Below are 144,179 nucleotides of genomic sequence, written 5' to 3'. Positions count from 1 at the left end.
GCAATGTTGAACCTGGAACAACATTTATTATGATGATGTGGGAACAACACCAACACGACGATATCAAGATTGTGCGGTGTACAGGGTCATGGGCCGCCAAGACTCACTGATGAGCGAAAGCCGGCCCATATGGTCCAATCCAACAGACGAGATGCTGTAGCTTAAATTGCTGAAAAAGTTCATGCTGGTCCTGGTAGAAAGGTCTCAGAATACACAGAGGATCACAGTCTGTTGTGTTTCGGCACCAACTATAGACACGTGAGCATCAGAACTGGACCACAGAAGAAGTCTGAAGAAGTCTTAGTCTGATGAATCCCGCTTCCTTTTACATCATGTGGATGGCTGGGTTCGGGTGGGTGGGTGCGTTGCTTACCTGGGGGAACACCTGATACCAGGATGCACCATGTAAAGAAGGCGAGCTGGTAAAGGAAGTGTGATGCTTTGGGTGATGTTCTGCTGGGAAACCTGGTGCTGCATCCACGTGGGGATGTTACTTTGACACATACCATCTACTTAAGCATTGTTGCAGACCGGGTATATCCTTTCATGGAAACAGAACTCCCTGATGGCTGTGGCCTCTTTCAGCAGGATAATGCAGCCTGCAACAAATCAGAAATGGTTCAGGAATGATTTGAGAAGTTGACTTGGCCTCCAAATTCTCCAGATCTCAATCCAATCAGGCATCTGTGGGTCTGATCCATGGAGGCCTCACCTCCGTGGACTGTTGTTAACATCTTGGTGCAGATACAGCACAGCTTCACGGGTCTAGTGGAGTCCATGCCTCAATGGGTCAGGGCTGTTTTGGCAGCAAAAGTGGGACCAACACAGTTTTAGGCAGGTGATCATAAAGTATATGTTCACTGAGAAAGCACAGTGTATTCAGGGTCCTGCAGCTCTGTGAAACACTGACCTTGAGAGAAAGAGAGGAACACAAAGTTGAGGCAGGAAATGGAAGATCGTTCAGAAAAGCAAAGAACCAATCATCCGTACTGTGCAGACATGCACGCTGGCAACATATTTGCAAAACATTTCTGTTATTTGAAAAAGCTCAGAGGCTTTCATAGAACAGCAGAGAGTAGAGCAGAGGCTATTACTCATTAGATCGCTGGAGAGAGCTACAGACAGATGTGGGATGATTCAGTCTGAACTTTGGTTTATTGCCATTTCGCTCTGTCTCTACTCACGAAATAGAAGCGCTGCGCTTTGATGGTTCAGCACAGAACAGGAAGTTGAAATGTGGAGTTTGCTTGTTTTTTGAACACGGTGTTGTTGTCCTTGTCATGCGTTTGTCTTTGTGTTCAGGTGCCCCAGTTAAAACTCAGCGCTTTGTTCCTCAAACTAGTGTGAGCCTTCAAGTCTCATAACAACGCCTGCACACACACAAATTTGACAAATGCAAATATGCATGCACAGCACTAGTCAGGGATTTCAGGGTTACTTGATTCACCAAAGGCAATAGGCATGGTGAAGAAATGCACTCCCTTGAATAAGATTTCAAACTGAGCTGATGTTGGGAGTCTGTGCATTTTAAATAATTATTCTGTTTTCTAAAGAACGGGCAACCTTGTCTTAACATGAGAGCGATGGATTGTTTTGCATTAATTAAAATACCGATGCTCTGATTGACAGTAGAGAACATCATGCACAGTAAAGTACAAGATAACGTGTTGCAGGGCAACCACAGCCCTCTGACCCCATGATAATCGGGATAAAGTGCAGTTTAAATGTCCGCACTGTGCTGCGTCACTCTTTCCGTCTCCCATGTCACGATGCTTCTTTCATCAGTCGCCTGCGCTGGCTGTCAATTGCAGCACAATAAAGAAAAATAAAACAAAAACACAAAGATAAACAAGGTTTCTGTTGGATGCAGACATTTTCATTTACATGAACTGTGACTGTGATGGGCCAGCCGTAAAACAGGAACACTGAAATTGTCAAAAGTGAGTAATCTTTTTAATTTAGTCAGTGTGTGTGTAATGGCGAGGAACACACTGAATAGGGCAGAATCAGTGGAATGAATAAAAATGATTATCTTATTAGAGAAAAAAGGCAATGTAAGGGAAATCACTACGTTTCCAGTACTCCGACATAATGATGTATATTTTCAGTGACATTCAAAGCTGTTACGATTGCATATACGTACATGTATACATGCATAATAGAGCATCATTTGTTGCTGTGGAAATAAGTAACGGCGCCGGCTGTGTTTGAAAAATCTGCATCGCACACATTGCATCAAAGAAAAATATTACAATGAGACGGCAGCGCAGCATCTATGTCAATAAAATGAATCTAGCCTCGCTCACGTTTGTTTCATCTTTCCACAAAATCGAATCATAAATAGTTAAGACAGATGTTCACTGAAGTTCGGAGTAAAACAGACAATAGGCAAGTTTTCTCTTTTACCTTATTATTATGAAATAGATGTCAACTGCGCAGTGCAGAGGCGGTGGAATAATGATGTTATCAGTGTTTAAGTCGGTTTGCCTTCACTAATAATAACACTTTTTTGTTTTTCCCGGGAGCTGAAGTTGTGGGAAGTGAAACAGCTGGAAATGCTGTGGAAACTCTAAGAATGTGGGTCCCACTGTTAGACAAGCAAAGGTGACAGAGACCAGCAGCAAAACCTAAAAGTAAAGCTTGAGTATGGGAGGCTGTGTAGGAGGACCGAGTGGACATCTTAGTCAGGTTTTGCTATAAACTCAGCTAGTCAGTTAGCTTCAGATATAGATTAAAAACTCTGATTCTTACATCTGCCCGAAATACAATCAGGATCTAAGTATAAGACCAGTGGCTTTATTGTTAGAAGCACCTGTCCATTAGTCCAAATACTATTTTCTAACCAAATACCTGCAAATATAATGGCTCCTAAGTTTTAGCTGTTTTCGTTATAGCTAATATGCTAATATGCTAATATGCTAAACCAAGAAGTTGTACGGTCTTAAACTTTTTACCCAGTTTTTGTTTGCATTACCCTGTAATGTCTGTTAAAAACCAAATACCTTTGTACTGTGTTTACAATAATATTGATTATATATTCCCTGAAAAACCAAAACAGTGTTAGCTTGTTAGCATTTTTATAATGAAACTTCATCCATCTAGCTAAAGCACCATGTAATGTCTAATACATGAAAATTCTCCTGAAAATCTTTGGACAAAAATTTTAGCACACAGTTTACCAAGCTGTCGAGGTCATGCGAGAAGAAAAGTGGCAGAAAATATTAAATTTTTAGCTCACATTTATTTTATTTTATTTTTTTTTCAGTACAAATAGACATGACAAACTTTTTTGTTAACAGGTGAAGCATAGCATCAGGTTGTACAATCGTGAAAAATCTTTGCAGTCCTGTGGAAAAAGTGCACCCCGTGATTTAGCAGCAGAATCCTGAAGGAATTATTTTCTGTAGGACTACATCAGTCTCTCACATTTGCCATTTGCTCCAGACTAGCAAACCGCCAGGACTTCTGCTTTCATAGACGTGGTCACACTTGCTGATAATCAGCTAATCAAGTGATTAGCAATACCTGGCTGACACTTTTATTCCTATGGAAGCAGTAAGGGAGCACATAGTTTTTCACATGACTGTGAAGTTATGCAGAAAAGCTTTTATTAGCAGTAACATTTATCAGAGAGATGTTTATGCTTTGTGTTGTTTCCACAGTTTGACTTTACAGCACACAAACAAATCAAAGTCTGAAAAGCTGTTACCCAACTCAGGAAACGGGACCATCTGAGGACCACGTGAAAGCCAAGTGAGCCTCACAAAGCAGCTAGCATCACTGTTTTGCTTTCTTGTCTCTTTTTGTGTTTCACAACTGCACCGTTACACAAATCTCTTACCTCATGTACTTTATTCTTTATTCATGGCAGTAAAATTGAATTTAAGGGTCCATTTTAGTTGTTTTTGTGATGCACAAGTCTGTACAATTGTGCCTTTATGAGACTGACATCAGATTTGCAAGTGCTTCACCAAAACCTCCTCTTACCTCTCTGCCCAAACACATGTCATTCACATATTCATGAGGTCAGGGCTGTGCTCTGTGGCAAACCGAGCAGATTTGAGAATAATATCAATTCTCCATGGGAAACTAATGAGTGGTGGACATGCCCACTGGTCACAGGGAGACACAATCCATTCCTTCACACTGTGGGCGCCTGTTGGAGTCTGTGTTGTCTCTCTCTGTCTTTGGAGCTTTTAGCTCCATGCTCTGCCATATGGCCACTCTGTCAGACCACTCCAGGAATATTTAGGAGAGCCCCGACTCTCTGTGCCCAGACGTGGCCCACTCATGCTAGGCCAAGACAGAGTGACAGCGAGCCCCCTGGATGGGAGGAAAGGGGGGAGGGTGGAAACAGAAAAACTGCTGTATAAAGGAAAGGAAGAAATAGTACTTGGAGGGATGAGAAATGGATATTATAGACTGAACAAAACAGATCCCTGCATTATCTTTGAAGCCATTAAAAGAAAAATCAAACGGAAGGAGAGGGAGGAAACGGAGATGTAAAAGGCTCCAATAGCAGAGACGCAAACGCTGTCGGGAGAAGAGACAGATTGAGGAAGACGCACAAAAGAAAAAGAACTATTCATCTGCAAAAAAGGAGAGAGAGGAAGAGGACGAGGGTGAGATCTGGCAAAGTGAGAAGAAAGAGAAATGATGAGAGAGGAGAGAGAAAAGGAGTAAAAGGGAGGAAATGGAGTGAGAGAAAGTGAAGAGGCCAGGTGCAGCGTCAGAGCAGATGGAGAGAAGGAGGAGAGGGAGGGAGAGAAAGAGTGATGGCAGAGAGGGAAACACAGAGCGGAGAAGTTAATGCCTCGACCGTTGTGTGATGGGGCGTGTCTGTTCCAATGCCAGGACGCTTTTCTATAAACTCATTTAAAGACCCTGTTTTGGGTTTTTCCTGCCTCCCCCCCGCCTCCCCCCGCCCAGTCTTCCCTCTCTGTTTCTTCCCCTCCTGCTCAGCCTCCCTTTCTTCGGTCGGTCACAAAAGCACTCTGAACCATTTACCACAATTCAACTTTAAATTTTAACTTGATTTAAAAACAAGCTACTGAAAAGGAAAATATTTGACGGATTTTCAAGTTTAATGTTTTGGCTAATGTGTGTTTCTATTTTGATTGGAAAACTGATAACTGATCCTATCAGTGTGGTGAACGTGAGGTTAGAGGCGAAACCTGCCTACCAGCACGCCTCAGGCTCTCTGATTATCATGATGTATATGTACTTTATTACTTGGTGTAGGCAATAACTGCCTAACTTCCTGACTCCTCTCCCTGTTTGTTATATGTGTAAGCTGTTATTATGTCTTATAGTCAACATGTTAATGTGGAAACTTCACATGCACAACCACACCACCTGCCTCCTAATGCAGGTTCATTTTTAGCTCTTTTAGTTCAGTGACAGTCTGGTGTCCTCTCAGGATATTTCACAGAACATACGATTGTTTAGTTGGAAGACTCGTGAGTTTATCCGTCTGCTCGTAAAACCGCAGCGAATCTGTTTTTTTTTCAACGTGTGAAGAGTTAAGCTAGCTTTCGCTCATCACATATTTACTTTATATTCAGAGGATGCTACGTTCAGTGACACATGGGTACATAAGGTTTTTGAATGACCCATTTTCAGGATCTCAAAAGTAATTGGACAAACAAATGTAATTTTAAATATAAGGATTGTTTTTAGTACTTGGATGAAGATCCTTTGTGGTGAATGGGCTGTGTTTCTGCCCTTGAGATGATCTCTGGGCTTTTATTGCAGCCACCTTCTCGCTCCTTTTGCCAGCAGTCACATCAGTAAACACCTGCAGCCTGGTTCAAACACTCCACCATGTGATGGTTAAATGTTTTGAAAGTTTTAATCAAAGAAAGAATTCTGCGATCATCTGCTTCAGTTGTCTTCTTTGGTCTACTTTTGTAAAACCCCTTGAATGAAACCTGGAAGTGTGCACTTCAGCCACATGTTGTTCGTCTCATTTAAAATCCACTGTGGTGCTTTACAGAGGTCAAATTAAAAAAACCTCAAGTCTTAAAACAGGTCCAAAGATTTAAATTAAATCTATGAGTTGTTTTTGTAAAGTTCACATATTATGGATATGTTAACAGTTTTGGGTCCACATTGTGTGAGTAATAATGGATAAATATATAATAAGTCCCATGGCTTTTTTGACCTGCATGCAAGTGAGCCTTTTCATTGGTTAAATCCCACAGTCCTTCTTTCCTCTCAGCCAAAGAGCCACACAAACGAGCAGCTTAATCTTAACACTAATCCTAACCTAAACCTGATTCTAACACTAAAACCAAATGTTAAATCCTGAAAAAGCAGTCTAACTGTGAGCACCTCCATCTTTGGCTTCACAGTAAAAGTCCCCATGGATACAAGTGCATTCAATCCCCACTGTGACATAATAATAGGAACACACACACATCTGTCCGACGTCCTGGAGACGCTTTGCCAGCGCAGAAAGCATTGTGAAAATAGCATGAACAATCTCTCTTCTTTTCTGTCACAGGGTCACTGGAGCAGTGCAGACATAAACATAATAATCCCTTTGAGCGCCATGGGGGGACGAGATGCCCATATTGGGAAGCGAGGAGAAAGGGAGGCGTGGCGAGCCCTACAGGGCCACGATGGGGAACTTGACATGGCGGAACGGGTGAATTATATTGGAAACCCTGAGAACAGTTCAGCATCCAGACTGCTGGAGTGGGATGACTGTCTGTCTGAGACTGGCATACTCCCACACACACACACACACACACACACACACACACACACACACACACACACACACACACACAATATGCTTGTCTGTCCTCTTTCCGTTTCCCCGTCTTCATGCCTCTGTCCTTCATGGCTGTTCTTTTTAAAACACTGATTTTTTTAATCCCATCTGTCATCCACGCCAACTTTAGCTTCCTTTATTCTTTTATTTGTGACTTCTCTTCCTCCTGTCCTCCCACTGCTTAAACCTTGGTGTTTCACACCTGTTAGTTTTCTTCACCAACGTCGGCTAAAAACACCCCCTGATCCTGCAGCACACACTTGGCTTTCCACGTGTTGCGTGAAATCACCTAGTGCTGGCTAACATCAGCTAAGAAATCCAAAAATCCTCCTTTAAAAGAAAACAAAACAAATCAGTTTGCCGAAGAGCATTTTACCCACACCATATTCTTTTTCTTACTTCCTACCACCAGCTGGCCCCAGTGAAAATGCCGGGGATTTTGTGAAATGCCAGCATGTACCTATTCCTGTTTTCTGTGCCATGAAAGTTTAAGGAATTGGTTTCAATCGTCTCTTGTTCTTTTTACCTTTGCAGCTGTAACACATGTGGTCTCCTGTGTTTGCAGTCCTGTGTCCAAGTCCCCATGAAAGAGCATGTTTTAGTGACACTTGGGCATTGCTCAGTGTCCTTGCAGACTGATAGAAACATGTGAAATTCTTCTTCTTGTTATTTTAGTCCACACATGACACACGACTATCAGTCTCAGAAAAGATCCCTCCTTCTTTTCGCTCTTCATCAGGTTCTGAAACTGAAGTTTGATGGTTTACAGATTGTGACAGCATCCATATTTTGGTATATTCATACTTTTAAAAAACACACATTTGTTTATTGGTTTTAGCAAGTTTTACATAAAACACAGTGAACATAAGATAAAATAAAGACAAAAGACATAATAATAGAAACAAAAATAGTGCAAACCATAACAGAAGGGGAGGGGAGGGCAAACAGACATCAAATTAGCACTTCAAGCCGTCAAGTCTCCAAAAAGTTGTAGAATTTTGACCATATGGCCCAAAACTTGTCCAGTTGGTTTCTTAATACATAAGTTACTTTCTCCAGAGTTAGTATAGACGTCAGTCCATTAAGCCACTGAGATAGTCCACATATTTTTTTGATCTTTCCAACACTTAGCAATACATCGCTTGGCTTCCAAAAGTCCGATCGTTAACAGAGCTCTGATGTTTGCAGCAGGTCAAAATTGTTCGGATATATATTTAAAATACATATTTTGGGATCAAGTGGAATCACATCAGCAATGATTTGGCTTAACAGATTTATTACCTTTTCCCAAAAGACTTTCACATGTGGGCACTCCCATATGCAGTGAAACAAAGAGCCCCTATCTATTCATACTTTTTAGTCAAATAAATGCCAAAGAAACGCGATCAACACACCATCCCAACATGCTGGCCAATGGTGATTTCATCTATTAGATGACTGGAAAAACCCTCAAAGGAAAAAAGAAATATCTGAATAAATATGAGGCTTCAGCACTAGCAAAGCAGTTACAGACAGTTATATGTGATTTGGATCTGGATAGGTAAATAATGCAGAACGAGAAATTCTTCAGTGTAAGAAAAGCTGAATGCTAATTCAAATGTAAATGTGATCTAATTGTATTCCCAGTATCAGTGTGTGAATCTGCAACAAGAAGGGATTGGAGCGATTTTTCTCTGCGCTTGTCTGAAATGTTTTGCACTTTACTAATACTTTACCTGCAGAGGTATACAAGCAACTGTGAACAAACCGAGTGCAGCACAGCGAGCAACTATCCGACAGTTTGTCTACACAAAGCCAGTTTCAGGAACTGAAGAAAGACTCGGTTTGTGTGTTCGTCTCACGTAAACGCTCTTTAAGTTCCTGAAAACTGATTTTCAGAAGCTCCACTTTTGTGTTTAAGAAAGGAAGATGAAATTCTGGCTTGCAGCAAAAACTTTTGTGCCTTTATCTCTTTTTGATGAAGGTGTTATTATATCGCCACCAGCGATGGTGATTGATAAGAAAAAAGAAACCTAAACCTAAAAAGACCAAACTCACTTTGAGGGTGGGCTTCATACGACATATATATTAGTTACACACAGAGAAGTTTACACATCGAGCAAATACATCTTAATCAAAGATGCAGCGTCAGGGTAATTCAGGACAGCAGTCATTCTGTACATGCTTAATGTTTGTAACCTCTGAGCTGTCGTAGGAGGGTTAGGCCTCATTTCAGTTCATTCTGATTATTTTTCTTGTGCTCGTCAACAAAGTATGTAAAACATGTAAAATATAATATAAATAATTGTTCTGTTTGTTCCAGAAGGAACAACATTTTCACTTTATTCAGTAACTGGAGAGATTTCCTACCAAGTGTTCTTTAATGTGAAGAACTAGAAATGTGTGAACTGCTGAAGACTTTATCTGCTGCTCCTCCACTTTTCTCTGTACTCTGAGTTAATGCAAGCTGTATTGGCCTCTGCTCTGCGCCTCAGTGGTGTATCTTCAGTCTGTGACAGGCCTGATTGAATCACTGCAGGGTTTTTTTAGCTGTAAAAACTGAGGATTGCATCTACGAGTGACATTTGTTCATTTGGATGAGCCAAAAACTGTTTAACCATCTGGCAGCAACCAAATACAGGATGTTGTGGATGCAAAAAAAGAACTTTATTACTAACAACATGTAAACAGAAAGCACTGCACAAGAGAATTGGGTAATCCAACACAAAGAGCTAAACGAAAATGAGGTGTAAGGAAACAAACGAGCAGGGAATGAAACGAAGACCTAGACAAGCTGCGGTAAACAAGCAGATAATCTGACAAATGGGAAGAGCAGATTTTATTTTTTTAATCTCCCTTTTACCTGCTAACGCGTGGTGTCTGCGCTGGCTCATCAATAGAGGGCGCTGCCCCAGTGAAAACACTGCGAGGAAAAAAATCCTTAAATTACGAATGATATCATTATGTGTCCTTGTGTGGACGCCGGCCAACTTAGGTCTGTGGACAGACCGAAGGTTTTTCAGTCACGAGGGTCTGACGCCGAGTTTCAACTGGAGCTCAGAATTCAGCCCTCGGGATGCAATTTTGTGCGTCCCTGACCAATCTGCTTAGATTACCTGCCTCATTTAGGATTTTGATCGGACAGTTTGACACCATTCACCCGTCGTCCCGGCACTCACTCGTTAGCTCACTCGTGACTGAGGCTGCTGACTTCGAGTGCTGCTGAAACAGTAAAGTTAAACTCAGTGGCTTATTTACAACAAGGTAATCGGTTGAAGAAAAAAGAATTACAGAGCTTGGATCCAACAGTCCACGGATCGTGGGACAGCATATGCACGGACCTTCTCTAGCATGATATACGACAAGCAGAGATGGCTAACTGGATGTGGGGTGAGCAATGCCTTTGTCTGCTGTTACCCCCACCCCCAGATTTTTACCACCAGCCGTCATTGTTTAATATGTGTGCGATGTTCAAGCTTGGGTTCTCTGACAGAGGGGGTGTCCAAATTCATGGGATGCATCCTCCTGCAGCCGCATTTGTCGGCTGCATTCGGAGGAGTCTACGAATTTGGACAGCCTACAAATGCGTCCTCCTTTTCCCCGAATTTGAAGGATGGGTCGGGCAATGTTCCCTCTAATTTTTCATGTGTCTGAGCCAACACACAAACTCCCTGAGCGGTCCCTTGGACCACTGTGAGCAACAGCAGACGTGTGCAATGTGGTCACGGCAGCATCGAATCCATCCAAGTTACATGGTTTATTAACCCTTTAAAACCGGTCGGAGCGGGCACGCTCCGTTTTGCGTAACTATTTTTAAATCCCTGTAGAACTGCAACCACGTAAGCTAGCGCAATAATTTTTTTTGCATATGAAACCGGAGGAGTTGTACTTACATCTTATGCCATCAGCTTGTCCTCGGTCACGGTTTCCTTCCACATATAGTTTTGCAAAAACTGCATAAAAACCACTTGCAGCAACAAAAACATAATATTCCAGAAACACGCTTTGCCGATCCGATCAGCTGTTCATACCACTTCCTACGTTAGAATAGACGTCAGCGTGAACTATCGCATGTCCGCCATTACCTGCCTGAAACCGGAAGTGACGTCATTTTCGTGGAAATGTAGTTTTTTTACCATCAGGGCCTCATGAGCCTATACTGGTGTTTTTAAAAGTTATGTTTGACTTTATGACTTTCTGTGTCGTTTCTGGGATGCTTAGAACTAAAACTGCACTGCTGGAAATAGTTTATTTTGATGCATATGCTGCTTTTTTGCAAATTTGCACTATAATATTTATTTTCGTTTTTCCTGCAGTATATAAAAATTGGTGTATTTCAAAAATAAAACTATGAAGACACTCAAAATAAATTTCCTGTGGTGGGAAACTATTTTGTGCAACTTTTTTGTATTTACAGTTTTGAGGGATAAGCCTCTTAAATTTCTCTAACTAGAAATATATGTTAAAAAAACAAAAACGATTTTCAATTTTTTTGTAGTTTATGTAATGACTATGCACTTAATGCATACATATTATTAAAATTTGGGCTATAATGGTTATATTGATGTATATCAACTTGAAATGCTCCCAAAAATGGCACTACAGCATTTGAAAAAATATAAGCTCTGGCGGACTTGGTTCTATGGTAGGTCTTAAAGGGTTAAAATAATCAAATTACAACATTTACATTTATGTTAGACTACTTTTAATTAACTGCTTTAGCCCACTTACAATGAAAATTAAAAAAATCTTGTTCATGACCTGTGTAGCATGTTAACACTATTGGAAGTTAAAATAACTTGAACTCCAATTTTGAAAACACAATTTTTCTTTTTATAAAGCTCTGACTTGTATTATGAGTCTGTGGTCTGGGAGAGAGTCTGTAACTCTGTCTGCAAAATACAGCAAATAATGACCAATGCTGGGCAATTAATTATATAGTTACTTCTTCAAAAAAGTAACTGAGTTGTGCAAACAACAAAGTATTTTGCAGCTGTTTACCTAAAAATGCAGCCAAGACGTTTTTTTAAATAAACATTTCAAACTATTTACAGAACAATCAGCTGTTCTGCATCAAATCTGATGCCACACAAATTATTTGTGCCACTCCAAAAAATAATTTCTGTCCACTATGAGATGAAGGAGAACAACAGCCTGATACCTGCAGGCCTGACAACAGCAGATGTATCACTGCTGTAACACCTGTAACACTCAGCAGTCGCCTCATTGTTCTGACACACACAACAAAACTATTGACTACACTACACACTAACTACACACTAACTACACAAGATTTCTGCTAAACATCGCAAATCTGTCACATCTCAAAACACCGCCGTCACTCCTAAAACTTCCCCCTTCCTAAACAACTAAAGGCCATGTTGCCATATCATTTTTTGATTGGTCGACATGGTACATTTTTCGACCAATAGGAAAGGCTGGGTTTTTTTGGTGTTGTTTTTGCTCACAGGCTTTAGAGCGTTTTCCTTATAAAACGCCGTTTTCACCGTTTCTTCCTGCAGTAAATATAAACAACGAGAGTATTCAGGAAGAAAACCAAACATTGCAGATATTTTTATCATAACTCTGGTTTTACGTGGCCGATCAACACAATTTAAAAACTGGTATAAAGTCCACACTTTTCCCGTCAATTGTTCCGTCTGTCCTGCTCACATCTCCAATGGTTGTACACGTTGTCATTAACGTGGCTTCACTCCACATCAGCCGCTTTACTTGCTAAAACATCGGTGTCGGCACATAAGGACGCTGTCATAGCCTGTCAACAACGTTGATTAGCTGCGTATATACGAATGTGAATCGCATTATTGGCTGGACTATGGGATAAGGTGGCATCGTTCTAATCCCATACTGGAGCAGCCAGTCACTCACTGACTAACACTGCAAAACAGCTTTGTTAAAGTATTCATTTTAATTTCAATTCAGGCTAGGAGCTCTGCAAAGAGGGTGTACAACGCGAAAATGGACAGAGGAAAACACAGAGATTAAATACACACAGGAGTAACGAGGGAATGGGAAACAGGAGGGAAACAGCTGGGACTAATCTGACATAACAAGGCAGGGAGGACGCAAAACTGAAAACACTGAACACAGGATACCATCAAGACCGTCAAAGTAAAACAGGAAATATAAGACAGACACGGAGATGCAGACTTAAGAAGACATGCCTATCAGGGAAGACAGATGATTAAACATGGAGACAGAACTAAACCTACACTAGAGACGTGACACACTAAGTGTGGGAGGCACAGGAACAAAATTTAAGAACTACAAATCGCAAAACACTGAGGAACTTAGAAAGCTAGAAAATACAAAAGACTAAACCATGAGAAAACCACCAACTCACAGAATATAATCAAAAACATAAACACTGAGTCACCAAACCCAGGACCTCGACTCGGGGCATCCAGTAAGCGTTCCCAGCCCTTCATGCTATCCAAGCCTACCTGAGCATGAGATATAACTGTACGAGTTATATATCGAACTTGGACGTCGTCTAGATTCAATATGCCAGCCGACCCATGTCTGTATACATGTGCGTATACATACAGAGGTTTGATTGAAGGACACGGGAGGAGCCAAAGTCCAGGTGAAAGCAATCAATGACAGGTTAGGGCGGAGCAAGATGATCACAAAGGAGGGAAAAGAACAGAAAGCAATCGTGGAAGGAGACACGAAGAGAAAGCTACCCTTCAACATGACAACGCTGTGAGCACCATGTGTCCGGTTTCATGAACTGAAGTTTCACGCTGTAAAAACTGTTTTATTAAGATTCCAAACCGTGTGGCGACGGCTTTTCATACGCCCACATTATAATATCACGTCTTTCTTTCAGCAAAAAGGGGACGGCGATTTAAAACACCGGGAGTTAGAACATGCACCAGCTAGTTTAAAGTGCCTTTCCTACTTTTCATCGTGGTGACTCATAATATAACTCAGAATATAACTAACATAGCACTTTAAGGATGGATACATGTGGGATGAAAGAAAGGTTTGACAGCAATGGTGTTGATGTGCAATTTTGTCCTGTTTATGTAACGTTAAATTTGATGATTAAGACCCTCTGCTTCTACCCTTCTTTTTTCAAAAAGCATCTTTCCAAGCATCGCTCTCCTCTGTGCTTCTCCGTCCTCGAAGATTTTAAATGTTTAAACAGCGACTGCGGTCAGTCATCAATCACGCTGACACAGATGATTACCGAACACGCACGTGCACACGCGCACACAACCTCAGTCATTACTAAACACCTAATGGACACGCAGCTAGGCATTGGCCTTTAAGCACTACGTCTATCATGCACACACACACACACACACACACACACACACACACACTATGCTCTCAATCACTGAAGCTCATTAGCCCTCTCTTTCACTTCATCTGTCTTTCTGCTTATTTCCTTCCCTCTTACATTCATTTCTCTTCGCTTCCATCTCTTCCCTGCACTTTTTTCTGCCAAACACACCTCTCCCTCCTTTTTTTTTTACTCTTTCCGTTAAATATTCCCCATCGTTTCTCCCCCTCTGTATCTCTGTGTCACATTTCAGTCTCTATTTCCGTCCAAAAGCATCTCCATCTCCCTCCGTCTATCCTCCCACCACCTACGCAGGGCGTCGTCCTCTGTAGTAAATCTTGTTCCCCGTTCTCTGAGGCTGATGCCGCCTGCAGCCCTATGCAGAGTGATAGATGATACAATATTGAGCCACTGTAAAGCTGCGACTGAGATCTAGGGTTCTCATAAGAGAAAGGCTCGCGTAGCCTGTAGGGAGAGAAATACAGGGAGGAGGGAGAGCAGACAGATGTACGTGAGAGCAAAAGAGAAAGAGGAGCAGAAATGAGGAAGAGACGAGCAAGACTGAAATAATATATACAGAGCAAGAGAGAGTAAAAAAGCAAGGGTGACTGGCACAAATACAGCGCACTGGTAACTGTGGTCGTGAATGATTTAGGTGCCCTGGCAAATGAAAGAGGTATAGTCTATTCTACAATGCAAAATCAGTTATTACTTACATATATACAGAAACGCTTAGGGCAGAAAAATTGAAAAGCATGAAACACCCAAAGTGAACATTTCATGTGCTCCTTTTTACAGAGCAGGACTCCTCTATGACAAACACTTTTAATTTTATCAAGCTGACGGTTAAAGACGGGGTTTCACTTTGCAACATGAAGTGTCTCAATAAATATAGTTTCATGACTCTGCTCATAAGAAGTGGTTTAAATTGGGTTTTCCCACCTTTCATGCATGTCTCCCAATGCATCTTATTGAGTACAGCTGCCATTTTTCCATTAGTCCTTGGAAGTCCTGTTGTACTCGTCGCTTGTGACGGGAACGGGGTCGCTGGCTGTGACTGAAAGACCAAAGAGCAGTTCAAAGTCAAAGAATCTGCAGGCTCCAAGATAAAGGTGCCACATGAGGAAAGGACAAGGTCAGGAGGATGCTTCTTCTCAGCTTTCACTCTGAAATGATCACTCAGGGCCAGATAGTAAATGCACTGCTCTACTGTAGCTTCCTGAGACATCAGAAGGACACCTTCGTCTTCTCCTCCAGAATGAAACTCATGTTGAAAGGCGGCCATATTGCTATGCTGGTGGAGATCAAGCACACTGCAGATGCTAGGGCAATTAATCAGAACAAGACAGGAGAAGATGCCCAAGCATCCATCTTTGTAGAGGACAAATCAGGCACGAGTACCTGCCTCATCAACATTACCTCCACCGTGCTTGATAGATGGTGTGGTGTTCTTCAGATCACGAGCTGTTTCTCTCCTCCGATCATTCTGCTGCAACTTCATGTTGGTTTCATGTGCACAAACATCTTTTTCAGACTAATGCACACATATTTAGAAGCCTTCTGCCAATCAAAGTGTAACCAGTGGTTTGTGCTTGTTGTATTTGCACTCATAAAGGCATCTCTTGTGTGGCATATTGATTGTTGGAAATCCACAGTGAGAAAACTGCAGAAGTCTTTGTCAGACAATTTAAAGACTTACCTATATGTGTTCATGCAGCATCTTGCGAGAGAGTAAAGGAAGAGTACAAGTATTCTTATACTCTAGTATATATTCTTAAACTATTGTAACCCCTATAGACATGGTTACTAGTATTTTCTTGTTTTTACCTGGTATTATTATTTCCGACACCTCTTGAACACACTTTGATTTTCCGTAGTTCAGTGAATGCAACAAAAGCACGTTGCTGCATTAAGCTAGGCAAAACGGAGCAAGACACCTGAGAGCAATTAACAAGCTACACAGTGAGTCTTTTGGTATAAAATAAGTGTTATAAAGTATTTTCAACCGTCTCTAACTTAAAGTTATGTACTTTTCAGAGGCCTTTATGTGTTTTACTCTCGACCAAAACCAGGCAGAGCGTGTATTTGTTTCTTGGGAATTCCGGTGAGTTACTAGAGATGATAAGTTAGCAGGAAAACTTATGCTAATTTTACACTGCAACAGTGCGAATTCTGTATTGTCTAAAAAAAGCTAAAACCAGTCGGAGTGCTTGAATTGTGTGTGAAATGGAATGTCGTATTTTATTTTGTTGTCTATTTGATTGGGCATCTTCACAAATGCGCAAAACTAATGCAGGATGCACTTTTCTTTTAGCCATAAATGTTGTCCAGTGCCTTTTCTGCACTTTGTCATTTCAGTTATAGGTTAATTCATGTAAATAAGTTATTTAAAACTACTTACGTTACAAACATTTCATGATGTGATTACATATGCCTTAAAAAGGGGTATATAAATACAATTGATTGTAATGCTGTAAAGCAATACAAATGGAATTCATAGAGACAGAACAATGTTAAAACAACAGTGTACTTGATTTTGAAAACTTTATGAGATCTCATTTTATTTAGAAAAACTGTTAAGAACTATTTTGTTTATTGCTCTGTACTGTATGTGCAGACTGGTTTTTTGTGATCCTGGATCTGAAGTGGTTCTGGATATGGATGGCGAGCCAGACCCTGTGAAAACTCTTGGCGAATCCAAAAGCAGTGTGGCCAGCTGTTCTGGATGCAGGAGTAGAGCTACAGTCTGAATGACTTCGAATCGCAGGATTTCAGATAAGCAAGAGCAAAAACTGCTTACTTCATACGGATTGTTTCTCTGGGAAACAGTTGAACTCCCAATATCCTGCTCATCAGGAGTCAGGTCTAAAGAGACTACTTATTTTATTTTATTTTGTTGTTATTTTCAAAAGAGCGCTCTTCTCTGTTGATCTTCTGTTAATTTTCTATGCTGTTTACATTGGGTTATTGCACCACTGTAACATTGTAATAAATCTGCCGGCTGTTCAACACTCAATTCTCTCAAATTTATTGTACTCCTCTCGAATCTAGTCTATAAGTTTAACCCTACTATACTAAGCAGGTGTTACATAAAAGTGGCGAGCCAGCCAGGAGGAGTTTGGCTATTTAATGCCTTTAATCCAATCATTGGCACACAGTTGGCAGTTTTATGACAATTTTTGCACATTTTTCCACTGAAGTAACATGGATGTCATTGAACGTGAATGTATCAAGGTACCAAATGCTGTACTAATCAGTGGGTTTTCTGGTACAGAGACTGATGAAGAAGTTGTTAAGTTTTTGCAACACTATGGTTCTATTGCACGAACAGTGAAATTTGCTAGTTCTGACCCTGACTTTAAAGATACAGCTATAGTTGAGTTTGAGTATGGCACAGCCATTGAGTCGATTCAGGATGAACTACCCTGTCAAAGAACAACATCTGACCCAAATGTAGTTCACAGCATCCAACTCTTATCCCCAATTTACAGTGCTAAGCTAACGGCTCGTACTACAGAGTCTTACCTTTCTAATTTAAAGGGTATTGCTAAGGTGAGTGGGGTAGATTATGAGAAAATGCTACTCAGTGAATTTAACAAACTTCAGGCCTCTGCTGGGGAAAGGGAGGGTACAGCCCCCTCTAAGGTCATTTCAGTAGATGACCCAGTCCCTTTAATACCTGGTTCCGTTTTGAGACGACCAAGCAGTGAAACTATCCCACCCACTCTGACCACTGACACCATCAATCCTTCCCTTACTGACAGACCAGCTCCTATTTTGAACCCTGAACACTTGACCACACCTGAAGTCCAGAGGGTCATTGTGGAGCACATTGTCAAAAGTACTGACATGTCCCAATCCTATCCAAGCTCTGCAAAATTCAGGTCATTTTCTGGAAAAACTCCATGCCCTAATACGGAGGTTGACTATGACACTTGGCGAAGTCATGTTGAGTTTTATCTTGCAGATTCTTCTGTTCCTGAAAGACAAGTAGTACGGAAGATCATTGACAGCCTCTTACCGCCAGCTGCAAACATTGTTAAACAATTGGGTCCCTTGTCCAGCCTCAAAGACTTTTTGAGCTTGCTTGATTCTGCATATGGAACTGTAGATGACGTTGATGAGCTGTTCGCAAAATTCTTGAGTACAAACCAAAATGCTGGCGAAAAACCTTCAGCCTATGTGCACAGGCTGCAGACTACCCTTGACAAAGTTGTAAAAGGGGGAGGAGTCCCAGTTAGTGATTTCGATCGGCAGCTTTTGAAGCAGTTCTGTAGGGGATGCTGGGATGATAACCTAATCACTAGCCTCCATCTAGAGCAAAAGAAATCCAGTCCACCCTCCTTTTCTGAGCTGCTTTTACTCTTGCGAACAGAGGAAGATAAGCAGGCAGCCAAGTCAACTCGCATGAAGCAGCATTTGGGAATTTCAAAAGTAAAGGTGCAGTCCAATCCTTTAAATGTTTACCTAAACACTGAGTTTCAAGCTGCTGCTGCTGACAGCTCAGCTCAAGCATCTGCCAAGAAACTGCAAAAGCAAATTGCTCAGCTGCAAGAACAGTTAACTTCCTTAAAAGCTTCAATGGAAACCATGGTTGCAAAGAAACCTCAGGCAAAGTTCCCAAAAGCTGTAAAGAAACAGCAGCTAAAGGAGGCACAAACACAGAACTCTCCGTTGAAAAGTGAAGGCTTTGGAAAAAACAAAAAGCCTCGCCCATGGTTCTGCTTTAACTGTGGCGAGGATGGCCATATAACTCCCTCTTGTGACAATGAGCCGAATCCCAGTACTGTTGAAGCCAAGCGGAAAGAGCTAAGGGTAAAACAAAAAGCTTGGGAAGACCAATGTGACTTTGATTTAAACTAGTTCCTGTTTCAGTTGAGGGACAAACTGGAACTAGCGACAAAAGTCCCACTCAAAACCCCCCAACAAAAAAGTGTTGTGCACAAACAAGTATGCATCATTCCAGCTTTCCAAAGGGCTTAATTGGCAAGAAGTGCACAGCTAATGTCAGCATAGCTGGAGTGAGTTGCAATTCTTTGTTAGACTCTGGGTCGCAAGTAACGACTATTTCACACTCATTTTACCAGAGACATTTGTCTGATCTTCCCATCCAGCCGATCAGTGACTTAGATGTTGAGGGTGCAAATGGACAAGTTGTACCTTATCTAGGGTATGTAGAAGTTCCAATTGGCTTTCCAAAAGAGTTTGTTGAGTCTGAGCCCCAAATTTCTACATTAGCTCTCATTGTTCCTGATTTACGTTCCAGCACAGACTTACCAGTTTTAATTGGTACAAATGCCCTTGATGTTTTATATGAGGAACACTGTAGGGATACTCCCATTTCATCAGCTGTCTATGGCTATAGTCAGATTTTAAAAATCCTTGAACATAGACATGAAACAAAAAGCACAGGAAAGCTTGGACTAATGACACTGAGGGGCAACACACCTTACGTAATACCAGCTCATGAAAGGGTTTGCCTAGAGAGTTACGCCCACCTAAATTCACCACCCACTGACAGATGGGCAGTTGTAGAGCAGCCAACTTCCTCAGCCCTTCCGGGAGGAATCTTTGTCGATTGCTGCCTTATCACAGTGCCACGTCAAAGTCCTTACAAGCATCCTATTTGGATCAGAAACGAAACCGATCATGACATCATCCTTCGTGGCAACTGCGTTCTTGCTGAACTACACATTGCAGACAAAGTCCTTGAAACTCAAACCACGTTGAGTGCAAACTCTGCAGGCTGTTGCAGCCTGTCTGCAGACTCATGTTCATTACCCAGTGACCAGTTGACCTTTGATTTTGGCGATTCACCTCTGCCCGAGGAATGGAAAAGTCAGGTCACGCAGAGTCTTAGTGCCTACCGTGACGTTTTTGCATGCCACGATCTCGACTTTGGCCATGCCACTAAAGTTAAGCATAAGATCAAGCTTAAAGACGAAACGCCTATAAAACAGAGATCGCGGCCCATTCATCCAAATGACTACGAAGCAGTCAGGAAACACCTTAAAATGCTTCTCGATGCTGGGGTAATAAGACAGTCAGAATCTCCCTTCTCATTCCCCATCGTTGTAGTCAAGAAAAAGAATGGTGAGGTACACCTCTGTGTGGATTACCGTAAGCTTAATGTGCAAACGGTAAAAGATGCTTACGCGTTGCCAAACCTCGAAGAGACCTTCTCCGCCCTATCTGGTTCAAACTGGTTCTCTGTCATGGACTTGAAGTCAGGCTATTACCAGATAGAGATGGAGGAGGAGGATAAAGCCAAAACAGCCTTCGTATGCCCACTGGGGTTTTATGAGTTCAATCGAATGCCCCAAGGCATCACAAATGCTCCCAGCACCTTTCAGAGGTTAATGGAGAGGTGTATGGGAGACATTAATCTCAAGGAGGTACTCGTCTTCCTAGACGATTTGATTGTTTTCTCAGACTCCCTCGAGCAACATGAACAAAGGCTAAAGCATGTTTTGGACCGTCTTCGTGAATATGGCTTAAAGTTGTCCCCGAAAAAATGTCGCTTTTTCCAGACATCAGTTAAATATTTGGGCCATATTGTCTCCAAAAATGGTGTGCAAACAGATCCTGAAAAGGTTGCTACTATCAAGACCTGGCCAGTGCCACAAAACTTGAAACAGCTGAAGTCATTCTTAGGGTTCACAGGCTATTATCGCCGATTTGTTAAGGACTATTCAAAGATAGTCCGGCCCTTAAACGATCTCACATGTGGCTATCCACCTCTCAGAAAAGGCCAGAAGCAAACAGGCACTTCCAAATATCTCAATCCTCGAGAACCCTTTACAGACAGATGGACACCTGTTTGTCAGTCAGCCTTTGAATGCATTAAGGAGAAGTTAACATCATCCCCTGTATTGGGGTTTGCAGATCCAAAGCTCCAATATGTTCTGCATACTGACGCTAGTACCACGGGCCTGGGTGCCGCTCTTTATCAGGAGCAGGATGGTAAAATGCGCGTCATTGCCTATGCTAGTAGGGGATTGACACCAAGCGAGACCAGATATCCAGCTCATAAGCTAGAATTTCTAGCTCTGAAATGGTCCATTGTCGAAAAATTCCATGATTACCTTTACGGTAACGAGTTCATCGTTGTAACGGATAACAATCCGCTTACATATATTCTGACCACGGCAAAACTTGACGCAGCGAGTTATCGCTGGTTAGCAGCGTTGTCTACCTTCAACTTCCAAATCAAATACAGAGCTGGGAAGGCTAACCAGGATGCCGACGGCCTATCACAGAGGCCTCATCAAACTCTGGCTGCAGATAGTGTGACATTGGAAGAGGAAAACAGGATTCAACAACTCACCTCACGTCTTCTCGGATCCCTTCCAAGCTCTAACTGTGTATGCCCTGATACTGTAGCAGCTATATGTAATAAGCATCTTCTCAATGAGAAAAGTGAAAACTCACCTTATGTCACTCTGGTTGAGTCCTTGGCTATGAGTGCTGATGCCATTCCTGATGCATACAGTGATGCTGAAACATCTGGTCAAGTAGTTGCTCCCTTGTTTTCTGAGCATGAGCTTAAAGAACACCAAAGATCTGACCCAAGCATAAACCACGTCATTCAGTTACTAGAATCTGGTGCTGATGTTCCACGTGAAAACAGGTCTGAAACATTTGACATAAAACTGATGCTCAGAGAATGGAAACGTTTTGAAATGAGAAATGGCCTTTTGTATAGGAAACGACAGTGTGACTCAGTTACAACTTACCAGCTTGTACTCCCTGTCTCTCTTAGGTCTACTGTTCTCAAGCTGCTCCATGATGATATGGGTCATATGGGGTGGGAGAGGACTCATGATCTAGTGAGGGCAAGATTTTATTGGCCTAAGATGGGTGCTGATATTGAGACCAAAATAAAGAACTGTGGTTGTTGTGTTAGAAGGAAGTCCTTGCCTGAAAAAGCAGCACCACTGGTTAACATCAAAACCACACGCCCAATGGAATTGGTGTGTATGGACTTTCTTTCTATTGAACCCGACAGTAAGAGTACCAAAGACGTGTTGGTCATTACAGATCATTTCACAAAATATGCAGTGGCCTTGCCCACCCGAGACCAAAAGGCAACCACTGTGGCAAAAAACCTTTGGGAAAACTTTTTAGTTCACTACGGGTTCCCCGAACGCCTCCATAGTGACCAGGGGAGGGATTTTGAGTCACATGTGATTAAGGAATTGTGCTCAACCACAGGCATTAAAAAAGTAAGGACCAGTCCTTATCACCCAAGAGGTAACCCCGTTGAGCGATTCAATCGCACCCTGCTTGGTATGCTGGGCACCCTGAAGGATGAGCAAAAGATTCATTGGCGTGATTTTGTCAAGCCTCTTACCCACGCCTACAACTGTTCAAAGAGTGAGGTTACCGGTTTTAGCCCTTACGAGCTAATGTTTGGTTGAAAACCCAAGTTACCAGTCGACCTTACCTTTGGGTTGCCAGTTACAGGGGACTCACCAACATCCCATTCCCAGTATGTGCGCAATCTGAAAGCTAGGCTTGAGGAAAGTTACCAGATTGCACTCGAAAACTCCAAGAGAGTTGCTGAGCGAAACAAGAACAGGTTTGATAAAAAAGTCAGAGAGTCCACACTTCAAGCTGGGGACAGAGTCTTAGTCAAGAACGTCCGCTTGCGCAGTAAACACAAACTTGGCGATAAATGGGAACACATGGTGTACCGTGTTGTTAAGAAACTGGAAAATGTTCCTGTGTATGTGGTCCAACCAGAGAAGGGTGGTGGTCCGAGCAGGACTCTTCATCGAGACCTTTTACTTGCATGTGGTGATCTCTCAGACATTGAGGATGAGGTTGAGACAAAGCCCAAAACTCCACGTCGACCTAAGACTCGGCAGAGCCCTACTGAACCTAAAGATACAGAAATGTCAGAGTCTGAGGAGGAGTATGAATGCATTTCAGGTCATCCCTCAATCCAAACCGAGACGTTTATCAGGATTTGTGACCAAACTCAAAACCATTCCAATGTGCAAAATGAGACAACAAGCTCCGAAATTCAAAATGATCCATGTACGCTCAAAAGTGACAACTCTTTGCTTCAACAAATAGAGACAATCTTGGACAAGACTGACCATGGACAGAGAAATCAAACTGAACCTGAACTGCTCAATGAGGAATCTCACTCCAACATCATGGGAGAGAATCATAATGTCCAAGTTCAAGGAGAACCAGATGTTGAGATAGAAAACACAGAGCATAGTGAAAATATCACTGACCAACATGCTGAACAAACACCTGAAATAACTCCTGAAACACCTCAAGTGAGAAAATCTGAGAGATTAAAGCGACCCCCAGGACGGTTTCATTATCCCCAGTTGGGTCAACCCCTTATATCCTTTGCACAACGATTTCTGGATAACTTTAACCAAGCTCTTGAGTCGTTTAGTAGCTATGAAAACACTCAAATCTATGATGTTTAGATACATTTTAAGTACATGAAGGGACTCATGTTTATTCAAAGGGGGAGGGTGTAACCCCTATAGACATGGTTACTAGTATTTTCTTGTTTTTACCTGGTATTATTATTTCCGACACCCCTTGAACACACTTTGATTTTCCGTAGTTCAGTGAATGCAACAAAAGCACGTTGCTGCATTAAGCTAGGCAAAACGGAGCAAGACACCTGAGAGCAATTAACAAGCTACACAGTGAGTCTTTCGGTATAAAATAAGTGTTATAAAGTATTTTCAACAGTCTCTAACTTAAAGTTATGTACTTTTCAGAGGCCTTTATGTGTTTTACTCTCGACCAAAACCAGACAGAGCGTGTATTTGTTTCTTGGGAATTCCGGTGAGTTACTAGAGATGATAAGTTAGCAGGAAAACTTATGCTAATTTTACACTGCAACAGTGCGAATTCTGTATTGTCTAAAAAAAGCTAAAACCAGTCGGAGTGCTTGAATTGTGTGTGAAATGGAATGTCGTATTTTATTTTGTTGTCTATTTGATTGGGCATCTTCACAAATGCGCAAAACTAATGCAGGATGCACTTTTCTTTTAGCCATAAATGTTGTCCAGTGCCTTTTCTGCACTTTGTCATTTCAGTTATAGGTTAATTCATGTAAATAAGTTATTTAAAACTACTTACGTTACAAACATTTCATGATGTGATTACATATGCCTTAAAAAGGGGTATATAAATACAATTGATTGTAATGCTGTAAAGCAATACAAATGGAATTCATAGAGACAGAACAATGTTAAAACAACAGTGTACTTGATTTTGAAAACTTTATGAGATCTCATTTTATTTAGAAAAACTATTAAGAACTATTTTGTTTATTGCTCTGTACTGTATGTGCAGACTGGTTTTTTGTGATCCTGGATCTGAAGTGGTTCTGGATATGGATGGCGAGCCAGACCCTGTGAAAACTCTTGGCGAATCCAAAAGCAGTGTGGCCAGCTGTTCTGGATGCAGGAGTAGAGCTACCGTCTGAATGACTTCGAATCGCAGGATTTCAGATAAGCAAGAGCAAAAACTGCTTACTTCATACGGATTGTTTCTCTGGGAAACAGTTGAACTCCCAATATCCTGCTCATCAGGAGTCAGGTCTAAAGAGACTACTTATTTTATTTTATTTTGTTGTTATTTTCAAAAGAGCGCTCTTCTCTGTTGATCTTCTGTTAATTTTCTATGCTGTTTACATTGGGTTATTGCACCACTGTAACATTGTAATAAATCTGCCGGCTGTTCAACACTCAATTCTCTCAAATTTATTGTACTCCTCTCGAATCTAGTCTATAAGTTTAACCCTACTATACTAAGCAGGTGTTACACTATACTTGGGGAATAACGGAATACATGTACCGGCGTTACATATTTAAGATACAAAATATAAGTAACTGTATTCCGTTACAGTTACTGCTTAAATAGGTGATAATTAGAATACAGTTACTTTGTTGAAATAAATGGATTACACGGCGGTCTTTTCCTGTTTCATATGTTGGGCTATGCCCTCTCTATTTTTGGTAATTCTACGCATTGCTGGAAACCCAAACAAAACACGCATTAAGAGGCTCTAATGTAAGCATCCTGTTAATGTTGGTGGTGTCAGTTACACAATGGACCCAGAGCCAGCACAACCAAGCCAGCAGTGCACGGGCAGCAATGCATTTCTTACCTGGAAGAAGAAGAAAGGGGCGAAATCTGATCGTGCAATGCAAACACTTGTTTGCAACCAACCAAGCTGCTCTCAGCATCAAAAGACTCCCCCCTAAAGAAACATCTGGAAGTAAGTTCTTTTTTAAAAAAACTAACGTTAGCCTACTGCAGGTACCTTGTTTTAGTTGTGGTAGCTACCTGGGTTTGGTGTCACTTCAGTATCTTTGATGGACTATTGCAGTGTGATTTATCACGATTACTGAAGGCTGCATTACAAATAATCATGTACAGTTCTGAAAGCAGAGAGAAAGAAAACATATTACTTTTACAGAAATAGTTTTCTACACGAGATCACTGCAAAAAGTGCAGCCTGACCTAATGTCCACCCTACTGTTACTCATTTTATATTAAGATTTAATAATCTAGTTGGTATTGCCTTCAGAACTGTACATGATTATTTGCAGCTAGCAGGTTGTTAATGCTATCCATCAAGTCTAACAAAACTAACCTCAGCTAACGCCAGCTAATAATGTTAGCTCAGTGGCGAGTAGCCTTCAGTAATAATAATAAATCACACAGTAATACTATATTCATGTAGCTGTAAAAAGCATGACAATATATCAAGTAATCCAAAGTGTTCAGAATACGTTACAAACTACTACAGTTTGGGGCACGTATTCTGTAATCTGTAGTGGAATACATTTTAAAACTAACCTTCCCAACACTCCTTTATACTACAACACAATATTAAGGCCTAATTTTGAGATATAATGAAATTCTTATCAGAAATTATGAACAAAAACAACATAAAGAGTCAGGATCACCAAAACAAACCAAACCTGTGATTCCTCTTTTTAAAAGCCTTTTGTTCTTCAGGTGGGTGAAAGTATTCAACATATAGAGAGAATAAAACATGAAAAGAGAACAACAAAGGACAATAAAGGTTTGATCTGAGATAGAACAAATCAAATTAGAAAGAAATTAGTGGGATCAGTGTCTTCCCTTTGATCTGGGAGGATAAGAGAATTTTGGAGGTTTTATTGGATCAAGGAGGAAGTGGCTTTAGCGATAAGATGTGAGAGAAACAAAAAACGTTCATCGTCTTTGAACCATCAGCAAACACCAAGTTAAAGAAACAGATGTACGTGACCTGTGTGCTCTGTGTGTGTCCGATTCTTTGCCTCTTCATTACACACACACACACACACACACACACACACACACACACACACACACACACACAGTTAGCTGCAGTGTCCAGACTAGTTAGCAGAGCCACCTGTGTTTCCCTTTCACCAGTAATGACACGCACACACAGATCTCCACGGGGGTTCACGGTCATCCAAAAGCATTTAGATGAGGAACGATGTCCATTTCCTGAAAAAACACGGTCCATGTCGTTATGCATGCTGGAGTGTAATGATGGCATTTTTGCATTAAGCTTCTGTCTCCTGCACACTGACTTATCTTTTACACATCCCCTGATTTTAGTCTTTTTGTCGAGTTGGAAAGAGTTTGCTGACTTTAGTGAAAAATCAAAGCTTTCATGTAGTTTGTCAGTTTGCATTACACGCCTAACACAAAAATGAAACAAAGAGGAAAATCTGAGACTGCTCTGTGTTAGATGTTGGCGAGACTGGAAATGTAAAAGTGGAGCACAACACCAGTGAACAGAATATAAAGTGGAAGATGGAACATTTCAAAAACACGAGTGTTTGGAGGGTTTATCCTGGTCCGTCTAGTTACATTTAGGTGTTAGCAGCTCTGGTAACATTCAGCAGTTTGCATGAATGTGTGCAGGTTTGCTGGTCTAAGATGCAACATAAAAGCCAACATTTCTTTTAAATCCACAGATCAGACCACCTGAGTGAAATGCTGCATGTTCAGCAGCTTGGGTAGTTGCTAAACTTTGTCTGTTGTTTGGTGCTGGGCAGGTAGCACACAGTGGGCTTATCAAAGCTTCCTCGCTAAAAACATATGCCTGCAGAGCATGACATAAGGTATTAGGAAGCCGCTGCTTAAATCAGGAACGAGCACTTATTTACAGCTTCACGCCGGGGTTTCTCGGGTCTGAGCGGTTGTTGCTCAAAATCACCAGCTGTCACTCGCAACACGCTGAGAGGAGACCAGGGAAGGACACACAAAGGCACACAAGTGAAAGCACACAAAATGCATTATTTGTCACACATGCACTCATGCACCATGCTGTGCATGGGTTGTTCTGGGTCTGGTAACCTTCTCTTAACCCAGCAGGAAGCAGAAGAACCTCCTCCATTCTTGCTCTCTTTCTTCACTTTAGCAAGTTGATAAATGGCTCAAACCGGTCTTATGTGGAGAACAACCTGTGCAAGGATCAATACTGTAAATGTATTAGGAGCGACCCAGATTACTGTCTCTACTCTGCTGTGTTTGATTTCTTTCTAATGGCATTTCACAATTTTTTATGTACTTGTGCAGGGTGACTTTGACTCAGGAGGTAGAGGGAATTGTGCACCAAGGTTCTGGATACTCCAGTGTCCACATGTTGAAGAGTCCTCGGGGAAAGTACTGAATCCCAAACTGCCCCAAGTGCATCCGTCAGAGTGTGAGTGTGTGCTGATTAGAAAAGTGCTTTAAGGGATAGAAAACAGTGCTGTATGATTGAGTGAATGAGGGCTGTGGCTGAGTGCTAGAAAAGAGCTGTACCATTACCATCTGTGCAACATGCTTGTGCCTTTATGGCCTTCAGTACTTCTCATTTCTAGCCACATCGGGAGCTCTCGGTTGGTTCAAATAAACAACAAATAGGTAGGGTAATTTCCAATAAACAATGTCAAAAAAGGAGGAGGAAATGTCTTCCACTTGCATTATGACTGAAGATTTATTTCTCTTATACAAACTAAAGCAGTAACAATGAATCCCATGTAGACATACCGTATTTTCCGCACTATAAGGCGCACTTAAAATCCTTTAATTTTCTCAAAAATCGACAGTGCGCCTTATGTATGAATTCTGGTTGTGCTTACTGACCTCGAACCGATTTTATGTGGTACACGACCCTCAAAAAGCTGTCAAAAATGCTTTAGTCCGACTTTGGTAAGCTACGAAGCCGCACCGCTTGATGGATTGTCGGAGAGTTACGGCAACTGTAGTCAAGGGGCCTCGCGGAGTAATCTGGGTCCTAAACTCCGTCTGTTTCAGGTCCCAAAGTCAAACAAACACTGCGGCATCACTGAGAGTTAAAAACTGTCTAAATTCTTTCATCTTTAATAAAATGATCAGTGTTGCTGCTTTACCAGGTGTAACAATTAAGTTTAACATCCAGGCATCAATGAAAACAGAATTTATTACATTTAACGGAGTTAGAAGTTAGCAGGAAGTTAGCAGGAAGTTAGCTCGCTAGTTTCCACCTAAACATGATATAGCATGTTCTGACTGAGAGATTTGTTAAAAATTCAAACGTACAGCTCTGCTATCACTTCCAACATAAATGAAGACAGAAAACTAAACAGCAGTGACGTTTGTAGGGTTACTGAAGTTGGACTAGCTGGTATATGATGATGATATGATCATCATCATATACCAAAGAGTGATCGCTAGCAACACAGCTTGTTAGCATAACATAAACACAGTGAAGCTGGAGGATGAATGCTAACTTTTTTTCCACTCGATAAAAGTTAACGTGAGGGTTCCCGATGGTTAGGGACAAATGTAATCGCATGGCAGGAAGCTGTAAACAGACCAAACTTCAGTCAGGAGTACAACTGAGATAATCCATCCACAATATGAGGTTAGTCATTAATATACTGCAACAACATGGAAATAGAGCAGCTGTGAGAGAATTCAACATCAATGAATCAATGGTAGAGAAGTGGAGGAAGCAAGAAGAATGAGCTGAGTAAAGTTTGACTTATCTGACTGTTTTGTTTCGCTTAATGCGCCTTATAATCTGGTGCACCTTATGGTCCGAAAAGTACAATAAGCACGAACATTTCAAAATAAGACATTGTGAAGAATGGACTTGTCCCCCAACTCCCTGAACCGCAGAGGTTCTCATCCTGCAGTCGTGCTTAAAGTGGGAAGCCTGATCTCACACAGTGCAGCATCATCACCTGAGGTGGTTCACCTTAACTCAAATGTTAAAATTATGGAAATCTTAAACCTCTATGCATTATTAATCAGGCATGAAATTAATTTTAAACCAAAAGTGGACATCTGAAGTTTTCCGATCTCATGCACCGGCACGGTCTTGCTCCTCCTTGCTCCATCGGATACCGATGTTTGGTCAGGATCTGGAGCCCCATGAGTGCCATTTTCAAGAAAGTAGTCTAATAAAGTTCAGCATGAGTCTCTTAACATCTGACATAAACGCTGTGGGACTGAGTGTCACAGTGCTCTGTGGTAAAAGGGTGAATTTTAACCAAAACCATGTTTTTCCCGAAATGTTAGTGATTAAACCTAAACAAGTAGTTTTGTTGTCTAAGGCTAACCGTGCAGTTTTGGTGTAAAAATAATCTCATTACTCAGACTCGTCTGGTTGGCAGTCATGTGAATGTGCCATCAGGCGCTCCATCTGTCTCATAGTGCAGACTTTAGTTGGTTGTTGTGTTCACATCAGAGAAAATGCTCCTCAGCGTGTGTGACAAGGCACCCGACAGGACCAATCATCAACAATCAGTGCTCATCGCCGGGTCAGCTTTAGGCAAAGAAAATGTTTTCAGGTAAAATAAGTACTTTGATAAGGTGAGGGAGGTTTGTTGTCATGGTTACGCTAATTAACACATGGTTAAGGTTTACAAAACAATTATCGTCATGATTAAAAAAAACTTACACTGTTTTATTTTCTGGAAATAAAAAGTAGACAGTTGCCTTCTTTTATAACCTGATCCTCCAACACGCCATCCTGTAAAAATCACCAGATTTTTCTCCAAGCAAAAGAAAACGTGAGTGAAAAAGATAAAGTAACTACAGCCTCCTGGATTTAAAAAAGACCTCACGATCACTCGTCTGTTTAACATTTAAAAGACATCATTAAACTCCGGTGGCTGCCTCTGGCTTTGGAGAAAATGGCAGTATTTGACTCCCCGGGATGAAAAGGCACGGGTAGCACCGTGACCCCAAACACCGGTGTTTGCATCCAGGTTCTGATCTGTGGACGGGTGTGAAAATAAAAGTGCTTTGAGTAAAGACTGAGAAAAGATCAAGCTTTGATTAAAACTTTAATAAAGTCTTTGACTTTTTTTTTTTTTAAATATTTAACCAAGGTTATGATCTTCTCCTAACCTTAAACAGAAAAAGTTCATCTTGCTTCAGTTTCTAAGACCAGCCGTTAGCAGGAATACAGATAAAATAGACTGCCTATCAACATTTTCCTTATGTAGCTCACTGGATATCTTACTTATATCAACACAGATGATGTTGTTGCATTTTTATGGATTAACAGTCACATATATTGAGGCACATTTTTAGTCTCTTTTGCATTGGAGCTCCTTTCACTCAACCACAGGTAACATCCTCTGTTTTTGTAGCTTGTACAAATGCACACAGGCACACAAAGGTACCACAAAATAAAATAAAACCACACATCCAAACATGTCGATACACACACATGCGCTCTTAAAGGCAGTCATCTGTCACTCTCCATCAAGCAGTGAATAATACACCCATCGTTCAGCAGTCCAATAAGCACACGCTGCCCTGAGCTGCTGATAAATGCACAACACAGTGAAACACAAAAACTTTCTCAAACACACAAAGAAAACCACACAAGTAAGTACAAATAACCCTGCATCACACACATAGACAAAACCCCACATACTGTACACACACACACACACACACACACACACACTGTGAGTCATGATTGATGCTTCGAGGCTCTGTATACATGTGAAGCCATGGGGGCATTATTATGAAATTATTGATAGTGGACTTTCATCCCCTTGAGAGGTAAAAGGAAACACGCACGCACACAAAGGAAGCCTGGTGAAGACAGAACTGGCCTACATCATACATCATTATTTTTTCTTTCCTTTGGCATCATTATGTGACATTTTTCATTAAAAAACATCACAGAGCACCGGAAGCCTCTTTTCCCTCTAAAGAATGACACGAAATGCTGCAAAGAGAACAAAGGCAGCTATTAAATCACATTATTGCTGGCAGGTGGTAACAGTAGTTTCAGGCCTGTATGCAAATTGATCACAATAACTTGCAGAGTCCATCAGGAACACATTTGTAGATCTTCCTGTAATATGTCTGTAATCATTCCAGCTGAACAAATTGTCCCTGACTCGACTTATATTGGTTTTATTTCCTCTTGGACAACATTCAAGCTTCCTTAATCCCTACTATCATTTACTAATAATCATACCATTCAAACTGCGTACCACAGGGATGAGTGTGTAGTAACTGGATACATTAAATGCCTTTTTTTTTAACCCTTTGTTAGAAAGTCCTTTGCCAGCAACAAACATCTAAAGCCTGAAACTGATGGATGTGAGTAAAGAATGGGTTTCCTGCTTTGGCAAGCCTCCACTGCAGCTGTTTGTTTTCCCCTTTAGCTTTCTCTTTAGGAAGTGAAATTTCTGTGAACAGTTGCAAAATATTTGACAAATGCCCAGGTTTCCCCTCTCACTGTGTCTCTTTGGGTTATTCTCCATCTGTACTGGAAACTGAATGAAGAGCTCTAAATGGCGCATCTAACAGAAAATGAAAGAATGAGTGAAAGCTCACACATAATCTCTGTGTATTTTCTTAATGGTGTTATTGAATTTAAAATCCTGCTCCTAATGTACAAGGTCTTAAATAATCAGGCCCCATCTTATCTTAATGACCTTGTAGTACCATATCACCCTATTAGAGCACTTCGCTCTCACACTGCAGGCCTACTTGTTGTTCCTAGAGTATTTAAAAGTAGAATGGGAGGCAGAGCCTTCAGTTTTCAGGCCCCTCTTCTGTGGAACCAGCTTCCAGTTTGGATTCAGGAGACAGACACTATCTCTACTTTTAAGATTAGGCTTCAAACTTTCCTTTTTGCTAAAGCATATAGTTAGGGCTGGACCAGGTGACCCTGAATCCTCCCTTAGTTATGCTGCAATAGGTGTAGGCTGCCGGGGATTCCCATGATGCACTGGGTGTTTCTTCTTCAGTCACTGTGTGTTAATAGACCTCTCTGCATTTAACCATTAATTATTATTAATCTCTGTCTCTCTTCCACAGCATGTCTTTATCCCGTCTTCCTTCTCTCACCCCAACCGGTCGCAGCAGATGGCCCCGCCCCTCCCTGGTTCTGCTGGAGGTTTCTTCCTGTTAAAAGGGAGTTTTTCATGTGATTGTTGGGTTTTTCTCTGTATGTATTATTGTAGGGTCTACCTTACAATATAAAGCACCTTGAGGCGACTGTTGTTGTGATTTGCTGCTGTATAAATAAAATTGAATTGAATTATTATTTAGCGATAAAATGTGGTGTAATTTTGCATCTTTGTGGTGTTAACTGCAGATCAGTTTGTTGAGTGTTTAATTTTGAATAAACAATAAATTACATTTTAAAATTCAAACATGTCATTCAGTGTAAAAAGTTTTTATTGCAGTTAAAGTGAACTTACTGAACCTGAATATTAGGAACCTGATAAAAAAAAATGCTGGACTGAGGTTTTTGTATCTAAGCTCCTCATACATTCAGTCTGTTATTGACACTGATGATTGGCTGGACCTTGTAATGAATTATATGTCTGCCTCATGGAGAGTGCTCTTCATGTGGCTGGATGTTGTGAAGTGGTCTTCTTTATGATGCTGTGATCATATATCATTGTGTTTCAGACACGTTTGTGTTTGTGCTGCAGAACTCCCCAGTGCAGTAATTGTTTGAATATTTTTGGCCACCCCTAATGTTCCCTGTTATCTCACCAAATTATTGTTTTGTTTCTGCAGCCTCAGGATGGCCTGCCTTTCCTGTTTTTTGGTGTTTTTTTGTGCTGGGATCTTATTTGACCACACGTTGTGACAGCAACAGCTTCCAAATGCAGATGCCAAACTTGGAATGGTTTAGAGACAGTTTAGCTGCTTTATTGATGAATAAATAGCCCACACCTGTCCATGAAGCAGCTTTTGATCACTGTCCAATTACATTTGGTGCCTTGAAAACAGGTCGCTACATTTCCTGCAAACTCTGTCTCCGGTTTATATGTCGATACTCTAGAATTAAAGCTTAAAGTCTGTAGGATAAGTTATGTCTAAAGGCAGAGAATTGGTTTGTGTTTTTTTCTGTACATCATTTTAAATCTGAGCATGAAAGCTCAATAACAGATTTAATGGATGACATACTTAAACATCCGTCTCTGCACATTACTTAAGCATAACCTCGAGAGCTTTTTGCCTCACATCAGTGAAATTATATACTGTTTCTATGCACCGGCCACACACACAGTTTTTCATACATAGAGCTGTGCAGACTTCCTCCAAGTGTTTTTTTTAACAAACATAATCAGAGACAAACAGGTGAGTGTCCAGTGGGGGCACCCTTCCCCACGATACTGAGAGCCAGAGCTAAACCGGAGTCTAAATTTGTGCAACATTGAAGCGAACACGCAATGCGAGGTTGCTCAGTAGGCAGATCGAGTTTGATCCAACACATATTGACAGGTATGTGTGGGTACGAGCCTTTGCAGTGAGGTAAAGTTGGTTGTGTGGGTTAGGAGAGGAAGTACAAAACACAGGCTGCTGGTGCCAACAACACCCCCTGAAACGCACACAGAAACACAGACACACACACGTGTGCGCTCACACTTGTGCCACCTACCCAGATGAAAGAGTTGGCTCTGTGGCAGACCACTGCGCGGCCCTCTTGAGGGTTACTGCTTCTATTTCTGGGATAAGGAGTCAGCAGGCAGGCCTGTGTGTATTGTACAGCATGTTATTTCGCAGGCATTTGAGTATGTTCCATATCTGAAGAGAATGTGTGAGAGTGACTCCTGCTGCAATCACACTGAGGCTTGAGCGTCATTATTAAGTAAACACACACACAGACACACACACAGTCCTCCGAGGGGAGAAACCACAGCCTCGGATTGCTGAAGAGTCTTAATGTCAACAACTGCCTCTAAAAGCACAAGTGTTTGTGGCTGAGCAGCAGTTTAAGATAAGCCGAAGGCTACTGAACGGAAAGACTGATATCATCGCAGCAGAATGTGCTTGCTGTAATGGTGACTGATGGCACGTTCACAAATTAATCAAGAGGGGTAAAAAATGAAATATGGAAGCAGCAGGTGAAGAAGACACTTGTGATAAAATGTTTCATAAGAGAAGCAATGCAGGAACGAGGGAGGCATGTTTGAGATGATTTACAGTAAGAGAGAAGCAAATGGTGGAAGACATGTTGGGGAAAAAGCACAGGTGGTAAAGGAAGAAGAAGAATGATGCAATGAATGATGCGATCTGCAGTCATGGAGAAAAGAAATTACACAAAGAGCAGAGGCTTAATTTTAACAGCAAATCATGGTGTTAGTCATGATTTGGGCATCTAAATATTTTAGTTTTAGTTGACTAAATATCATGAGATCATAGTAGACTAAATCTAAACTCAGACTGTTGTGTTTTTATCAGTGTGTCGCTCCACACAGTCAGCAAAGTTTTCTTGAGATCATTTATGAAATGTGTCCATGTGTCTGCTCCTTTTTCCTCCCAAGCACTGACGTTCTGTCATGCTGTCGTGAGAAACAGGGATCTAATTCATCGAATGTGCGCATCTGACTTTTCTGCACAAGGAGGCTACTTCTGATTGGCTCTTATCTCTCCAGAGTATTTTCATCTCATTTTCATTTGTTAATGAAAGTGTCTGCACATTTCGTCATAGTTTTCTGTCCTTGTGCGTAAGTTTTTGTTTAGTTATCATCTTGTTTTGATGAAACAGTTTATTGGTCAACTGGAATCCCTTCTAAACAAGTTCAGTCTTTTTTTACTTGTGCTGTCTTTGACCTTTAGCATGCTAACTGAGGTCTGTAGAGTTTGAGATAGAGCTCTGGGGTTTTTTCTCAGTTTCTCTGAGCAGTGCACGGTGTGACCTCCGGCTGAATTGGATGAGAAGTCCAATCCTGGGATATTTAAGTCTGACATCATTAGCTGTTTCCGGGACCAAACTCCGCTTCAGGTCCCAAAGTCAAACAAACACTGCGGCATCACTGAGAGTTAAAAACTGTCTAAATTCTTTCATCTTTAATAAAATGATCAGCGTTGCTGCTTTATTAGGTTTGACTATTATGTTTAACATCCATGAAAACAGAATTTATGAAGTTTAACAGAGTTAGAAGTTAGCAGGAAGTTAGCTCGCTAGCTTCCACCTAAACATGATATAGCATGTTCTGACTGAGAGATTTGTTAAAAATTCAAACGTACAGCTCTGCTATCACTTCCAACATGAACGAAGACAGAAAGCTAAACAGCAGTGACATTTGTAGGGTTACTGAAGTTGGGCTAGCTGGTATATAATGATATGCTATGTGGTGGCTAGCTACACAGCTATGTTAGCATAGCATAAACACAGTGAAGCTGGAGGACGAATGCTAACTTTTTTCCACTCAATAAAAGTTAACGTGAGGGTTCCCGATGGTTAGGGACAAATGCAATTAATTGGCAGGATGCTGTTAACCAGCGGTCCCCAACACCCGGGCCGGTCCGTAAGTCATTTTGTGAGTGGATTTATTTTTTTGTATTTATCCGCGACACCTTAAAGGCCGGTCTGTGAAAATATTGTCGGACATAAACCGGTATGGCGCAAAAAAGGTTGGGGACCACTGCTGTAAACGTACCAAACTTCAGTCAGGAGAACACTGAGATAATCCATCCACAATACAAGGTTAGTCATTGATATACTGCTGCATGGGCTGGGCTGTAGTTTCATTGTAAGGGTTTAAAAACTTAGCTTTAAAATGAACAGTGGTAATAAAAACCGAGAGAGGCCGACAGTGATCACTGACTGTTTTTAGGAGCTTGTTCAGATAAAATAGAACAAAACACAAAACATTAAAACATGTTAAAAACACAACAGCCTTGTAGTTTGGACCAGGAAGCAGAGTTCACACGTCATCACTTAAAGACCGGATTGGCAGCTGTTTTGAATGGTTTCCACTTGGCAATAATCTTTCTTACTGCACAACGATGGACTTTAACGGTTTATAAATGACCTTATAACCCTGATAAGCTTGATGAACAACACTTGCTTCTCTTAGATGTCTTTCCAAACTGCCAAAACATCTGCTTTCATCCAGGTGCCCACGCTTACTGATGATCGATTAATTAGTGCAGACCTTCCCAAAGTGTGGGGCCCGCCCCCTAGGCGGGGCGCAGCGCCATGGCAGGGGGCGCGGGATGAAAAGGGGGGAAAAAAAACAAAACACTTGGACACTGCTAGCATGGGCGCCCACAGAAACGCAAAGCAGGAGATGAAGCATAGCTGAATATGTTTCCAAACCAACTTCATTCTAAGCCAAAGACTAGAAAATATGGTGAAGCAAATCTTCCCTTTGGCTTCACCTGCACAAGTGCCGAGGTAGGTCTCCCCTGCAGAATTGGATTTCCCTTCGTCGGGAGCAGCGCTGGGCTGTTTAAATCACAGACAGTGTTTGTGATTTTTAGTTCACAAACACTTCTTGTAATGACTAACTACTCCTGACATTTTGGAGATATACATACTATACTATACTTTATACAGTAAAGTTACAGCGGGATACAAATAACATCAGGCTGATCCTGCCACGATTTGTTCCCCCGGTTCAAATCACAGACAAACAGTATCCTACAGCTGTTTATGTTTTTAAACCCATTTTGCACAGAGAGGCATTTTTTGAAAAATGTATTGATAGCAATGTTGAATATTATTACACAGGAAAAAAACAACTACATGTAGAATAATCACACTGTGACGCCTCTGCCTTTGTAAATAGAGGGACAGTAACTGCATGTGTATGTAAGCTGTAAAACCTGCAGATTAACAGTAACAGTATTTCGTCTCTATCTGCCATTCTGCAATTCATCTCATGTAAACAATAACGTGGCGCACAGCGTGACGTGAAAAAAGGCACATACCTTTGACGTTGCGTGACGAACTCTGTATTCCTCGTCCACACGTACACGCAAAAAAGGAGATCTCCGTAAACGCCGTTTACGTGTGGACGAAACAGCTGCGTGTTCAAAAATACCCGTGTAGGTGTGGATGTAGCGTAAAAGAGTTAGTAGTTTATTTTATTACTACCTGTAATTTATTGCAGATTACTTGTATTTGCTTAATTGTTTACTAAATGTTTGAGGTGTGAAATAAACCACAATGGAGCAAAATATGGGTGTGTGTGGTTGGAGGATGTGTTTGTGCGTGTGCGTGTGCACGTGCACGCGCACGCGGGGGGGCGCGAACATTTTTCTTGTAAAACACAGGTGTCAAACTCTGGCCCACGGGCCAAATTTGGCCCGCAGCCTAATTACATTTGGCCCGTGAAGCCATACCAAATTACTATTAGAGCTGGCCTACTGGTATTATACAGCTAATATATATATTGTTTAGTATTAAGCTTTGCTTGTTCCATATTCAGTTTTTCAGCAAAACGTGTTTGAGTCCATAAGAAAAGATTCATTCTCATATCTGGAGGAATAAATATATTTCAATAAATATTAACGTTAGCCCGCGACTTTGTTTCAGTTTTGAATTTTGGCCCACTGTGTATTTGAGTTTGACACCCCTGTTGTAAAACAAAGGGGGGCCCAGCAAAAAAATTTTGGGAACCACTGAATTAGTACATGTGATTAGCATCACCTGGTTGCAGTCCAGGTATAGTTTGTTTTTGACTCACTGCTTCTACAATTTGGCTTAGTTTTTGTTATAAAAGAGACATAAAGACAAAAACCATTTAATTTCACACAACCAATTCACTCAGGTGAGTCCCTCAGTTTACTGCAACTTTTTAATTTGGCTACTTTTTCAGGCACACTTGCCAGCACCTGGCAGCAGGCCAAACAAATAAAAAGCCAGAAATCAGAAAGCAATAAACCTTATGCTGTGATTAGATTTACAGCAATCTTATTTGGACATGTGTAGCGAGGAAAAAAAAGAAAAGCTTTTGTCTGATGAAACATAATTTGATTTAGCAGCGTGCAGCCAGTGAGTTTGGGACATTAGCAGAGCAGGGTGCAGGAAGCTGCCAAGACCGTCTCACCCAGGCGCCCACCCAGGTGGGGAGGAATTGATTTTATATGGTAAAGAAAATATTTTGCACTTAACTTCCTTTCTGTCCACTACAAAATGCCAAAATCTGATTTAGCAAGAGAGACTAAAGCATGCAAATCAGATTTCTACTGCATTGTTTTAAGTATCCTTTTCTGTTCTGTCCACTCCTCTAAAAATTCATTGCAGCTTTATTCAGTCGATATGATAATCATATAAAGTGCAATGGAAGTGATTATGTCTATAAATGAGAAGTTATTGTGAGGGCTATTAAGGGAACAGTTATAATACATGTTTTTATCTGCACTTCCAACAAAGCTGAAAAGGATAAATGTCCTTCTGCACAGTGCACATCGCTGCTCTGCACACACATAAGAATGCAAGCTCACGGGGTGATGTGTGAGGTCGTAATACGGCCAAAAATTGAACTATTTAATGCACCTTCTTTTTACTGATATGATTTTGTTTATTGGGGTTGTTGCTGCCGTGTTGGGTTAAAGAAAAATGTTCCCCAAGCCGCTGGATTTCTGCTCGTCCATTTGATCCTTGAGTATGGATTTATGCACATAAGCAACCCGAGCCAACAGCTGGAACAGTTTTATGCAATGCAGAGTCGGTTCACCTAGCAGCTCGGTTTTACTGTCTTCTAGTAAAAGCACAGACTTACTGTATGCACAGGGCTGCCAGTTGCTGATGCATGCTATTCAGCACAGAGGAGAAAAAAAAAAGTTAGGTACCACTTGTGGGGCATCCGCCTCCATGACATCTAAATGCAAACTTATCAGGACATCCAGACTGAGCTTTGTAATAGCACCAAACTTTAAAAAAAACATCTATTCTAAAGGTCCAGTTAGTCCAAGGCAAATTGGCTTTTTCTTTATTTTTTTAAAAATAATTTGAGCACTATCAAACAATATCATATGAGCATATTATTACTATTTAAAACATTCTTTGTTCCCCAGTTCTTTGTCTGATTTATTGCCTTGCTATCAATCACCAGAACAGCTCCAGTTCCATCCTGAAACTTCTGGTTTTGATCAAGAGAAACAAAACGATGAAACATGGAATATGTCCTGTGTGTGTGTGATCAGTGATTCGTGCTTCTGAGCAGAGTTAAAATCTGTGTTAGTAGGTTACACTCTCAGCAAATGCCAACCACAAGAGACACGCCTGAAGTGTGAGTACAAAGTGTGTGTGTGTGAATCTACAGGCTTGCAGACGTTCACACTGGTACACTTGAGTTTGCATGAGCCTCTGTTCAAGAGCGTTGGCTCGTGCAGAAACTTTGACTCTCGTGTTCATGCGTGTGCTGTTGTGTGTTTTTATGTCAGCAGAAAGCGTGAGAACCAGGTCGGTCTCCCGAGAAGAAGAAAAACAGTGAAACGATGGAGTGATGAATAAATGAGGACAGGAGTGATGAGAAGAAAGAAGAAAAAGAAATGCTGATGCCGACAGGTCAGTGGTAACGGCTCTCTGAGCTAAATACACGAGGCTAAGAGCAAACTTCAGTCGTACTGTACAGAGTTACAGCCAATTAAAAACAGTATAAAGGGGAGCAGATGGTCAGGGATGTTGGGCAGTGCAGGAGAAATGGTTTTCCTATATTGGACCTTTTCTCACTGTGGTTTCACATAAACTGCTGGTGTGCTGCTTCCGTCTTAAATCTGGTGCTTTATGATGCACACACACACACACACACACACACACACTCCTGTAATTGCACACAATGCATGCCGTGCCCAACTGTAAGGCAGTTATCCAAAACTGTTGTCACTTTGGGCCCATCAGTACTCTCGCTCTTAAGATAAATTATTTGAGTGGGTGACAAATTTCCTGCTGTGATCTTCCAGCTAGTCTCCATCAGGCGTGTGTGCTTTGGTGTGTTTTCATGGGTGCGTGTTAATTAGGAGCAAGCTTTCATGACTCGATTAAATGAAGAGAATCTTTGATCGTTCCTTCTTTGCCCTCTCACGGGTACAAACTCCAAAACAGCCCTAGGACACAAAGAGTGTGAGGGTGGAGGAGCGAGTGGAGGTGAAGGAGAGAGGGAGCGTAGGAACCAGGAGAGGCAGCGCTGGTTTCTCTGTCTGCTGGCTCGTTCACGTGCTCACAGACGTCTGTGGTTCATAACACCTTCTGACCTCTGCGTCCTCTTCACTTCTCAGCAGCTCAGTTACATTTGGTGAAGCTCAGCCCTGCTTTTGTTCCACTCATCCTGCTGCAGCACATGTCCAACAAGTGGAGGTGTTCATACAGCCAGCATAGCTCTGATCTGTCCATGGAGACCACTCAGTGATGTAATACCTAATAATAAAATGCATGTGAGCTAGTGAACATCCTATCAGCTGCAGCTGGGCCTAATAAAAATGAACAAATGTTAGCATAATATGCAAAATTAAACTTTAATAATGTCAAAATAGAGACATTATTATTATTGTTTTTACACCAGGAGTAACTACATTTGGAGAGAAGGATGGAGAGCCAGGCCGTCAGCTGCAATGCTAATAATCTCTGAATGATCTCGTAATATAAAACTAGCTGCCCAGCAAATCATGACAAACTAGTTGAGTCCAGTTTTTGTGTAACTTGGCTTCTCGACAGCTGCCTTCCCGCTCAGATGATTTCTGATGAGGCTTCAGTGAACAGTAGATGGATCAGCTGAAGGTCCAAATGCAGATCTCAGGTCCTTGCTGGTTTTTTCCTGCTTCTTAAGGATGTGGCTTTTAGGTTTTTAGGTGCCTGAAAATATCATTTCAAATTTGTTCTTTGCTAAGATTTCTGGATTTTATGTGTAGACAAAACACCAGTTCATCCCATCTCGTAGGTGTGTTTTTGTAAATCCCTGAATGATTCATAGTCCAGAGTTAATTGTCTTAACAAGCAAGTAGACATTCTTTTGAAAATGTTCAGGCTGGAGGACTAGACTAAACATGAGTGGGGGGAAAGCCAGTGCCCACAGAAAAACTTTAACAGCCCTTCAGAGAGCCTGGATCATAGCTCAAGACCAGTTTGAATGAGTCTGCATCCTTGGAAAAAGCAAAATACAGAGAATATAGAGACGCTGGCTCAAGACTTTTGCACATGTGATGGAAATTTCTTTTATGTATGTATATATGAATGTATACATATGAATATAAATAAACACAAAACACCAGAATACATGTTGTTTAGCCTTTATTAAATAATAATAATAATAATAATCATAATAATAATAATAACATTAAAAAAAGAAATTTTTCTGTACAAAGTCTACAAACAACAGTTTGAATAATCTGGCCAGTGCCGTAGGTTTGTGTTGATGTAGTGTACATATGTGTGTCTGTCATTAGTGTGTGTGTGTGTGTGTGTGTGTCCATCGAGACAGAAGAGGTAATACTATGTGGACTTCCAGAAGGAATGAGTGAGTAAAGTCACGCAGGAGGAGAGACAACTTCATGAGTGTGTGTGTCTCATTGTTTCTATAGAACTGTTGTAATATATTATCTAGTCACTGCTTACAATTCGTGTGTGTGTGTGTGTGTGTGTAAGATATCAGTTGGGAGAGAGAAAGAGTGAGAGAGAGCAAGCAAGAGAGACATAATGAGAGAGCTCCAAGGCACTTGGAAAACAGTCCAATGAAAACACAGTTAGATGGACAGAAAACTCTCCGTCTCCCTCCATTGTTCCCTTCCTTCATCTCTCTTTCAACACCTTTTACTATTCCCTTCATCTTCTTTGTTTATTTTTCCTTAATAGGCCTCCTGGCTATATCGATGCGTGCCCTTGAAAGAGGAGAGAGGAAGACAGAGAGAAAGAACGGGGGCTGCAGGCAAAGATGCACCGAGCGCGACACGTTCTCCTTCTACCCCCCTGTTTCTGCTCTTTGAGTTTACACCGTAGAAGATAACATCGTGATATTTCACAGATTCAAAAGAAAATCGAAACCTACTTCCTAGGATTAAAGTTTCATCTGTAAAAGAAAGAGGCGGAGTTCAGCGTTTAGTCCTCCAGTCTGAAGTCGCGTGTGTCTCTCATCGTCCACCTGTCCTCCTCACGCTCATCTTCTATCTTTTATTTTGTTTGCTCTTTACTTTCGCAGTCTTTGGATACGCTCACATGCACAGAATAACTGGATTGGATATTAATTTAATTAAAGTTGATTTAATGTTCCCAGTTGAAACTTTTTGGATGGATTTTCTTCTATTAAAAATATTAATTATGCTCAGTAATTTCTTATTCCATACACAAAATAACACAAGTGAAGTTTGCATTAGAAAAATCTATATTTCCCCAAACTTTTCTCTGTCTGAACACAAGGTTTGCAGATATATTTAACATCAGTGTTTTTTTGTTAGAGCACTTCGGGGAATATTAAAGCCGACCTCGAGTCGGCAGGACTCCAACCAAACATGGTTTCTTTTTTAGAAATGTCAAACAAATTACTGGGCGTTGATTCGGTTAGATATTCATTTGCAGCACTTTCATAAATGATTAAACCTGTGATAGAAGCTGCATCTTTATCCTGCTTTTCAAAGGCTGCATCACGAAGTAAAACCTGTGTTTTTTGTCAAATTTGCACGTTTACCTGCTTTTTCTTTTGCAGTCTCACTAAATGTTTTGCCACCAATAACATTTCTTTATTTTGTGACTCAATTGTGTGCATGAAATACAAACAAAATAGAAACACAACAGCAGAAACACACCTGGGATGCTATCAGCTGTCGAAGATACCTTTAAGAAAGATAAGAAAGGCTCAGTTTAGGCTAAACGATCGATTGCTTGGTATTTTTTTGAATAACACATTTGGCACTTGCATGTAAACACAACCATTTATTTGTCTTTGCCTCTGTCTTCCTCTCTACCTCTGTGTGTGTGTGTGTGTGCCTCCTCCTGTTTATCAGTCTCTCCAGCAGCACTGGCCCTCCTCGATGGCTGTCCTCCGATACAGCGTATACTGTAGTTAGCTTAAGGCTCAATTGTGTGTCCAAAAAAGTAGACGGTGCGATTTCCGTTCTCCTCCTGTAGTCTTTCTTTCGCCTTTCATCTTTGAGCGGCCTTTGTTTAGAAGGGTAAAGTTAAGAGTGGTGGATAAGCGGCGTGACGACTCATCGCTCTTAATCCCCGCAGCCCTACCGTGCACATACAAGGCTCTTTGGCAATCCATAGGTTGCAATAAAACAATCACTGACATTTTGTTCACACAGTGTCTGTCCATCATTTGGGCATCGTACAGTTTGGAAAGCAAAAAAATAGAGATATATACCAAAAACAAACTCTAGAATACTGAATCTAAAGCACGACTCCATAACAGCATGTTAGATTTTGATAAACCTCTGATTTTCTGCCTTACTTTATCTTTCCTCTACTCTTTGTAAAGACTCATAATCTGTAATGGAAAATATGCCAAAATAGCTAGTAAAGGACTGAAAGAACACGTAAGACCGTGGAGTCCAACACAATGCTAAAATAAAAGGCTAAAAAAATGGCATAAGAGCTCTACAGGGCGGCTACGAACTGAAGCTGGCTTTTCTTTACCTTTTTTTCCCAAAGAGACACAAGTCTAAAACAGAACAAAAACAGTCACCATTACTCTTCTATGCCACTGGTTTCACGAAGCGCAGACCGGGGCAGACAAAGGAGCGAGCGAGCGCCACATGGCAGGCTAATGGACGTTAAAAACAGAAACAAACCAAAGAAAAGAAAAGAAAATGTCCTTTTTCATACTCCTTTCCTTCTTTGCCATTAGAAATCTAGATCATTTGAGTTGTGTGGTTCAATATCTTTTTAAACTTTTTTTGGAGAGGGGGGGGGGGGGGGTTAGGCATTCACTTGATATGTGTTGATTTCAGTCAAAAATGACCCACTGAACCGACCCACTGGTGCCCTGTGGAACATGCTTCTGCTGTTCGTGCTGAAGTTTCACGTCTGCGTCAGTCACGAGGGCGGATCATCAAATTCCTTTCTTCATCAAGAATCCCAACACTTTAGCCAAGCAGCCCAGACTGTGCTGCCATTTGTAGTCCAAATGTCCAGACTGTCACAGGTGCTGTAGTCCATTCTTCTTGATGTCATCCCAGTGGCTTGTGGGTAATATTCAATGGTAGATCGATTATTAATACTCTTTTTTTTTCATTCCTTCATTCAATCACAGGCTTTTAGAATCGAGCAGGCTGTCTCCTGCAGGCAGAGGAGAAAATGGACTATAGGCGGGGGGAGACGGGGGTCACGTGTTCCCCTAGTTTAGGCCTCGTAGCATGTAGGGGAGATAAAGATCACAAGTTCCCACTGGCACATAGACAATCGGGGAAACTCCGGGTTCACCCCGTTAGACATCAGAGCAAGGGGTTAGCGGGGCATTAGGTAGGGGACACGGGGGTCGAGATTACAGATAGTGCTTCGTTTTCGTATTGTCTGAGAACAAGATGACTTGCGGGGGCTCGCGTCTTCCCCCACCATCACTCTCCAGAGTTCTCCTCTGTGTCCTCATGCCTCTGAGCAGCACCTCTGCTGGTTCATCTTAACTTTATGCTTGATCCCGTCGTACAGCTCAAAGTTGTAGTTCTCCAGTGTCGTGGAGGAGCGCGAGGAGAGCCCGCTGTAGGAGCACGTGCAGTAGAGGAGGAATCCCGCGCACACCGCTCCCAGCAGGACGCCTAACGAGCTCATCACGATGATGGTGAGGAGGATCGGGTCGAGCGTGTACAGCCAGGCGTTGTCCTTGTCCTTCTCTGACACCAAGGTGACGGAGGGGGGGTCCATGTTGGAGGAGGGGGTGGAGAAGGAGGATGGCCACCCTGGGAACACATAGTCTGGAGAGAAAATAGGAAATCTTAGCAAGCTGATGTATTCAAGACCACAGTTGTTATTGATTAGCAACTTTGGAAAACGTAATGCAATTAATTACTCTAAAGGTACGATCTGGTGCATGTGGTGAGCGCTGAAGTGTGCACTCCTACTTAGTAAGGCAATCGGGCTAATCCGAATAATGAATGTGTACACACGAACGAGCCAATCCACAATTAAGTGCTGCATTTGGAGTGTTTTATGGAAGCACACACTGCAGACAAGCAGGAAAGCTGTAAACAGACAGTAAACAGACTTGTTTAGCGAGCTAAAAGCTGAGTACTCTCGTCTTGTTTCTGTCAAGGGGCTGAAAGAAACAAGGAGCAGTGGGCACACACACACATGTAATCTGTGATTGTTACAGACAGATGTTTTTCTCGGTGCCCAGAAGGAAGCTGTCTGTCTCACTTTGTCTGCCGTGGAACATGAAAGAGGAGGAGGACGAGGAAGAACGCACACCATATGCACACGCAGACATGCGCTTTTGCCAGCTCGCTCACACTCGTCTCCTTTCTTTGCACACACAGCAGAGATTGTCTGTCACCGTTGCCACGGGCTCTTTTCTGGAGGAGCCATAGGCACGCCTGTCCTTAAAGAGCAATTTCACTTGTCTTTGGGTGAGACTTGTAAAACAGCCAGTATAGCCCGAGGCTGCGAGGAGAGAGGAGGATAACCTCACCTTGGTTGATGGGGGGCTTGTGGTTGAAAACAGGATCTTTTTCAAAATCTATTGGCCTGGGATCTGTTAAAGAGACAGAAAGAATAACAGTATTAATCTAAACCGTCTGGAGCTACTCGAGAGTCCCGCCGCGATAACGTCGCTCCGTGTCTACGCTGCATTTGTAGATGGGTATCAAACAGCTCAAAGAGTTTAAACTTTCTGAAGAGATCAGGGAAGAAAGCTCCTCCAAACTGTTTTGTTCCGCGCTCGGTCTATCGGCGAAAAACAACATCCAGTCTTACTGAACTCTTCTCCCAGACTACCTGCGTAAAGCCAGCAACTTCCATTATGTGATAAGCATCAGTGCTCTTTTTTTATTTGCTTAGAAATGAAAAGAAAGACGAGAGGAAAGACGCGAGTGGAGGCTGAAATTTAAAAAAAAATGAAAACACACAAAACAGTTTCATAGAAAAATATTACCTTTATTACCTTCACATTCACCACAGTTTATTTTCTTTTTATTCCAAGACCGTGAAATTCAACAAGCTAAAATACCACTTTAAATGTTCGAGGCAGGCCAGAGTGCAAGGCTTTGGAGGTTTTGAGGGCTCAATTCTTCTTCAGTTTTATTCAAGGAAATTGACATTACAGTCCCCAGAAATAAATGGAGCAATATCTGAGCAGCTGATAATCATTTACTGCCGGAGCAGAGGAATCAAAAACACATTATGAAGTGAAACTGTAATAGATATTCAGAAGATAAAAGGTGAAAAACTCATTTAGAACATAAGAAAAAAGCTTCATTTCCTCAATTAGATAAAGTTGTTCGTCTGTGAGACAGTTTTGGCATCTTGCGATTACACCTTCAATAAACTGCATTTACAAACTTTGCATATTTTCTTCAAAGCTTCCAGATGAATTCCTTTAAATGACACCTGCTGCACTATTCGCTCATGAATATCGTAGAACTGAGTTTAAATGAAAGACGGTTTTCTAAAAATTGATTTTCAAACCCAATTAGAGAACAAACTAAAGGAATTAACCAAATTTTAATTTCATTTCAAATATTAAAACGACAAATAAATCCTATGCTAATTGAGTGCATTCGATTAAGCGAACAGTGGAGCGTTTCTAAATGTAGTTATTTGACTGACATCAATATTTAATGTCCTCAAAGTGCATGACATTGAAAGACAACCATCAAATCTTGACAGAGGCAGAGAAAGTGCACAAAAGCAATATAACAGCAATGTGGCTTAGGCCGGGGATGAAGAAGTTTACAGCCTCAAGGCTGATTTTATTCAGGCGGAGCGAGTGAACTAAACTCAGCTTCATCTGAGGCCGTGTTTCAAAATGATCAAGCCTCTCTGCTTCCAACAGATTTACAGAAGAAACATTTAATTCATTAAGAAATAAAAAACAAAGCTATACACTAAAGTAAGATAAAATCTCAACGCGTGGTTGTATCTAAATTTACAATCAAGCTGAAAGCATGAAAGGTTGCAAAACTAAAAAGTGATTAAAGAGAGCGTCGGCAGCAGACTTTAATGAATTAATACTCTCGTGTAATTAGATGTAAAAACAGTGCAGTTATTCAGAAGTTAATGAACCTGGTAGCCGTGCTGTAATTATGTTTTAAAGGTTCCTACTGAAATGCAAAAGACGACACGTCTGTAAATCTGCTGCCTGACTACAGACCCTCCACGCTCTAAATTCTCCTTTTTCACTGCAAGCAATGACAAAACATTAAATCACTTAAAGAAAGATAAGAAGAAAAAATCAGGATAAAAACCAGAGGTTTGGACGCTCTTTGGATGACTGCTGAACGCTTTCTAATGATCCTGGCTGAAAGCCCTCGGGCGAGGATCCTGAGAAGAATCATCGCATGGATCTGAAAGGAGATTAAAACTCCCCGTAGCCCCATTTTATCTCCCTTCTCCAATTAGTAAAGAGAAAAATAAAAAAGGATCTTTTTTATTCAGGAAGAGACAGGGATGGCTCTTTGGCACCATTCGCTGCTCCAGAGGGGCCCGAGGACCTGTTAGAGTGCTTGTACGATAATATTTCCACAGGAGGAGGAAAGAGAGAAAAAATAGAGATGGCCTCAGGGCTAGAAATGCTTACCGCAGGGCTTTATGAATGCAATCAGCTCCATTATCTAATTAGAATTATTAAAAGGCTTCAAAGTAGTCTGTGATGGAGAAGGGAGAGGGAGGGAGGGAGGCTGATTTATAAGGGCCGCATGAAAAGACGCCAGAAACTTGCAAAAGTTCGATAGAGAGTGAGAGAGAGTGCAGGGGAAAAGTGCACGGGTAGCACAACATAAATACACCCGTATATCATTCCTCTATTTGAATCCAGCCCCACATTGATTGGGTTATGGCACAAGGCTGCTAGAATGAGTCATATAATGTGTAAATCATACGCGAGTCGATTGATACGGAAGGGAGAGGGGCTCGGCACACTGAAAATGGATATGCAAGCACAAAATAACTAAAATACTTGTTGACTAAGGCACAAAACAGCATTTTATAAGATGCAGCATGATGAAATAAGCCAATATGGGGAATATCTGCAGTGTGGAAAAAATGCATGAAACAATGATTTTGATAAGTGTTCTGAAAGCTTGCTGCAAATCTGGGTTCTTGGCTAATAGAGGTCTGCGGTGGTTAGATGGCGTTTGCTCGTCTGTGTGTGTGTGTGTGTGTGTGTGTGTGTGTGTGTGTGCAGTGCAGTGAGGCTTCATCACGCTGTCTATTCTGCCAAAAGACTTCTTTCATCTGCTTTTGTGTTTGAAACAACCTGCCCTCCTCCATCTATTCTCTCTCTCCTTCAATCCAAACCACAACCTGCCTCCCTGTTAGCCTCCCTCTTAGAGTAAAAGAAAGATCTATCTTTAGAAAGTATAGAGAGCATTTTTTTCCTTTTACTTCTTTCATCTCCCTCCATCTGCGGGCACATTCTTTGGAGAAAAAGGGGGCTCGCTTAATGGGCCCTTCTCCTCTGAGAGATTTTGCTCCCCTCCATTTCTGCCTCTCATTTTCTCTCCTGTGTTTTTCACTGGGAGGATTTGCAATGAAGGGAAGGAGAAGAACAGGAACAAGTGGGTTTTGATAAAAAGGCTCAGGGATTTGGGCATGAACAAAATGATGTAGGGGGGTAGAGATGCTGTGAAGTCCACTCTGATACACCGTCAGCTTCACAATCTAGATAGATTTTTTCTGACATCATGTGAACATTCTTCGTAAAACACGTTAATACTTTAGATTTGCTTTATTATGAGCTCCTATCTTATTCAAACTAGAAGCTTTAAAAGAGCTTTCAAAGCTTTCAAAACACTAAATGACACCGAATAGTTTTTTTCATCCCAGTGTGCAGAATCAATATCATTTTTAGTCAGCAAGTATAAAAACAACTATTGTGTGACTAGTGTGCACCACCAACACAGAAGGACAGAAAGAATCAATTTATGAAAAGATTCACAGTAAATGTCAGTAAATTAAGAAGAAAAGTGCTTATGTTCTCTACACTGCAAAAATATGAAACCGCTAATCAGAAATGCATCATGTTACACTTGCTGATTAAATACACAATCAAACTTATGAAAGCAGTCCTGTTAAAATGCCAAGTAAGACCAAGACGAAACATTCAATTCATTTCAGTTGTTAGTATTCAAACAATAGTCACATCAAGGTCTTTATAGTCAAAAATAAAGACCTACAATAATACAGAGAAAACCCCAACAATCAGACACCCCCCTATAACCAAGCACCTGGCGACAATGGGAAGGAAAAACTCCCTTTTAACAGGAAGTTACCTCCGGCAGAACCAGGCTCGGGGAGGGGCGGGGCGGGGCCATCTGCCGTGACCGGTTGGGGGTGAGAGCTTTCTTTAATATGACTTGTAACTTGTATAGTTCAATTTAAAAACAAACTGTTAACGTTTCGGAGGGAATAAATAAATAAATAAATAATGAAATAATGTGGTTGCACGTCCTTTTATAACTGGTTTGCATAGAAAATTAACCAATGACATTCAAAATCATGCCAAACAGTAGTCAGTACACACCTGCCATCGGTTAAAGAGATTCTGACTGCAATCAAATAAAGTTCAGCTGGTCTAACACGACTTTTCTGACACTTGCTTAGTTAACACTTTGTTACTGACTAAAAGAGACATAGTTAAGAACCGGGTACCCCTCCAAAGTGGTCAGGGAGGTGGCCAAGAGGCTGACCGCGACGTTAACCACATGTGACAACAACCTCTGCATCCTTCACTTCTTTCATAAGCATGTGCTACGGTCTGAACTCTGTGGCCACAGTCCAGAAAGTGCCCATCACCAAAACACCACCAGACCCACTGTGAAGCACGGTGATGGCAGCATCATGGTTTGGAGCTGTTTTTCTTCAGCTGGCACTGGGGAACTTAAATAAGCAGTAGTCAAGGTGCAGGGAATAAAGAACAGTCTCAAATACCAACCAATGTTGGTGCAAAACCTTCAGGTGTCTGCTAGAAAGTTCTAGATCGATATGAATTTCACCAAGTCATCAAAAATATCATCACCAGAAAAGCCGAACCCAAAAGAAAACCTGCAGAGACAGAGTACTACCTCCAAAAGACTAAATGCTGTGTAATGCAACCAGCTTACTTTAAATGTGAGATTTCCCTCCTTTTAACGATTTTAGTTTGTTTTCCATGTGAACTGTACAGGATAAACTGTCGGTCACATTAAAGATGGAAAATGTTGGAAATTATTTATCTCGGTCTGAAATTTTAACAGGTGTGTCGACGTTTTCTATCCACTACACAGACCATCATTGCAGTGAGTGACAGATGCCGATTAGGGGTGTAACAGTTCAGAAGCAGACACTAAATTTGCGATACATCCACGGCCTCGTTCGTTAGACCTCACCGCCGCTGCGCTCTCATCTTGTTATTGATACGATATGGAGATGATGTAAAAGTTAAGTGCATCGACTCAGTGCAAGACTGTAAATACAGACAGACCATATGTGACAGCCATGGCAGACAGACTCAGGGATCTCCTCATCATTGCTGCTAACTGCAGGGTCACGTCTGGTACATTAGCCAAGCTTTGCTGTAAAATCCAGTTTAAATGAGCGTCTGTTTACTGGAGCATTTTTGTGTTAGTATAAACAGCATGCGTTTGCAAATATGGGATGAATATTAGCAGCTGACAGATAGATTTTGCGTCCTGTAATGATGTGCTAAATAGACCTGACTTTGTATTGCTTATGATAGCTGGTCATGTGGAGCTGATAATACCTGGTTAAAAGCAGCTGTTACCTACAGGAGAGGATTAGGGCCACTGAAGATGAAAAAGTGACGACTCAAAAATATTTTCCTCAGTGGCCCTAATCCTCCCGTCCAGTGATGTCCTGTGAAGGTAGGTAATCGTGTCAAAAACCTGTTTGCTGCTTTTTCTCGTTAATTCAAAAGAAACATGAACTGTACCGTGGATCTGGAGAATCGTTACACCCCTAACAGAAAATACATAAATAAAAAGTTACATTGTTGCTGCACTAGAATCAGTCTGCAGTCTTTAAGCAGATAAATGATTTTCCAAAAGGCTTCAGTTGTAAAATGCTCTTCATCAAAGCAAGTTTGGTCTCATTTATTGGACTGGATACCAGTGTTGGATGTGCTAGAAACAAAAAAAGCATTGGTAATTATGTGCAGAAAGTAAAGACTGTTTGTAGATTGTTGTATTTGCAGAGATTTAAGAAAAACAATATTCCACATTCAAATGATGCACGATAGTACTTCTTTTCTTTTTGTTTCATTCACCCAACCTAATGTGTGCAAGACATACACAGGTGTTTAGTTTGAACATTGACAGACACAGGCATCAGATTATCCATGAGATCCAGGCAACAAACTGTAGAGTCAAACTGCATCCATTCAGACTCTTACTGGACACAGAGGCACTACCTCATATCGGAGGTTATAGGTTTAAAGCACGTTTTTTAAAAAGGCATATCCAGAATGTAATGAAAAACACACTCAAAGTAACATGTGAGACTTGAAAATCTCAGAAGTGTCCGTGCATATATTGGTGCGCATGTTTCAGCTGATGTGATGCGACGTAAGCCGTCTCAGAGCTGCAGGGTGGATGTGCAGCTGTCTATCGGTCACAGCTGGACGGGCAACACTAATTCTTCCTTTCTTCCTGTTTTTTTGTTATTAATCTGTCTCTGTCACTATCTCAGTCTCGCAAACACACGTGGGCAAATAAAATTGGGCTTCATTCAGTCCCGGAGAAGCAGCCATCACTCTTAATGCTGCACACAAACACAGCGTGTCTTTTCTACCTGTGTGTAAATCCTTCCTCTGTCTGACGGGTATCTGGAGACAGGCAATGTCCAAGCTGCAGATCAGAGCGGGGCAGACAGACAGATCCTGCTCTGACATTTACTGAAGGTGGGGGATATGCTGTTACAACCCTGACATTGTACGCTGCATGTAAATGCAGTGTGTGTCATCCACAGCCTGTTATTCACTACCTTTACTGTGATTTACTGTGGTCATAATCCAGCTCGCTTTCAGGGTTCAGGTATAGAAGCCAGTCTACGCTCGACATCAAAAAAAGTGCCCCACAGTGTCGTTATCAGGCCCTCTTCAGCCATCAGAAATACAACCGAAGCTCTGTCATCTGCTCTTCAGGGGTACAGTTTAATGTCAGGACTTCTTTCTACCAGTTTAGTGTACGCCGATCAGTTAATTAGATCAGTCGTCAGCAACGTGCACTGGAGTGCCTCTGTGCAGATCCTCATCAGTGAAGAGCAGTGATTATGCTGAATACGGCTTCTTTTCACACCCCTTGATCGCTTCATTTAAAAAAAACATACTATTAAATCAGATGGGCCTTTTCAACACTGGGAATCGTAGCTGTCCTCTTTCTCCAGTGATATGGTGAGCATGGGTTCCAGACTCGGCCCGGTGCTTGGGTTCAGGTTGTTTTGGTTAGGGCTATGGATCAGATTACAGCCTGGGTTTTGGCTCTGGTACCAGTTTTGGCGACCTTGCTGATATGGCAGTTGGTTGTTGCGGTACGTCACCGAATGATGATGACTACTGCTGGTCTTCTTGGTCGCCCAGTGGTACCGGTGGCAGCACAGTATCACCAGCACGGTTATACTGACCAGCACCAAGAGGGCACCGCCTCCCGCCAACACATAGTACCAGAAGGCAGGGACTGGCTGCACCACCACTGTGTCTACTGTGGGCTCCATTCCAGATATGGCACCCCCTGGAGGGCAGGAGGACACATTACTGGTTGGCTCAGTAGATGAGCAAGGCAGGCATGCAGACTGCATTAAAGAGTTCAGATTTAGAGATCTATGCTCACTTCACCCCTGTCAGAGTGTGAGTAAGCATGGCAGGTCTGTCAAGCTCTGAGCGTCTCCACACACTGAAGCATGCTGCTGCAGTAAAAGTGACACTTTTTTCAAACATTATAACTTCAAACTGCAACACTAACATGCTTGGCTAACTTTCCTATTAATAATAATGAGTTTTATTTAAGGCAAACACACTTTGTTCTGGTAATAAACTAAATATATTAGTTTGGCTATCAGCTGACGTATGCTAATAGTCGTTTATGTTAGAAAAGCCTCCTTATCATAATTAACAATATTAAAACTAGAATGACTGTTTAGTTGGACTCTAATTTGTGGTTTCGTTCCTTCTGATTCTACTTGGACAGAATTTTCCACCTGGACCCTGAAAAGGCTTCTGAATGTGGCCGAAATACCTTCTTAAAAAAGATGGCAGCGTTTGATATCTTCTTTATTTGCACATCTTTCACATCTATAATTAAGGTGTGAGAATCCAGACTGTTTGTAAGGGGAAATTTAGCTTATTATATCCATATTTAAAATGTGTTTTGCAGCACTTTAAAAGAATTAATTACGAAAACTAGACGCATTCAAAGTCTTCTGAGGACTGAAGCAGAACATTTTTGCTTATTCAGCTTTAATTAGAGCTAATTTATTATAGCGTTTGCCTAAAATCATTGTAAACTTGGAGAGAACAAAGAGCTTGACAGACCTAACAATAGAAGCAGGGGTCATTTACTCTACAGGGCAGTGTGCCGAAACTCTCGTGCTCGCCGCTATTTAAAGGTAAGAAAATAAATCAGGCAAAAACCACTTTAGCTTTAACATTTTGCTGTGTGTTAATATTTAAACAACCAATTAAAGGCTTCATTTCTTATAAAATATTTAACTTACTGTAACTCTTCTCTCTCTTTTTTTGATTTATGCAAACATCACAAGCATTAGCTGCACATTGACACGCAAAGGCCCATGCCATGCGTTCAGATTGGATCAGAGAATGCAAAGCCTTGATTATGCAGTGCTTGGGCGACTTCAACAAAGGGCGGGGAGTGTTAAGTGGGTGTATTTGCTGGGATGCGGCATTTTTATCGGGGCAAGATCAGACCGAAGTTGAGTGCGGAGAGAAAGAGATGGAGAGGGAGAGGGGGAAATTACAGGGGCAGAGAAAGGATAAGAAAGAAGGCATTATTGGAGGAAAGAATGGAGTGAAATAGAGAGGGGTGGTAGAAAGTGAGAGGAGAGAGGGTGCAAGGGTGGGGAAGAGAAGGCAGGGCGCTAATCCTGCCATGATATCTTTAATCCTGCATTAAAGGGTTTGTCTGAAAGTTCAATACTCCGTCAACTCGCAGTGAAAGAAACCCGCTGAGAGAGAGGTTATAGAAGAGAGAGAGAGAGAAAGGAAAGGGGGAGAATAAAGGAAAGACGGTGCATGAGCAAGAAAGACAGGAAGGAAAAAAGAGGAAATAGAACTGAGGACTAGATGGGATGAGAGAGAAGGAGAAAAAAGAGCTGAAATAAGAGATGGAGGAGAGTTGCAAAGCAGGATACAAAACCTCACGGAACCAGTAAGCTTAATTTAGTCTTTTTTTGAAGTTCAGACGCACTCTTTAAGGGTTTAAAATTGGCTGTGATTGTAAAGCTGCGCTGCACGGAGAGTCTTCCCACCAGTGGATTAACTGACAAATAATTTCCAGGGCTGAAAAAGTTGACCGTTACTTTGCTTTTTGAGGTAGCAAAGGGGAACGGCTGCTAAAGCTAAAACGTGTAGCTTTCAAGGGATGTTTGGTAACTACAGCGTCTGAATCACTTAATTAGCATCAAAGCCGGCCTCTCACTTCACAAAAAAAACAGAAAACCAGAGTAAGCCCCTTTTCTCTGTGTAGACGCACGAGTGTGTGTGCAATAATCAACCTATGGCTTCCAACAGACACTTTCAAATGTTTCTGCGAGCGTCTTCTTAACATCAAACTTTTTCTAAATATATGTATATATATTTTTACTGTATGTTTTAATCCACCGGGAAGATTTTATAGTAAAAAACTTGCAGTCTGTCTGGACTATAATGTGTAGTGCACGCTCTACGAATCAAATATGAGTCCTGCCAAATCAGCGTCTGACCAAATGCGATTTGTCACCATCTCCCCTTCTGTTCCTGAGTTATGGTTGCCATGTAATGACCACAAAAGTGTTTTTGCACAACATTATGATGTCACAGTGAAGCTGACCTTTGTCCTTTTGGATATAAAGTATCGCCACTTTGTCATTTTATCCCATTAGACCTTTGTGTGAAATTTTGTAATAATTAGCGTGTGACCTCTGAAGTCATGGCCAAAAGCTTGGTTTGTAAGATGATCTTGACCTTTGACCACCAACATATAATCAGTTAACCTTTGAGTTCAAGACACAAATTTGAGGTATCAAATCACCGGACTGGCACAGATGGACAACCTGACAGCGCCTGACAGCGCGGCGTCGCCTTCACGGAGCCGATTGAGGCGTTTCGCTGAGGCGTTTAGGAAAATCGCTGGTTGCTTATGAGTGCAATGAGTGTTTTTGCATCTGGCGACTGCTTGCAGCAGTACCCACAGGTCACCTGGCGGGGGGCAACCAATCAAACAATCACTGACTTGTAGCGACTGCAGTCACGAATGACTGGCACATGTTTGCTGATATTTGCTGTCTTATTTATGAATGCAGACAGATTGCCAACACATTGCAATCCAGGTCAGCCTCCACTGATGAGCACAACTTGTCTGCAGTTTGTGTCTTTGCATTAGGGACTCGACTCAACTGGCTGCCATCTGGTTTAATTCTACTTGTATATCTTTTTAAAAGGTTGCCGATGCCGCCCTGCAGCAACTACGCCACTGTGCATGGAGGAATTTCTGTTTTTGAGTTTCTGTCTGGATGCTGTATATGTAAACAACAACAGCTTATGTCGTCACAGGTAATCACTGTGATCATCTGTGTTATCACAAACAGATTTAATGTAATTGCCGACTCAGTCTTATTATCGTTTTTTCACCATCTCCATGCACCAAAGTTTCTTTGAAGATGGCATCTGACTGCTGGTGGTCTCAGAGCTGCAACAGTTTCAAAGGTAACAAGACTGTAAGTTCATATAGTGCAATCATTTTGGTTGTGCCGGGGTTTCCTGTTTTCCTTAAAATCAATTTAGAAATTCAGATTAAGCCTTCGTCACTGCCTCCTTTTAACAGAAGCTTTCCGTGACAGCATGAATATTTCTCACGGTCAACTTTAAAACTGTCAAAAACAACTACGCTTTGTTTGTCTCACATCGAGACACTAAGAAGAATAAACAACACCTGAGGTGTAACTTTATCTGCTCACCCAGAGAGAAACCCTAAAGGGGCTGAGATCACTTCTTAAAAGGAGAAATTTAATCCTTCTTTCTGGGGGTCAGGATCAAGAAATATGGTGTTTGTCAGAACCAGCAGCGTTGTCGTGCTGGGAGTCACATGACAGTTTAAGATAAAGCGAGGATTAGGTCAAATACTCGGGGTATGAGTCAGGTGATGTGAGTTTTCTGAACTTGTCTCCTGGGTTTCACTGGTGCTTGGATGGCTTTGTGTTTTCATTCAGCTTAATGTGCCGGACAACAAGAAGTGCTTCTCAGAGTTCACACTATGTGTTCATAGTTTTCACACACGCACACACACACGCACACACACACACACACACACACACACAAACAGAAATATTTGAGGAAACTAGCAAAATAAAAGCAGTCCTCTGGTTTAAGCCTCAGCCTTCCATGAACCAAATCACCAAAAAGCCTTTATATTCTCCAAGTGGTCAAAAGTTTTGTTAGCATGAGGTAGAATCTGAAGTCCAGTTTCTATATGCAAGTCTTCAAAGAGACCAGTATGTGTATTTTGTGGGCGTCTAAACAAAAGCACAAACAGCTCGTGGTTTAGGTCCCAACCCAGACTTCGAAAACAAGAGATCCAGTAGCACAATCGCTCTAAGACTTTTTATCGTTTTTCAGACTGGCCTATTTCTGGATGAATGAGAGAGAAAAAAGGAAAGTTGGGTGTGATGTGCTCTGCATTTCATGTAAGTGGGATCAGGGACCAGAGGAGAGGGGACGGCAGGGAAAGGAAAAGGAAAGACAAAATGAGGCGTAAATGAGTGTGGACCAGGAGCAGCTGGATGTGCAGGGAAAGAGGATGCTAAGCTGTTGAAATTGAATCAGGATAAAGGAAACTATGATGGGAAAGACTGATTATGAAGACAAATATGGATGGACTGATAAAAAGCTCTGTAATTTCACTGACACCAAAGAAACAGACCAGAAGCAGCAATTTAACCCTGACCCTGTGATTTAACCTTTATCCCTACATCATCTGATAAATTGTTTATGGTATAAAATGAAACACAACCTGAGTAAGAATTAAAAACTGTAACAAATATGGTTCAGTGCATATATTTGAAACACCCTCTGTTACAGCTGCACATTGTTACCAGTCAAGTGTTACTGTTGCAGTATGTATTCATGTGCGTGTTTGTTTGTGTGAAGGCAAAAAATCTCTTTTTACTCAAAAAAACTACAAAATCAAGTGTTTCAGCCCAGCATGCAAGGAGTCATGCCAGAAAAATGCAGTGGATCCATCCTGCAAACCTGTCCCCTCACAAAGCCCACTCCACTCTGGTTTTGTACATGTGCTACTACAAGAAGTACTGCACGTGTGCAGTGATGCACAGTAATACCTCAAACTTTACCCCCTATCTAGTTAATAGTGTGTGCTGTGGAAGCCTGTATGGTAATAAGGCACTAACAGGGTTTGCAGTGCTGCAAGCTGAGCTAAGCAACAAAGCAGGAAGCACAGACATGTTGGCACAGGAAGTACAAATGCACGTGAAGTAGAACTTACTTTTCAGGCCAGGAAGTAAAGCATGCAAAGGCTCTGGAAAAGAAGGGAAAAACAAATGTTAGTGAAGCTAAGTTAGACGAGGAGCAAGAGTAAATGTGAAAGGATATGTGTCGCCCATGGCGTTGGAAGCTTCCTTCACAATATGAAATGCAATAAAATAACAACAGATGTCCTCAGCTTATATTATATATGATTACATTTATATGGTGCTGATAGTTTTAATGAATGTCAACACAAATGTTTTTAATAGAGTTGCAAAATTGCACCGCAGTCCTGGTTAAGGCGTTTGTAACTCAATAAAGCTTTGTCGAGTTCAGAGGTAGTTTAAGACTCCAAAGGCCCATATATCCTCCAGGATGACAGTTATTTTTACAAAATGGAAAGAAAATAAAGAGAGCCAGACAAGAGGGAGGGAAGAGGGAAAGTGGCTCTTTTTATGTCTGTCATTTCTCACCTTCTCTTTGCTTTGTCATTCTCCCTCTCTCTGCGATTGCTCTTTTTTTAAAGTTTTTTTTTCTACAGCGTTTTCATGCTTTTTTTTTCTTTTGGGATTTTAACGGCAGAAGAAAAAGATAGACGGAAAACAGGGTGAAAAGGGTGAGGGGCAGAGTGACGAGAAGGGAAATTGAGGAATGAAGAGGAAGGGTGGAGGTAAGTTGAGGGGTCGTGGGAAGACGGACTGAATTTTACTGCTGTTTATTATTTGCTGGAGGACGTGGCATCTTTTATGGAAGTGAGAAAGAGTGACAGAACGGAAAAAGAAGGGAAAACTAGTTACAGCACAGATAAAGAAGCGGTAGTGAGAAAACTAGCATCTTTGACTCACAGAAACATTTGACTTGAAGGTGTACTAATGCACTACAGTACTAAAGGCAAATATATTCTGACTGGTCCTAAAGTCAAGCTTGAAAAAATGCCCATAATACAACTCATTTCTGCCTTTAAATCTTTTTACAATAAAAACAAAGTTATTTCTGAACCAAGGCTCACATATATTTTTGTGAAATCAGGAAATATGAAGGACTTCAAACTTAACCCAGCGTGTGGAGTGCATGGAAATTTGCCCTTTTTTCTCTGCAAAGCAAATTGTTACAAGTGAGCCGACAGCAGTCGCTGATAGCAGCCTCATTGGTTAACTACTGTCTCTCTGCTCCAGAGTAGAGAGTCTCTCCAGTAATCAAGCACAAGCACGCACGTTATTTTCAGTGCTCGACTGCAGAGACTGAATGGAAGATAATGCTGGAGATGGATAAAGCGAGAGCAAATAAGGAAACAGCAGGATGGGGTGGTACAGGGAAAGACTAGGAGATAGTGGGAGATATAATAAAAGATAGTGAAGGATCCATGCCCGAAGGGCAGTTGTGACCTACTTTCTTTTTTTGCGCTTCACTTTTTTGATGTGTGTGTGTGTGTGTAAATGAGAAATATTATGATTTTTTTCTCCCCCATCACTCTCGCTCTCTGGCGAAAACACAGAATAAATGTTCCGGTGTGAAGCAGGGAGAGAGTGATAGCTGACAGACGGAAACACTGACCAGCATATTAATGAAGGTGCCAACAGGTGAATGGGACTTACGTGCACACTGCTCCAGGTCAGCGCTGCTGCTCATGTGGATGTTGTCTATTCTGATATGTCCTCTTGTCGGGTGTTCAAAAAACCCCTCAAACACCACCTACACCAGAGAAAGTGACATACAGGCGATTACAGCTCAGCTTATGTGTTAGCTTCTTAATTCAGGGATTCATAAACACGCTAACACTCAGCGGTTATCTACCTGATATTCTCTGGGGCTTCGAGGAAGGATGGTGCGCCCCTCTTTCCAGTGACTGCCTTGGTCACCTTTTAATGCCCATAACAGGGTCTCTCCCTGGTCGCTGTCCCTCAGCAGGACCCTCAGGCTGCCCTGTGCCTCTCCCTGGAGCTGGTAGTAGAACTGGAGGCAGAGCGGGCCTTGTTCTGGCCCCACTTCGGGGCTCAGCAGCCGGGCTTTCTTGCGCAGGGTGTGGCTTCCGGCATCGAGATGAAGGTAGTTCCCTGAAAAATCTGAAAGAGGCCAAAAAGTTGTGCTGGTTATGATACCGATGTAAACTCAGTAATTCATTTCACACTAATGGGTTGTAATAAAAGATAAATTAGCAGCCTTTAAACTGACACATCATTACTCTTCTTACCACAACATGACACCACATGTATGGCTTTCTGCGTGCTATTTGCATTTTATTCATTAACTGGATCCCAGTTTAATGTATTTTATGATTTGTGACAGTGCTGTGTAGTAATGCAGCAGGATGTGGTTGTTTACAGTTTAAGGCATTACTGCCATCATTCTGTGGTATGGGGCTTAACTGCAAATGAGACTGCCATTTCATCATGGCTGCTAATGGCTATGGATACAAATGAACACACATACACATGCACACAGCTCTAGACTAAACAGCCCTAATCATTCTGAATGCTGACACCTCATTCTGCTGCTCTCCATGTTTTTGCTACACTTAGTCAGCACAGCCATCGTACCGACGCCGTCACGATGCCTGTGCACGTGCGGTGTGTATCTGCGTGTGACTGCTTCCTCTACACACAATCACTCACTCAGGGGTTTTTTTTTTCAAATTCACCTTCTTTCTCTGCACTCGACCCAAAGACGGGATAGGAAGACGAGGAGAAAGCAAAGAGGCTGAAGGGAAGAGAGAATAAGAAAATAACAAAGAGTGAGAGAAAAAAGGCTGCGCTATAGTGTTTTCCTCCCATTCTGAACACAAGCATAATCATTAGCTTGCTGCTGTGTTTGGCTGTTTGTCTACTATGGCTGGAGAGTAAAAGCTTTGGTGGAGCTGCAAATAGCCTTTTTATCGACAGCCCGACACTGTGTGTGACACTTCTCGAGGAGAGACGGAGAAGAAAAAAGGGTAAAACCCCTAAAATAATATCTATCTATCTATATATCTATCTATCTATCCATCTGTCCATCCATCCATCTATCCATCCATCTATCTATCTATCTGTCCATCTATCCATCTGTCCATCTATCTATCCGTCCATCTATCCGTCCATCCATCTATCTATCTGTCCATCTATCTATCTGTCCATCTATCCATCCATCTATCTATCTATCTGTCCATCTATCTATCAGTCCATCTATCCATCCATCTATCTATCTATCTGTCCATCTATCCATCTGTCCATCTATCTATCCGTCCATCTATCCGTCCATCCATCTATCTATCTGTCCATCTATCTATCTGTCCATCTATCCATCCATCTATCTATCTATCTGTCCATCTATCTATCTGTCCATCTATCCATCCATCTATCTATCTATCTGTCCATCTATCTATCTATCCATCTGTCCATCCATCCATCTATCCGTCCATCCATCTATCCATCTGTCCATCTATCCATCTGTCCATCTATCCATCTATCTATCTGTCCATCTATCCATCTGTCCATCTATCTATCCGTCCATCTATCCATCTATCTGTCCATCTGTCCATCTATCCATCTGTCCATCTATCCATCTATCTATCCGTCCATCTATCCATCTATCTGTCCATCTGTCCATCTATCCATCTATCCATCTGTCCATCTATCCATCTATCTATCTGTCCATCTATCCATCTGTCCATCTATCTATCCGTCCATCTATCCATCTATCTGTCCATCTGTCCATCTATCTATCCGTCCATCTATCCATCTATCCATCTATCCATCCATCTATCTATCTATCCGTCCATCTATCCATCTGTCCATCTATCCATCTATCTATCCGTCCATCTATCCATCCGTCCATCTATCCATCTATCTGTCCATCTGTCCATCTATCCATCTATCTATCCGTCCATCTATCCATCCATCTATCCATCTATCCATCTATCCGTCCATCTATCTATCCATCTATCCATCCATCTGTCCATCTATCCGTCTATCCGTCCATCTATCCATCTATCCGTCCATCTATCCATCTATCTGTCCATCTATCCATCTATCTGTCCATCTATCCATCTATCTATCCGTCCATCTGTCCATCTATCCATCCATCTATCCATCTATCCGTCCATCTATCCATCTATCTGTCCATCTATCCATCTATCTATCCGTCCATCTGTCCATCTATCCATCCATCTATCCATCTATCCGTCCATCTATCCATCTATCTGTCCGTCCATCTATCCATCTATCTGTCCATCTATCCGTCCATCTATCCATCTATCTATCCGTCCATCTATCCATCTATCCGTCCATCTATCCATCTATCCATCCATCTATCCATCTATCCGTCCATCTATCCATCTATCCATCCATCTATCCATCTATCTGTCCATCTGTCCATCTATCCGTCCATCTATCCATCTATCTGTCCATCTATCCGTCCATCTGTCCATCTATCCGTCCATCTATCCATCTATCTGTCCATCTATCCGTCCATCTATCCATCTATCCGTCCATCTATCCATCTATCTGTCCATCTATCCATCTATCTGTCCATCTATCCATCTATCTGTCCATCTATCCATCTATCCATCTATCTGTCCATCTATCTATCTATCTATCTATCCATCCATCCATCCATCCATTCATCCGTCCATCCATCGTCAGCTAAGACAGGAAGAAAAACATTTGACAGCTTTTGCCGTTCATCATAATGAATAATGGATTTGTAACTCAGTTCCTCACTTGGAGGCAATGGAAAAAAGAGCTAAATTACCGTTGCTCATTAAGTACAGTTAGAGAAAAGTTGAAGTGTTTTTCTGTCATTCTGCGTTTGATCTTGGCAAACGTACAAGGGGAGGGAATTAATTAACAACTCTCCATGGGAGGGATAGACAGGGATGTAGAATTGGCTCTGAGGGAGGGAGGGAAGTGTGTGTGTGTGTGTGTGCGTGTGTGTGTGCATGTGTGCGTGTGTGTGTGCATGTGTGCGTGTGTGTGTGCATGTGTGCGTGTGTGTGTGTGCGCGCGTGTGTGTGTGTGTGCGTGTGTGTGTGCATGTGTGCGTGTGTGTGTGTGTGCGCGTGTGTGCGTGTGTGTGTGTTGCAGTCTGTTTACAAGAGTGTTGGTTCACTTTTAGGTATCTTTGTTTATATCTGTGTGTTGAGTCTTTGTGCTCGTGTGTGCATGAGTTCTTGTGGTGGTGTTTCTTCATGTGCCATCCTCACACTTGTACAATAGGCCTGTATGTGTGTGATTAGGTTTCACGTGACACAGACAGCTGATCAATATATTTCCCATCACATTTAAACATCAAGACGATTGGATGCAGCGCTATGAAGAGAACGAAAGCGAGACAGCGCTGTCAGTTATCTCTTTTTGTCTCCTTTCAGCCCTTCCTTATCAATAACTGTTCCATCTCCAACAACAACTCCTCTTTCGATGAAAATCTCCAGGGTGAAGAATTTCAGTCGTGTCATATCTGAGATCAAAAGAATAACTTATGAGCTCTGTTCTGATTGGATTTTCCTCTCTTAAAAAAACCTAAAAGGGCTCTTAATGACAAGGGCTGGGGATTTGATTTGCATATCGAGACAGCTTCCAGACAGGGTGCCACGCTAATGTTGCTGTAGAACAAGACTTAATGTCATGTTGCTGTCAAACATGGAGACAGGGACGCTGCTAAGTCAATTACATACACTCACTGGCGCACACCCATAAGGGTGCATACATATACGTGCGCACATTCACGAGATCCTAGTGAGCTGTAGAGTTTTGCCTTATGTCACGGCCCTGTCTGTTTATAAAGCTGCTGCTCGTTCAACCATGAACTGGATGGTTTCAGCAGATACAAAGAAAGTGTTGGTGGATGGCAAGGTCATATATATATATGTGTGTGTATGTGTGTGTGTGTGTGTGTGTGTGTGTGTGTGTGTGTGTGTGTGTGTGTGTGTGTGTGTGTGTGTTGGGGGGGGCTTATGCCTTGGGTGTTTAATATACAGACAGTTCCACCTTGAGTTGTGGGTGTAAGTGTGTGTGTGGAGCCCCGGGGAGAGCTGAAGAGCTAAGGCAGCACTTCTGTCAAAGCCATCATCTGACTTATCTGACCGCTCTGGGCCGTGTGTGTGCATCTTATGGGTGTGTAGGTACAGTAAGTGTGTGTGCGCTTGATAAAACAGTCCTCCTGCTCTCTTGTTAAAAATGGATGGAAAATTGCAAGTACCACTGAGGGAAACGGAGGTGAAGCCAGCGAGAATATATGATATATCAGTATGAATCAACCTCAAAAGGAAATGAATGACTTTTAATAAAAGAACAATTCAGATGTATGTTGAAGACGAAAACACGAGATAATAAGGATTGAGAACAAAAAGACATTTGTAAAGAAAGATTAAAGGAAAAGAAGTTAGAAAAAGAAGAAACACGAAGCCCGAAGTCAGATAATTACAGCATTCAAAGACGCTTCAAGCACAAAATAAAAAGGATAAGCGAAGAAGAACTGTCGTGGATTAGATCTGAAAACGAGAAAAAATAGAAAAGACCCGACAAACAGGATGAGAAAGTAACAAACTAGGGTAAGGAAAGTGAAACTGTTAAACCTAACGTTTTTTTAAAAACTCCAATTAAGACGTCGTGCACACTTTTTACAGATAAGAGTGAAATCCTTGCATCATGGTTGCTGTCAGTGGTTCCTCCCAGCACTGGGATGCATCATATTCCACCACAAGACGACCACTTTGCTCTTAATTAGCTCAAGAAGTCTTTGTGCTGAGGAAGGTCAGACATTTCAGCGTGACTATGCTTTCTTTTATGTCTTTAAAAAAACAGAAATATGGTGAAATGAGAAATGCCCAGATAATAAGTAATGTTTTTCTGCTGGGCCCGTGGAGTTTTCAGAAAGTTTGAGTGTTTAATTAGAGAAGGAGGCCCACCCATAAATCCTTTTAATGGGTTCTAACCCTGTGGAGATTTCAGAAGATGGAAGGTCTGCTTGGTGAATTTCTACAGTGTGTGCTTGAGAAAGCCAGCAGAGCTGTAACTATTAATTATTATTCTCCACTTGTAAGCAGTTTTATTTTGAAAATCTTAAGATCAGATTTTTTTGCGTGAAGATTGTTAAGTGATTACGGATATATGACATTATTACAATAAGAGTACAGAACACAGAAGGCATCAGTGACAACACACAGGTGGGTTGCAAAGTGGCTTGCAGAGGAGCATGCAGGCCTCAGTCACACAGGCCTGAACGTGTATTCCTCGATCGGTTGGTGAGTGGTTTCTGGGTGAAATTAGTCGTAAAGACGGCGCTCCACCAAAAAACTGATTGCGACTTGTTTGGTTGCCAGGAGACTGCTGTGGTTGCCTGTAGCTTTCATGGAAGACGTGTAAGCTCCATGCTAACCTCGCATGTTTCTAAAGGGAAACTCAGAAGGAGCACTTGTGAGAGAAGGGCATGTGTGTACATGGGGTATATCTTATTTTACTAGGTTTGAGTTTGGATTTTGCTAGCGCCTAGCGAGTAGTTGGCGTCTCCTATGCAAACTATGATCGACCACGACAATCTCGTACCAACCAAAGCAACTTCCTGCCATCACCTTCCAACTGGATGAGGAATCTCGGTTTTTCCCTTATCAACCGGTGGCTCCCGCCGGTCTCCACACCTGTGTGACTGGGGTTTAAAGCAGCTTACATAACCTTACATAATGCTCAGGTTAACCTGACCAGAATCAAGATTTATTCAAAATTCTGTCTAAAAATGAGCATTTGTTCTGTGATTTAGACATTTGTGTGTCTGCAGAACCAAATGTCCTCTACAGATTGTGCCTCTTAGTTTAGAGGAAGGCATTATGGGTTGTTTGTAGCTAAATGGGCTAGCGAGGTTATTCTCACATGATGTGAAATTTGCTTTGTCTCACTGAGGAAATGTCAGAATTATTTTTTTTTTGTGGCAAAAGACAAAATCTTTGTCAAGCAGCCAAGAAATACAGTGAGAAGACATTGTGGTAAGAAACTTTAAGAGATGGGCTCATGTTAGAATTAAAGCAACACAGTTCATCAAATTGATTTGTTCCAAAAATCACACATTTTATCCCCTTCAGTCTCCAAAGTACGTGGCTACTCACTTTCTGATCCCAGTGCCAGGTCCTGCCTTGTTCCATGAGCGCCATGCACAGTGGAGCTGCTGCTGGCTGTGTGCAGGGTCCAGCTCACACCTGACTGGGGATCAGCCGACCACCCGCACAGGCTCTGCTCAAAGCCACACACGGCCGACAGGGGCGGAGTGGTGGCTGTGAATCGAGAAAGAAAAACAGATTACAAATAAAGGTTTGAAAAGTGTCTGTTTGGGCTAAAATACTACTGATTACCACCCGAGAGCTTCTTCTGAGTGCTTTTAGTATTGTGTTGGATTTAAACAAATTCTTTTTTTTCTCAGTTTTCTTTTGTGAGACTCAGTCCTGTAATGGCAGGGTCTTTATTTTGATAGCGCCGTGAGCGACATTCGCATTGTGTTGAGATGTTTTGCAATAGCGCTCAATGCAATATGACATCTTGAAAATCATACTGAATACAAATATTAGAGTAAAGGAGAATAAAGGCCAGACTGAAAGAAAGAGTAATTGCAGCAGACTGCAGACATAACAGAAAGCAAGAAAGAAAACAGCGGAGCAAAGGGTGAATGATACAAAACTCAAGGGGTGACATGAAAGTAATAAGATGAGCACAAATGAGAAGGAAAAATGATGCTGTAATTAGACTGCAATAAGTTGTGCTGAAACAAAAAAGCAAAGGCACTTCCTTAAACTACATCACAATACGCTCTGCATAAACTCCAGTGAGGCAGTCGGTGACCTATAGCTGTGAAATCATATTCCCAATATGTGAGCCTGTGTTTGTATGAAGATCCTCTGGCTGTGCGAGCTTATTTTCACTCAAACAGAGCTTCCTGTGGGACTATTGAATCTAACAGACTTCAAAGCCCAGAGGCCCCACAGTGCACACTGACATCATGAGTTTGACCTTAAGAGCTCGAGTGTGTGCACAAGTGTGTGTGTATGTGCGGATGAGAGACGAGCAGAAATAAATGCATGCGTGCATGCAAGAAATCTGCATATATGAGAGCGCAGATAGCATGCACTTGAATGAAGAAAGCTTGAGTGAGTGTGTGTGTGTTACAGCAAAATGTGAAATAGTCATGAAAAATAACCGGTTTGTTTGCATATGTTGACTTAAAACGGGACGGGCTTTTTTTCCTGACAGTCAGCAGAACTTTGAAACTGACGTATTTCAGCAGGAACTTTAGCGCGTGTGGTGCATTTTCTGTCCAAAGTGGGGACACTTCACCCCGGCAACCAAGAAAACAGAGCTGAAAAGAAGTGGCGAAGTCACAGCATGGTCTTTTTATAAACCGAGCTGTTTTGTGTGGGTACATCTTCTTAATTTGCTTTTAATGATACATTATGAATGTCTTTTAAAATAGACCCTCTAGCCCAGGGGGTGGGCAACTCCAGGCCTCGAGGGCCAGTGTCCCTGCAGGTTTTAGATGTGTCCTTGAACCAACACAGCTGATTTAAATGGCTAAATTAGCTCCTCAACATGTCCTGAAGTTCTCCAGAGGCCTGGTAACGAACTAATCATGTGATTCAGGTGTGTTGATCCAAGGTGAGATCTAAAACCTGCAGGACACCGGCCCTCGAGGCCTGGAATTGCCCACCCCTGCTCTACATCTTGCCCTATGACAGCAGGGATAGACTCCACCCACCCTGCAACCCTGAACCTGTGCCGATATGATGTGAACTCGGTCACACCACCAATGTCTCCAACGTGGATTTTGTTAGGAGGCCTGGGTCGTTGACCCAGAGTTTTGAGTTCATTATATTATTTATCATTTCTAGTCTTTGGTTTCTTGGTTAGAGTTCTGCCTTATGGTTTACGTCTCTGTTCCCTCTGTTGCAGTGCCTGCCTGTGAGTCTGTGTCTTTAAGTTCAGTCTGTTTTACTTTGAAGGTCCATGTCTGATGTTAATGTATCTGGTTTTGCTTCCCCTGTTTCTTTAGGCCTGATTTGCCCCAGCTGTGTTTCCCTCCTGTTACCATTCCCTGATTGCCCCTTATATGTATTTAAGCCCTGTGTTGCTCTGTGTCTGTGTTGCGATCTATCCTCATCTTGCTGTGTGTTCTGGCTGCGTAAGCGTATTTTGTGTTCTCAGTTTTGTTACCCTTTTGAGTTCAGCATTAAAGCTGTTTAAGTTCACGTTTGTCTCCGGAGTCTGCACTTTGGGTCCTTTTCCTGCCTGCACACAGTCGTTTCATAACAGATTTTTCATACTTTATATGTGAAAAACATCAGTTTTGTGTGCCTGGCACAAATGAGTGGACGCAACACCAGACAGATGAAAACACGCTTTTAAGAAAATAAGAGGTGAGAAATTCACGTCGAGGAAGCGAAAAAGGTGAAAATTTGTGTCTAGAAATACAAACCAATAGATTAGGTTGTGACTGTTTCACAAACTGTGTGTCTGTGTGTGTGTGTGTGTGTTTACCAGATCTCATCACAGAGGTTGTCTGTTCCACTCTAGGTGTGGTGGGGGTCACAGTGTCAGGTACAGTGGTGGTTTCTATCAACACAAAAAATAAACACAAAAGGTTAGCATAGAATAGAATAGAATAGGCAATAGATAATTTGTTTTATTGTTTTCTCTCCAAGACAGTCAAACGCTTTGGGGTCCTTAGGGACTAGTAAAGCGCTATACAAATACAGGCCATAATAAGCAGAGACGACGCTGGGCTTGGAATAACTAAATCTGAGCTCGTCTTGTTAAATATTCACAGTTTGTTCTGCGACTGCTTCGCTGCACAGTGGAAAAGAGTAATATTTTAACAGTGCAGCTGTGATGTTTGAGCAAAGCCAGGCTTTAGACACAGTGCTAACGTTTTCGGGGGCTGACGTTTGTCGGGATCCAGGCAGGGACAGAGCGAGCTGATGCAGTGAGCTGGCACTCAGCTCAGGACTGTGCCACACCGCTCTGTTTATCCACTGCAAGCTGGCATGCACGCTCACACAATGCTATGATGATAGATGCTGCACTCACACTGACCTTGGAGCACAGCAGCGTGCATCGAGTGTATGATAGATCAAACACACACACACACACTCACAGACCTGCAGAGCAAAGACGTCAGCATTCGGGTATGACAGTGTAACCCCGAAACCTTCTGGTCTTAATAAGCAGTTTTTCTACTGCTGGTTAAGATTCCTTAAATGGCAATGAATGCTTTCCCATCTCTCTCTCTCTCTCACACACACACACACACACACACACACACACACACACACTGGTGAAAGTAAGTGTGTGTCTGCGTGTTGACGTAAGGGAACAGAAGATTGGCTTGCATGGCACAAGCCAGACACCACAAACCTCTCACCAAATTATTCTCAGAAGCTACTTTTTTCTCCGTCTTCTGTTCGTTTCGTGGCTTTTCTTTCTTTCCTCCCTTCATATTTCTGTCCTTCTTTCCATCTTCTGTCTCTCGTTTGTCACAATAAATCGGACCAGAATCGGCTCTGCTTCGCAAAACCACTATTGCCACCACAAAAAGCTCTAAACACACACACACATAAACACACATGCTCCCTCTCTCTCTCGACTCTCCTGCATAGAAGTGAAATCGTACCCAGTCTTGTTTCTGTTTTACCACAACCGCAATTTTCGTCTCCATAACTCTTTCCCTCGCTCTCTCTTTCTGTCGTCTCTCCCTGAGGTATATTTCGATTTCTCCTCGCCCCTTTGCAGCTCTTTCTTCGTCTCTTTGTTGAGATTGGGTCTCTTCCTGTTGCTCTTTCTCACTCTCCTCCACCTTTCAGCACTTTTCTCTGTGCTGTAACTCTCTCCACTGTTATTTGATGTAGATTCTAATCATTCAGTTGAATCTCAGACTGCTGCAGATTTTCTTCGAGTGTAATTGTTGTAGATATTTCCATGACTCACGCGGTGATCTTTCTCTGTGTGTGTCTTGTTTAGTGTTAACTGGTAACCTTTGCAAGCCTCTGCTAATAGCTTTGAGTGCACTGCAGTGTTGGGGTTCATCCACTCTAATGTGTGTGTGCGTGCGTAACTTTGAGTTGTTTACACAGTCCGCTCACAGTCAAAGTATGCACGATTATTATGTAAGCCCAAACACTCATATTGCTCTTTCAGCACAGACACACGCGCACGCTCGAAATTAGATATTAACATTTAATAAGCAGCTCCCAGCTGCTGACATTAAGCTGTTTTAATTTGGTGCCCTTTACCACTGTAATTAGCCCCCCATGTTGAGGGGAGAGAGGGAGGAATAGGAGATGAGAGGGAGACACAGAAAAGGGAACATAACCCTTTCCACCTCGCACCACCAATTTCCTAATTAGTGACCACACACAGCTCCAGTCAGCCTCCTATTTCGATCTCCATCTCCTCTCCACCTGCCTAATTCAATTTGGCTCTCCTTTCCTCCCCTCTTCTTAACTCCTCCTACTCCTCATCCTCTTCTTCAATCCACCAGGTTCCTCTCTGGATCAACTGTAAAGATCAGAAATAATTTAAACAACTTAATTTAATAATATTTTTAAAAATGTTGTTGCAGGAACTTGAACTCTTACTTGCTGAATGGAAATAAATGGCAGGACAAATACAAGGTGGCAGAGTTCAGTCACTCGTGGGAAGATTGAAACAGACGTGCATGAGAAAAACCAATCCTGACGTACATATTCTGCAGATGGGTCCACCAGAGCTGACTTACAGAAACCTGCAGAGACCCTCCGACTCGATCTTTTCCACACACAGACGCACACTTTCTAAACTGAAGAACAGAAGGTGTCACAGGCCCAAGGGCTCATTGTAAAGCTGCTGACTGAGCAAGGCAAAGCGGAAACACAGAGACGAAAACTGTTCAATTATGGAAAGAGCTCTGGGTATAAATCTACCTCTGTCAGCCTAAATAATGACTACTGACACAGTGTGTGTGTGTGTGTGTGTGTGTGTCTATGAGACAGAGAAAGCTGTTGCTACTCAATTATTGGTGACATGGTGCATGTGTGTAAGTATGGAGGGGATTTCCTCCACTTAATGACTGAAAGACTGAAAGGCATGCCTTCCTCACAGACGAAACTTGCTAACCTGTGTGTGTGTGTGTACATGTTTGTGAGGACAGAAAATTGGCGTGCTACTATACTTGTGGGGCCCATCAGCCACTTATGAGTATGGTGATCGCTTTGGGGAAGAAGCTGTGTGGAGAGCAATGGCGTCTTCGGTGGATCTGTTAATAATAATAATGGATTGCATTTATATTGCGCTTTTCGGGGCTCTCAAAGCACTTTACAATTCCACTATTCATTCACTCTCACATTCACACACTGGTGGAGGCAAGCTACAGTTGTAGCCACAGCTGCCCTGGGACAGACTGACAGAAGCGAGGCTGCCATATCGCGCCATCGGCCATCACCAGTAGGCGGTAGGTGAAGTGTCTTGCCCAAGGACACAACGACTGAGACTGTCCGAGCCGGGGCTCGAACCGGCAACCTTCCGGTTACACGACAAACTGCCAACTCTTTGAGCCACGACCGCCCTATGCTTTTAGTCCAATATGCAAATTGGTGTGGGTCCAGAGCCGGGGGGGGGGACAGGTTCTGATGCACTCCAGAACCAGTTTCTCAAAGCACTTGGTGATGACAGCATTATACTTGGAAGCAGATAAAAGTAGAAAATCTGATCCTAGTGCTGTGCAATGAGTCTAAAGGAGGGGGCTGTTAAATGCTAAAATATGACATCACATCACAGGTGATGTTGGAAAACAATCAAATCAGACAACTGTTCTTAAACCCAGAGCTGTGGCTTCTTTGTACTGTATGTGACTTAAGCTCATTATGACTCCATCTGTAAATGAGTGGTTTGGAAAATGAGGTCTTTACAGCAGCGTATTATTTCCAGACTAAATTGTACAGAAAGCTACCAATTATATAATTTTTTAAAATTATTTTTTAATGATAAGTGCTACAGTGGACCACAAGGTTTCACATTAGTAGACAGGGAAGGGGAGTTTCTGCAAAAACTGAGCACATGACTGTGGTTAAAAAGCTGCCAACAATCAAACTTCTGGTTAAAAGGCAGAGCCATGAGCTGTGCAGCTGAGAAGCAAAAGCACTCTTCATGTCAGGAAACTTACAGACAGTAAATTGCTCATTAGCCCATTGTGCAACAAAGCACCACAAGGTATACGACTGTAATTGTTGCCTTAAGTGTCAAGACAAGTACGACAACAACTGATAAAAAGAAGCTGCTGGCAGTGAATGTGTAACTACATCAGTGAAACATGGTGAGCTACAGAGAAAATGAATTTAAGTGCGGAAAAAATCATTAAGCTAAGTAGGCCATTAGGATCTATGGAGAAGAGAAGGACAGCTTTAATAAGCTGTTGTCTCCTTCCAAGACTCGGGCGTGGTCGGATTAAACCTCAGGTGCTGCACATGACAGGCTGGACGTACGGTTTGGGACAAGGGAAACATGTTGTCTTACGTGAGCACAGAGGTTTTTGGCTAAAAAGAAATGAAATCATTTTTAAACATAGCGAATGAGAGCGAGGGCAGTATTCGTGTAGCCCTCCAGTTGGGCTTTTGCATAGTTTGATGGATGGAAGGATGAGGAAACAGAGGGGGAAAAGAGAAAGGCATATTTGAGAAACACTGAAAGGCATGCTGAGCCAAACTTAAATATTTATATTGGAAAAACACGAGCTTTCATTGCACACTGAGCCCTACCTGCATATACACACAGGCATCCGCAACCAACCTGGACCGCATCCTAAGTGTTTCCATGTGTGATATCTCAGAGAGGAGGGAAGGAACAGATAAACTGAGCTGTCCTGAAGTAAACAAATCCCTGTTGTGTGGTTAAAATAGTTTAGATTGCTCAACACTTAACAGTAGAACATCACTGTGAGCTGCAAACTTGGCCTTTTGTCTCTGCTAAAGCATAACCCCGAACCGAGAGCACAGCTGCAGGGCATTCGGCTGCTCCGCCGTGGTGGACAATTGATTTTTTGTCGCTCAGCCTGGTGCATTGTGTTATCAGACACTCTGGAACATGGTGTGGTGCAAACATTTAGAACAGCTATCCCTTCAGGATCTTAAAACTGATTGCTGTTTATTTTTACATCCTGGTTCTTCTGTAGAAGTTGTGCACTACCTGAGTCTGTTGTGCACTGATTAGATGGACACAAGTTTGAGTTTTTAAAGATGAGAGGAAAGAAATCACAAGTATAAAAACAGAGAAGAGAAGGTGGGGACTCTGGAGAGATGGAGTGTGTCTGTGTGGGTGTGGTGAGGGGCTTGTTGCAGGAGCCTTGGCAGGACACAGTGAAACCTGCAGAAGCCACAAACATGAACAAAACCTCTCGCAAACCTTTTTTCCATTTCTGCTTTTCCATTAAAAAAAAGACTTTGGACAAACCAGTTAGAAAAACAAAAATCACAGTGACGTGTGCAGCTCTTTCCCAGTATCTGAATACTATTAAAACATAAAATTACCCAATCTGCATACTAGTTATTGTTACTGGAAGCGGCATTGCATTCATAACCACTTTCATTTCTTCAGTGAAATGAGAAAAGGCAAGAGGAGCAGGGAGAGAGAACAGTGGGTGTAACTGAGGACACATCCTGCAGATCACATGAAAGTGTCTGGACTCAGGCCATGGCCCACATGTGAATGCGATCAGCAAAGCTGGACCTAACACACATACACACACACACACACACACACACTTGGCTAAATCTGAATGACTTGCTGGAAAACACCTCCAGAATGTCTTTAACAAGGACGATCAGCAGCGTTCCCCTCCAGGGTGCCACTGTAACGACTGACGTGTGTTTTCCTGGTCCAACTTCATCCGCGTGTCAGTGACTGACAAAGGAAAAGTTCTTGGCCATTAGTCGCCTGTGCATATTGCAACACTCGTCATAAAGTCACAGCCACAGTTAAAGCTTCCTACATGGAAATTTAATGCCGTACGCTTTGCCAACAATATTCTGAATCACATTCAATCCACATTTGCACCGGGATTTCTCACTCAGGACGACGTCCTCTGTTTTTTGGACAGTCTGTCAAACCCTCCCTGCTCGATGTACTTCCCCACATCCTGCAGAATTTCACACAGCACTCTTTTAGAGTCCATATTTTTAATAAAAAGACATAAACCGTACATAAAAGATACATGAGGCCAAAGTAACATTAGTCTGTGAAGCCGCGAGCAGAGCCATTTATGCCGTCGTCGTCTTGGTGACATGATAGGCAGGCGGTGGCGATCAGGCCAAGAAACTGCAGGAGAAGTTCACGGTCACAGCAAATCAGCCACACGCTGCTCTTTCATCCTTTTTTAATCGAATGGGGATCATAATTTGCAAAATGAACACTGTGCAGACACTCATCAAGATCTGAGCCCATTGACTTCTGATGAGTTGCCCCCTGCTGACCATGAGAAAGAGTGCATGTTTGTGGCTTTTCTTGCAGAGCTGCAAGCCATGCTTGTCCTTCATTTACAGTCTGCGGTGAAAAGCAGCATTCATCAGCCACGAGTGAGGCTCCTATCATGCTAATCATTGCCGTTTTGTTGGAACATAATAATAAGGAAGCATAATTTGTGTCACAATCTGGTTGGCAGTATTTTAAGATTTCCGTGATCCCGAGAGCAGCAGCAGCAGCTGAATAAAAATAACGCTGTTATTAAGCACTCGGAGGCTCCGGACAAAAGCCGCTTTCACTCTGTGTCTGTGTTTGTCATTGTCGCCATTATTTTCCTCAAGCACCCCGCCCATAACAATGTAGTTATCAAATGTGATGAGAAACTAAGCATGTATTTACACAACTAAAACCAAACTCACATCTTTGTGCCAAACAGGTGGTGTGTGTGTGTACATACGTGCCTGCCAACAGCTAGGTGTGGAGTGAAAGAGATGAGAGTGTAGCAGATGTTCTGATAGCTCACTCATTTAAAACATGAACAAAACTGGCAGCGTGCGAGCTCAGAGTTCAGATCCAACAGTCGGGGTTACGAGACCTAAATTACACGTTGCCTCCATAGCTAGCGTGAATGATTAGAACGAGTCCCGCAATAATATTCTGGCTTTTGTTTCTGTTTTTGCACCGAAAGTTTGGCACAGTAATGAGATGGTAAACGACATGATTGCGTTCCCCCTAAGAGCCTCGGATCTGTAATTTTGGATTTCTTCATTGCAATTGTGCGCTGAGATTGTCTCTCTCATGTGAGGAAATTGTTTTACAGCCCCGTGGCCAGGTCAGCGTGCTTCACTGTAAAATGAAAACAACGCAGGGGCAGTAATGGAAAAGCAGTTTCCTTTTAAATTCGTTAAAGCTGCTGCTATGACTGACAGTGTGTTACACTGTCTTTGTCTTATAGTAATTGTGAGTACACAGTATGCACTGTTGTGAAGCATCTCAGTGAGGACGAAGGCTGAAAAGTTTCTATTTATATCAAAAACTACCAGGAAGCAAACTTGATTCACTCAATAAAAAACTGTGAGCTGAGCTTGAACAGGCTCAGTATAGACGAAGTTCAGTCCCCAGAAAAAGAGAATAGTGTTAGCTGCATGTTAAACTGGCTGCTTGGATCGATGCGTTCCCGGAATAAGTGTGAATGTTTACGACTGTGTTGGAGAGCGTATGACGGCGATACGCTGCTTATTTATTAATGAGTTCATTAATGCAAGCCCACTATTTCCTGAGCGGTGAGACAGGCGGGATGCGATTCGACTATTTGTGCTAAAGTGTGAGGAAAAAAGGGGGAATCCTAATTATAGGTGGAGCTGTCTCTGTTTATATTTGCTGCATCTTGAGTTTTGCTGATGTGGAAATGTTCCTGAAAAGGTCACAACAATGCAAAGCTTGGGAGTGTGAGGATGTCAGTGTGCATCTCCGTGTTTCGCTAAACAAAAGAAGATTAAGGATCCTTTTTTAAAATGTGTAACTGTGTGCACGTCAGCTCGGTGAGAAGGACGAGCGTGGGCCTGAATGTCTGCGAGTCTCTGACTTACGTGTAAACAGCTGTGTTCACTGGACTGAAACTGATGCACCGTTGAATATTTAATATTTAATCTTCTTTTACAACAACCGGTAGAACAAAAACACACAGGAGCAAGAAGGAAACAGGTCGGATCCTCACATCAGTTAGGATGGAGGCCGTTTAAGACGCGGACAAAGTGAAATTTAATAATGCTCAGTTTCTCTAAGCCACTAAAGACGTACAATTATCTTAGTGTGTGGTTGTGTGTTGTAGTTTGGATGGTTACTGTGCTGTACACGTGAAGTGGAAGTGAACTGTTATCGTGTGTAATGCACGGATTACAACCAGAAGGCAAACATCTGGCGCGCACACGTCGAAAGCCAGACCAGCAGACAACCAGGGCAAGCGCGACCGCAGTGATGTGCATCTGCACTACAGTCACGGAGATGGTGGTGCAGATATGGAGTGCACGATTATCACACACGTAGTTTACGATCAGGATAACCAGTGCGCTCGTGTCAGACGTTACTTCTGTTTATGCATATTTTACTTTTTCTTATGGCCAAAAAAAGCAGCTCTCCCGGGTCCTGACATTAATGAGTTAATTAGGGAGAGTAGTTAGATTTGTGTTACGCTTGAACCAAAAGGTTTAACTGGAAAAACTGTTAAATATAAGCAGATGGAGTTTAATGGCTTTGACTGCATATTTAATGTAGTATAGGTGTGTCAAACATAAGGCCCGGGAGCCAGAATCGGCCCACCAAGGCCATAAATTTTAGACTTTTAATTGTATTGTCACAGCTTTCCCTGCTGATAAAGAGTCAGTAAAGTCCCCCATGGCCTTTCATACTACACAAAGGTAATTAACTAACAGATAACCAATGAACGCCAGAAAAAATCCTAGTTTTCACCATCTACTATAGAAATGCACTTGTTTTTTGTTGTTTTTTTACACAGAGAAAAAAACATTTTCTGTGCATTTAAAAAACTGTCTGCTTTATAATCACAGGACTGTCTGGGTAACGAGCTCCCAGAACTTTTTCTGTAGTTTCACACTTTAGCTGAAACAGTCGTGCTGACTGGTTTCTTTCGTTTCCTACAGCAGCGTTTCTTTATCATGTAGAATAACTGAGACTGTTGAACTTGCACTTTGTTGTATTATGTCAGAGATTAACTGTGTCGTTAAACTTCTTTACACTTACGTGGCCCATGATGTCCAATGACATCTCTGTTCTTGCTTCATTGAAGGAGAGACTAAAAGTTTAAAGAGGCTTCATGAAGAGTTTGACGTGTTTGAAAATATCGAGTGCAAAGACGTAAATCACCACATGCTACAGCACATCGATGGTGTCATGTCAGGACTCAACACCTCCTGAAACGCTGTGATTTTCCTGTATAATCTGCATTATTCTCCGTCCACGGTCACTTGTTAGAAACTGTATTAAGAACAGAAGAGGCTGCCCTTCTGTCCCCATCATCACCGGCCTCCTGGTTAGGCCTGACACATCTGGGATATAACGTTCCCCTCGGGTTCCCCCCTCTCTCTCTGTCGGAAACCCAAATGGACACACGCGTGCTCAGAAACACAGAGTTGGAGCCATCGGTCGCAGCAACAACCCCCTTCATGTCCACTGGGAACAGGTACGTGTCATTTCCTGTTCTCGTCTTCACCTGTCACAACCTGACTGAAGCAGTAAAATCTGAAAACGCTGGGAAGGAGAGGACTTTGGTCATAACAGCAGCAGGTATAGAGGTCTGGTTATGAAAACACAACTCAACTGCTGTTACTGTGTATTACTGTGTAATAACTGGCTATCTAAAGGACACGATCATATTATCATGCATTCAAACATCCCAGCTTTAATAACATTGGATCCATTGTCTCTGCTTCATTTAGTGGAAATTTAAACAGCTCATTATTACTGCTCAAGTTAAGCAAAAGAAAAAAAAGTGTCAGGTTTGTACAATGGATTGCTTTAATGCTTAAATTATTGTCGAGCTGAAAAAAAATGCTTGCCACAGCTAACAAGGTCCATGCAACGCTAGCATATTATAATAAATTGTGGTTACACAGCTCAGTAAAGTGGCACACAGAGTAATGGTCCGCATTCATCACTTTACACACACTACACACTAAGAAGCACTCCTGATAAACAACGGCTTCTGCTAAAATATTAAAGGAAAACACCACACTTCACCTAATCCTTCACGACACACTAGCAACATGCTACTAACATAATGGGCTGGGAACACAATATAGTACACAGCTGGCCACTATTAGTAAAAGTCCCATGACCTAGACATGTTAATCCCTGTCCAGACATGTGGAAAACCCTCCTGCAGAGCACGATGATTAACTTTAACCCCATGACATGTTGGAGAATCCATGACAGAAGCACAAATACTACAGTTATTCATATATATGTACGTTTGTTTGGACACAGACACAGGTTTGTTATCTTAGTTGCTCTGAAAATCACAGAGCTCTTCACAACCAAACAGGGGGAAGAACCAAAGATCACAGTGCAGCAATTATTAAGTTTAAGAGTTTCAGAGCCTAAGAGCTGCTTTGGGAAACATAAAGAGTTCAATAGTCATTTCAGCTACATGTAAAGCTCAGCAAATGATCTCAGGATAGATAAAGAAACACTGCCGGGTAAAGAGTACTCTCCTGGAGGTCAGCGTGTTATTATCCAAGTGCATCATACAGGCAGGACTTGAAGAGGGAAATGCAGAAGGTTCAGCACAAGGTGCAAACCAGTGTTCAGTATCAAAAGCAAGACAAACCCCATCTGGAAGCACCCTTCATAATGATGGGCCACCAGTCTTTACTGATGATGCATAAGAAGAAAGAACCACTGGGATGAATTCTCAAGTGTAGGGACAAACTTCCTGCTCATATTCCACCAAATACAGCAAAGTTGCCTGGACAGGCAGTACAGATGGATGATAACCCACAAATACAGTGAAAGCAACTGACACATTTTTGCAGGTCCACAGGTTCTGGACAAAGAATGTGCCATAAAGTATTTAAAATGTAACATCTGGTTTCATATGACACGCTTGAATCCTTAAAGCTGAGAATCTGGCATTGTAGTGAAAAAATCCAAATCCAGCACCAGGAAAACTGTGTCGCTGTAGCGTGGAACATGCTGTGTACACATGCAAAATCTACACATCAGAGCACAAAGCCACACACAGGGCAGATAAAAAGACGACGAGGACAAAGACAAAAATCTCTGATTTAAAGAGCACGTGTTTGGTTTTGAAATATGATCATAGATCGTTTAATTTATCGTATATGTGCAGATGTATTCCACTTTCATTCCTGCTACTGTGTGGGATTGTTCATTTATCCACGCATGCAACTTTATTTCATCTGTGTGTAGTTTCTCCTATCATGGTGTGCGCTCCTACCGGGCAGGTCACAGCCGAGAACCTCCATCCTCATGCCGATCCCGGCGGGCGACCATCTCTCTGGAAAGACTCGGATGTGCTGAGTCACTATCTCGTCAAACCTCCGCACCTCGGGAGTATCGTAGTGGCCGTTGCCCTCAAAAATCTGAGGAAGAATGCGAAAGGTGAGCACGAAACAGTTTCACTGGTGTAGAAAGACCTGAGTTCAGCTCATTCAAGCATTTGATGCTAAATTCTTTGACATCAATAAGTTTTTGCCTGGTGCCCAAATCTGTTTGACCATTTTAAAAAATTCTTAAAACAACAGAAAATCCAGTGGAGGCAGTCAAGTGTTGGTTTTTCACTATCCCGCCTGATGAGAAACCAATAAAAAAAATGGAAGTCTTGATAAATAAGACACTAACTAGCATTGTTTCCCCGCCCAGAACGACATGTGTCAAAAAAACAACAGACAGAAGATGTTTCCTTTGATTTCCAAATCGTCTTTGAGGCAGAAGAAGCCTCTGGCAAAAGCACAAGATTTATTACAAGCTTCATACAGACAAGACTACAGCGATCCTTTCAAAAAACGTGGGCTGTGAAAGTTGTACTATTGGTTTCATTAATTGAACTGTATCCTCTGTGTTCCCCATTTCTGAAATTTTAAAAACCGTAAGATGAATTTCCCAGGACGCTCATTTAAAAAGACAGGCAGATGAGAGAGAACAGGATTTTAGCATCAGGAGAAAATCCAGGCACTCAGTAGTACTATTAAAGCGTTTTAAGACATAGACTCAGAAAGCAGAACAAAGTTTAAAGTGCCCGTCTCGCAGTGCGTTAGACGCCAGCAGTGCTGAGTGGTGATGCAGGAAAGACATTTTTAATTAACACCCATGAGAGACAAATAGAGGATGAGAGACGAAGAGAGGGAGAGCGCAGGACTCGGGGAGAGGAAGACACAGAAGCACGAAGAATGACGAGCGAGGTGATTAAATTGAATTATTATCGGAGCCGAGGCTGTAATAAAGCGGCGTTTTTGCGAAAAATGACAAGAATGAAAAAGACAAAGACGAGGAGAAAGAGAGGGAGACGGGGGGGAAAGGCTCGGCTGAGAGACGGCTATAAATAAACTGCAAATGAGTGAGAAGTGACGGCGGACCAGAGGACAGAGGGGACCCCCGTTTGTGTCAAAAACAAGGAGAGAGTGTGTGTGCGTGTGTGTGTGTTCTCCTCTACCTTAGCAAACCCAGTCTTGCTGTCAGTGATGTAGGTCCAGTCTTTGCCATTCGAGCTGTGAGCCAGTTTGTACTTCCTGACAAATGCTCTGTTCTCCGCACTGCCCTCCAGGCCTCGTGCACCTTGGGTAATAATGCCACGCACCATCTTGGGCACACCGAGGTCCACCTGCAGCACACAAAACAAAGTTAAAGTTCTTATTGCTCGCTCGCCCTCTGCGCCATGGAACCGATCAATTCCCAGATCCCCTGCCTATTGTGGCAACTGTGACTTTCCCGAGCATATAATCAATCAAACGTTGGTTTTCCACTGGGGAACTTTTAATAAGATTCAGCCTTTGGAAATGGGTTCTTCTTTCTATTCAATAGCAGTTCATGACCAAGGTCAGTTCACAAATGCAATCTAAACGACGGCTGAAAACTCCATCAGTGTTTAGAGACCCTGCACACTGTTGTCACGTGTGTCATTTTACAGTGATTTTGTGGGTTCGGTGGATGTTGTGATCGCCAGTGCAGGTGTGGAAAAGCCCGGCCTGCAGTATTTGATTGACCAAACCGTAGATTACATTATAAAAGGCAGATGTGGATGCTTTTTTTATGGCTCCTTTAGTTGCAAAAACAAGTCTCTGGGAAACTGACCCCACCCCCGCTTGATTTATCACTTCAGACGACCTTTTCTGATGTTGTGACGTTTATGGTCTCAGTGTCTGGTTTCAAGTGTTCTCCGTTATAAACTGTGCGTTCCTATACTGTGCTACCATTAAGAGTAAAATTTATGACAAAGCAGGTTTTGGTCAATGTCGTGGCTTCCTTGTGATTGACAGCTCACCCCTCGCCCCTCACATGCAAAAATCAAAAGACAGAGCAGATGAATGATGCTAGGCTATAGCGACATACCTGCAGCCACTCTTCTCCAACTATGGGTTGCGTTGGGTTGGGAAACCAGCCTGATCGACTGGCCACCAGCCTGGCGGCCCCCATGGAGCCGTGGATGTCCCTCATGGAGGACGCAGTGATTTGCGAGTCAGGAAGCAAACCAGACAACATGCCCTGCAGCTCTGAGCAGGGGGCATCTGATGAATCAGAACACAGAGAGAAAGGAGTGCTTAATGCTACCGCTGAGGATTTTTTCTCAAGTTTAAGGCAGGAAAGATGATTTCTATTTATTCTGCCAGCTTATTACAATCAGTGCACAAAACAAACATTGATACCCCTAATTTCTTTTCGTTTTGTTAATAAAAGAAAAGCAGTTTGGGAACGTTTTGGAAAACATTCCCGTCCTCTGACTCAGTGCCTCAAACATCAGTCAGCAGCTAAAAACAACACTGGTGCTAAATGGTTGATTTTATGAATTTAAAGTTTGATGCAGTGATATGCTCTCCTGTCCTCTGCTGTTACAGCTCACTGTATGTTTACCGCTGGGAATTTCATGCTGCATATGAAACTAGTTATGTAATATTAGAGGCTGCCCAGAAGCTAAAAATCTGAAATCCTCTGGAGTAATATACAGCACTCGGTTCTTTATATGTCGCTCGTAAGAAACAACTGCAGCAATTTATTGAACGATATGCAAACATACATGGAAATATAGTCTATAGGGCAACAACGGAGTTTGTACAACGCTTGAAAATCAATATTTGGTACCACCACCTTCCTCGTTAAAAAGGCTTTCTTCTAATTTCCCTGAGGATCTTCAGGAACGGTTCTCCAGGCTTCCTGAAGGACATTTAAAGCTCTTTTTGGATGTTTCTGCCTTTGGTTGTGTTCTCTGCACTGGCACTCACTGTTGGACCGCTCTCCTGACCTCCTGCGTACATACTGACAACGACTTGAACTGGAAATGTCCAATTTGCATTCATCGCTCCATCAGACCTGTAGCCACAGTCAGTCCAGTACACACCACTTCTTCTTCAGTCCTCCACTTTGGTCCAGTTTTCTTAAATTTTTAAGGACACACTGCACACCAGGCTGAGATATGCACGTTTCCAGCTAATCGCACTTTGGGAATCACCTTGTTGGTGCAAAAATCCAATTTCATGTCTGTCAAACTTTGTTATTTTTTATTGAGCCAACTAAAGACATTTCTTTAGTTGAATTTTGGGACATGCTGCTAGTAACAAAGTAACAAAGACACAAAATACAAAGACACGAGGAGTAATTTAACACATTTGCACAGGACTGTATCTGGTAAGTAATTTGGACATAACGGGCCATAATCTGATATTTTCCTGATTCTTTAAACGATGCTGGACTGTCCAAACTGTTCTCCGTCTGCAGGCTCCTGCTACACCAAAGCATCTGTCTTTTAACAATCCTTCATAAATGAATGTCGCTTTCAGGTCTCGAATAATTCTGCGACACCTTTTGATCTAATCTGGGAGCAAAATGTTGTGTTTGTGACACAAACAACAACTTGTGTGTTACGCGTTGCCTTTGAGCTGCTTTCCATCAGCCCATTTCATTATTTTGCCTTCCTGCTGCTGCAAAGTTGATGCATAATTTTAACCTGCCTACCAAAAGGGGATTCTTCATGGGGAATTGAGCCAGAGAACTCTCAAATGGAAGCACTAAATGAAAGCATGTTGGAGATCAAAGGGATACTGTTTATTACACTGACGAATGGTTTTTAGTCCGACAAGCATCAAAATATGGTACTGCCATGAATAATGACGAAACACAAAAGGAACCAAAAAAACCAAAGTGACCAGTTCTGATCTGGGACGAAGACAAGAGCGATGGAGGAAAGGAAGACAAAGGTGAGGAGGAGGAGTTAGAGGACAAAGGGAAGATAAAGAGATAGACAAAAGGTCAAACAGGGAGATGGACTGAAAAGGCAGCAAGTGAATAGGAAAGGGTGAGAAAGAGGGAGCAAGAGAGAGAGCCGGCTGACAGTGAAGGTTGACGGTGATTGATGGTGACATTCTTCAGGTCTTCACGGAGATGAATGTTTAATGCCGTGACGTTTGTGCCTCAGAATGGTAAATAATGAATCAACAATAAACAACAACAGCTCCAGCCAGGCTGGATGGCTCCTTCGAGCTCTACAGCAGACATGAAAACCGATTAGCTAGAAGGAAACGTTGTTCCCGTGCCATTTATTTTGTGTTTCCTATTTCCTGCATCAGTGTATTTTAGCAGCTCCTTTAATGTAGGAGTGCAGCATATCACCTCTACAGATAGCATAGCAGAAATAGTTTCAGCTCTCAAATGCACGCACACAGAGAGATGCAAGCACATGCACACAGCAGTCGGACAGTAAAGGTCTCTCAGAAGCCCACTTCCTCTCACGTATGCTCTGATGTTTCGCCCACACACAGGTGAACACAAACTCCCACTGTGCCATTTCTGATAACGGGGGTCTCACAAGTACGGCGCCGATGCGCTACTTAGCTGATGCATACGCACAGCTGGACGTAGCTTCTACAAATACACACGCTACACAAGCCCTGCTGGGAAAAATAGTAAAAGGTGCTAAAAATAAATGATTGATAAGTGCTGCGGTGCTAAAATAAAATGAGATTAAGGGAGAAGTGATGGAGGGAGGAAGAGCTGAATGAAGCAGGGACGGGAAGATTTAAAGAAGGGATGCTGGAAGAAGGAATGGTGGCTGTCAGCAAAGGTAAAAGAAGGACAGAGGAAGAAAAACATACTGACGAGAGAGAGACGGAGGAAAAAGTAGAGCAGAAGACATAAAAGTGTGATTTAAGTTAATGACATGTCAGTGACTGACTGCTTTATGTCTGCCTTTATAGGCTTGTGTAGGGCATTATCACATTCCCCCTGGCAGTGTGTTTGACTGTGTGTTTGCCTGCATGTCTGTGTGCTCAGAAAAGATACTGCATGGCCATTAGCAGGTATGTTTGGGCTTTTTTCAGCAAGTTATGGACATTTTCCCTGAAACTGCAGCAGAACAGTTTCTGCTTCTCGCCACGAGCCTCGGAAATATCAAACTCTGACATCCCTCGTTACAAAAACCAGCCTTGAAAGTGTCAAGACTTTGCATATAAACTCAATGTTTTCTCATGATGGATGACAGGAATCGCAAGGTGGCAGGGATGAGCAAAAGGCAGGGCGATGCCCCAAAAAACGGGGGTTATATATATGCTCTCGCTCCTGAAAGCAGTGAAAAAGGCAGAGTGATATATAATGCAATTTCAGGTGTTAAAATAGAGTAAAAAATAAAAACACAGGCAAGATACCTGATATATTCCACATCCCTGTCTATCTCTCTATCACACACACACACACACACACACACACTCAGTATCATATTGTTTCGGTGTGATTGTGATTTGTGTGGGTGCTGAAATAGCCCTCCTGGATAAGAGCATATCTGTCCCTCTCAATGGCCGCTACGATGGCAGCAGAGAGAGGCCCTAACCTAATAATGTTACAGTGGAGCGGGACACACATGCACACAGATATGCTCAAATGGATTGAAACTCTCTGTCTTTTACCATATACGCACAGACGCACACACAAACACAGACAGTCTAATTAAGTTTTATCTATTTATAGTATTGAGCTGATTATGCTGGTTGAAATCGTGTTTGTTTGCCAGGGCTGCAGATGAAAGCTGAGAGCCTGTTACTCTCTGATGTTATCACCCACACATCACACTCTAGTATTATTCTATTAGGACTGAGTGTGTGTGTGTGTGTGTGTGTGTGTGTGTGTGTGTGTGTGTGTGTGTGTGTGTAGGTGTGTGTGTGTGTGTGTGTGTGAGTGGGAGACAGAGAAGGGGTGTATGTATATGAAAGGGCAAGAGTGCACACGAGGGTGGGTGTGTTGCACACATGTGAAAAGGAGAAAAAGACAAGAAGGCGGCATGAATAGAATTATGAATAGGAGTTAATGGATGGACAAATTACAAACCTGTTTATTATTAGATTATACAAATAAAGAAAAACCTTCCACATATTCCTGCACTTGACAAACTGACTTCTGTGTTTTCGCTGGAATCCCAGGAGGAGGTTGACCCCTGTCCCGAGAAAGTCTGAGAAACTCCGCAGGAAAAAAAAGCATCATCTGTCTTACCCGTGATCTGACAGCCGTAGAGCTCGAACCGCAGCGCAATGCCGTTCTTCCATGTCTGAGGTTTAATCCGCACGAAGCGGGCCAGGACCGGCTGTGGGATTCGATTGAGGACCACCTCCGTGGCGTCAGCGTTGGCATGGAAAACCTGCAGACAGAAAGGAACATTTAGAAGTGCGACGTTTGGAGTCCGTCTGCAGAACAGGAGCTCAGTAAGGATAATGGGAGACAGCCCGATATTGCTGAGTCACACTTCTATGAGCTGCATACAGTGATGTGCAAAAGTCATCTCTCTTTTATTTCCTTCCAATGAGCCAGACTTTGTCTTTTTTTTTAAATGCTCTTGAGCCAAAGTTCTCCGGCTTCCTGAAGGACATTGGCTGCTTTTCACTCATTTTCAGTGTCGTCCTTTTGCCTGGTCCAATTTCAGAGAAATGCTTTTTTGCTTGTTTTTAAGCTGCTCAATCCTGACCTATGAATCATTGACACATGAAAACGTCATCTATTTCAGGGAATGAACAAGAAGAGGCAATGTAGCAAAGAACTACTTTTAAGTTGTATCTTTCGGCACACTACGAGAGCCATCTCTCGAGCACGGTGGAGGCTCTTTTGTGATTTGCTGCTGCATTTTAGCCACCGGTGTTGGAGATCTTGATAAAACAGATTTCGATCCAACATGCAAAACCATGTAAAGAGTGTCTGAATGCCAACGGCTTCATTTTTTAGCACAACAATGATCCCAACACTCTGGCAGTGCTGTGAAAACAAACACAGTGGAACATTATCAGTCATGGGCTGGTCTCTGCAGAGCTCGGACTTCAACATCATTGAAGCAGTGTTGAATCAGAGAAAGGTACAAAAGGCAGAAACAACCAAAGAAGAGCCCTGAATGACCTCCGAGAAGCCTGGAGAACGACTCCTGAAGACTATTTAGAATTGCACAAACTCAGTTGTTGCTGTATTTCCATGTATGTTTGCAAAATATACAGAAAATGAGGGCGGCTTAATATTTGTGCACAGTACTGTATACACATAATAAATCCCAGCTATTCTGTACAGCAGGATTAACCTTCAAATGTTTTAAACTGTTAATTTAATTTTACACATTGGCCAAATAAACTGAAATTAATGTCCTTTTATCAGCTCACAGATATTTGAGTTGAGTTTTTTTTCTCTTCTTTGGTTAATTTCTGTTAAATAAATAATGACACAATCTAATATTGTTGATATTAATCCGATGTTGTATGTACTTGACCTGCTGAGGACCACGTGATCATTTGTGTCCTGATATGTAAACTCTTAGAAGTGAAAGTGTGAGCACTTTCTTTTCCCCTGACTGTAAGTGGTAGAAATATGACACATATAATACAACCATCTAGTTTCTTTAAACCGTGGCATGATGAAAAACAATAATCTTTTGCTTTGTAGTTAAGTTTACGCCTCTGTCCACAGCTGTGATTCAAGACAACACTTAATGAAACTTAATGTGAGGTGAAAAGGCAGCAGATTAATGTTTCTCCTCTACGTGATTACATAAAGCCACAAAATTAATAAAGTGACTGTTCACCGAGGAGGGAAGGGGTGCAAAGGTTCACTCACACACTCACACACTCTGAGGACATGCAGTGTGTAATAAATCACGGGCGTAAGTATGTGGGAGAGCATCCTCTTCGCACGTCCTCTCGACTCAACCACACACACACATGCAGGAAAACAGCACAAAGAAAAACACATCGTCACCCCCTGATGCACAAACACACACACGGCATGCACTAACACACTGCGTGCAGACACCACTGTCCCCCCACATGCATGTAATGTGTCTCTGCTCTCACACGGTGCCCTCTGAGCTTTTGCACTCCCCACACTTCCTCTGAAAACACACACAAGTTCAGATAAAAGGAAACTGAATGCAAGTGCACAATGCGAGAAGGACCCTTTTTGTCTTTGACATCAAGACTTTATATCTCTGTCTATCTGACAGTCTCTCTCTTGCCAACAGCCATCTCCGCTGGTCTCCCAGCAGGACAGAACAGCTGGGGTTCTGCTCTCTCATTTCCTTTTCTCCCTTCGTTTCTGTCTTTTTCTCCGATGTCTCTATCTCGTCTCTCGCTGATGATAAACGGCTGTAAATTCAAGGAAGATAATCCATGCTGTTGTTTCATTACAGGAGCAAATAAGCCTCTTTTTCCTTAACACTCTTTCCATTATGTTACATTAATGCTGAAAACATCATAGCGTGTTTATTACACAGAGCGGTAAGCCTTGTTCAACAGAGCCAAAGGCCTTGCAATTACTTGCTTGGCTATGCATTTATAGATGTTTGCCTTGTTTTAGGTGTGTGTGTGTGTGTGTGTGTGTGTGTGTGTGTGTGAAAGATTAAAATCACTTTTTTCTTCCTGTCTTCAATCCATTGAACAGCAGGACTCGTCAGGGGTGACAAAATATGGATGAAAGGAGTTTGTGACTTGGAACAGAACAGAAGCAGGCCACCAGGCCAGCTGGGAATTGAACCCGTGACCCAGTGGGTGTACAGCACAAAGTCGGCCTCTGTGAACTCACGCCCTTACAAAAGCATTCATACTAGAAACTGTGACCTGTTAAATGATGGAAAAATGCCTACAGGCCCCAAAGACTTAATGGGATTGTGGTAGCAGACTGTAATTACAAGTGTGTGTGTGTCAGGGTGTGTGTGTCACTGTGTAAAAGTGTAATTATGAAGTCTCACTCTGAGGAGTTGGGGGCTGGCGGGTGCTTTCTGATTTCCCTGGGTGCCCACTGAAACATTTTCAGTGTACACATATACAATCACACACACACACACTTTTACGCGTGTGTGGATACTTCTGCACACGTGTATGTTTGCGTGAAAGTCTAACCTGCAGCTTTTTTTGCAGCTTAACGTTTGCACAATCAGTGTTTGGCTCCGCGGAGCTGTGAGCAAGAACTTTGACACGAACTTGGTTCTGTTACTGTTTCAGTTACTAGCTTTGTTCAGGGTCATCAGGGATGCAGCGCGTGCTGCAGCTTGTACCTGCGCATGCTGCAGCTGAGCTACTGCTGTCACTGTCTTCATCAGGACTGTGAACTTATATCTTTACCACTTGCAGGGTCACGAGGCAGCTGGAGGCTATCCTGGCTGATATTGGGAAAAATATGGGATACAGCTGCCCGTCCTTCACAGGGTTAAGACACAAACCATGCACACTGCAGAATCAGTTCAGAATCATGCATATCTTTGTGATGCAGGAGAAAGCCAGAACACCTGGATTTAACCTGCTCGGACACAGGGAGACCTTAGAGGCCAGCCATTCTAGCTGTCAGGCGCCTCCCCTGTTAAGAAATAGCCCCATAAATATTTATAACCTGACCGGCTTGTTAAAAATTTAATATGTTTTTCTACACGTAGGCCATATTTTATGCTGCCATGTTTGTTAAAAGTCAAAGTATGTGAACTTTTGATTGTGTGGACGGGTGCCTGCCCGCACATCAGTCTCATAATAAAGTGAATTTAAGAGCAGGGACACTTCAGAATGAAACATGTCAAAGGTGACACACACACACGTGAGTTTGCGCACGCATGCAAACACAAATATTCGCATTCCCGTAACGGCTCCCAGGTCGTGGCTCCGCAGCGAGACTCCACAGAGAGGAGGTGTAAGGGGATATGCAGCGTCCCTGAGGTCTTAAACCAAACTAAATGCACTGTTAACAGTCTCAGTCTAAAAGGCTTCAATAACAATCAGCTAATGGACTACACCTGCAGCCCAGCTCAGGTTATTAAGCCTGTGTTTGTGTGTGCGAGAGTCTGTCTGCATTTGTAAATGGGCTGATGTTTCCACCAAGGTAAGAAGACAAGGGAAGCTGATACTGGCAAAGAGTAGGGTGAACAGATGCTCCTCCCCCCTTTGTCTGTCTCCACCACACACACACACACACACACACACACCTACAAAAGCAAACAGAAATGCTCTTAACAAAATAACATAAAGAGAAACTTCAAATAGTACTTTTATTTCACAGTGAAGCTCAAAGGTGGCCGACAGGAAGTGAATACCATTTTTCCTTCATTTACACACACCTGCTCCGCTGAATAACAATAGAGTTCTGGGTAGCAGATTCTGGTTTGCAGGCAAAAGGCAGCGAATCAGATCTAGCGAGTAACTACAGGAAAGGCGACTGACAAACGAGTGCGCTCACCTCACGGGAAAGTAAAGAACACGCAAGGCCACAGTCAGTCAGCCAGAGAGGGCCGGCACAGACGCGCTGAATTATTCAAATGTCTGTGCCGAGTGTGCGTCGTGTGCATGTGCATGCGTTGAGTTATAAAATAATAAAACACCCCCCATCTCCTCTCGTTCCATCAAAGAAGGCCAAACACAGGCACATGCTGGCGCACACGGAGACTTCGGGGAGGTAACCTGTCTTTGACAGCTGAATCCGAGCGTGTGTGTGTGTCTGTGTGTGTGTGTGGGAGTGTGACAGAACAATGCACAAATCTCACAGACCAAACGACACACGGCGCCTTCGTAATATCCCCTGTTGTCCCCTTTCTCGCGTTTTCTCTGAGCTTTTCTTTCTTCATTTGTCACAAACTCTTTTCTCCTGCTCTGCGCTGACCCGGCCCTCCCTTCTGCTTTTCCCTCACCTCCCTCTACTCTGTCGCTTTATTTTCCTTCTCTCTCCTGACATCTTTCCAGGCTGTGTTGCTGAGACCTCTGAACTATCCAGAGGGATTTGTGGTCAACACCCCTGTCTGCTATTCTCATTATTCCCCCTCTCCTGCTTCATCCATCTATCCCTGTTTCTTTTGCTCCATGATTCCCCTATGAACACTTCTTTCCCCCCGCCTGCCTCTTTCCTTCACTCACTTGTTCCCCTATGAACCTTGCGTTGCTCCCACCTCTCTTCCTCCTCCTGCTCGGTCTCTCCTCTCTCTATCAGCCTAACCTTTTGCTTTTTTCCATTACTTTTTTCCTGATTTTTTTTCAACTTTTCTACACTTTCCTCCCATCACGATCCCTCTCTCTCTCCTGCTCATTCCACCCACGTCTCCATCCTCCATCCCTCTCTCTCCATCCATCCTCCCTCCCACAGATTAAAGTGGGAATAGGAGGTTTTGGTCTTGGCCGAGGTCCAGTTCTGTAATGGCCACAGACAGGTCTGTCTGCAGCAATTCTGTGGGGCTACGTAATGACACTTGTCCCACGTCAAGCTCAAATGTAGCTATATAGAGAAGTTCTCAAGCTCCTAAAGATAAAAACTGCAACTGAGACGACGTAATTTCTCACGCCGAGGCCTCAGGCTGCAGAAAACTGCTGCTTTACTTGTCGTGCGCACAACGCACCACACAGAAAGTTACAGGTACAAATCTCTTTGTGGCTAATGCAAATTCAAATGATCTGTCAACAACCTCTCGATTAAACCCTGGCAAATCGCTGCTTCACAATAACAATAACAAAGACATTTTCCCATCTGTCTGTCATTCTCCTTTTCCTCTGGTAGTGTCTGTAAGTACAAATAGGAACAAATTAAGTCTGAATATTACTCCATGCTTGCGCCTGAAAAGTTTCTCCAAGTTAACATGTATTCCATATGCCCCATCTGGTTCACGACAGGCCTTTAATGACATTATCAAATACATTACAGATCACACAAATCATCACGATGCTGTGTGACAGCAGCACCGCCCTTGCAGGCAGGCTCCCAGATGTTTAAAGCCACAGTGTGTGCGCATACCTGTGTGTGTATGTGTGCACAAGAAGTGTCTGATTAGTTAATATGCAAAAAGATGCATCTAGTCACATGTCTGCGTGTGCTGTTTGGTGTATTTTTGCTCCACTATATATGTTTAATTATTTCACGCATGGTGGTTTTGCAAGAACAAACTATCCATGTGGCTTCCATTATTTTTTTGTCCTGCTTTAATGCCTCTTGCCCATAAAACACTAACTCAATAATTCTTCCAGATTAACGCACACAAACCGAAGCATCGCTGCTGCCAAGCACAAAAGTCATTTGTTTAAGCAGCGCAAACGTGCCGGCGTATTTCCTGATGACTTTCTCAGAGACAGGAGGAGGAGGGAGAGCGAATGATGGAGAGCTGTGAGAGTGGAAAGAGTGTAAGGAGAGGCCGAAGGAAGATGTGAAGTGAGTGAACGAGGAGACATGGAGGGAGCAATTGATGGATGAAGAGATTCTGAGAGAACTAGTGAAGAGGCAAGTGAATGAAAATGTCAAGAAGGGGAGACGGATGGATAGGTGTACAGTCGGGGCACTTCTGTTTATTTCCTGGATGGCTAAAACAGCTACGACTTCTCAAAATTAATAACTTAGCCGTGTTGATTTAAGGCTTCCGTGAGACAAAAGGAAAACTGTGATCTATCGCATAAACTGATCCAGGATCTGCTTTCAATTATGAAATACAATTTCCTTGAATTATCCTGTTAATGCAGACGCAGCGTTTTACAAACTGCAGAATAAAACACACTGCCAAAAAGGTCTTGGCCACTGCTGTGGAGTGATTTATATCTTTCTAGCGTAAAACACAGACACACAAAAACTCACGACAACAACCCCTGATAGACGATAGAGAAAGTCAGCGGGGCAAGGCCAGTGCTGAGTGGCCGTCTGAGGCGTGTCAACCGAGACAGGACAAGATGCTGACATCATCGTTTCATCATCAGATAAATAACCATCATCCACTCCGTCGTTTTGTTCTGAGCTAGCATAATGCTGCCACAACACATTTACAATATTTGTACGTATATGCATAATATCCATATTATGGCAGTGAGACAGTGGTGTGTAGATGTGGATTAAAAGGGGTGCTGGACAACACTGAGCCGAAGCCTCAGATTACAGCACAGACTGGCACACCAGGGAGCCAAACAGCTAGAAAGACCCTGCCTGTGTGTGTGTGTGTGTGTGTGTGTGTGTGTGTGTGTGTGTGTGTGTGTGTGTGTGTGTGAGTTTCTCTGTGTGCTGCTGATTTATGGCAATCCCTTCCTCTTCACACACACACACACACACACGTGCAACTCAATGTCTCCCTTGGTATTCAGCTCCAAACAGCTTTCCAGGGTTGTGGCTGAAACAAGCAGGATTATGGGTGACACCAGCAACTAGCAACGACACATTAATCTGTTTTGCATATTGGATGTTTTTATTGTCTCGTTGCCCGATGTCACTGTGAAACTGGGCTGTAGCTGCTGCGTGTCTGCAAGGACAGTATCATGGCTCATTATTCGGTGGATTTACTTTAGCGCCACTAAAAATGAAGATCTGCAGTTGAGTTATACCTTTGTAGTTGAGAATGATGCATGCATAAAACATGCAAAAGCATTAGAAATGAGCTCCAATCCAAACTTGAAATAATGAAGCATTATATTAAAAATTTGAATAGCTAAAAAGTGCACAGTTGTGCAGCGTCCCTGTGTCTCCCAGCTCTTTGCACTAGCATGCTTGCTTCTGCAGTCCCAGGGAGACATTCACTGCTGAAAATTACACTATTTTCCAGCTTTGGTAGGAGAAAGAGTGAACTGCATTTTTGGTAAGCCATGGTGCAGGTCTGCAAAAAACCCATGCATATGTTCACCAACGATTGCAGAACACGATTAACCCTCTCGCTCCCACAGCTTCAGCCTCACCCTTCCCAGGAATATCACAAACCTGTCATCTCTTGAACCTGGAGATTTATCTAAGTTCCTTACTGTAGATAAACCTCTGTGTGCTGTGAGCATTTAGGCCAGTGCCTGTAACTTATGATGGAGACATTAATCTAAAATATGATCGGTTACACTTACACATGCCTGGGAAATATAAAATATATAAATAAAGAAGTTTTCTAAAAGCTATAAACTTTTATTTTTGCCTAGATTTTTGTGGACAGTTAATGAGACCAACAACTTTGACAACATGTTTGAGCTCCTATTATTGTAGTCCAAATTTCCACAGGAAATTTAAAAGATTAATCCTTCCATTTACTGTAAAACAGATGCCGTTTATTACCACATAACACAAATGACCAAAGATATTAGCTTTTTTCCTTAAAAATAAAAGTTAACTAAGCTTAATATGTTGTAAATATAACTGAAGAAACTCCCTCGTTTCCTCAATCATCCATCATCCCCATCTTTTATTTTCTGTGCTGTTTTATCCCACCATCACTTCTGTGGGAGTTAACATTTGCTGTAAGTCTTGTGGGATCTCCACTAAGGAATTCCACATGGTTAGACTGGAGCTCCTGTTTCCCTCTCATAGCAAAGCGCATGCATATGTGACTGCGTGCATGCATTAGCGTTCATGAAGAAATAAAGGTTTACAGCACAAAGTCAGACGTGGCGTTAGACCGCAGGACAAACATGTGTGACCACGGGCAGGGGGAGAACGCCTCTGATGGAAAAACCAGCCAAAACCACTGGAATGTTCTTTTACTTTAATTGCAGTCTCAACCATTAAGACTCTTAATGCCGTCTGCTTTATTTCTACCTGGCTGGCCAGACTGCAGCGTGCACACTGATGACACATCATGGCTTAACACCTCTGAGAAAAACAGCTTGGAACCCGGCCCCAATCAGGTCAACGTTAGGCAGAGCTCAGACCAGAAACTAAAAGAAACCAGATGGGATGGGAAAGCAGAATGTGCAGTGTAAATGCAGTTGCATACAATGATGTCAGATATCACCGAGAGCCTGGAGACTCGTGCTGGTTCTGGCTCAGTCATAAAGCCTTAAATGAGGCCAACTGAATGGCAGTGGAAAGGCTGTAATTGCAGACACCAGTTAAATTTTGGGCTTGAGGTCAACTCTTGCTGCATATAATCCATCTCATATTTCCATCCACCTCTCCCATCAAGATGCCAGCGGAGCCCGACGCCGGTTAGCAGCTCCCGCCTCGTGTGTTTGAACCTACCTTATGGTTTTTGCCGTGTCTGTAGATCATCCAGTCTTCTCCGTTCGTGCTGACCTCTAGCTTGAAGGAGGTAACAAAGTAATTCTTCTGCGTTTCCTTTGAAATGGCGCCCTGTGTGGCAATGCCGGTAAGCACCTTCAGAGTATGGAGATCCACCTGTTTGGGGAGAGAAAGGTTTTAAACTTTTACTTAATAAGAAAATGATGACAAAGTAAAAGAAAACACAGAAATCCTCAGACTCAAATGTACTGAAGATGTAAGATTTCATTCTAAAGCTATCGTTGATCAAAGTGTCTGAAGACCTTTTAAGTGCAACAGCAGTTGAAGACACACAAAAATAATCCCACAAATATACACCTGGAGTTATCTGCATCCATCTCCCCCGTTCGGCACTCTCTTCTCCTCCCCTCCTCATCTACTCCTCTCGGTTTCTTTCCACTCTGCGGCTCTCTCCTGGCAGATCGATAGTAATGACCTGGGGCTCATTTTAATTTCCTCCCATACAATAGCTATAATCACCTCCCCGTCCTGATTGTGGATGCTACGCTACGTGGCTGGCATGCTGCTCGCTGCGTTGCATTATACATGGGAAGCACTGTGTAGGATGCGAAGCTTCAAACTCCGGGATTTCAAGGTCCCTGAAGTAGACTCGAATTTATTTGCTCCATAGTGCCCAAAACGAGTAAACACAGCAGAGCGATGAAGGTATTTAAATAACAAGACGTTGTTATAAATTCTCTCAATATGGAAGGAGTCTAACGAAACAATAAGTGATGGTGTTTAGGAAGACACTGAACACTGCTAACGAACGGCTGCATATTTATAACAAACACTGCCGGCCTGAAAATACCTGAAGTAAAATGTATTAATATAAATCACTGAAGCTTTAGTGGAGTTACCTGCCAGGATCAGAGCACACCTGTGATTCTTTAACCCGAGTATCTCACATTTTTAAAGACACACACACACAGAGGAGGAGATGAGAAAAGTTCGAGTGTAGATTACAACATTTGCTCTCCTCGACTGGAGCTGCAGAAACCTGCAGATTAATCAGAACTTGTTGTGTGTGTTTGCTGTGCAAGTGTGTGCTGTATGTCCCACTGAGGTATCGTACAAAACACCAGGGGAGGTAAAATGCTGCGTTTGTTATCTGTCAGAGAGACAGGTGTTCCAGATTACTTCCACCAAACACACACACAGGCGTGCACCGGTAGGGCCAGACAGAGATCCACCAAGACAACTAATCGATAACACGAAACCGAGGAGAGGAACAGATGAGAGGAGAAGGCGGGGTGAGGAGTGAGTATGGGAGGAAGAGGGAGAAAAGAGAATGAAATCCAGGGGGGTTGAGGGCTAAGTGAGACTTCCCAAAGAAGGAAGGAAGGTCCCTCATCAATCACAGAGCTGTTAGAATAACAGAGCCACCAGCACTCGCATCATCAATCTGCACCACATCTCAGTGAGCCAGGCAAGAATAGAATAGAATAGAATAGAATAGAATAGAATAGAATAGAATAGAATAGAGGAGCTATCCTAAATTTATTAAAGCATGCCTGATCTGAAAACTCAGCCCTGCACTCACAAGCACTAAGCTGTAAGACTCCACGGGGTGCAAGATACAAGAAGGAGAGGCACGTTGGCATTTATGACAGCTGCTCATCAAGGCAGACACACACACACACACATGCATGCATGCATGCAGAGGCATTGCTCTGTGCTAGGTGTTAATGCAGAGGAACAGCTGAGAGCCTCTGTGGAACACGATGCCCCGACCACAGCACCGCCGACCAGAGAGACACAAACCCAACGCAAACCGGGAGTTTCTCCCTGTGAGATCACATCGTCTGTCTGAGCGTCGGAGGAAAAACAGGAAAAACATGGAAATGAAATAATGTGTTTTATACAAATTGTTTTCTGTCAGCTACTTTTGAGAGTGGCCCTGAGGGTGTGAGGTTCCAGCTGTGAGAGGCGTTGTGCACTTCCTCTTGGCCACAATCTCTTCCTGTGTTTTTATGAGGTCTGAAGTGCTGCTTCTAATCCACATGTCTGGGACTACTGTGTTTGTGACACTGGTCCAGCTAACATAAAGGAGACGTTTGTCTGTGATAGACAATATGTGCTTAATAATGTTTAATCTCTGCAGCCCGCCACTAAAGATACATACATTTTTTCCTCTAAAAACATTTAATGCATAAATATCTGAGTTACTGACACTGCTAACAAACAAATGGATGCTAGGCTCTCATAGCAAGCCACACTCGTATTGCACTCTGACTGTGTAGTAAATTTAGGAAACCTGGGAATAAACTGAGCCTTGCAGCTGGCAGCCAGGCAAGTCAGAAAACTGTAGGAGAAGTTAAGGTCAGTTTGCAATCTGGCGTGCAGCATCTTGCAAAAAAGGTTCCAAGATAAAGATAAAATAAATAAGGAAAGGAAAGCGTAAATGTCATACGTCTGAAACAGGAAGTTGTATCCCTTAAAGGACTAAAATAAACCCAGAAGGTATGCAGCGGTTAGTCAATCCATGCTTGAGCTGATCCTAACTAGTTAACAAATGCAACCTGTAAAGAACGTTCAATAGGCAATGCTTTAGGGGTCGTAGGTCAAACAGGTTTAAGTGATAATCAATCTTGAAAGTCACTCGTCTGCTGAAACAGCCATATCAGGGTCGAGGCTCGCTGTTCTGCCTGCTCTTTGATCGATAGCAGTCCCGAAAGCTTCCTTATCCCCCCCTTCAAACATGTGTGCATGAATATGAATATATAAGGACATATATGTGGAAACATGTGTAAATGAGTCCAGTAAATGGCTTTAAAAACAGAGTCGTTTTAAACATACTGGTGAGTTATAAATCCTTTCTCCTTTTAAAGAACTGGAAGAAACCCCAATAAAGATCCCGTGTTTACTACTTAGTTACATTAAAGGTTAAAGCCTCTTCTACAAAACACACCTGTAGCAAAACCAATCCCCCCTAAAGGTATTTGTCCCTTTGCAAAGCGCAACGCTAAAGCTGCGTGCTGGCTTTGTGAGGCTATCCCTACGTGACAACCAAAAAGGTAATCTGTTGTTTACAAAAGGTGTCTGGCTGAAAAGCAGCCCTCTGACCCGCCTGAGTCTTCCCCGTCTTAGGGGGTGAGTCAGCCTCGCCTTCCCTTCCCATCTCACCCAGACAGCCTCATAACTCAAGCTCAGGGATGGCACAAAGTTGGCACAGAGCTGGAACACAGGAAACAATGCCTTACCCGGGCATCGAGCTGCTAAACCTTGATAGCGCCACACCTCCCACTCGCTCTCTCTCTCTCACTTGCTCTCCCACATACGCTGACAAATATATCTGCGGTAGAGTTATTATGTGTGATATGTCAACACGAGGAAAAATATGGTGTTAAGATGGGAGCGCAGTCTGTTTTTAGTTTAGGCAGAGTAAACTTCTGTATTTAAGGATTAGGGTCTGGAAATAAAACAGTGAAACGTCCGTGAAATAATCTTTCTAGAGCTCGAGGTGTTCGAGGAGCGGCTTTTTGAACCGTGTGAGGTTTCTGGATGGACGCACTCATACCTGTATGTACTCCTTGTTGCTGTCGTCCGAGGGCGTCCACGCGTTATCGTTGTAATTGAGTCGGGCCTGTCGCGGCAGCCAGCGTTCGTCGGCGAAGGTCGACGATGCCGCGATCTGGTCGTCGGTGATCTTTCCTGACTCCATGCCAAACGCGTTACTGCAGTGGAAGGCTGTAAGAGGAGAGGGGAGCAGATTTAGACCAATATCCGTGTTTCTTTTGCGTTATTTTGAGAGAAAACACGCTTAAAACTCCAGCTTACTCTCGCTGACTTCCTTGTGCGTCATGTTATAGCGAGCCGAGAAGCCATCTTTAGCCACGGCCATGTCCGTGTGGAAGGACAGAGAGAGGATCCCAGTGGATGACTGGATCTCGGGAGGCACCCTGGTCCCACAGTATCGACCGATCAGAGGGCCCACTGTCAATCAAACGGCAGTTAGTCATCATTTATTTGTTTGTGTGTTACTGAACATCGCACCCGTCCAACGGTCGAGATTATAATCTTATGTTTTTCATCTTTTAACCTCACGCTTGTTTATTTGTATCCTTCATGACTTGCACTGATTTTCCTGCATCTGCTCATCACTCCACTCCCTCATGTCCTCACCTCCCTCCTTTCATCCATCTGGACACGGTTTGAGAAAGTGCACTAATATATACAAATACACACATACTGTACATCTGTGTGTGTGTGTGTGTGTGTGTGTGTGTGTGTGTGTGTGTGTGTGTGTGTGTGTGTGTGCAGATCTAAGTGATTCCTCTACTGTCTTCTTCTCTACTTGTATATGTCAACACAAACAGATGAGTGTGATTTAAAGCCCAAGGGTCTGTGTGTGTGCGTGAGTGTTACACAAATAGTTGACTCATCCTGCTACTCCTTCTTCTTTTACACACACACATATACACATGAGAAGGTTTGTGGAGGAGGAGAGAAAATAGCCGGCGATCGATCAGTGCTATTGATTTTCTCCCCTTCCCTTTTGGAATGGGTGGATATTTGAAATAGCGCTCTTGAGCAAATAATGGTAATAAGTCTTTTCTTGATTGTGGTGAGGGGAAACGGAAAGCAGGAAAAGAAGACGAGAGAAACGAGACGAGGCAAACATGAATATTTTTAAAGATTATATATATTTGCCCTTCCATTTTTGGCTTCCCATTTTGGATGGATGGGTTTAGATTTTAGGAGATAAAAACTAACTCAACAGAAATGACTCATACATATGTGTACACAGAGGAAAAACTGAAAACAACCGTTTGGTGTCTCTGCCGCTAATCGAGTGAGCGCTGTTTTATTATCAGGCTCTCGTTCCCTTTACATTTTGAACAAATCGATTTTTAGGTCAGCTGGCTGTCTCGCAGCGTCTCCTCCCTCCTCCCACTCCTTTCACCTTTTGCTGTTAAAAAAAACAGACTCTTTCCGCTCGCCTTTTCACTCTTCCTGTCGAGGATTTTTTTATTCCTGAAACTAAAAGTCCTTCACCTCTGACTCTCACCCAGTAAATTTCCTTCCCTTTCCAACCCTCTCCCTCTTCATCTCGCTGTATTTCCCGTTGCCTCCCTCCATCACTCAAAGCAGAAGTCTTCTCTTCTCTCTGACCCCTGAAGAAAGGGATTTTTTTAGTATCCCTTCAAGCTGCTTCCTCCGTAATGTGCATCGTGTCTCTGTTTTTCCATTGTGCCTAAGGCGAAATTCATGTTTATAGAAAGGAAAGCGCTGTGTTATTCCAGTCAGTCTTTGCTTGATGTTTTTAATGGTTTTATAATACTTGTTTAATATACTCTGAGTCTATACTCTGACAGTTTTTAAAGCAAAGTTTTAAAAGTTAAAATAAAATTGGCAAAGTTTTCCAAATATTTAAATGCTTCTTTCTGGACGTCTTTCCAGCCCAGCTTTGTTCTCCCACTCCTCCTGTCGAAGGTAAACCAGAGGTCATTCCTTTGCTCCAGCGTTCCCAGCAGTCGATGACTTCTCTTTCTCCTTCTGTTTCTTTCTACCTCTTCCATTGCTTGAAACTCAGTCCAAGGGTTGTGCGCCTCGGAGTTGGAGTCCTTCTAAACTTCCAGCTCTTGTAGCAGTTAGACCAGAAATATCCCACCCTCCACTGTTCCTCCTCTCACTCCCTTTCTTTTCTCCCTTTGCTCAACAGTTGCTATTTTTTTTCCCTTGAAAAGTTGCATTGTTTCTCCACAGTGGGTGCCAGCATCCTGCCTGTAAGCTTAGCTTTCATCTACCAACGCATAGCTTCTAAAATAGCTGCTACTCCACCTCGGTCAATAATGATGTAGGCAGGGCAGAGCACATATATTACTCACTTTGCTCTCTGTACTGACTCATGACAAGGCTGAGATATTGTTTGACATCTCCATCAGCATCATCACAGCAGCCGTGACAATAACGCAGTGATCGCTCGAGCCGACAGATCCGAAGCATAAATATCGTACCTCCCGGGAGCCCGTCCCAAACTTCCAGCCAGTCGTACTTGCAGTCTCCATCTCCACCTGGCAGGGGATCGTTCTCCAGGTCAAAGGTGAGGAAGGTGAGGGTGACATCCATTCTGGGCGGGACAATGATGATGAAGGCGCACTCGAGGTTGTGGGGGTATTTGTCGGGAAATCCCGGGGACTCGACGAGGCCCGAGGGACTGGTAAAGTTACGGGAACAGTCTGAACCTGGGATGAAGACAGAGAAACAAAACGTTGTGTACATTAATCAAAACTTCATGTTAATAGCAGTTAAACGTTGATTTAAATCATTAACTGGAAAAATCTTGGAACAAGATTTGTTTAGAGAAGAATGTCGACGCTCATTACACTTCAAACTAACGACATTACTCTGGGCAGGCACCCAGAGGTGCTGTTTTTAGAGGCGAGCACTTTAAACTCAACTCTCTGTTTCATAACTCCCAGCTCTGCTATCTCAGTTTTATTTAGATACTAAAACATCCACTTCACATAATATATGTCTATGATTGGGGCTACAGAGTGTCAATGTGTGTGCTTAAGTAGCTCGAGTTCACATAAAGGCCGATCTTATGGACAGACACAGGCTGAGGGTTTCACAGAGGACAAAGCTGTAAGATAACAGACGGCTAATTTCTTTGTTTGTTTTTCCAGCTCAAAAAAACAAACACAAACAGTCAACTCATATTAAATATTGCCTTTCTAAGGTGGTAAATCCCCAACTTTTCCACGTTGTGTAAGACCACAAAGAAAGCACTAATATTCTGCACCGAATGCCAAGTTTCAGTATGCAGAAAGAAAAGGATCGGCCCACGTTTTAAGTGCACTTAAGCCAGACTTTTTATTGCTGACAATTCCTGGGAAAAAGCACAGAGTTTCAAACCCGCTGTAATCTTTAAGAAAAATTAGCAACACTGGAGATGGTACGAGACAAACAGAATAAGAGGAGCGAGAGAGACAGACGGTCTGCTGACAGTGTCATGGATGGGTGGTCCAGCAGTTAAGAGGAGCTTTAGACATCATAATACATGCACACAGTCACGCACACATAAACATGCTGTGACAGGGCGGTGTTACCCTCTCTATTAATGCACGCACACAGTGTGCTTGCACCAACTGGACCATTATTCCAGGCCACCCAGCCATAAGACCAAACACTGTCTAAGCCTCTTAGGGTAACCCATGTCTCTCATGAGTTAATGAAGAGAAGTTAGCAGACACTAAAACACTGTGAGCTCTGTGGCATTGTAAAAATGAACCTAAACTACGTGTGTTTGCAACAACCTGTACAATAGACACATTTCAGCTGAATTCTTTAGTGCTAACAGCTTGTGTTTTATGATTTTAACAGCAACCCAAAGTCTGTTTCATTCTGACTTACATGCATAACTAAACAGATGGCGTACACTCAAAAAAAAAATGCACCCTAAATAAACATGAAGCAACATTTTTGAGTAAAATCCAAAATATCTAAATATATAAAATCAAAGGTTTATGTGTTCAAATGCTTAATCTTTAAGGAAAATGTCTTTGGTATAAACTGAATGTATAGTTTATCTGATCAAATGACATTAAAGGTGACATTTTACTTTGTACTTGTGTTACAAAATTACATGGAAGCTGCAAAAATGTTTCTAAATGTATCAAAGTACTGTGGACAAACAGACCCGCTGTAATGTATCACTGCAGCTAATAGTGAGCGTGAGTCAGCGTGTAAAGGAAATTTGAATGACTAAAGACGAGTAGACATTTTACCCAAATGTTTCTGCTGTTCATAGTCGACACTCGGCCCTGATGACACGCACACGAACACTTCAGACACCACAGATGCTTAGTTGTTCTTACAGCATCGTCCACATGGTCACAACGATCGCTCATCGTAGCTTTCTATATTTGTGAATGAACAAAATACAACACATGTCTCTGTCTCCTCCCTGCTTTTTTTCAGTCTGTGGAATTTCACTCAGCAAATGCATAAATCTGCCGGGACATGTGACTGATTTATGCCAGCTCCGATAAACCAAAGCATCGTCTGTGGACTTTTCTCACATTCTGCTTTGTTTACCGATCTGCATGAATGTCTCCTTTATTTCTGGCATCATTAATTTTCCACAACGTCATCTATTTTTAGTTTGATAAAGATGGCCTGCATGCATATATCCCAGTTTTGTATCCTCTTCCTTCCTGGTCTATTTTTCTTGTTATTGTGACCTTTTCCCTCGTGCGGTAACCTCAGATGCGAGCAAACACACGCTCACCCAGAGACAAACACTGTCTCTCTTTGCGTCTGGCCCCCCTGCAGAGTCCATCACTGAATAGCGTGAGCCTGTGTGACTATTAGTGCGAGTGCCCGCGCATGTGTAGAGTAAACGCCTGACCAGTTTTCTGCCTGCAGTGATTTTTTCCCCTTTCATTACTTCACGTTAGTGGACTCTGCAAAAACACTTATGCCCTCCTTTCTCCCATCTTCCTCCAGTCTGTCCCGTCACGCTCTCTACCTCCACCTTCTCCGATTTCCTTTTGTGTTCACCTTCCTTCCCATCTGTTTGAAGTGGGTAGGTGTGAAAGAAACACGTGTTTAACTTGTAAGGGTTGGGGAACTGCGGTTAGCGTGCCGTGTGTGTGTCTGCATGAGGGTGTGTGTTGCTGGCTAGATTTGGTGATGGTGCTTAAGGCTCGCAAGGCACTGAGAGATAGGACCAACTTTCTCAGTGTGTGTTTTAAAATTATAAGCTTGTGAGTGCATGTAAACACTTTTATTTATCTAAAATGTGAACATAAAATATAATTCCCATAAAAATCTGCACGTTCGTTTATGTGAAGCTCTACTTTTATTCAAGCTCTTTTCCAAGCCTTCACCAGGCTCTCGGGCTCTCCTTTCATCAATCTCTAACAAACACACCGACGTCCACATGCAGAGCAGATTTACTGTAACATACACACAAAGAAAGGCGACCACACACAGTTTAACAGCTCCAGCGCAACCGCAGCCTTGCTTTCCATATGTGTTTGGATTCCACTGCAGCGTTGTTTAAGTTGGAGGCTCGTGGCGCTGAAACTCTGACATTACATTTGAGCCTCTGTCACTGCATCACTGAGGATTTCTCTTTATAAACTCACTCTGACATGAAAACTAACTGTCATCCCTGTAGTCATCCCACTCCAGTTTACTAAAAGTTCAAGCACTGTGATTCTTCAGTGATGTGTAACGGAGTGAAACATTGGAAATTTGATATTTGCATCTGTTTTGGAGCTGAAGCTCTGCAGATAAGTGAAAGATTCCTAATTAACTGTGAATTTATTGAATATTTTAAAGAAAATTCTGCTCTTTGTTGCACTCCTTTAAGCTCGGGGCACCTTTTGCTTGTTGCTAGGTCAGATCTGGATCCACTTTCTTCAATAAAATTCAGCGACGGCAGGAGGGAGCGACGTGATTGGTTTAACAGTCTAATGAACTGACTCGATGGGTAGCCGGACAGAGGCAGAGAGGAAGTGCCTGAAGCCATTAGGCAGAAAGTAAACAACAGCGGTAATCGGAAGGATCGTCACGACAGCTTCCACATTACACGCCTAGTGCATGTATAGAGAGAGGTGTCTGAGTGTGCGCATGTGTGGGAAGGTGTGCGTGGGTGTGCTTGTATTGCTCACAGAAATTGTTTTGCTCAGTTTCACTCACTTCACATTTAGGTCAGAAACTGTTGCCCACGAGGTCGCGTTTTTCACTCAGTGTTAGTGTGAGCGTTTGGTTTTTGGGGGAGGTTAGTGTTAAAGGTTTAAGGTTAGGCTCGGCTGAAGTTCAGGCCAGGGTGCGTCTACACTATTAATTAGTGAAATGTCCACTAATGCAAAGATAAGCAGTCTGTGTGTGTATGTGTGTGTGTGTGTGTGTGTGTGTGTGTGTGTGTGTGTGTGTGTGTGTGTGTGTGTGTGTGTGTGTGTGTATTAACATCTCCATGCAGACACGCAAGCTGCCCTGCATTTGTGAGTAACCCTTCAGCCTGCATCACTGAATTCGTGTGTGTGTGTGGTGAGTTCTGGGTCACAATAACAGCTGGGGGCACACTGCCTAGACAGTGAAATTTGATTGGTCGTCACATAATAGCGGCTGTGTTTCCATTGGCTGGAATTTTACTACAATCTCCATAGTAACAGGGCTGTAAACAATAACAACAGTAGCACGTCGTTTTGTTTTGACATTTCCGTTGTTTATATTTTATGTCTGTTTATGTGCTTCGACTTTAATGGCGGCTACTGGCGTGCACGCGTGAGCCTTCCATGTTCGTGTACATGTATGTGTGAATGCATTACATGTGCCTGTGTTCTCCATGCAAACCTACTCCTCACTCCATAACACACCCCAGTAACAGGAAGGGTTTGTAGCCGAGGCGTCCTCTAAATGTTCAGCCAAGCGAGTTAAGGCATTGAAATGCTAACAATCCAGCAACACAGGGCACTGAAACTGAGCGAATCACTGAACTTTCTTATAACAAAGACTTCAGTGTGAGCTTCAGATTCACAAAGAATTTTTTTTTTTAATTGGAAAGATTCCGTTTAATTTAATTTTGAACTTTATGCTCCTGAGAAATCAAGCCTTCCTCTTCCAAGAAACAGCAAGGCTCTCAGCCCAGTAAACAGTGTCTCGGTGCAACGATGTTTACTGCTACTGGAGGCAAAACAGGACAGAAGAAATCAAATAAAATGAGAGAAAGGTCAACGAAGTGAACGGATGAATTACATCAAAGCAAAAAAATAGTCATAAATTCAAATTTTGGAACAATTTAAAAGAAGAAGAGCTGTGATGAATGTTTTTTTTAAAAAAGAGGACAATGCATAAACTTAAAGCTCTTCTCAAGAAGTTTCGGTCTTGTTTTGTTCCACATATTTTTGTGCCAAGCAGTGAGACTATATTTACCCGTAAGTGGAGGCCGTGAAAATGCAGGAAAAGAGGAGAAGAGAAGCTTTTTCATCTTTCTTTTTCATTGAACAGAACTGAATGTGCAGGTGCCAAAAACAGATATAAATTTAGATGGTTCTCCATGAGGGTATACAGATTGTCTAGCATACACTCACACACAAAATCTAGTCATCCACACAACCAGACGCTCAGTTGCACCTTCCAGGATAACAAGATCTTGTTAGCCGTATGACAACAGCTTGAATTTTCCAAATGGCTCCATCATTACTGCCAGAAAAGGCTGGACACACACACACACACACACACACACACACACACACACACACACACACACACACACACACACACACACAAACTAAGAAAAGTCCTGCAGAGGATATTCATAGGAGTTGGATTTAAATGGTTACATATTAAAAGTTGATAAGTAGAATGAGTTAAAAGTATTTCTCATATCTCAAATAAAATGTTTGATCATTCAAACACAATAAATGTGTGATTGTAGTTATGGCAAAATACCCAAACAAGGTATTTGTAATGTTTTAATGTCAGCCTAACTGCACACATCATCAGCATTTCCAAACCACAAATGGCAGAAACTCAGAAATGCGATGAACAAAAAATGCTTTTCTTGCTCATTAAGCTGCACATTACATACATTTTACTGAATAAACTACAGTAATGTGTTGGAATTATGGAGTTAAGATGAAAAAGAGACACAAACGAGTGTTTACACGCAAAGAAAAAGAGAAATGACTTGATGATAAATTCAAAACAAAGTAACTGATTCACAAATCTGCCTTTCTCTTTTTTTTGTCGCTCTCTATTTCTCCCTCGGGTGCTTGAGTGTGAACGCTGACACTCATGTTCATCAGGTGGACTCTGTCTTGTGTAACAGTCACACACACACACACACACACACACACACACACACACACACACACACACGGAGGGAAAGACAAGAAATCCCAAAACGCTGGTGCCAGCAAGTGAGAAACACCAACAAGCACACGTGTTGTGTTAGTAACCTCAGCCCTCTGTGTGTGTGCATGTGTGTGTTTGTGTGTCTCAGGGGAGCAGGGCTCAGGACTCAATTAAGCAGGCATGTGTGGAATGCTTTCAGGGGGAACGGGACAAGATGGCCATGGGGCCGACGCTACGCGCCTCTCTGTCTCGCATGCCCTTGATCTCAATTGGTCTCGCTTTGGCTGACCCGTAGCAGCGTGAAGGGGAGCCGTGTCGGATACACACACTTCTACACACACACAAAGTGCCATGAAGGGAAGAGATGTCTTGCCTGGACAGACTAAAGAGCTCTCGAGGGTCCTCGGCTGCGTCTCTTGTGGTTTTCGCTCTGTCTCCATTGACACCAGGGAGATAAACGAGTCTTGGTCGCCTAATGAAGCATGTTCAATCCTCTGCTAGCTTGTAATACAGTTACTAATAGCCTATTCATGGGTGCAGTTCTTATAAAATCCTGTTCACTCACTGTTAAGGCTGCCCGCGTGTGCGGGTCATTTACAGTGATAATGTCCTTTTTGGGAGTGCTGGATAGACTTTATGGGTGCCGATGAAGAGGGCTTTGTCAGCCGTACAACAGTGTCGTACTGGGGTTTTCCTGGCAGTTTAAATTCTAATTTAATAAATGTCATTACAGGTTATTAAGCTTGAGTCTGCAATCCGTGTCACCTGGGCTGGAGCCTATCGCAGCCAACACAGGGGGAGAGGCTGGAGGATGACAAAGGCGGGCATCCACACTTATTGTCAATTTAGGAACACAAGTCAGAAAAAAGTATGTTGAGTGACTGTGGCTCAGGTGATAGAGCGGGTCATCCACCAATCAGAAGGTCAGTGGCCCCCTGTCTCCTCCACTCTGCTGGTTAAAATACTGAACCCCACGTTGCCCCGATGCATTGTGGGATGGGGTGTACTTGCAGGGACTCCATCAGTACCAGTCCGTGTCATCATGTCTTTGGACTGTTGGACGAAACTGGAGCAGCCTGGCTTAGGTAGAGCATGCAAACTCCACACAGAAGCCCAAATGTGCTAACCACATCAGCCCATGATTCAACCACTGAATACAAACTGTTCAGTATCAAAGGATCTGTATTCTTTTTTTATATACATATTAAAAAAAAGAGCAGCGTAAGTGAAAACTTACCAGTTTTGAAGATTTCATAGCGGAGCGAGAACCCCGCCCCCTGGTGGGCGTAGTCTGACACAAACTTGATGTGGAGCGCAGGCCCTGAGGATATGATCGGCGGGGGGGCGATGTTGCTGCAGTGCTTCCCCAGTAGGTCAGCTGACTCTGAGTTCCCGTCATGGATCTCTACATAGTCATACCTGCGACACACAAACACACCTCACTAAGCACCTGGACAGAATTTCCAGCGGCGATTCAGAGCTCGGTCGCAGGCAGAAACACACATTCACCAATCACGTTCAGCCTAAAATATCCGAGTATATTCGAGAACATCTGAAAGCATTGCATTAGTAGACTGATGAGGTGTTTAGAGGAGGAAAGGAAATGATGGTTCAATTACAGGAAGAGAAAACTGTTAAATTCCCCACAAGCTGCTTTTACTCTGATCTTATTAGTTTCTTCTCCTTTCTTTTTTATTTGGCAGGCATCACATTGGATTTGACTGTAAAAAGGAAGCAAAGAGCAGATTGTTTGCATCTATAAGGGGCTAGAGGGACTTCTGAAAGCACAGTTACTATCAGCGGCAGCATGGGTGTCATCGCGATTCAAATAAATACAGAAGAAGAAGCTGGGAGTTCACATATGGTGCGAGATGAAAAGAACCACCTGTGTGAAGCAAAATAGAAAAAGAAACCTTTTTAAAATTCTGTAACCGACTGATCACATACTCCAACAGCTGAGCTTCGTGGTTTGCAGAATATAAGTACAAACAAAAGGAACGTGTGAGTAATATGGCGAGCACTCTTTTATTCTGCATGATGTCACACACAATGCAGTTTAGAAATCCCCACAAACAGATTCCCACTTTCACACAATATATTTACAAGTTTGATGGCTTTCAAAGCACAAAACAACGCAGCACTTAAACAACAATCGATCTGTTTCCCATAAATCACAAGATTTCTGGTTAAAGGGTCAAAGTCACAAACGTACACAAAAGCCAAACTGTTTGAACCGCGAACGGACACGAGGCCCTTTGATGGTACAAATTGACTAATGTGGACCGAATGACTCTGGTTTACGTCTCGCAGAAATGTGAGTGGATCGTGTTTGTTGCTCGGCTTGTTTTCAAAGACACATTTTAAAAAGGATTTAGGTCATGTCTGTGCTGTTCCCTCCGGCTGTGTTAAATCCTTATGTTTAAATAAGACAGGAAGCACTGCGATACACAATTAACTACAAATAATCAAGATGATCAACAACTAAATGAAAGTTTCCTTGTTTTTTCATATCTAGTACTTTTTAATAGCGGTGTCTCTGAATTTCACGGTTATTTTCAATATTACACATTTATTTGCTACAGATCAGCAGACGGGTGCGAGCAATTGTTTTTTCCTCTGTAAAACGTTGGTACTGACTGCACATCTATTTTTATTCTTCTTTCTTTCATGTTTTCTGAGCACAAATGTTACGGCCCATCTCCGGAGCGGCAGCAGGAGCGTTGCCTCTGTGTCTGAATACCAGAGACACACCTGCCTGGCTCTAAAATAGCTTCCTCAATAGAATTTCCTCCAGCAGCTAATTTTCTTACAGCAAAACAAAACTCTGGCTGACCTCCCCCTGTAGATGTTTGTCCATCACATCGCCTACTTCTGACCACATGAGTCACATGAATTGCTTCAACACTGAGCTTTCAACATTTTTCTAAAGTAATCAAATGGACACGCTTCCATTTACCCTGGAGTTTAAAAGGTTTATACATTTCAAAAATACTTTAAAGTGGAAACAGAAAACCTCCCAGTGAGCCAGTGGATTAATGGATCATGTACCACTGCATATTAAACATGCAGTACAGACATAATAAAGTTAAAAACATATATAAGGCCAGTTGGTCTTTTCAGTATTTGTCAGCATGCATTAGTAATGCGCATTAAAGTTACACTCATGTTGTTACTTTGTTACAAACTTTCTTCAGCTCTCTGCAGGATGCGCACACATCTGCACTCACGCTATGATCAGCTGATTTCAGTTCCCGTGCAGGGAGGAGGAAAACTACAGCGTGGTCTACAACTTTTAAGGAGCCATGACGTGAGAATTATTTTTATTTTTATTGTATGAAAGGACAAGAGTGTGATGGTAAAGTGCATACTGCATCCAAAGAACCCAGACTGGTGTTAAAGCAGAGCGTATGCAGACCCCAGCATAGCAGCCAGAGCCTGTAATTAAACAGGTAACGACGGCAGTGCTGAGCCGCCACACTCAGCGCTGAAGCCTCCATTACAGCCTGTAAATGCTTCTACAGTAGAAATGCAACGACCCTAAAAGAAAACACTAGAAGAAAATTCATGTCCTTAGCAGGATAGGGATTAGTGTTGGTGTGTCGGACTGCAGCCTAAGGTTTATATTGTTAACTTCATATGCTATAGTGCATTACAGGCCATGGTATGGAGTACTGCCAAGTAATGTAACAGAGTACTTTTTCCAGGAATAAAAATCCATAAGCTTTGTTAAGAAAAACTCAGATGCTGGCCATGAATGCTGCTGTTTGTGGACAAAGAGGCCAAAACACATTCACAGATAGATGTTTTTTGTCATTTAGAAGGATAGTGATAACAGCCCAGACTCTAAACCTCATAATGAGGTGCCAGGATTTAAGAGAGACACGACCTCTGTGGTCGAAAAATGTGTGACAACGTGACAAAAAATCCAGTTTGCCAAATGGCCACTCGGGGCCAGCTCCATGCACTCCCATGTTAAAATACTCCACTTTAGAGGAGAAAGGCCTACAGACTGATACAAAAACATGACTATGTCTGAGGTTAAGTGCACTCACAGTATGTCCAAACAGTCTCTGCAATCCCATCCATCCATTTTCTTCCACTCATCTAATGCAGGCTCACAGCTGTGCTGGAGCCTTTAAACTGTAATTCCAGTAATTTAATACTATGTTACTTAGCCCTAATTAACAACTACAATGTTAATTAGGGCTAGCACTCATACAATGTATAAATGTGATAAATGAACCTGATAAATAAGCACTTCCCTCATCCGAATATGATTACTTCTGGTTCCAAATTAAAAAAAAATACTAAAATAAATACTAAAAGCTTCAAAACGGGGGTTTGCTATCCTACAGGTGAAGTCAAGGTGGCTGTGTCCATCTTTTAAGTACAGTTTATGCCTTTAACTCTAGTCAGCGCCTTCTAGTTTATGCTCCTTCTCATTACTTGACACATCCTGCCATAATAAATAGGTGGTACATTTTTTACAGAGTAACATTTTCAGCATGTTATACGCTCAGTGAGCATTTTCCAACATGTTCATTCCCTATAACATTTGCCTTGTACAATAAATCCCACGAACAATAGCGATGAAGAGGACGAAGCAGACAGCAGTGTGTGAGCGTGCAGTCTGACAGGTGAGCCACCTCCCAACATAATGAGGGTCACACACCTCCCACTCTCCCATCATGTTTTGTGAGGAACTAACACAGTTATGACGCGAGCTGTCAGCGCACTGCGAGCATGTGTGCGCGCATCTGTGTGTGTGGATGCGCGCGCACGTGTACGTGTCAGAGTTCCTGTCATATTTCCCCAAGAGAACGCCTCATTGTGGTGACAGTTTCCTCCTCCCCTCTCTAGCACTGACAACTTTGTCTAACAGTTACTCACACCAACACAAGATCTCCTTTTCTCTCTTTGTTCTGGCCTGCGCTTTTTCTAATGATTTCTATTCTTTTCTTTCTACTGTCATTCTTTCCTCTCTTCCTCTGCGTGGCTTGTTTTAATGTTGTCAGGCACATAACCAGTGGCTAAGAGCCAGTGTGTGGGTAAGAGAGAAGAAGCAGAGATGGTGAAGAAGGATTCGGAGAGCTTTTACATGTTTTAATGTTTAACTCTGCTTCATTAATTGTACTTATAGGGGAAAAACATGAGATTACGAGCGAGATACATAGGCAGGTGGCAAAAAAACCAAAAAAAAAACAAGATGATAATTTTTCCGAGGCCCAGCTGTCCTCGAGCCGGCATTATCCACTTTTGGAAAGCATTTTGGAAAAAGCTCAGTTTTCAGGTGTAGAAGCAGGGTCAAAACGAAGAGGAGAAGATTTGAGATTTAGCCGGTGCAGCGTGGATGTAGTCTGGGAGGGAACATGACACTGCATTCACTCTGCCAGCTCCACACCTAAGACAGACAGAGACAGGTGTGCTTCGTGCCAGCCGTCCTCCCTCCAGCTCTGTGCTTTTAGTAGAAAGCAAAGACTTACACGACTACTACACGCTCGCATGAGACCTGCTTCCACGCACATGTAAACACATGTACACACACACAGAGCCTGTGGCCATGCACACTGATCTATAGAAGGGTTCCCAATCTGTCTGTGTGTAGGAGGTTCACAGCTTCTAACAAACTGTTTAATCTTACCCCATCACCCCAATACATTTCACTGCAGGCCAATCAGTGATGTACTGAGACTTACCACGGGGAATAACACGAACCCCAAATGTGCTTCTCCCACACTTCTCCCTAAAATGTATTTGTTAACGAGCTGTTTGCATAACATGCTTCTACAAACCAGGACAAGTGAGGATTGTGAGCACAAATTGAGCTGTGAAAGAAGGCCTTAAACCACCTCTAACATTTGACATTCTGAGAGATTTGTGTGCCTGCGCTTGTTTGTGTTTTGGGGATGTTTCAGAAACGAGAGAAGCCAAGGCTTTTCCAAAGCCTGCCTGCCGGGAAGCAAGCGAAAGATTTGGATACAGATGAACTTCCACCCCTGCTTCTTTTTAATTGCCTTCCACACATTCCCTCTTTTGGGGTTGGGAGTTGTCTTCTTACACCTGCATGTTTCTTTCAAACATCAGGGGCGCCCTTAGCAGCAGACGGAGCGTCTGTGCAGCACACACGGCCGGTGACAACAAAGAGAGCTGAAGCCGGGCCAGGTGGGCGTTTAAGTGTGACAGGATTTTCACGGAGAGGAAACAGAGAGGACGAACGCCTGTTAAAGCGTTGGTGCAAATTCAATCTATTAAATGTTTTTGGGGGGATGATATGTTAGCTTGATAGACTCTGAGAAAGTTTTTAAAGGAAATGACATTAACTTCATATTCAAGCAATTCACACGTGCATGCATGCAGACACACTTTGCAGCTTTAGTCATGTGAACAATGCAACGGACTTTAGGCTAAGCTAAACATATCGGTGATATTTTAAAGTGGTTAAAAAGGAAGTGAATAAAACTATCGACTCACTGTCAAGACAAGAAATAATTATAGGTTTGGTGGTTTTAGCAAGCCTCTGGGAATCACAAGTGCTTCTTGCAACAGCGCATGTCCACAGCCTGGTACACTCAGAGTGTTTTGCTCTCTATAGCCACTTTACCCCTTCATAATAGCTCTCCATGGGCTGTACTTTTATCATAAACTTTAGTGTGTAAAGTTAAGAGCATGGCTGCTTTGGCTGGCTGCTGACACAGTAGCTGTCTGCTGTGCTTTACCCTCACTGACCTGCACCTTCCAGCCAGGTTTGTGGTTTATTATCTTTTTAAAGCATTTTCAACACAAATCTTAAATAATGCAGTTTGTTGTGTGTTTCATTGCACTAACGGACTTTCAATAAAACCTGTGCCACGCTTTCATTTTCATGATACTCAGCACGAATTAGCAGCTGTTAGAGTCTGTGTAACGCACTCATACAGTGTATGGATGTTCCTTTTTAACCAAGCATGCTAATAAGTTAATGTTCCACCATTTCCAATAAATATGTTTACTCCAGAATAAAAAGATGAGATTGAAGGACAGTGAACTGGCCCAGGATCAGATCCCAGCGTGCCGAGGAAGGTCCGGTTCGTTGGAACCAGCTGCCCGCTGACCTGAGATCAGTTACATCTGTGCCAACATTCAAAAACAAACTCAAACCCTGTTTGTTCACACAGGTCTGCACTCAGTAGCTGTGTGTGTGCGCGCTTGTGGTTTTCACCACTGTAAGGTATTGTAACACCTACACACCGGAAGTCAAGGCTTCAAAATGTGAATGCAAAAACCAAAAAGGTGGTGCTGCAGCTGCTCCGCCCATCTTTTTTATACAGTCTGAGGCTAAATGTCAAAACGAAGTATTTGTAAAGCATTCACAGAACGAAGGAAAAGATCATGTAGCGCTCCCACTTATTTCTTATTCTAAATATTCACAGCTGATTGTTGTGGCTCCCTGCTGTGTGTATACCTGTGTGCATACCTGTGTGTATACCTGTGTGCATACCTGTGGAAACATAAAGCAGCAGTGAGTTTGTCACCAAACCCGTTAACAGAGAGTAAGGAGGATGACTGACTTCACCGATATCATGTAATAGGAGTGTTACTGCAGACAGCTGGATAGTGTGTGTTTGTGTGTATATATAAGTGCGGATGTGTATGTGTCCACCAGTAGTCTCCACGACAACCAATCGATTCCTCATTATGGCTTTAACACACATTGATCAGGCTCAGTCCTTCACTACTGCACACACACACACACACACACACAGACTAGATAGCAGGGACACCTTCAGGGCACTGGGGAGTGTCTGTAAATCAGAGCACTGATATTATCATTATTACCTACGCTACCTTGAGGCGTGTGTGTATGTGTATGTGTGTGTGTGCATGTGTTCATGTGCGTTTCCTAAAATCACTACCTCGGAGCTCAACAAATCTTCTAATTTCTCTTTCTGTAACATCAGGTCACTCAAGCAGTGGAGGATAACTTAATCCCACCTTCCACTGGGGTTGAAGTGTCTGCTTATTAGTTCTGGTTATGTACTCGAGGCATTTTCTCTAGTTTGGAGAAGAATAACCTGATAAAGCAACACTTTGACACTTTAAATCATTGTTGTTTCTGGTTTCTTACTTTTTTAGAATCTGAGATTTGAGAATCAAGAAAAGATCACATGGAAACATTTGAAGAGACAAAACTAAACGGAGGAAGTCTCATTAGTTTGTGACTGTGAGGCTTCACGCTGCATACACTCTATGTGGACTGAGCTCGTGACAAAACATTTATGTAGGTCTCGTCAACTGGCTGCGTCGCTCACCATCCAGATGTGCTGCCCTGCATCGAATCAGCACGTGAACGTCATTTTAGCACAAATAGGGCCCTATACAGGAGCAGTAAGTAACTGCAGATGTTGTTTATTGCTTCAGCATATAGAAGCTGTTGTTATTTGGTTGCCTGTGTAGCTCAGTGGCAGATGAGGGATGAACAAACTACTATGCAGCAACAACAACGAGACCCCTCTCTCTACAAATAAATTGGCAGCATGGCCGTGATCCAACCTGCAGGGGAGGAAGGCATCCGCCTGAAGGTTTGCCTGGGCGGGAGTTTTCCCGTCTCAAAAGCAGGTAAATAAACTCAAACTATGTGTCGTGGCACAGATTCAGGCTCAGAGAAGAACCGTCAGCTCGTCTGTGTTGGGATACTTGTCTGAACGTTGACTCTCCTGCTTGTAGTCACCGTGATGTTAATTCAAACTTGCAGGCAGCTGCTAAATGCCCACAGCTGGTAATTGAACAGCCACTGTCACTCCATATGTTCTTCCTCCCTCTGTCATATAGGCTTTTCATCTCTCTTCCCACCTTTCTCTTTCTGCCATCCTGCCCTCAGGCTAGTGTCACATCACATCACTCTCCCTTTACTTCGCCTCTTGGTCGCGTCGCTGGGACTTTTGCTCACCAGACAGGTGTGTGCGTGACAAAATAACAGTATCACAATACTACTGATTTAGCAATGTTTGTATTTGATACACCTCAGATTGAAAAGAAGAGAAGAGAAGAGAAGAGAAGAGAAGAGAAGAGAAGAGAAGAGAAGAGAAGAGAAGAGAAGAGAAGAGCTAGCGTGAAGTGAAATGATTGATTGAGGCAGAGTACAAAGACAAGGTCTAAATCATTAGTGAAAGCATTAATGTCGGCTGGTGCTTCTCTGTCATATAAATCACTTTTTAACTCACTGCTTATTGTTTAAGCCATGCAGCCGTGAAAACGGTGATGTGACTGTCTGCCTTTTACACGCTATAAGGGTTTATTTTAGAGCCAGAATACACTCCCAGCATCTGCTTCTGCTCCTTATGCAGGTTTATGGAAGCCTCATGCTGCATGTCATTTCAATATTAGCAGATAGCATCTTAACAGGGTGTGGTCCCGCTGAATAAGAGGAGGCTGACTTAGAAAAGGAATTTAAGTGAAGTATAGGCACGAATCATGAATAAGAGAGAGCAGATGCATTTAAAGCATTTAAAGGAAGTGTATGTTTTCTGATATGCGATGCTCAATAATCATTTGGTTTAGGAGGGACAGAAAGAGGAGAAATTAGCTGGAAACAGAGAGAGGAGACTGGAGAAGATGAACCCAATAGGAGAGAAGAGGACAGGTAAATGAAGGTGGATAAAAGATGATAGATGGGGTCTACTGGACGGCAGTGTGAGGGTGGGGGGGGCAAGGAAGGGTGAGATGAATAGTGCGAAGGGAACGGGAAAAGGGCCAGACGGGAAGAGGAGAGGAGGGAGCTGTCAGGATGATTTGAGTTTGCCCCCAATGGACCCTGACGCTGCACTTTTCAGTGTGTGTGTGTGTGTGTGTGTCTGTGTGTGTGTGTTCATTCCAAAATAGAGATCTTGCTTTCAGAGACAGAGCAGTGCAGTGAGCTTACAGGAAGCTCTGAAGCAGTGAACCAGCTGTTGTCTCATACGGTAAACTTCAGGAAGCATCTCTTTGAAACTCTACCTGACGATCCCAGAAGTTTCCACATCAATCCAGAGAAGCGCTTTACCTGGATTTCACAAATACTGTGAACACTCACACAGAATATATTTAGGTTACAATCAGGTTGGAGAACTACAGCCAAAAACCTGTGAGAGAGCTGGACTTCTTTACCATCGTTTGCCTGGTGCTCAACACTTTTTCATAAATCTGTTAGGCTTTAAAAAAATTCCCTCTAAATTTTCTAACATTCGGCTGAAGGAGAAACCTAGTCTGGTGATTTCTGATGGTCACGCTCATCTTCATGCCATATTCTGAGGCTGGGTTTGAACTCCCTCCTAGATATTTTCCATTCATTACAAAACTATTTTTGTGTCCGACCAAGCACAACGCTCAGAATGTCTTCCAGGAGAGACACATATCCAAGCAGCATTGTTTCCCATCGCCCTCTGGGACAGCTGGCATTTCAGTTTTGAGCAATTATAAACATATTTGATTTCCTGAGTGCTTCATACTGCACTGTTGGGTGTGCTGAATAACAGCGACACCAAGCATGCATGCCTCTAAGGTGAAATAAAGCAGAACATTTTCATCTCAGGGCAGCAAGTGCTGTTGTTCTATGAGAGGTCGATGGCAACGCAGATGAAGACCGCAGTCGTTTGAAATGCCTCTGAGGCCATCCGTCATCAGTGCTGGTGACGGAGCAAATCGTGGGTTTGTCACCTGGGAGACTACGGTTCGGTAAAAAGCTGTGATTTTGGTTAAACATACCACAAACGTTGAAAAGTGTCTTATATGTTCCCTCGAGTATCTTTTATCTTTTTCAAATATTCCTAATTGCTTTTTTATGCTAAGGTACGAGAGAAACAGTATTTAGTCTCCTGTATGCTTAGACTTGACAATAAAGTCTCAAATTGTTATAAATGAGTAAATGTAACAAACTGGAAACGAGAACGAGTGAGAATGACTTTCTTAAATAATTGAATATGAAATATCTTTCATCATCTATACAAGCTACATAAAGAGACACAAATAGCTACAGTTTCAGTCAGATTATCGAGTTCAGACTGACTTAAAAATACACACAGGTATTACAAATACAGCAGACTTACATGGACATACATGTTACCACGGTGATGGTCACGCGATGCAAAAAGGGAAGCCATGTTGATTCACGGAGTTCCCGATGTTCCTGTCGTTCCTTTTCATCTCCCTGAGTCCCCTCAGCTGTTTCCCTGCACTTAAATTACTGCTGTACATGGATCTTAATGAAAACATCTCTCTTTGTTCTGGCTTCCACTCCATCGATTTTCTCTGCAGAGCCACCGGAGTGCTTGACAAAATGTGATGCATTATAGATTACAGATTCCCATCTTAAATTGCAATCAGGCCCATAATAGATGAGATTGCTTCATCATAGTGACATAATAAAACAAGTCCTGCCTGGCCGGGCATGCAGATTCATAACCGTGCTGTTGTCGCAGCTCAGTGTTGGTGGAGAGACAGATGCTACTGTATGGTGAGGGGGTTGTTTTAATGATAAAAAGTATGGGAGGAAGCATATGCTTGTTCATAATGTACTCTTTGTCTGTTAACTAGGGCTGCCACGATTAGTCGACTAGTCACGATTACGTCGACTATCAAAATCATCGACGACTGATTTAATAGTCGACGTGTCGTTTGAAGCTTTGTAAGATCCCAAAAGACGCAGGAATAAGTGGTAGGATTTAAGAGTGTAATAACGGACTGAAACAGAAGATGGCAGCACTGCATGTACAAGGATGCCAGCTGCCGTTAAACCCCGAAGAAGAAGAAGCTGTGTCCCAGAATTCATAGCGTGGCCCAGCTCAGTTGTCAACAATGGCGGCAGCTAGTTAGTTTTAATATTACTCTTATTATTCTTTCTGGGTCACAAAATAAACGTTTAACATATTTTCAGGCGAGAATGTAGCTGTGTAAACCTCAAATATCTGCTCAATTTATCAAGACACCACATATTTTAAAAAGCGCTCCGACGTTTTCGGAGACGTCTGTTACCCACTAGCTCGATAGCGAGCCGGGGGCAAGGCTCACTAGAGCCGTGAGAACACCGGACTCCTGGCAAATCGTTTTCAAACCCACCGCCGTCTTTCGCTACTCAGGTTAAACATATATAAGTCACTTAGATAACTTAACAATGTTATTGTTTGGCTTTCTTTAGTATTTTATTTGTTCCTGAGTAAATCGGTTTGGCTGAGATTAAAGTTATAGTTTTTACACAGCTGAATAAACGTCAAGCAGACAGCTGATTATCAGAAGTGTGAGATGCTCGAGAATTTACTCCGGTGTCCTGTTATATTTTAGATAGCAAGGAGTTTATTAAACTTCACCGAAACAATCTGCAAATTTCATTAAAATTTAATAAACTATCATCTTGTCTTTATTTTTAGTTAGCACATACCTTAAACACTTAAAGCTGTAAGCTAATGATAGTTATATAAGAGCAGATGCTGCTGGTGCAATAAGTTTTACGTCCAATGGATGATGATCTGATTAGTCGACTAATCGCAAAAATAATCGGTGACTAGTTGACTATCAAAATAATCGTTTGTGGCAGCCCTGCTGTTAACACAGATGACTCCTTTGTCCCAAGAATGTGAATGTGTGTGTTTTCGTCCCCACAAACTAAAGATTAATGGCAGTTTTCACTTGCTCAGAGCTGAAAATCTGCATGTCCAAGAAAAGAAACACATTTATAACGTCCTTATGACCAAACAGTGTTAAATGACAGAGACATCAGGGGGCTGTGCTGGTGTTTGTGTGTACACTCCCCCCACAAACACAGACGCACACCGGCAGCCTCTTCTCCTCGGCCTCTTTGCCCTCTGAACCTAACAGCTAAATTGCAGCCTACCGTTACACACACACATGCACGCACTCGGTGCCTGTAGACTTAAATAGCCCTGAGTTGTAGGACACTTGTAAGCTTGAGATGTTACCACCAACAGTGTGAATATCTAACTCTTAATGGCATAATCTGCACGGTGACTTTGCAAAAAAGGTGCTTGTCATCACTGGGAACAAACTGGAGTTATTTAAAGGCAGTGTACAAACACACATGTACACATTCAGTATGCATGCACCACAATAAATAAATCAGCTGCTGGGGTTTCTTGTAGATTTCCTCCTCCTGGGAAACGGCCGGGGTTTAAATGGATGCAAGAAACTCAGAGAGGAAGGGGAAAGGAAGTGCAGATGTAGCAAAGAAGGGAGGATAGATATGTCAGAGAGACAAAACTGAGAGAGAAAGAGCATCTAATGTATCAAAGTGAATGCAGAGTAAAAGTGGAAAAAAAATGTTGGGGGCAGGGAGACAAGAGAGAGAAGTATGCTTTTCATTTCCACAGCACAGCGCGAAAGAAGCAAAACTGAGCAAAGCACGGCGGGCTTTTCAACCTTTCAGCCTCTCAACAAACAGGCAGCCGGCTGAAATATTGATGCTTCAATTCCAACAAAGGAATGTCTGAATGATTTTGGTACATCTGAGTGGGGAAATTCACCTATCTATAATTGATACGGCTGAAATGTTAATAACTGGATGGGAATGCACGGGAACGGAGGCGTAGGCTGAAAAGTGTGTGCGTGCGTGCGCGCTCACAGTGGCGGTAATGCCCCAAAGGGTCTCCTCTGCTGTTTGCAGGATGCATTCACTCATGATGTGACAGTAAGTAGTTTCTTTTAAGACAAAGCGTTGGACAGTTAATACATTCATAACTTGAAGTGAGAACTTTCTATATGACTTTGGCAAATCATTCCCTCTGTACTCAACTGTTTGCAGCCAAAGTGGAGGTAACAGTAGACTCAAACCCTGGTGGAAGCCTGTTACTCAGCCTGCCTTTATCACTGCTTGCTGTATTTTTATTTCAGACTGTCAAAATGTCCCCGTTCTGTGAGCCTCGGTGTGCAAACGAAGCCAAACAGCCAAAAAACAATGATGGACACCAAATCCTCTAATCTGTGTTAATTCTTCCAAAGTGTGAAAACCATGCTGGAACAGTAAATGTGTTGTAATTAGACCCTGATAATTAGAGACAGGGGACCCAGGGAGGTCCCAGAGTGATTATTATGGGATAGCTAAAGCCAGAGAAACAGGAGGAGAGTGGGCTGAAGTTCACCGAAAACACTTTGCAACTCTCACACAGAGAAAGGCTGGCTCACAGAAAAAGCCGTCTGCAAAACTTCTCGTCTTTCCTTAGCTGCGACTTAGCGAGCAGCTTTAAATCTCTTAATCTGCTAGTTTTTACTCCTTTTTTTGTCAAGATATAAGTCCTTTGTGCATTTTTCGCTTACCTGCAGTCCAGTTTCTCTATTTCAAAGTGCGGGTTAAAGTTCAGGACGATGCGCTGCGAAGACTCAGGGGCCGTGATGACCCAGCGGCAGTTCTGGTGAGGTGGATACTCCAGAGGGTAGCCGGGGGTGGTGATGTAGCCTGCATCGCTTGCATCTAAGTTGCCGCCGCATGGTTCAGATGCTGGATGGAAACAGAGAGAGATAAGCAGAAATCATGTTTTACACAAGTCTGGAAAACTCAAGTGGATAATATGATTACTTATAGGCTTTGGTCACCAAAATCATCCTGCGTGTTTGAAACTTTAACACAGCTCAATACACGAGTTCACAGGTTAGATTAAGTTCACTGATTCACGTTTTCAGGGAAATTCAGGAACAAGAGGGCAGAGGCTACGTGACCCAGAAGACTAAAGGTGAAAAAATAAAATACAACTGAAAGACAAATAATAAAACAATGACGAGAGATAAACTTCCATATTAATTTTTATCTGTAATAACCTTCACAGCAGCAGGCGGGGCTACAGTTCTGTCTGCTTATCGATACTGACCAGGAGCACGTGTGAACTTCCAGTTATTTCAGAGCATATTTGTTCGTCGTGCATGAATTCTCACAATAAATGAAGCAAAACAGATAAAATGCAGATAAGAGCAGTGTGTGCAGAGACAGGATATGAGTGTGTCTCTGTGTGTGCGGTGTTAAAGGTCAACACAGCATCGTGAAGCACAAAGACTTCATTCTGGCCTGGAAGGACTCCCATGCACGCACACAGACACACAAACACACACGCAGACACACACTTCCAGATGCAGCAGTTACTGTCACAGAGCGGACCCACTTGTCAGCACTCATACGTCTGTGTCACATCATAAACAATACTCCTCGTTCACTGCCGCAGATGTACCCTGACATAGATGGGTAACTCATACATATCTGTGACACCCAGCGGCACAACACACACAACTCCACTGTATGAAATCTTTGGCACTTATTGTGCACAATGCTGGCTCTCCTGTTTGATGGACTGCACAGGCTAAATATGCCGAGCTTCTTCATTGTTTAAGATCTGCAAAACACAAGTTAAACCATCGTGGTGAGTATGTGCTGAATGCGAGCTTTGTTGAGTCCGATATAATGGCGCAGTCTGAGCCAGCGACAGACAGAGAACAGTCGAGCTCCACGTTTTTTAGTCTGCTCCACAATAACATCCACCCAAGTGATGCAGGTTAGGGTTAAAGTATATAACATGAGTAATTTGTTCTTCTGCACTGGCAGAAAAATGAATTATAGCACAGAAAATTAATAGTAAGTGCTTTTTGTTTAAAAAAAAAATAGACTATTATTTCAAAAGACGTACAATATCCAGGGAAGAATTTCAGCAACCAAAAATGTGATCAATCAGAGCATCTCCAACAAAGCAGATGGATTTTCTGCAAATATTTTGGAGGAAGAAAAGATGGCTACAATAGGCCAGGTTATTCTAGTGAAAACAGCATCTGTGAGCGCCGGCTGCTTGATGGGAAATATTTGGCTGGTGAGCAGCCCCTAAAAATAATTTCCTGTTTTCAAAAGAAGGAAAAACAAACTCACAATCAAGCTCTTGATAGTCAGTAGCTTATTTCTCTCTCAGCCGTGACTAAATATGCATCAAGAAACTCGCCTCAAAAGAAAAAAAACAGAGGAAGAGCAGCGGGAGGAGGTTAGGTGAGCTGTCTTTGCTACTATCTCACCCGCTGGGCCCTGACGTTTTATTTATCGCCACTGTGCTGAGAGGGATGACATAGCCAAGTCAAACTGCTCGGCAGAATGCAGCATGTTTTAAAGCCATAGCTATTAATAGTGTGGCTACTGTAAACTTACTCTGAGTGGAGTCAACATATGCAAACATTAATACACGCACGCATAAACACTTTATCGGGCACCATCTTCGAAACTAATTAAAAGAAAAGGTCAAACAAAAACGCACGACAAAAATATCACTTTGTGGCCACGCTCACATGGCTGACTGCGTATCAGACAGTCAGTAAGGGAGGATTAAAGAGCCGGTAAGACTTCAGCGCTCAGCGCACACCGTGAGTGACACTTTGGCATCTGTATCTGGTGTCGACCTCACTCTGTCTGCAAACAATTAGTGATAACCGCTCCGTATCTCAGCGTTTCTGCCTGCCTCTCTTTGGTCTCTCGCGCTGTGAACCAACGAGTCCTGTTTATGTCCTCCTGACATACAGTGGTACAGGAGTAGGGTTACGTGGGCGATGTAACCCAGCCAGATGGATTTCATCTCAGCACCACCTGGATTAGTGTTTAACCACTCTGGAATCTCACAACGACATCGGCCAAACACCACTTTTAGCACACGCTGCTTTGCTAAACGTAGCTAATGAAAACTCTTGGAGAGGTGATGCAAGGGGTGTAAAATCAATGACTGCGGATTCAAATCTGACTGATAAATGAACTCCTGCTTGGATGTTATCTGAAGGATAAGGAAATCAACTCTGGCACATCCAGAGGTTGTTTTTTTTTACATTTTCGTTTTTAATAGCTGACCAAATTGTTCTTTCCATAGACATTGACTCAGCTACACATGAATCATTTGTGGTTAAAGTTGGCTGGACGCTTTAAACAAATACCTGTGCAACTATACACTTCAGCATTTACCTCAGGAGCTGCGCTCCGTGATTTTAATGGTATCCTTTAGGACCACTTTGATTAAAATAAGGATATTCCTATTTGAAATCTATATTTGGCAGCACAGTTTTCTGTTTTCCACATTTCCACATGTGGGAAGCTTAAGGTGGGCGGGGGGGCTAAACTCTTGGTACAGAGCAGGCATAAAAATGGCATGAAAAGGAGAAACTGGAGTAGAGGTGGGTTGCAAAGTGGCTTGCAGAGGTAGCAGCAGTTGTAGCATAACATTCTCTATATGAGGTTTTCCAATAGGATGTGCATAAAGGTATCAGCTGATTTTGAGCTGTCAGCTGATACAGGCTAGCTCTGGTATCAGGTGTTAGCTGCTAAAGCTAAATGCTAAATATATATATATATATATATATATATATATATATATATATATATATATATATATAGATGCATATATATACTGGCTGAGTCTCGCTACCTCTCCTCTCCCTGTTTCACCTCTGGCATACCGCCGATAAAGACAGCACCTCCAAGTGTCTGATGAATAAGGCCGGTGTGATATTTAGGCAGGTGCCGTGTGTGCATAAAGTATAGTGTCTGCTTTACTTTAAGGGTCTATTAATCTCCGGACGTGCACACATACACAAAGTCATTCAACAAACACTGCATCCAAACAGAGCAGAGAGTGACACAAATTGAGGCGATGAGCGCACAGATGACATCAGATCCTTTAGAATGAAGTGCCATTCATGATGAATTTCATATCGCACACGAAACATGTAAATATACAGCCGGTGAAACGTCAGGCCCCTGCAGCGACAGGCCAGCGTGCAAAGGGAGGGACACAGCTCCGGGTTTATGTCTGTAAAACAGGGAGGTGCATAAATACAGCTTCCAAAAGCAAACCTGTTATAATCCTAATTTGTATTCCCCACCCAGATGTGCACGCTGTGAAAAAAAGTGCAATGTGTGTCAGAACAGAGAAGATGCTGAGTGGGGGAAATGCCTGACTTCACGTCAAGAATTACCAAATAGGTTAAAGACAGAATCATCCTTTAATCGTCACAGAGCAGCCTGCTGCGAGCAGCTGCAAAGGTGACGGTCCATCCTGGTGAAGTGGGGCTGGGCAAACAGGATGAGTGCAGCAGCTGCCGGCGACAGGAGACGGGGATTATTTTGGTTTTATTCTGCTGTTTTAGGGAGCTGCCCTTCTAAAGGCTTGGTGAATAATTACTTTGTAACTGGCGATTACAAGTAAACGATGGAAAGCAGCAGCTTAATTTGGTCCATATTACCAGCGTTCTTTCTGTGGTTGTGCCGCAATGCTTGCTTTACTCATTTTTCTTTTATTACACTAACACAGAGAATAGAGTTTATAACAGCAGAGGTTCTCTTCATAGGTTTAAGCTTATTTTCCTCTAGATTTGATTCAACTGTAATGGTTGGTTTCCATTACAGTTGAGGGGCACTTATTGAAAGTTCAGTGATGTCATTTGTATGCGACACAACACAAGATTGGAGGACATCGAGGCGATGGTGCGCCTGCTGCTCGGCCTGCAGCTCGGCCTGCAGCTTTCTGTCGGACTCCAGGTTTGGGTGTGGCCATGTGCATCGTTGCCGTTTGATTCCTGTGAAGGAGTGCTACCACCTAATGGAAAACTAGGGAAAAAGCTAGCTAGTGGAAAAGAGGCTACAGTGACTGTAGTACCGTGGAAACCTGAATCAGCGTTAAGTCCTGTCTGACTTTGTTTTTTATCATTTGGTTTAATCCTACAGCGTAGCATCAAACTAGGCTCTGGCCGATACTACAGCGCCGAGCGGGTACTTTCACAAGGCGCCATATCAAAACATCGCCGTATTCTTTGGCGCAGTGTGTCCTTGCCTTATCCAAACACTTTCCACCTCTTGACCCTCGTTTTCACACAGTAAAGCTTTTCTCTCAACCACATCAGCATGTGTGATCTTCAGGGAGAGGCTGTATTTGCACCACACATTCACAACAAATGCAACCACTGAACATCCCCATTCTGAATACAGACCACACACACACACACACACACACACACACACACACACACGATAAGCAGCAGTAAATGGTGCTAAGCAGTCGAGCAAAGATATAAGACAGGTCATTGCATTATTTATGGCTCTCTGCCGTTTAGTATTGCATCCTTGATAACACCTATTCAGCAACTTTTCCCCACATTCCCACCTCAGCACACACATACACTCAGATGTACCCACAGAGGAATCTATGACAGTTCCCACAGACCCGAACTCGTGCACACTCTTCTACATGAAGCTGGTTCGCACAGTTGAACCAGATCCTTGTTTGTTGGCCCCAAATGCAAATTTTCTGACCTTGTTTTTAAGCTCTCTTACAGATTCATTTTCCCTCTGAGGGAGTCTGATTTGACTCTAAACAGACACTTTTCAGCTCGCAGCAATCGATTTGCTTGTCTGCGAGAACTTTGCCAATCTGTCAGAGTCCACATTTCTTCATGCTGGTCCGACCCCGTCATGAAAGCATTAGTGGTTTAGTGAGTGTTTGTTATGAAAGCAAGAAAATGTGTCAGCTAATCAGAAAGCTTGTTCAGAAACTATCAACCTGTTATCCACCAACAGCAGCGTGAGACTTGCAACCTCGTTACGGTGACCTTTAAAGAGTCGGGTCCTTAAATTTATCAGTATGTTCTGGCCATCTGCAGTTTTCCAATCTTTCTATGCATTTCATTCACTATTTACAAACATTGTGAAACGCCTACAAAGGCTGCAGACACTGAATCCTTAAACGTCAGAGATACAAACACAATTAAAAACCTTTCGTGTGACTCTGGGAATATGACAGATACTGAAAATAACAAAGTGAAATGTGTTGTTTGGATCATACCCAGGTGCTTTTATTCCCCCAAACCTGGGAAACCTCAGGAATGGACGGAGAAAGAGAAAAGAGAGCAAAGGAGAAAAAGCCAGAGCTGGATGAAAGTGAGAAAGGGAGAGTAATGCAAGAACATCTGTCTCTCATCAGCTGAAAGGAGAAAGTCAGCAGCTCAGAAAAAGCTCACCGGACAAAAAAAATTATAACCTACACACACATACTGTACTCACACAGACACACAAACAGGTGGGGCTGTTTTCTCCAGGTGCCCTGCATTAAGACTCAGTGGAAAACCACAGAGTGAGCGTGTGTTTATATCTGTGTAAAGCAGAGGGAGGGATGAGTGGAAGACTACAAAGGATCTGAAAGAAAGGAAAGAGCGATCGGAGAATGAGGAGAAGGGAGAAAGTGACTCATAAAAAAAGCTGAGCGTGTGATACAGAAAAAGCACTGACATCAGATCAAGCTTCTCTGCTCGGGAGCAAAGGCACACCCTGATCTACGGGGCTTTAGACAGTAGACACAGAATCTAACAATAGACAAAATAAGACACAGAGAAAGACTTCAGATCAATACCAGAGCAGCAGCGGCTAATTGGAAAAACTCTCAGAGGCAGAGCAGCGTGAGGGAAGGAGACCGTTAAAGGTGCAGTCAGTAGAATTCCTCGAGTTGTTGTTTTTATTGGTGCTGCTTTGGTCTGACCCGACTTTCCTTAAGTTCTCTAAGCAAACGAACATCGGGGCACCGTGTGAGCGTGCCAGCTATCACTGAAGAAGCTAAAGATCTGAGTTTGGAGCTGGGAGTGTCAGCTGATGCTGATGGATGGCTGTGGGAGACGTTCTAAGTGCAGGTGAGGCGGTACAAGGTGAAAAATAAACCCTGGCTCTCTAATGGCTGCAAATGCAAATCCATCGATGTGTTTACCGACCTGACGATGACTGTGCAAAAAGAAAAATTACAGTCTCTGTCATGGTTGTTGTTAGTAACTAAAACAAAATAATGAACAAAAATTAAACTCAAATGTTGAGAAAATATAATTTGTTTGCCTGATGAGGTGATGATGGCTGTGATTAGTGAGACTCTGGAGTCACTGCTTTCAAAAAGTTGTGTTTTTATTGTAATACGTGCGCTCGTTTCCCTAAATCTCACCTCTGACATATACCTTCCATACAATAACAACTAAAAAAGACCAAAACTAACACTGAAAGCAACAAAAACGAGTGCTGTCGGCGTTAATCTCGTTAAAATGATGTTAACATCATAACCGCATTAACACGGCAAATCTCCGTTAGCGAGTTAAGGCGGATCGCCCCACGCGTGGGGCTGCACGGCATCAACACGTTAGCGTGGTTAGCTCATCAACGCGTTAGCGCCGTGCAGCCCCACGTACGGGGCGATCCGCGTTAACTCGCTAACGGAGATTTGCCGTTAACATCGTTTTAACAAGAGTAACGCTGACGGCATTAATAAAAACTACACTGAATTAAAAAAACAAAAGGTCAAACTAAAGACTGATTAGAAAATACAAAACTGGTCTTTGGCCTGCACCACATTTCATTTTTGTGTGCTGGACTGCAAGCTACAATGATTTGAGCTGTCGCTGCATTACATCACATGCACGTCACATAACTGGTCATTCTTTACATTTTTATCAGAAATGTAGTGTTTCCAAGCCAGTGATCTGACGTATTGCACATTTAACACAGACTTTTCATATATTTAGACATTTTTTAGTCAATATCTTCTTTAATCTCTTTAGCTACATCTAAGCCCTGCTGTGTAGCTGAATAAAATTGCTAACTTTGACATTATGATTGTAGTGAAGGCTGCTATCAATCATCCTATATCTTGTATATAAAAAAATTGATTATGTAAGGAATGTTTTTACTGATCGGTGGGCCGTAAATGTGACGTATTCCTTTAAGTCACTGAAAAGAGCTCCTTTTAAGCAGCGTATGAATGAGCGTCTCTAGCGAGTCGTGGATTTCCAAAGTACGAGAAAACACAGACCGACAGAGTTCCAGGGACCAGACAGAAAGTGAGCGGCTGAAACAGTAAAGAGATTTTCCACCGTGGCAAAGTGGGGCTAAAAGAAGGTGAGGGAGGTTTCTTAATCGGGGTGAGGGAAAACACTGACAGAGGGAGGTGTGGAGAAAGAGACAGAGCACACTATTAAAGAAGAGCTGGAGTGCCATGAAAAGTAGAAAACAACAGGATGATTCGGTGTGACGAGGAGAGAAAAAGGAAAACAACCTGTGGCCTCGTTCCACAGCGCTCCGGAGGGACTGCTGCAGACACAGAAGGCCTGGCTTACTGTCTCACAAACACACACACACAGGTTTTTCTTTGTGTGCGAGGATTTTAAAAGAAGTGGGAACAGGCAAATATCCTCATTTGAAAGATTTCCATGATCTCCCTTTCCCTCTGAGGACAAATGTTCTTCACAAGGCTGCAAACACAAGAACACCCACTCGCTCCCAGCATCCTCTCTAATTACTCCAGTCATTACCAGTGGCCAATGAAGACACTAGAATACTAACAGTTTACTAATGGCATGATAACTGTAATTAGAACATCCTGCTGGACCCACTAATTGTCCTTTCCCTTTTACAGATGAGAGGAGAGAAAGAGAAGGGGCGACTGTGCCAAAGGTTAATTGGGTTAATGTTTATTCGCTCATTGCAGCTAGGTTGTTGATGTCAATGGAAAAACCACTCTGTTTTTAGGCTATCATTATTCTAATGACTGAGAGACTAACGTCATCGTGCTTGATGCATGTGATTTTTGTTTTTCTTCTAGCTGCACGGCTCAGTGGCATGTAATGCATTTGTTTTTGTTTGTTTGTTTGTTTTAAAAAACTGGAAAAAAAGGAAAAAAGCCGCCGTGGTGATCTGAGTCACTGATGAATATGTCTAACGCTTAATCCTGAGGCCTGGTGGAAAACACCTGCTGCCTGCAAGATGATTCAAATGAAATCAGTGGAAAGGCTCTAAGGTGTCACCTGCACCAGCTCGGCAAACTCAGCTATCTGATAAAATGTTTTAATAAACCTGACCATCACAGGCCAACGCAACGTTTAGTCTGATCTGTTCCCTGATATCTGTAAAAACGGGTGAGCAACATTTCATATTCAGTGTCAAACATCCCTTTATTATAATGTCATTTTATACTTATCGAGATCACATGAAGAAAATCAAATCCTTCACCTTCAGTGTATCATAATACGAGTACATATTTATTAATAAAATGTGCAGTACGTTGCCCAGAAACTCTCTTGTGCGTTTCAGAGGAGAAGAATAAATCTGGGTTAGTTTACTGCAGGTGGCTCCACTCAACTACTGCTTCACACTCTGCTGCCTTCCTCTTATTTCACTAATGCCCCGTAATACTTTCTCCCTTTCATTTTCTCTCTTGCGCACGTCCAAACTCTCCTGATTTCTTGCTCAATGCATCTCTTTCATTTTTTTTATTGCTCCATTTTTTGTGTGTACTTTATGGGGAGAAAAGTTTCCAATTCATGTTGGCAAAAGCTCGCACGTTACACATAATCTTCTGTTTTCCTTCCCTCAGAATCAGTGGATCAGTCGACAAATATGACAGAAAAGAATAACTCAAAACAAACAGATTATGGAGAATGCACACAAATTCACCAGGAAGCTGATTTAAGGATCGTTAATTGCTCTTAATGATAAGCATGCTGTTTGAGTTTTTACACAGCTCTATAAAGGCCTGTGCAATTATAGAAAATACTGTTGAATTCATATTTGCGTACTCTAATATCTGCAGTGTTTCAGGTTAAAACCTGGATTTGTAATTACGTGGAATGACTGTTTGTGGCAGCGAGTCAGTTCTTTAGGTTCTGAGCTATAACCCCATTATGTGAATGACATGGATGATTTGTTTTATTGATGGCCAACTGACGCTTACAAAGCATTATGACCCAAATTGATGTAACATTTAATTACTACGAGCTGACCCCACCGGGAAACACAGACCCACTCACACTCACAGCACACGGTGCACGTACAGGAGAAGCTGTTTCATGTTCAGCGACCAAACTAAAACATCTTCATGTGGATGGTGAAGCACCTGCTAGACTGTAAGCCTTTAAGTCTGCCAGACGTTCTTATTTATTCCCCTGCGTGTAAATGGAGTTGTTAACTTCACCTCCGGAAATTCTTCCCACTGCTCAGACTTTTAAAATCACACCAGGCCGGTTGGAGCCATCAAAAACAATCACATAAACCAAACCTTAATGCGTACCTGTGGGCAATTCACCACCACCGCTAGCACACTTCTTACACTTAGTATCATGGTGATCCTGTTTCATCATCCACCATATTTCAGCAGAGACACTATGGAGGCAGACAGCTGGTCTTGAGTGGCCAATTATGTCCGTTTATCTCCCTTCCAGGCACAGCTGTGATCAAACGGAATGAAGAAACAGGATCAAACAGCGAGGCTAAAAATCATTCTTCCGTTTCGTTCACTGCTTTTTGCTGCTTCCCTCTGCCTGTTTCTGTCTCTGCTGTCTCTGTTACTTCCTCCCTCTGTACTTCCATCCCTCCTGCGTCTCTCTATATATACACTTCTTAGTCTCACTATGCTTTCCTTGCTCATCTCTCCAGAGAGAACAAAGTAGAGGCATCTATAAAAGTTAACTGCTGAGAAAGCTCCATTCTGCATAGCCTACTGCTCAAAATGTGTGTGTTTGTTCCAGAGATGCTCGGTGTATCTGCAGGGAAACCTCGAGGGGAGCTCGAGGGGGTCCCCAGGAAAATCAGGCTTCACCTGCTGTCAGCAAACATAAAGTAAGAGGTCAAAAAAGAACAGAATATCAACATGTTCTCATATTTATCCCCACTGTCAGCGTCATTTAGCTGGAAAAAGAACAAACTCCAGTCAGTGGCATTGAAGTTAAACACCTCATTCGTCTTCCTTGAATGCCACAGAGTTTCCATCTGAATGTTTCCTGTGCTGGACTGCAGCACATACTTCCTGCTTTGGTGTTGAATATAAATATGACTAATTTTAAGACAAACAACTGCTGATCAAATGACCTGCTGTTATTTCATCTGGACAGGAAAGCCTCAGACCCGTTGCATGCTTTGCACAAAGTCAGCAGTTATTAATTATTTATAATATTAATAATCTGAACATTCACATCACCTCACACAGGCCTTAAATTACTAATTCAGATTTAACCTAATGTAGAAATATCCACAGATAGCAGGATGCTCCACCGTACAGTTTCTCACATCAGAAGTGAATTGTATGTAAAGAATGCCCTCCCTGTGCCTTCTGTACAAAGTGGTTCTCCAAAACAACATTTGGCAATCAGGGCCACTCAATCCAAGTCATGAGATCTGCAAAAGCCCTCCGGAATAAGGCAGTAAAACCTCGAATGCCACCAACCTCCCTGCAGCCACCCCCTTTCGGTTCTCTCTCTCTAGCTTTACACATATGCGTTCACCACAAAGCAGAAAGTGAAACTCGAGGAGAGACTAGAAGTATATCTCCAAGTATTCAGGTCTTTGCATAGGCAGCAATGAGAAACCAGTGGTAACAATCAGTGTGTGCAGCGAAAACAAAAGTCATCAGTCTCCTGGTAAAGGCCGCAGTAGCTAAGCTCTTAAATTTACGTAAACTGAGTCAGACCACTCGGAGTCCTGAGTGTCCATCAGCTGAGTCGAACTCCCCATACACCCCTGCCTGTGACGATGTAACAGAAACTTTGGGTAACGAGTGTTTTATGTAGTGACAAGTAGGTTCGTTGTAACCAAAGAGACTTAAAACGTCGTCTGTGCATCAAGTTCACATATGGAAAAAGATTTTTGTGGCTATCCTCCTCGTGCGTAAAGATTGTCTGGAGACGAAAACGCACACAGCGATAGATTCTGCCTCTCCACATTTAACAGAGCGTAAAAAGCAAATGCGTGTTCCCTTCTCACATCATATTCCCGCTTATGCACTCGAAGGTGAACTCGTGGTCGGGCTACACAGCCGCAAATCCCGTCGCTCACACGGGCTCGGGAGCGAACGCGAGCCTCCGTGGAGCGCCGGGCCGGACCTGACCTCCGGTACACTGAGGCAGCAGGCCCGTCACACCGGCCGCCACCTCTCCGCGCTCCCGGAATGACAGGCAGTCACCGTAAAGAAATGCGTTCAGCTTTTTTCCTTTTAGTAAAAACAGTTTCGAGGAATTTTGGGAGAGCGCAAGAGATGGAAACGTGCTGGAAGAAGAACTGCTGACAACAAAATTACTCCCGACAGGAATTTACAGAAGATTTCGATCTGTCATCTTTTTATTACTGAAGGTCGTTACTGATGTTTTTTTAAGACGATAAAATCAACGCTGATTAAACCAGCATCCCTTCGAAATCAGCCCTGGATTAAATTTAAAAAAAAAAACACGGCTGGTGACGTCTGTAAAGTCATCGTGAGAAAATCATTTCTGTTGCCCGTTCGTACTTCCTAACGTTTGTCCCTGCACCGGACCGAGAGAGCTGGCCCACAGGCCATCTACTAAATGTGATGAAAGTAATCAACGTCCCTCAGCAGTGCGCCGTTTCAGCGCATTACTTGGAACGGAGCGGAGATTTGGCTCGAGCCCGTAGTCACCAAATGCGCAATGATGCTTTCCCTGAATTTACTTTCACTGCACTGAAAGAAAACAACTTTTATTCGTTTTGTGATGTGTAACTGCTCTTATTTTCTCTTTTTACACCTTGTGTGACGCTTGGATTTAGGCGGACAGCAACAGCATCAAACTTACCTCCTTCCCCGGCTTTTACCGCTGAAGGTAACAGAAGAGCCAAAATACATCCACAGAGCCAAACGAATAAATCCATCTTTCTCCCTCAGAATAAAACACGTCTTCTCCTCCTGTGTGGTTTTATTTGCTTTATCTGACACACGGCTCCAGGTCGCACTTCCCTGACCGTTTCCACAGTTATCTGTTTTTCTAACGTGCAACACGGTTGTGTCCAAAATCCAAAAGCCGGACAGCGTTCACCCGACTCTCTAAGAATAACACGCCGGAGAAAATAAACAGTTCATGCGAGCAGTGTGAGTGCGTGCCGCCACTTCTCCTCAACCAGAGCAACTTGTCTAGAAACGCAATTTGAACTCTAAACACGGTTTAAAATCCATTGCTGTGCCCACAGTCGGCAGCGCAGGGAAACAGATCAGCAGAGTAAATAAACAAAATTGTGCGTTTCAAATTAACTAGAAACCAAAAAGATCATCAGAGAGCGCTAACTGCGACGGAAACGGGGAAAAGTAACTCGCGTCTTTCCTCCTTGGATTAAAATATTTCCAATTGTTTTATGCAAATATCTTCAGGCGCATTTTCTTGGTAAGGAAATTAAATGTGTTCCCATCGAGTTTCCCGGTAATGGTCAGTTCATGCGCAAAAACAACGCAGGATCTCCGAGCAGCTCGATCTGCGTGCGTAAAGCTGGTAGGCAGAAAGAAACGTGGTGCCTCTCCGCTGTCCTCCCACAACTGTGCGTGTCTGCGCTCAGACGCTCTGCCCTGTTCCCTCTCTCTCTCTCCCGGTAGCACGCGCTCCTTCCCCTCCACTCTCCGCCGGGTTTGTGGCAGCGAGCAGGACCGCTCACTCAGTCCCCTGCCTTAGTGCGCGTGCACGCCGTGCGCGGGCGCGTGTATCGGATTACAGTAGGCACCTCGGCCCGCCTCCATATAGCCCCTCACTGATTAAAGAGCAATTTCATCTCCTCTCTCTCTGACCATCTCTTACCTCCTACATATCTTTCCCACTCTCACCATTTCTTTCATTTTACCAAATTTCTTTCTGCCTTCTCCCCAAAATTTTCCACTTCATTCTCTTTCTGTGGCTTCATACTTTCGCCTTTCTGCTCACATTTCTTCCTCCAGTCCTCCTGGTATTAAAGGGAATCGAGTTTGAAAGGAGAGAGGCAGAAAACTGGGAGAGAAGATGCCCACAGCACAGCTTTATGAGCTTTGTAGTATAGCACCAGGAGATTTAAGGTACCTGGTGCTGGTTTACAGCATTACAGGGGAAACATTGATCCATGTATGGTTTGCATGTATAGACCAATCAGAACGAAGGGGAATCTCCCGGGAAAGTAAACTTTGACTCGGGATTACTATGAGAGAGATTTACTTGTCATGCAGAGCGGCCGTTGTGGTTTAAAGGCTGAATTCCGGGATGCAAAATTCATACACACCTTTATGCAAACACATAAGCCCTTGTCTACACGCCAGGGCAAAAAGCTGTTTACCAAGGGCACATGGGTCAGTGCTGAACAGAATCTAAACGAGGGGCGGAGGACAGACAGGAAAGCTATGCAGACGCATGCAAACAAACACTTTCACCACACAAGCATGGACATGTGCTGACACACACTTGCAGTGGTGATGAAGTTGAATGGAAAGGTGACTGGATTTCTGTCTACTTACTGAACACGCACTAATACTTAAAACCACTTCACTCTCTTTCCACGTGCACGTTCTCTCTCCCTTCCTCGCTCATTTGCTCACTCCCTGCAGTATAATAGATGTCAGTGGGAGGTGTTGGTTTTAGCAACACCAAAGCCTGTGGTCTAAAAAACCAATCCAATCTTAGCTCTTTGCATTGCCTTCCCAGGACACACCCTACACAAATTCGCACACGGATCCACGCAGCTGAACTCACCACTGACCACTCAGTGAAAAAACTCATGTGGGAAGTAAACCCCATCAAAACTCCTTTATTACAGAGACGATAATCACACGGCTGCTGATGCGTTTTACATCATGTGCCAAATATTTATATTTCTTCTGACACAAGAGTTTCTGAGAACAAGCAGCCTTTAAGGGGGATGTGAGAATTTTGTTTTCCCAAATCAAAGTCGCGTAGAGAAGCAGGTAAATGTTCAGTCTACATTTATGTTTCCTGTCCTCCAATCAGCAAAATAAAGGTAAATCAGCGATTTCAGCTCAGAGCAGCGACACACCACACGCATACAGTCACTCAGACGTTTTCTAACATCTCCGGAGGCCTAAAGGTATTGAGTTCTTTTTCCATGACAGATTTCAATGTGTGTGTGAGAGAGGGCGAGGGAAAGAGTGAGTAGCTGTCACCCTTCTCATTGCTCGCGTCCCTCTAGTGTACGACCTCTGTAACCTGCCACTCTCACCCGTCTTGCCTTTTTCGTGCTGTGTCTTTCCACTGAAACCGAAACCGGTCCGGTCCCCTGGAATCTGTCAGGTGATGAAAGCGCACTGCAGTCACGTGGTAATGTCACTGTATCGTCTGTCCCAGCGCTCAGAGTCACCGTTTGCAAACATGATTTACTCTGAGCAGTCAGGCAGCAGGTACGTGCAGCTAAGATGTTCAGCAGCAGTTTTTAACTCTAAGTCTTGATTCCTAAACATTTTTCAGCTTTTGCATATGACTGAAAAATGTCTTTTTTAGTGGATTTTAGTGTAGTTCTTTTTTAAAGGACGGGAGCAGAGGATGCTAAAGGAAAATCTTTGGAAGTCTGAGAATCCTTCAGTTGGCGGGAAGAATAACTCCAGCTTATCCACGGCACCGCGCCACATGAGCCCAAACCTTCTGGAGTTCCCCTCCGCTCGTTCTTCTTTATGACTGACACAGTGTTGTGAAACTAGGCTCTGCTGATCCATGACACCTTTGCCGCCTGCCAAACAGTCGACTGGGTTTCCCAGAAGTTACCAATGACATCATCGAGACTCAGTTTTGGGGAAACTGACAGACTTGTTGCTGGTTTGCTCACAGCACCAACCCTGCCAGTGTTTCCACCTCAGAGAGAACCACCTGCCTGTGATGAAGGTACATTTGATTGCACAACACAACTTGGAGTCACGATAAAGTGACATTTGGGGGGTACAAATATGTCTAAGACATTTACCATTGTTTATTATTTAGTTTACAAAGAGTCATTACCATGCACTGATGCTTTGGCATTTCTCTTATTGATGCATTTGCCATAAATATTTGTTTCCTTACAGCTGCCAGCTGTGGACCAGGTGTTAAAGTGTCTGGACTGTATGAACTCCTGAGCTCCTAAATCCAGATGTTCAGCTTCCATGGCAGCCATTAGTTTGTGTGTTTAATGAATGAATTAAATAGACTGTAAAATGTTTTGAAGAAAATATTTTAAAAATGTTTTATCTTAACTTATTTAACTTTAAAACTGTTAAATAAATTAAGATAAAAATGAAATAAGAAAAAGTTCAAAGATGCTAGAATAGTTCAGACCGTTTACACCTACTTGAACCAAAGACTCGATGGAAAGAAATATCATCTTGGATTGAATATCTTGGATTTTTGGAGGGAATAGCAATCGTCTTCAGAACATTGTTTGAGTGATTGGTAAACTAGAAATGTCATCAGAAAACTATGGTCCAGATTCTTTGATCGTGTGCTGTTACAAATAACGCAGCAAGACATAATATTTGTCAGTAAACTGCAAATATTACAGCGGCTCCAAACGCCACCAACACCTCAAACACAGATGAGAAGTTTACTTCAGTGTGTAAAGCCACAACAAAGGCCTGCGCCTTGAAGAGAGCAGCACTGAAAGTTAACACTTTTTCACCAGCTCACAGTTTTCCCCACATCGGCTTTGTTTTCCAGACCTGAAGTTTACTGTTCAGCCTGATCCTTCATGGAGACGGAAAATCAGTGTGACAGACAGTCTGTGTCTTTACAGGATTTCAGTGTTTGATTGTAAATGTGGGAAAAGAAACCAAGTGTGTTCAGCAAAGAGATCGTGTGGACTGAACGTTTGTCTTTGAAAACATCTTTTAAAGACATGAAATGATTAAAGTGCAGCAGAACAGTGAGCACACGTTTCCCTCCTTCTGATTTATAATAAATAAATTGTGTAACTTTTATCACAACAGAGGAAACACTGTAACGCAACACTGAGCTATGACGTTAGCATGTTTGCATTTCTCTCTCTACTTTTCCTGAGTCAGTTGGTCCTGCAGGTAACAACAGACATGTCTTAAGTATAAGAAGTCACTGATGCTACATTTCAACAGTGTGGCCATGATGAATCATTTACTGCTATTTAGTAACTGTTACACGTTCCACAATGTCCTTTTTGCCAGTCCTGATCTTTTTTACCCAACCTGCTGGGTAAAACATCACCGCATCCTTATAAAAAGTGTTTCTGCAGAGCTGTGAAGCCAGCCGAGGGTAAGGCGATCCCTGCTCTGCGTCGAGGGAAGAACTTGTCGGCGGTCTTGTCGACAAGCAATGTCCACACCTCGCCAACACGCTGCACCTCTGCTATTCTCTCTTTCTAGTTCACTTATTCTGACGAATGATTTCATGAATTCATGTCTTTCACTCCATTGCTTTCTCAATTTGTGCTTTCGTCAGCACCATCGCTCTGCAGCGTCATGTCTCTTATTTTGCCACCTCTTTATTTTAGGCTTTTCTTTTCCATTCACTTCGGCTCTGTACTTTTTTCCTTTCACACATTAATCGTGTCTCTTTCTTGTTTGTTGTACTTTATAAATATTATTCTTTCAATATTTATTTCTAATTTTCACTCCTAGTTTTTCATCAAAACAGCACATCTCCCCAATCTGTTTTCCCAAGACCTGGAGTGGAAGGCACATTTTTCCTGGGAGGTGAATGATGTAGATCAGCTCCTTGGCTTTTTCCTCTTTCTAATATCAGCAATATCCATGTTTTTTCAAAGCCCTCCTCCAAAGAAATTAGATCCCAGGAATCAAGTTCAGCTCTGCCAGGTCTGCTGGGAACAAATGAAAATCACACAAACTGTTCACACACTCAGCTAGTCCTGCGTGCAAGGGCCCAGGGCAGCGCTCTCCCCAGATTTTTTGATCCCCTCTGATTAACGCTCTGAAACTGCTTTTCTCCTCTAAAGCTAAAAGCCACCAAAGAGGGATCAGCAGCACTGTGTCCATCAACCTCTCCTCATTTGTGCCTGTGAGCGTGCCAGGGAGTAAATGTTTGGGCAAGTGTCTGTATGTCAACGACTTTGAAGATTTCTGAGTGCATAGTTGGAAGCTGTCAGAGTGCTAGATATTTTTTATCTCTGAGTAAGTGTGTGTAGTGTCAACCTGTTGACGTCTGAAGGCTCCGGGGACTCTGCAGGGCTGCACTTCGTCCAGGTTTTCACCGCAGTCCAAAATGAAATTTCCTGTCTAAGATCTCTCCCACATCGTGAATCAGGTTACCTCTCGTCTCTTCTTTTATTTTCTCTCCTAAAAACAACAGTCATAAATATGGTCCAAGCACAAAGCCAGAAAGACTGAATAACAGGAAAAAGGGACTCTGTAACAACAATGTGGCACACACGAAATGATGATACCTCACCCACATCTGTCAGCGAGTCTCATAAACACACAGAGTCAATTCAGTTTTATTTATACAAATCATCACCTCAAGGCGCTTTATATTGTACAATCATAGATACAGAGAAAACCCCAACAATCATATGACCCCTGTGAGCAAGCACTTTGGCGACAATGGGAAGGAAAAACTCCCTTTTAATAACAGGAAGAAACCTCCAGTAGAACCAGGCTCAGGGAGGGGCGGGGCCATCTGCTGTGATAGGTTGGGGGTCGCACACAGCAACTAAATCCAGGTGTAATAAACCCTGACACAATCATGACACGCTGCTCTCCCCTACATAAGCTGCCCTTATAAGCTGAAAGTTATCTTTTGTTGAAAGTATGACGCTATCAGCTTTACTGGCTCAGTATGTATTTGGTATCAGATTAATATCAAAATTTGCAGTAACACACGCCACTAGTATTTACCCATTTAGCCCCATACTGAAAATTCTCAGTAATGCAAACACACACACTCCCCGCGGCTTCATCAATAAGCCATATTACCGAGCAGATCTTACGGGAGGCCACCGTAAATTAGTGTGTCAACAGTTAACACGCGCTACACTGACATACTCGTTTAGCGCTGGAGCTGTGTCGGCATGCGTGTGTGTTTCTGTGTGGGTGCGCAGCTAAGCAGCGATAATCACAGTACAGCCTGTGGAGACTGCAGGGAGTCCACTCAGTTATTAGCAAGGACACAAAGACGATAGAGAGACACTAATATACGCACAACCCCACACACAGACATTCATTGATCACAGTCGGCCGTCAGAGCTGTGGGGAGTTTGTGAACGATGCCTGCACTCTTTCTAAAAATTGTATTGTCCGGCTTTCTTTAGAAGCGTCTCACGTCTTCCATCTTTCTCCCTTTTATCTTCTTTCTCTCCATCGTGCAACTTTTGCCCTCTCGTTCTTCTTTATTTCCACTCTTTTACAATTTCTTTGCTTTCCTTGTAGAACTTTTTCTGTCTGCAGGCCTCTTTCATCCTATACCATTTTCTTCCACTCTGCCTGACTTTCTCATTTACTCCTCTCTCTTGCTATATATATATATATATATTTATTTACCCACTGCCCTCTGTTTCTTTTCTCTCTTTCTCTCTGTGTGGTTTGGAGATAAGTGTCCTCTCTGGATGTTTGACTCAGCTGGTAGCACGGCAGCAGCAGTTAGTAGCTTAGCGTTCCACAGTGGGGAAAAAGCAGGTGCTGCTAAGATGTCAAACTGACTTTGTAAGTACTCGTCTGCGTGTGGAGTGGGTATCAAACTGATATTCATATTGTTTAAGAAAAATAAAATGTACGGCAAGCAAGAAATCCTAGCTCACAACTTTAGAGTTTTTATTTTAATAACTTGTTTTACGCTCGTCGACTCTACAGGTGAGTCTCTAAATGACTTTTATCTGCTGAGTTGTTGAAAATGAAAACACATTTTTATTTTTTCTTGGTTGTCATGCAGATTTCAACCCTTTAAAGGGTGAAGCATCAAAGAACTGAGAGAAAATTTAATGTAAAAAAAAAAAGGTTTTTATTGAGCATTCTGACAAATGTGAAAAAATAAATCCAATATAAATTGGCACATATGAGTTTAGTTTGTGTCATTTTTGCTACAGAAGGCATTTTTGTTACTTTTTTTCTTTTTTCGGGGCAAAGAAATCACACTGATGACTCACAGAAACTCATATCAGATATGATACGTTTGGCATTAAAGGGTTAACTATGTCATGTCTGTTTCCTCTTGATTGCTTTGATGAATTATGTCTAAATAATCACAGAACCGTCGCAAACGACCAAAATATTACATAAACATGCTGCAGCCTTAAATATTAAGTTTATCAGATGGTAGAGAAAAATGCCGCACTTCCAAATAAAGGCACTAATTCGGGACATCAGTCTGAACACAGCCTCCTTCCTGTGAAGCTGAAGTTTTACAGTCACGTGGTTTCCGTGTGAGAGCTGGGGCGCTGTGTTTAGCATCATCGGTCACTGTCTGACGAGACAGCTTACAGTGAGGGGGGAAGAAAAAAGCCCTTTACGCTCTTTACACCCCTTTTCATCACCCTCCATTGTTCCCCTCACTCTATTATTATTCTAACTTTAGATCACTTCATTGGTCGCCCCATTCTTCTCTGTTTAAGCCACTGCCGACACAGTTTCTGTAATTAGAACTAACTCTACTTTTACTTATGGGGAAGAGATGCACACATGCACCGTTTGCACGATCCACCACCTTCCATCTGCAGACAGAGCACTCATATGTATGGTGGTATTGTTAAAGGGAAACAAAGGGCGGACCTGTTTATGGGCAAGCTGCTCAACTGTAACACTGGAATTAAAGAGAACGGGTCACTGCTCACAAGTATGTAGAACGAACACACACATGACAGGATGCTGAGATCCCCGCATCCTTCTCTGTCTAATGACATCATCAGTAACAACAGCCTTGAGGGATTTGTTAGTGAGTCTGTGTGTGTTTGACGAGTGGAGCCTTCTGGCTGTGTGAAGCACAATAGCAGTGGTTTTCTTGGTGGGGTGACTCTTGTCTGTCTTAGATGACACACACTGATAGGATTATGGTTAATAGCTTAATCATGAACTCACAAAAGCACACATGCACGCACACAAATGTGGAGAGAGAGCAGCCTGATAATGATAAAATGATGGGTCAGGAAACCTAACGCTGATTAAGTGGCCTCTAACCCCTCAGAGGCTCATTACACAAACTGTATCAGTGTGTATGTGTTTGTGCGTTACAGTATTTGTGGCACCTCTCTGTGTGTCTTAGTCAGTTCTTCCTCTGCTTCCTGTCCTCTCTACCCTCTGTGTGCTAATCTTGACTGTTAACACCCTGAACTCATCAAGCTGTTGTCCACACTCACAAACAGATAAAAGGTTCACAGCACAATAGGGTCTCTTTTTTCTTACCTGGGGACTTGTTCTTAGAAAGAGCATGTTTGGGCAACATGCACTAAGTCTGCTGTAACCAGCTCATATACAGTACATGTGACATTTCCATCTCCTATAGGTGATTTAAAAAAACATATACATATATATATATATATATATATATATATATATATATATATATATATATATACATATATATATATATATACACATATATATACATATATATATATATATATACATATATATACATATATATATATATATATATATATATATACATATATATATATATATATATATATATACATATATATATATATATATACACATATATATACATATATATATATATATATACATATATATATATATATATATATATATACATATATATATATATATACATATATATACATATATATATATATATATACATATATATATATATATATATATATATACATATATATATATATATACATATATATACATATATATATATATATATATACATATATATATATATATACATATATATACATATATATATATATATATATATATATACATATATACATATATATATATATATATACATATATATATATATATACATATATATATATATATACATATATACATATATATACATATATATATATATATATATGTATATATATATATATATGTATATATATATATATATATATATATATATATATATATACACATATATATATATATATATATATATATATATATATATATATATATATATATATATATATATATATATATATATATATATATATATACACACTTTTTTGACCTTCATGCAGCCATTCCTGTAGGATTGGGGGAATATGATGGGGAAGGCTGGAACAACCGAGGGATGGAGAAATGTCATGACTATCATATCTGATACAGAAATATAAGAAGCTAAAAGCAGACGGAGCAGGGCGAGGAAAGATGGAGAAGGATATTGGACAAAAGCAGTGTTAAGACTGAAAAAAAAACAGTGTTAAAAAATGCGAGGGACTCTCTTTAGTCATACGTCTGTGAGCTTAATGGTTCATAAAGTGCCAAAAACACGGCACAGAACCCAAAACACTGTGGTAAACATAACGCTCAGGTTTGAACAGTCGCGCCGATTAAACCCTTCATCAAGTCAGCAGTGATGTCGGTCGAGTTACGCCGTTTTCTTCGAGGAATGTGCACAAAACGTTGCATTGCAGGAAAATCTGAGCCAGATTAGAATTTTGCGCCACCAGATTTCCACGGTGCCAAATTCAGTGGTCACGGCGCATTTGCATGAATTTAAGTAATCAGGTTATAGAGGGGAAACAAGATTATTCAGTGTGGTTTTTTCAGGGGGGTGCATGCCAATTCCAGAAACAGGATTCTCATTTACATAATTTTCAAGGAATCACTTTAACAAGCGTTCATGTGAAGGCAGAAGTCAGGCTTTTTAATCCAGTGCTGGTGAATGTGAAGTACTCCTGGGTTACAGTTCTTATCCAGTCATTGTTTAAACAACTAAAACCTCAACTCTCCTTATCAAAACTATATATTTGGCATGAAAATAATTCATTCCTGCCAAAAAAAGTGCATCTGTAGCGCTACACCTTAACAGGAGGAGAAAATACAGAGAGGGTGCTGAGAAAAGGTCATAGGGTGCTTTAAGAAGCCCACAATACCTGCAGTACAATGGAGAACAAAGCATTTACTCAGATTAACACTTCTTAACATTTACAGCAATGGAATGACCTGGTGTCAGCTTGAGCAATGCAGTCTTACCTTCACCTGTCTCTGCTTTAGAGGACAGACAGCAGGGCAGCAAAACAGCAGCAGACACTCGTGAGTCCAAATGAAATGCATACACACCATGGTGCTGTCACGGCTGCTTGCTCTGCTCCAGCATATCAAAAAACAGACAAACACATGCTAACAAGGTCAAAACTTTTTATTTCATAATAGGGTGCCTTTAATGCACTGCAGTATAATAACACGATGATTCACTCTGGCAGGCAGCAAGTTAGCAGCTATTTCTTTGGAACAAACATGAAAAAAAAGTGGGAGGATGACATATGCTCGCAATCACAGATTTAAAATAACTCCACCTCCAGAAACACTAAATTAAAATGTAAAAAATAAAATAACTTAAATATCAAGACTGTGATGATGTCAATTAGAGAGGGAGTTACCAGCGAACAAATGCAGTTTTGTAGCTGGGTATCTATTTATAGGACAGAGGGAGGGAGAGCAGCGAGGACTAGAAGGGGGAGGAGGTGATATAATAATTGGAGTTACTTCCAGGGAAAATCCTATTTTCGCAATCTGGCAGAGATAGACAGTGAATGGAAGGAGGATTGGGGGAAAAGGAGGAATACAAAGTTGCTTCCTGGAGAAAATCCCATTTTTTCTGTCTGCTTTAGAGGAGAGGATAGACAGATGGCTGGCTAGCTGACTAGCTGGACGCATGGGTGGATGGATGAAACTGTGGTGGTGGGACAGCTGATGAGACCTGATAAAAACAAAAAAAAACAAAAAAATGGACGGATGGATGGAATGTGATGCTTC

At 42.4% G+C, this 144,179-nt stretch overlaps 1 protein-coding gene across 2 annotated transcripts; it reads right to left on the bottom strand.

The window, feature by feature from the left end:
• Window positions 1-41,548: 41,548 nt before the first annotated feature.
• On the bottom strand, window positions 41,549-133,948 carry LOC146370187 (neuropilin-2-like). 2 transcript variants are annotated; one of them, XM_084908913.1, is made up of 18 exons: window positions 133,102-133,941; window positions 120,811-120,991; window positions 107,771-107,952; window positions 100,680-100,907; window positions 98,500-98,655; window positions 98,240-98,409; window positions 94,681-94,836; window positions 85,771-85,915; window positions 81,631-81,806; window positions 80,735-80,902; window positions 79,520-79,664; window positions 68,596-68,670; window positions 66,180-66,344; window positions 59,903-60,171; window positions 59,704-59,800; window positions 58,128-58,160; window positions 45,893-45,955; window positions 41,549-45,179 (listed from the first exon to the last, which is right to left on the bottom strand). In XM_084908913.1, exons 1-18 carry the CDS (start codon window positions 133,175-133,177, stop codon window positions 44,854-44,856), a joined length of 2,811 nt encoding a protein of 936 aa, XP_084765039.1. In that variant the 5' UTR covers window positions 133,178-133,941; the 3' UTR covers window positions 41,549-44,853. The 2 variants fall into 2 exon arrangements, with proteins under 2 accessions (XP_084765039.1, XP_084765040.1); XM_084908914.1 differs by lacking the exons at window positions 41,549-45,179; window positions 45,893-45,955 and adding an exon at window positions 46,336-53,144 and having other exon boundaries at window positions 133,102-133,948.
• Between the last annotated feature and the right edge of the window lie 10,231 nt (window positions 133,949-144,179).

This window comes from Perissodus microlepis, chromosome 16, assembly GCF_051167445.1.
Source record: "Perissodus microlepis isolate ML-2025 ecotype Zambia chromosome 16, ASM5116744v1, whole genome shotgun sequence".
Lineage (NCBI taxonomy): Eukaryota > Metazoa > Chordata > Actinopteri > Cichliformes > Cichlidae > Perissodus > Perissodus microlepis.
The sequence above is the reverse complement of the archived record's forward strand: the minus strand, read 5'-3'. Positions and strand labels throughout refer to the sequence as shown.

What these genes read in the sequence shown, in the direction of transcription:
- LOC146370187 (XM_084908913.1), bottom strand. Translation starts at nt 133,177, where the DNA reads ATGGATTTATTCGTTTGGCTCTGTGGATGTATTTTGGCTCTTCTGTTA. An exon ending in TTGGGACGGGCTCCCGGGAG is followed by an intron (nt 98,656 to 100,679) that starts GTACGATATTTA and finishes TTTGATTGACAG; the next exon opens with TGGGCCCTCTGATCGGTCGA. An exon ending in GAAGCCCCAGAGAATATCAG is followed by an intron (nt 59,801 to 59,902) that starts GTAGATAACCGC and finishes TCTCTGGTGTAG; the next exon opens with GTGGTGTTTGAGGGGTTTTT.